This window comes from Salvelinus namaycush, chromosome 36 (assembly GCF_016432855.1).
Source record: "Salvelinus namaycush isolate Seneca chromosome 36, SaNama_1.0, whole genome shotgun sequence".
In the NCBI taxonomy this organism is placed as follows: Eukaryota; Metazoa; Chordata; class Actinopteri; order Salmoniformes; family Salmonidae; genus Salvelinus; species Salvelinus namaycush.
Window position 1 is genome coordinate 19,469,904 of NC_052342.1, and position 124,106 is coordinate 19,594,009.

Consider the following 124,106-nt stretch of genomic DNA (forward strand, 5'->3'; position numbering starts at 1 on the left):
TCTGGATGGCTCTTCTACTGTAGTTCTGGATGGCTCTTCTACTGTTGTTCTGGAAAGCCCTTATACTGTATTTCCGGAAAGCCCTTATACTGTAGTTCTGGAAAGCCCTTATGCTGTATTTCCGGATAGCCCTTCTACTGTAGTTCTGGATGGCTCTTCTACTGTAGTTCTGGATGGCTCTTCTACTGTCGTTCTGAATAGCTTTTCTACTGTAGTTCTGGAAAGCCTGTATACTGTATTTCCGGATAGCCCTTCTACTGTATATCTGGATAGCCCTTCTATTGTATTTCCGGATAGCTCTTCTACTATAGTTCTGGATGGCCCTTCTGTGTTTCCGGATAGCCCTTCTACTGTAGTTCTGGATAGCCCTTCTACTGTAGTTCTGAATAGCTCTTCTACTGTAGTTCTGAATAGCTCTTCTACTGTAGTTCTGGATGGCTCTTCTACTGTAGTTCTGAATAGCTCTTCTACTGTAGTTCTGGATGGCTCTTCTACTGTAGTTCTGAATAGCTCTTCTACTGTAGTTCTGAATAGCTCTTCTACTGTAGTTCTGGATAGCCCTTCTACTGTAGTTCTGGATAGCCCTTCTACTGTATTTCCGGATAGCCCTTCTACTGTAGTTCTGGATGGCCCTTCTACTGTATTTCCGGATAGCCCTTCTACTGTAGTTCTGGAAAGTCCTTATACTGTCGTTCTGAATAGCTCTTCTACTGTAGTTCTGAATAGCTCTTCTACTGTAGTTCTGAATAGCTCTTCTACTGTAGTTCTGAATAGCTCTTCTACTGTAGTTCTGAATAGCTCTTCTACTGTAGTTCTGGATGGCTCTTCTACTGTCGTTCTGAATAGCTTTTCTACTGTAGTTCTGGAAAGCCTGTATACTGTATTTCCGGATAGCCCTTCTACTGTATATCTGGATAGCCCTTCTATTGTATTTCCGGATAGCTCTTCTACTATAGTTCTGGATGGCCCTTCTGTGTTTCCGGATAGCCCTTCTACTGTAGTTCTGGATAGCCCTTCTACTGTAGTTCTGAATAGCTCTTCTACTGTAGTTCTGGATGGCTCTTCTACTGTAGTTCTGAATAGCTCTTCTACTGTAGTTCTGGATGGCTCTTCTACTGTAGTTCTGAATAGCTCTTCTACTGTAGTTCTGAATAGCTCTTCTACTGTAGTTCTGGATAGCCCTTCTACTGTAGTTCTGGATAGCCCTTCTACTGTATTTCCGGATAGCCCTTCTACTGTAGTTCTGGATGGCCCTTCTACTGTATTTCCGGATAGCCCTTCTACTGTAGTTCTGGAAAGTCCTTATACTGTCGTTCTGAATAGCTCTTCTACTGTAGTTCTGAATAGCTCTTCTACTGTAGTTCTGAATAGCTCTTCTACTGTAGTTCTGGGTGGCCCTTCTACTGTAGTTCTGGATAGCCCTTCTACTGTAGTTCTGGATGGCTCTTCTACTGTAGTTCTGGGTGGCTCTTCTACTGTAGTTCTGGATGGCCCTTCTACTGTAGTTCTGGATGGCTCTTCTACTGTAGTTCTGGATGGCTCTTCTACTGTTGTTCTGGAAAGCCCTTATACTGTATTTCCGGAAAGCCCTTATACTGTAGTTCTGGAAAGCCCTTATGCTGTATTTCCGGATAGCCCTTCTACTGTAGTTCTGGATGGCTCTTCTACTGTAGTTCTGAATAGCTTTTCTACTGTAGTTCTGGGTGGCCCTTCTACTGTAGTTCTGGATAGCCCTTCTACTGTAGTTCTGGATGGCTCTTCTACTGTAGTTCTGGGTGGCTCTTCTACTGTAGTTCTGGATGGCCCTTCTACTGTAGTTCTGGATGGCTCTTCTACTGTAGTTCTGGATGGCTCTTCTACTGTTGTTCTGGAAAGCCCTTATACTGTATTTCCCGGAAAGCCCTTATACTGTAGTTCTGGAAAGCCCTTATGCTGTATTTCCGGATAGCCCTTCTACTGTAGTTCTGGATGGCTCTTCTACTGTCGTTCTGAATAGCTTTTCTACTGTAGTTCTGGAAAGCCTGTATACTGTATTTCCGGATAGCCCTTCTACTGTATATCTGGATAGCCCTTCTATTGTATTTCCGGATAGCTCTTCTACTATAGTTCTGGATGGCCCTTCTGTGTTTCCGGATAGCCCTTCTACTGTAGTTCTGGATAGCCCTTCTACTGTAGTTCTGAATAGCTCTTCTACTGTAGTTCTGGATGGCTCTTCTACTGTAGTTCTGAATAGCTCTTCTACTGTAGTTCTGGATGGCTCTTCTACTGTAGTTCTGAATAGCTCTTCTACTGTAGTTCTGAATAGCTCTTCTACTGTAGTTCTGGATAGCCCTTCTACTGTAGTTCTGGATAGCCCTTCTACTGTATTTCCGGATAGCCCTTCTACTGTAGTTCTGGATGGCCCTTCTACTGTATTTCCGGATAGCCCTTCTACTGTAGTTCTGGAAAGTCCTTATACTGTCGTTCTGAATAGCTCTTCTACTGTAGTTCTGAATAGCTCTTCTACTGTAGTTCTGAATAGCTCTTCTACTGTAGTTCTGAATAGCTCTTCTACTGTAGTTCTGAATAGCTCTTCTACTGTAGTTCTGGGTGGCCCTTCTACTGTAGTTCTGGATAGCCCTTCTACTGTAGTTCTGGATGGCTCTTCTACTGTAGTTCTGGGTGGCTCTTCTACTGTGGTTCTGGATGGCCCTTCTACTGTAGTTCTGGATGGCTCTTCTACTGTAGTTCTGGATGGCTCTTCTACTGTTGTTCTGGAAAGCCCTTATACTGTATTTCCGGAAAGCCCTTATACTGTAGTTCTGGAAAGCCCTTATGCTGTATTTCCGGATAGCCCTTCTACTGTAGTTCTGGATGGCTCTTCTACTGTAGTTCTGGATGGCTCTTCTACTGTCGTTCTGAATAGCTTTTCTACTGTAGTTCTGGAAAGCCTGTATACTGTATTTCCGGATAGCCCTTCTACTGTATATCTGGATAGCCCTTCTATTGTATTTCCGGATAGCTCTTCTACTATAGTTCTGGATGGCCCTTCTGTGTTTCCGGATAGCCCTTCTACTGTAGTTCTGGATAGCCCTTCTACTGTAGTTCTGAATAGCTCTTCTACTGTAGTTCTGGATGGCTCTTCTACTGTAGTTCTGAATAGCTTTTCTACTGTAGTTCTGGATGGCTCTTCTACTGTAGTTCTGAATAGCTCTTCTACTGTAGTTCTGGATGGCTCTTCTACTGTAGTTCTGAATAGCTCTTCTACTGTAGTTCTGGATGGCTCTTCTACTGTAGTTCTGAATAGCTCTTCTACTGTAGTTCTGAATAGCTCTTCTACTGTAGTTCTGAATAGCTCTTCTACTGTAGTTCTGGATAGCCCTTCTACTGTAGTTCTGGATAGCCCTTCTACTGTATTTCCGGATAGCCCTTCTACTGTAGTTCTGGATGGCCCTTCTACTGTATTTCCGGATAGCCCTTCTACTGTAGTTCTGGAAAGCCATTATACTATAGTTCTTGATAGCTCTTCTACTGTAGTTCTGGAAAGCTCTTCTACTGTAGTTCTGGATAGCTGTTATACTGTAGTGCTGGATAGCCCTTCTACTATAGTTCTGCAAAGCCATTATACTGTAGTTCTGGATAGCTCTTTGCTGTGGACGGTACAAACTGTTCAAAACTAGGGCCCAGTTTTTCTCCTGGTCAGGTCACGATGGGGTCAAGGGGCAGTGGGAAACTCTTGGCCCCAAGGAGAGTGGAGGCAGTGGCACATTGGGTCAGGTTTTACTGGACCATGTGATGTGAGCAGGAACAACTCTGGGCCCTGTATACAGTGTTCAAACTAATGCTACTTGCTGTACCGATCTCTTATCTCAGAACTTGATTGGGTATGGGCAGCAGTCTTTAAAAAAATCAAATTTCATGGGTTGTCTTTCATATTCTGTCTTTTACTCTTGAAAACAATGTTTTTAGAAGAAAAAAACATTTATTGCTTTTTAAGTAGAAGGGCTGTTCTGTGTTTTCAAATATATACAGTGGGGCAAAAAAGTATTTAGTCAGCCACCAATTGTGCAAGTTCTCCCACTTAAAAAGATGAGAGAGGCCTGCAATTTTCATCATAGGTACACTTCAACTATGACAGACAAAATGCGAAAAAAAATTCTCCAGAAAATCACATTGTAGGATTTTTAATGAATTTATTTGCAAATTATGGTGGAAAATAAGTATTTGGTCACCTACAAACAAGCAAGATTTCTGGCTCTCACAGACTCGTTACCTGTATTAATGGCACCTGTTTGAACTTGTTATCAGTATAAAAGACACCTGTCCACAACCTCAAACAGTCACACTCCAAACTCCACTATGGCCAAGACCAAAGAGCTGTCAAAGGACACCAGAAACAAAATTGTAGACCTGCACCAGGCTGGGAAGACTGAATCTGCAATAGGTAAGCAGCTTGGTTTGAAGAAATCAACTGTGGGAGCAATTATTAGGAAATGGAAGACATACAAGACCACTGATAATCTCCCTCGATCTGGGGCTCCACGCAAGATCTCACCCCGTGGGGTCAAAATGATCACAAGAACGGTGAGCAAAAATCCCAGAACCACACGGGGGGGCCTAGTGAATGACCTGCAGAGAGCTGGGACCAAAGTAACAAAGCCTACCATCAGCAAGGGCATTGAATATGAAACGTGGCTGGGTCTTTCAGCATGACAATGATCCCAAACACACCGCCCGGGCAACGAAGGAGTGGCTTCGTAAGAAGCATTTCAAGGTCCTGGAGTGGCCTAGCCAGTCTCCAGATCTGAACCCCATAGAAAATCTTTGGAGGGAGTTGAAAGTCCGTGTTGCCCAGCAACAGCCCCAAAACATCACTGCTCTAGAGATCTGCATGGAGGAATGGGCCAAAATACCAGCAACAGTGTGTGAAAACCTTGTGAAGACTTACAGAAAACATTTGACCTCTGTCATTGCCAACCAAGGGTATATAACAAAGTATTGAGAAACTTTTGTTATTGACCAAATACTTATTTTCCACCATAATTTGCAAATAAATTCATACAATGTGATTTTCTGGATTTTTTTTCTTCTCATTTTGTCTGTCATAGTTGAAGTGTACCTATGATGAAAATTACAGGCCTCTCATCTTTTTAAGTGGGAGAACTTGCACAATTGGTGGCTGACTAAATACTTTCTTGCCCCACTGTATCTGAAAGTGTCAGTCTATATCTTTAGTATTTTCTCACCACTGTGAGGGGTTGGTTGTATATGGTTAGGATTCACTGGAGCATTTTTACATGTACACAATAAAAATCCCACCGATTGTTGTGTTTAGTGTTCTTATTCAGACTTCTCATCCTGGATAGGGATACTGTATGTAAAGCACTTTGGTTTGTGATTGAGTAGCCAACTTGACTTAATCCTCTTGGGATCATAGGAGGGGGTTTTGTCTTTGCTGAAAGTCTCATCCATTTCCTTCTCCTGATCAGACTGTGATGAACATATCAAATGCATTTTTATTACAATTCTAAGGACCAGTTTCCTGGACACACATCAAGCCTAGTCCTGGACTAAAAAGCCTGCTCAGTGGAGAATCTCTATTGAAAGTACATCTTAGTCCAGGACCAGGCCTAACCTGTCTGGGAAATGGACCCTTTGTTTATCAGTGGTGCTATGCAAATAAAATGCTTATCGTTTAAATTCGGTCACAGTACAAATAAAAAGCTTTAACTTCTATATTCATACATGAATAGGCTATATTGTGAATATCATTTAATCTGACAAAATGGATGACTTTGAAAAGATCTTTATTGTTCTGTTTTGGACACATTAGTCGTTAGGTACAGTATAGTCGTTTGTATCCATGGACAGACTCCAGTCCGCTGTGTGGTCTGAACTACTTCAACATTTGCATTTGGTAAATGTTCTGCAATCTGCACTGAACACCCGGTCTGACAGAAACTTGTAGTTAAAGTATCACGGCTTTAGAGACCGTCTGCATATAACCTTAACCACTAGCCAAAAACCTTTAAATGATATCTTTACTTCCACCCAGATATACTTGCATGCATTCTTCATCAGTTACCATGAATAGTGACTAATGTGAAAGGTCTTGACACGAGGTACATATGGTGGATAGACCTTCATAGTGTAATGGCTAACTGAAAATGAGAGAGACAACACAGTGAAACAATTCAAATACTGAGTAACAAGTTCACTTACTGCTATCTCTCTTAAATCTATAAAGGTCCTAGTAGTGGACTGACACTAAAAATAAAAAAAACATTAAATTAGCTTCCTATCTTAATGAAATGACATGCAAATAGATATCAACTCCAAATGAACATAAGTTTTACAGTGAGAAAAGTTACATGTGTCAACTGGCTATGGGACTTCATTCCACCCTCTTCTTATTGACTATATATGGAATAGGGTGTAATTTCAGACACACCCTAGGTTTGAAATAGCCTGTCATAAATGAATAACAATAGTCAATTGAACAAAATCCCCAAACAGGGTAAGCACACATTAAAGTGCTGCTGACTGCTGGTATACGCAGGTAGGCGAATAATAAACCACCACAGTAGAACAAAAGGAGATGAAAAAAAATCATTTAGGACTTGAAGTGCAATAGAAAATAAGTTGTACAGTATTATTAGGTACTCGATGAGAACACGTGTGTGTCTCTTTGGCATAGAAAAAATGATAGAAATAGACATCCTAGAAGGGGCATAAAGCCTCTGATGGCAATTAAAATGCTATTTCTAGGTGGTGTAGTGTGACAAAGCGTATCCTGAGAGATTCTGTGGAACAACAGGAAATGGACTGGAACTTTAGGTGAGAGACTGAAGAAAAAAAGAAGGAAAAAAATTGTGTCTGCTGGGCTCCGATTGGTGAAGCCTGCTGTCCACTTGTGGACGCAGGCCAATGGGGTGTCGTCTTAGGCTATGAGGAGGCGGTGCACTTGCTGCAGGTGTTGCTGTGATAGGACAAGACGGTGCACCTGCTCCTGGCCCTTGGCACACGGGATGGCCACGCGGCCTACAAACACCGTGCCTCCCTCCTTCGCCTGAGAAGACAGGAGGACGAGAAAATACGATGTCAAAGGAAAACAAATACAGGTTGATGCATCCACCAGATATCTGTTGCATTGAGATGTATTCCTTATATTTGTTTGAGTGCCAACTAAGACAGTCTGTGATGTCCATGTGCGTGTTACCTTGACGAAAGAGGAAATGGGAAAGGTGGCAAAGTCAGAGGAGACCTTTGCCCCAGGCTGCTGAGAAACCACATGCTCCGCCACTTCACCCTGAGAGAGAGAGAGACTTGATGTTATGTCCATTTCCATGAAAAACAGATTAGTGGACAAAATCTGAGGTGAAGATAAATACTATGACTATTACTAGGGGTTGATAATATAAATTCAAGTCACCTTCAGTTTGTCCAGGGCGTCACTCAGGCTCTGCAGCCGAGCCGTCTGGTCCAAGAGCTGAGCACTAGCACTCACTGTAGAAGAGAAAGACTCTTTATCTATGTACCAACTCAAATAGACACATACAGTGCCTTTAAGAAAGTATTCACACCCATCGACTCCCTTCAACATTTTGTTTTTACAGTCTGAATTTAAAATGGATTACATTTGAGTTGTGTCACTGGCCTATGCACAATACCCCATTAATGTCAAAGTTAATTAATGTCAAAGTTAATTAATTATTAATTACACTTTAGATGGTGTATCAATACACCCAGTCACTACAAAGATACAGGCATCCTTCCTAACTCAGTTGCCAGAGAGGAAGGAAACAGCTAAGGGATTTCACCATGAGGCCAATGGTGACTTTAAAACAGTTACAGAGTTTAATGGCTGTAATAGGAGAAAACTGAGGATGGATCAACAACATTGTAGTTACTCCACAATTCTAACCTAATTGGGGTTAAACTTATCTGATCAAGAGAGAGTGTTCAAATTTTCATAAATGTTTTACAAATGTTAGAATTCTTCTTCCAGTTTGACCAAGTATTTTGTGTAGATCGTAGACAAAAAAATGACAATTAAATGCATTTTAATCCCACTTTGTAACAACCAAATGTGAAAAAGTTGAGGGATGTGAATACTTTACCTATACTGAAAACACACATAACATAAACTATGCTACACACACACAAAACCCTTCACACACACACACACCAGGGCACTGTTTCCCGATAGCGATGGAATTTAGGCTTACGAGTGTTTTAACGATGCATCTCTCCTACAACGGCCGAAGATGTAACATGTTTCCCAGAACACCACGGCAGAGAGAACGTTCGCTAAGTGCATCATTGAGGCATAGTGTCAGATCAGCCATCTCCATTCAAATCTTACCTTAACATTAGAATTATTTCACAATACTGACGACGGATCAGCTCCTAGAAAGAAATGACCAACTACGGCTGCAAATATTGAGGCAGCTGATTCTAATGCTTACCCTATAATAATGACCGAAATCAAGACTTGCACATTGTTACACATCATGGAATATATTGAGGCAAAAATTACAGACAACCTACAATTAGCAAAATAGAACTCAATTGAATGGGCGTGAAATAGATTTTAATATGATTGAAATATATAGGCCTGTGTAGTCTATATTACATTGATATTTTAATGCGTTCATTTTGATTTTCATTTGAAGCATCTTTTTATTTCAGTTGTTTGTAACAATTGCAAAGACATTGTCAACTTGGTTCTGAAGTGATCAGCGGTCACAGAGATGGATAATCCTCATGATTCTGTGTTCAGCGGAGATCTTCTGCCTCAGAAGGGCAAAAAAAAGAAGCATCTAACGACGTACTGAGCTGTTCTGCGAGTGGTCTGAGGCAGTCGTTAAATAACAAGCCTTTTCAAGTGCAACTTTAGTAACGATGGTTTTGAGAAACAGCTCTGAGATTTAACGATGCTCCTACGGCGGTTCTAACCATGAACATAGCCTTAAGACGCTTTTGGGAAACTGGGCCCTGGTGTCTTCCCGTCACACAAACACACATCCCTCCCAGTCACCTGGTGTCTTCCTGTCACACAAACACACATCCCTCCCAGTCACCTGGTGTCTTCCTGTCACACAAACACACATCCCTCCCAGTCACCTGGTGTCTTCCCGTCACACAAACACACATCCCTCCCAGTCACCTGGTGTCTTCCCGTCACACAAACACACATCCCTCCCAGTCACCTGGTGTCTTCCTGTCACACAAACACACATCCCTCCCAGTCACCTGGTGTCTTCCTGTCACACAAACACACATCCCTCTGTCACCTGGTGTCTTCCTGTCACACACAAATCCCTCCCAGTCACCTGGTATCTTCCTGTCACACATAAGCACACATCCCTCCCAGTCACCTGGTATCTTCCTGTCCCACATAAGCACACATCCCTCCCAGTCACCTGGTGTCTTCCTGTCACACATAAGCACACATCCCTCCCAATCACCTGGTATCTTCCTGTCACACACAAACACACATCCCTCCCAGTCACCTGGTATCTTCCTGTCACACATACACACATCCCTCCCAATCACCTGGTATCTTCCTGTCACCTGGTATCTTCCTGTCACAAACACACATCCCTCCCAATCACCTGGTGTCTTCCTGTCACACATACACACATCCCTCCCAATCACCTGGTATCTTCCTGTCACCTGGTATCTTCCTGTCACATAAACACACATCCCTCCCAGTCACCTGGTATCTTCCTGTCACACACACATCCCTCCCAATCACCTGGTATCTTCCTGTCACACAAACACACATCCCTCCAAGTCACCTGGTATCTTCCTGTCACCTGGTATCTTCCTGTCACACACAAACACACATCCCTCCCAATCACCTGGTATCTTCCTGTCACACATACACACATCCCTCCCAATCACCTGGTATCTTCCTGTCACCTGGTATCTTCCTGTCACACAAACACACATCCCTCCCAGTCACCTGGTATCTTCCTGTCACACATAGACACATCCCTCCCAGTCACCTGGTATCTTCCTGTCACACATAAACACACATCCCTCCCAGTCACCTGGTGTCTTCCTGTCCCACATAAACACATCCCTCCCAGTCACCTGGTGTCTTCCTGTCCCACATAAACACACATCCCTCCCAGTCACCTGGTGTCTTCCTGTCCCACATAAACACACATCCCTCCCAGTCACCTGGTGTCTTCCCGGTGATGTCGACCACTTTAACTGTGGCAGTCATCTTGAGCAGGGTCCCCAGGAGCTGCTCCGTCTTCCTGTAGAGAGCCCCGTGGAGAGGCCCCTCAGCAGGGGGAGAGGAGGAAGAGGTGGCCTCTCTCAGGTGTAACTTGGGGACGTGGAGGGGAGGGAGAGAGGCTAACTGGGCTCTCATCTTCTCTGCCTGGAGGAGAGACAAGATACACAGAGAGTTATCAATAGAGACAGGTACACAGTCGGTTAACTATGAGCCTGAAACATACAAATATCAACAACTACTGACAATGTATCCATGACAACTATACTATTCAATGAACCACATACAACACAGACGGACAGTGTTCTGGAAACAAGAAAGAAAGCATTGATCCATATTTGGATTAGGACTGAATAGAGACAATGAGACTTAAAGTGACACACACACAAAGAGACGAGTCAGTTCCCTGCGGTGTTCTGACCTTGAGTCTGTTGTTCTCGTTCTTCAGGTGTTTGATACCCAGTCTCTGAGCCTCCACCTGCTGGCGGAGGAGAGGGGAGTCCACCACCTGCATGGGCCCAGACAGACCCCCTGCTCCTGGGGCAAGAGCGGCTGGAGAGAGGGGTGGGGAGGAAGAAGGAATTGAGAAATAAAACAAAACCTTGTGAGATAAAAAAGGTAAAAGAACAACAAAACACTATAAAAATATTAGGAGTATGTATAGTATGAATGACGTGCGAGGTATAAGAGGTGGCGTGTACTAAGGTGTGTGAGGTGAGGGATCAGACGACTCAGGAGCCTCACCTCCGGCGGATCCCGTGACGATGGAGGCGATGCCCGAGGCAGGCGGGGCCCTGAGGCCCTCGATGGTGCTCTTTGATTGGCTGGAGAGACGCTGCTTCAGCTCCGCCTTCTCTGCCTCCAGCTGGTCGATGTCTGCCTGCAGGGCGTCCATGGTCTCCTCAAACTCCCTGTGTGTGTGTGTGTGGGGGGGGGGGGTTAAAAAACAACCCTTAGTCTCACTGGAGATCTGACCGGTTTAACAATATGGGGATCGCACCACCTAGCCCCCTGATAGGCTAGAGGAAATCTTACACCTGTCCAGTCCTCTTTACTGCACATTCTATAACAATAACGTCCTACTTCCAAACAGTTCAACAACCCCCCCCCCGTCTTACTTCTCTTTCTTCTTGAGCAGGGCCAGGGTCTCATCCAGTTTGGTCTGGATCTTCTCCACACGTTCGTCTGCGTCTTTAGTCGACGTGTCCAGCTTCTTCTCCAGGAGACTGAGACGGACGTGAGCTTCACTCAACTCCTCTCCCTGGGGAGGGAGACAGGAGGGAGGTGAGAGATGGGTGCATGTGGAGGAAAATGTGTGAATGTGTGTAAGAACAGAGAAAGATAGACATGTCCCTACCTTGATCTTAAGTAACTTCTTGAGCTCCTTGATGACAGTGTCTCTGTCTTCCAGTTTGACTCCCAGGCCCTCTGCATCAGTGATCTCTGCCCTGAGGGCTGCTGCACGAGCCTCTACTGGGGGAGCCTGGAGGAGGGAGGGAGGGTGGAGAGAGGTAGAGAAGTAGACGGAGGGAGGAGAGAGGTGGAGGGAGTGTGATGGGAGAAACAGGTAAGAAGAGGGGAGAGAGAGAGAATGTCAATGTCATGAAATATACTAGAGTTTATTTCATGACATGTTCCAGATGTAATATATAGTATTGTTAGTTATGAACGGCTGGTAAAGGAGGAAGTCATTCTACAGCCATAGCCCCCCCAGTCTCATACCCCCCAGGGAGAAGCATCTAACTCCAAACTGATAAGATGCATCTTCTAATAGAGCTGCTATATGGAGATCTATCTGTACCTTTCCTTGTGGTCTCTCAGCATCATACTCCCTCCTGCATGGAGATCTATCTGTACCTTTCCTTGTGGTCTCTCAGCATCATACTCTCCCTCCTGCATGGAGATCTATCTGTACCTTCCCCTGTGGTCTCTCAGCATCATACTCTCCCTCCTGCATGGAGATCTATCTGTACCTTCCCCTGTGGTCTCTCAGCATCATACTCTCCCTCCTGCATGGAGATCTATCTGTACCTTTCCCTGTGGTCTCTCAGCATCATACTCTCCCTCCTGCATGGAGATCTATCTGTACCTTTCCTTGTGGTCTCTCAGCATCATACTCTCCCTCCTGCATGGAGATCTATCTGTACCTTTCCCTGTGGTCTTTCAGCATCATACTCTCCCTCCTGCATGGAGATCTATCTGTACCTTTCCCTGTGGTCTCTCAGCATCATACTCTCCCTCCTGCATGGAGATCTATCTGTACCTTTCCTTGTGGTCTCTCAGCATCATACTCTCCCTCCTGCATGGAGATCTATCTGTACCTTTCCCTGTGGTCTTTCAGCATCATACTCTCCCTCCTGCATGGAGATCTCTCTGTACCTTTCCCTGTGGTCTCTCAGCATCATACTCTCCCTCCTGCATGGCAGTGGCCATCTTGTTCATGGTGGAGATGACAGCGCTGCAGGACTGACGCAGACACTCATGGGGGTTTAGACCTTGGGACCCATACACCTGGAGAGGGAGGGGAGAGAGAGTTACCAGAGAAATGGAGTAAAGAGAGAGAGAGAGAGAGAGATGAAGGAGAGAGAGAGAGAGGAAGGGGAGAGAGAGTATTAACCGAGAGGACCAACTCTTCATCAATATACCTATCATATGTAAGGACATTTGTCATTAATACACTATAGATACAAAAGTATGTGGACACCCATTCAAATGAGTGGATTTGGCTATTTCAGCCATACCCCTTGCTGACATGTGTATAAAATCGAACACACAGCCATGCAATCTCCATAGACAAACATTGGCAGTAGAATGGCCTTACTGAAGAGCTCAGTGACTTTCAGCGTGGTACTATCATAGGATGCCACATCTCAAACAAGTCAGTTCATCAAATTTCTTCCCTGCTAGAGCTGACCTTGTCAACTCTAGGTGCTGTTATTGTGAAGTGGGAACATCTAGGAGCAACAACAACTCAGCTGTGAAGTGGTAGGCCACACAAGCTCACAGAACAGGACCACAGAGTGCTTAAGCAATTAGCGCATAAAAATCATCTGTTTTTGGTTGCAACACTCAATACCGAGTTCCAATCTGCCTCTGGAAGCAACTTCAGCACAATAACTATTTGTCGGGAGCTTCATGAAATGGGTTTCCATGGCCGAGCAGCCACACACAAGCCTAAGATCGCTTGGCATTGCACATGGTGTTGGCTGGAGTGGTGTAAAGCTCGCTGCCATTGGACTCTGGAGCAGTGGAAACGCGTTCTCTGGAGTGATGAATCACCATCTGGCAGTCCAACGGACAAATCTAAGTTTGGCGGATGCCAGGAGGACGCTACCTGCCCTAATGCATAGTGCCAATTAGGGTTGAATGTCGGGAACCCGGTTACAGAGATTTACCGCCCAAAACTACTCCCTTTTCCTGGGATAAATAACCGAGAAACCGGTAAATTATTTATATGAACAGCATGGTGTGAAATGGAACTGTTAAACCTCTACAGGTTCGGTGTCCCCCCCATGGGACGATTGAGCTAACGTGCACTAATGTGATTAGCCTGACATTGTAAGGAACAAGAACATTTCCCAGTACATAGAAATGTCTTATATGGGCAGAAAGCTTAAATTCTTGTTAATCTAACTGCACTGTCAAATTTATAGTTTTTATCACAGTGAAATAATACCATGCTATTGTTTGAGGAGAGTGCACAGTTATAAACTCGAAGATGTATCAATAAACCAATTAGGCACATTTGAGCAGACTTGATACAACATTTTGAACAGTAATGCAATGGTTTATTGGATCAGTCTAAAACTTTGCACATACACTGCTGCCATCTAGTGGCCAAAATTGCACCTAAAGTGCAATAATATATTCTGGCCTTTCTCTTGAATTTCAAAGATGAAAAAAAATGCATGTTTTCTTCTTTGTATTATCTTTTACCAGATCTAATGTGTTATATTCTCCTACATTACTTTCAAATTTCCACAAACTTCAAAGTGTTTCCTTTCAAATGGTACCGAGAATATGCATATCCTTGCCTCTGGGCCTGAGCTACAGACAGTTAGATTTGGGTATGTCATTTTAGGTGAAAAGAAAAGAAAGAGCGATCCTTACCAACGACCTCTGCATGATGAATCAACGCTCAGGGTGGGGACAGACCATCTCAGTACGGAGCGCAGTACACAATGCATGTAGACCTACAGTATCATCTCATCATGGTAACCTTCTTTCTTGTGACAGGTAGGCCTACATTTGCTGCAGCATAGCCTATACTACAGTAACATAAATACCGAATGGCGTCTATCTCCATCTGGCTTTCGGGGGTCACCTGGTTTTTTATTTTAAAGAGTACACTTTTTTTCTTCTTTAAAATCAGCACAAACGCGAGCACTCTCTCGCAGTCTCTCTCTAGCGCCATCAACTCCATTTAAATGACATCCAAAATAGAGAATCTTGTTCTAGATGGACATATAGCCCTACATATAGGATGTCCTAGTCTAACTCTTTCAGGTAATAAATTCAATGCAGTATTAGCCTTATATTTAGCTAATTAATGGTGGGTTATCGCCTCAGTTTCTTGCGCAATACGCACGCACCTGTGCTCTGCTGGACACTCACCTTAAAAAAATAAATAAATAAATAAATACTCTCCTTGGCTCTTGGAGTCCCATGCGGGAAAAGCTAGACTAGAATAGCTTGTTGGATAGAATTTATTTTGCATTACTTATACCAATAGACTATTTCGCGAGTAGACCTCAAGCCTATTAAATATGGTGGAATTACACTGCTTTTATTGATGTAAAACATTTGTTACATTGGAAATGATTTATTTTTTGTAGCTCTTTTTGCTAAATGTTAATTACAACAGCCAATAGAAAAATCACTGTATGTTGTTAGTTTGAAAGAAGAACGAATGCGTGATGGCAGTAGGCTAGAGCAGTTATTTACTCAGACCCATAACCATTCAAATCTTCGTGACGAGAAGTGAAAGCATTCTGCATCTAATTTTAGTCCTATATTATTCAAGGACGTCATTAGAATGATGAAGGACAACAAAACGTATTTCATTTAACTGTTGAAAGCGACGAAGGAATGAAGCAACAAGAGAGAGAAAGAGGAGGTAGGCTTATAACATTAAGGTGAAATATAATATATACATATACACGTCAGCCTACGAATTATACGAATAGGCCCTATTATATTTCAAAATTAAAATCAAATTCACTAGCCTGTACTTGTAACTTTGTAGGCTGCATGCGTGGGACCAGAATTGCATGTTCTCTTCTGATTTATCATAGTTTGAATGAAGTCCATAAATCCAGTCCATATAATACAGTAATACAGTCCACAGTCAAAAAGATTAGCCTACTGGAGCTAGTTTCATTAATTTACCCAAGAGAGCATATAGCTAGCTACAGCTATGGGCTTTTGTTTTTCTGTCGCGTGTAATGTGCAGTGGCTTATACCCCCCCCAAACCCTATTTTTACTCTGCTGCTACTCTGTTTATCATATATGCATAGTCACTTTAACTATACATTCATGTACATACTACCTCAATTGCGCCGACCAACCAGTGCTCCCGCACATTGGCTAACCGGGCTATCTGCATTGTGTCCCGCCACCCACCAACCCCTCTTTTACGCTACTGCTACTCTCTGTTCATCATATATGCATAGTCACTTTAACCATATCTACATGTACATACTACCTAAAATCAGCCTGACTAACTGGTGTCTGTATGTAGCCTCGCTACTGTTATAGCCTCGCTACTGTATATAGCCTGTCTTTTTACTGTTGTTTTATTTCTTTACTTACCTATTGTTCACCTAACACCTTTTTTGCACTATTGGTTAGAGCCTGTAAGTAAGCATTTCACTGTAAGTGTTGTATTCGGCGCACGTGACAAACTTTGATTTGATTTACAGTATGAAATGGATAACGGCACAAACATTTGGGATTTTTTGGGCTCATTAAATGTCGTTAATGTAGGGATCATAACATTTATTATTATATAAGGGTCATCAGGCCAAGGTAGCGTCAGGTTTGACACTCCCGGTTTAACCGGGAAATACCGGATTACCCGGGAGAAAAGTGATTTATTCTCAGGATGGAACATTAGTAAAATACTGATAGAATATTCAACCCTAGTGCCAACTGTAAAGTTTGGTGGAGGAGGAATAATGGTCTGGGGCTGTATTTTATGGTTTGGGCCAGGCCCCTTTGTTCCAGTGAAGAGAAATCTTAACGCTATAGCATACAATGACATTCTAGACAATTCTGTGCTTCCAACTTTGTGGCAACAGTTTGAGGATGGCCCTTTCCTGTTTCAGCATGACAATGTCCTCGTGTACAAAGCAAGGTCCATACAGATAGTTTGTTGAGATCCCATCAAACACCTTTGGGATGAATTGGAACGGCGACTGCGAGCCAGGTCTAATCGCCCAACAGTGCCCAACCTCACTAATGCAAGTCCCCGCAACAATGTTCCAATATCAAGTGGAAAGCCTTCCCAGAAGAGTGGAGGCTTTTGTAGCAGCAAAGGGGGCGGCCAACTCCATATTATGATTTGGAATGAGATGTTCGACGAGCAGGTGTCCACATACTTTTGGTCATGTAGTGTACAAGTAGCCTATGGTTACCGTATTGTGTGACAGACAGGTCGTCCACATTGATCAAGAAGAATTAGCTCCCGGGAGCTGTGTGCCGTATATAGTACCTGTTCAACAGCCTTGAAGGCCACGTCATCCAGTTTTAGAGCGTTGAGCCCCTCCTGCTCCCCGAGAGGGGCGACCATCTGTGCCCCCGCCGCAGCCACCTCCTGTAGCACGGCAACCACCCGTGTCAGCTGACGCCTGCAGTCCGTCAGCGTCTCCGACACCTGTCATTGGTCCACAGAGCTGTCAGTCACACATTCTCAGAGTATTTCCACCTCCACAAAGTTGACAGTTGCATTACTGTAGTTTATGAGATAAGTGTAAACACTAGGCTCTGTGCTCCAAACGCCAGCCAAGAGTCAAGGCCAGCTGGTGGTTAGCATAAGGCTAAGTGTGCCAGGTTACTTGATGGTCACAGCTAACATGTAGCGTTCTATCACATGCAACTACTTCAATGACTTGAAATTGGCTAATGTTCGCATGTATAGAGCCACTGGGTTTGGGTTACGCACAAGACCTACAAAATGTTGTTCATACTGGGGCTCCAAAGATACTGTGAAACACTTAACAAGGCCAAGACTCTCCAACCTAAACGTAAGGCCTAAGCATAGCGCTGGTCACATACTGGGGATCCAAAAGACAGAGCAGCTGGCACCCCTGGTACATCGGTCCCTGGCATCCTGCGTCTGATCTTCTTACAGAACTGTTTGATGTCACTGCAGAAGGTAAATAACAGAGATAGATAATATACACACACACACACACAGCACCAGTCAACAGTTTGGACACACCTACTCATTCAAGAATTTCTTTATTTGTACTATTTTCTACATTGTATAATGATAGTGAAGACATCAAAATGATGAAACAACATATATGGAATCATTTAGCAAACAAAGAAAAGTGTTACAAAATGTTTTATTCGAGATTCTTCAAAGTAGTCACCCTTTACCCTGATGACAGCTTTGCACTCTCGCCATTCTCTCAACAAGCTTCATGAGGTAGTCATCTGGAATGCATTTCAATTAACAGGTGTTAAGGAACTTATTTCCTTAATCTGTTTGAGCCAATCAGTTGTGTTGTGACAAGGTAGGGATGGTATACAGAAGATAGCCCTATTTGGTAAAAGACTAAGTCAGTCAGTCAATCCGGACAATTTCAAGAACTTTGAACATTTCTTCAAGTGCAGTTGCAAAAACCATCAAGCGCTATGATGAAACTGGCTCTCATGAGGACCGCCACAGGAATGGAAGACCCAGAGTTACCTCTGCTGCAAAGCAAAAGTTCATTAGAGTTAACTGCACCTCAGATTGCAGCCCAAATAAATGATTCAGAGTTCAAGTAACAGACACATCTCAACATCATCTGTTCAGAGGAGACTGTGTGAATCAGGCCTTCATGGTCGATTTTGCTGCAAAGAAACCACTACTGAAGGACACCAATAATAAGAAGAGACTTGCTTGGGCCAAGAAACACGAGCAATGGACATTAGACTGGTGGAAATCTGTCCTTAGTTCGATGAGTCCAAATTTGAGATTTTTGGTTCCAACCGCCGTGTCTTCGTGAGACGCAGAGTAGGTGAACGGATGATCTCCGCATGTGTGATTCCCACCGTGAAGCACGGAGGAGGTGTGATGGTGCTTTCCTGGTGACACTGTCTGTGATTTATTTAGAATTCAAGGCACACTTAACCAGCATGGCTACCACAGCATTTTGCAGTTACAGTTAAAGTCGGAAGTTTACATACACTTAGGTTGGAGTCATTAAAACTCATTTTTCAACCACTCCACAAATTTCTAATTAACAAACTATAGTTTTGGCAAGTCAGTTAGAAACATCTACTTTGTGCATGACAAGTAATTTTTCCAACAATTGTTTACAGACAGATTATTTCACTTACTGTATCACAATACCAATGGTTCAGAAATGTACATACACTAAGTTGACTGTGCCTTTAAACAGCTTGGAAAATTCCAGAAAACTAAGTCATGGCCTTGGAAGCTTCCGATAGGCTAATTAACATAATTTGAGTCAATTGGAGGTGTACCTGTGGATGTATTTCAAGGCCTACCTTCAAACTCAGTGCCTCTTTGCTCGACATCATTGGAAAATCAAAAGAAATCAGCCAAGATCTCAAAAAAACAATTGTAGACCTCCACAAATCTGGTTCATCCTTGGGAGAAATTTCCAAATGCCTGAAGGTACCACGTTCATCTGTACAAACAATAGTACGCAAGTATAAACACCATGGGACCACGCAGCCATCATACCGCTCAGGAAGGAGATGCGTTCTGTCTCCTAAAGATGAACGTACTTTGGTGCAAAAAGTGCAGATCAATCCCAGAACAGCAGCAAAGGACCTTGTGAAGATGCTGGAGGAAACAGGTACAAAAGTGTCTATATCCACAGTAAAACGAGTCCTATATCAACATAACCTGAAAGGCCTCTCAGCAAGGAAGAAGCCACTGCTCAAAAACCGCCATAAAAAAGCCAGACTACGGTTTGCAACTGCACATGGGGACAAAGATCATACTTTTTGGAGAAATGTCCTCTGGTCTAATGAAACAAAAACAGAACTGTTTGGCCATAATGACCATCGTTATGTTTGTAGGAAAAAGGGGGAGGCTTGCAAGCAGAAGAACACCATCCCAACCATGAAGCACGGGGGTGGCAGCATCATGTTGTGGGGGTGCTTTGCTGCAGGAGGGACTGGTGCACTTCACAAAATAGATGGCATCATGAGGGAGGAAAATTATGTGGATATATTGAAGCAACATCTCAAGACATCAGTCAGGAAGTTAAAGCTTGGTCGCACATGGGTCTTCCAAATGGACATTGACCCCAAACATTCTTCCAAAGTTGTGGCAAAATGGCTTAAGGACAACAAAGTCAAGGTATTGGAGTGGCCATCACAAAGCCCTGACCTCAATCCTATAGAAAATGTGTGGGCAGAACTGAAAAAGAGTGTGCAAGCAAGGAGGCCTACAAACCAGACTCAGTTACACCAGCTCTGTCAGGAGGAATGGGCCAAAATTCACCCAACTTATTGTGGGAAGATGGAGAAGGCTACCCGAAATGTTTGACCCAAGTTAAACAATTTAAAGGCAATGCTACCAAATACTAATTGAGTGTATGTAGACTTCTGACCCACTGGGAATGTGATGAAAGTAATACAAGCTGAAATAAATCATTCTCTCTACTATTATTCTGACATTTCACATTCTTAAAATAAAGTGGTTATCCTAACTGACCTAAAACAGGGATTTTTTTACTCAGATTAAATGTCAGGAATTTTGTGAAACTGAGTTTAAATGTATTTGGCTAAGGTGTACAGTGGGGAGAACAAGTATTTGATACACTGCCGATTTTGCAGGTTTTCCTACTTACAAAGCATGTAGAGGTCTGTAATTTTTATCATAGGTACACTTCAACTGTGAGAGACGGAATCTAAAACAAAAATCCAGAAAATCACATTGTATGATTTTTAAGTAATTAATTTGCATTTTATTGCATGACATAAGTATTTGATACATCAGAAAAGCAGAACTTAATATTGGGTACAGAAACCTTTGTTTGCAATTACAGAGATCATACGTTTCCTGTAGTTCTTGACCAGGTTTGCACACACTACAGCAGGGATTTTGGCCCACTCCTCCATACAGACCTTCTCCAGATCCTTCAGGTTTCGGGGCTGTCGCTGGACAATACGGACTTTCAGCTCCCTCCAAAGATTTTCTTTTGGGTTCAGGTCTGGAGACTGGCTAGGCCACTCCAGGACCTTGAGATGCTTCTTACGGAGCCACTCCTTAGTTGCCCTGGCTGTGTGTTTCGGGTCGTTGTCATGCTGGAAGACCCAGCCACGACCCATCTTCAATGCTCTTACTGAGGGAAGGAGGTTGTTGGCCAAGATCTCGCGATACATGGCCCCATCCATCCTCCCCTCAATACGGTGCAGTCGTCCTGTCCCCTTTGCAGAAAAGCATCCCCAAAGAATGATGTTTCCACCTCCATGCTTCACGGTTGGGATGGTGTTCTTGGGGTTGTACTCATCCTTCTTCTTCCTCCAAACACGGCGAGTGGAGTTTAGACCAAAAAGCTATATTTTTGTCTCATCAGACCACATGACCTTCTCCCATTCCTCCTCTGGATCATCCAGATGGTCATTGGCAAACTTCAGACGGGCCTGGACATGCGCTGGCTTGAGCAGGGGGACCTTGCGTGCGCTGCAGGATTTTAATCCATGACGGCGTAGTGTGTTACTAATGGTTTTCTTTGAAACGGTGGTCCCAGCTCTCTTCAGGTCATTGACCAGGTCCTGCCGTGTAGTTCTGGGCTGATCCCTCAACTTCCTCATGATCATTGATGCCCCACGAGGTGAGTTCTTGCATGGAGCCCCAGACCGAGGGTGATTGACCGTCATCCTGAACTTCTTCCATTTTCTAATAATTGCGCCAACAGTTGCTGCCTTCTCACCAAGCTGCTTGCCTATTGTCCTGTAGCCCATCCCAGCCTTGTGCAGGTCTACAATTTTATCCCTGATGTCCTTACACAGCTCTCTTGTCTTGGCCATTGTGGAGAGGTTGGAGTCTGTTTGATTGAGTGTGTGGACAGGTGTCTTTTATACAGGTAACGAGTTCAAACAGGTGCAGTTAATACAGGTAATGAGTGGAGAACAGGAGGGCTTCTTAAAGAAAAACGAACAGGTCTGTGAGAGCCGGAATTCTTACTGGTTGGTAGGTGATCAAATACTTATGTCATGCAATAAAATGCAAATTAATTACTTAAAAATCATACAATGTGATTTTCTGGATTTTTGTTTTAGATTCCGTCTCTCACAGTTGAAGTGTACCTATGATAAAAATTACAGACCTCTACATGCTTTGTAAGTAGGAAAACCTGCAAAATTGGCAGTGTATCAAATACTTGTTCTCCCCACTGTATGTAAACTTCCGACTTCAACTGTATATGCCACCCCATCTGGTTTGTGCTTAGTGGGGCTATCATTTCTTTTTCAACAGGACAATGACCCAACACACCTCCAGGCTGTCTAAGGGCAATTTGACCAAGAAGGAGAGTGATGGAGTGCTGCATCAGACGACCTGGCCTCTACAATCACCCGACCTCAACCCAATTGAGATGGTTTGGGATGAGTTGGACCGCAGAGTGAAGGAAAAGCAGCCAACAAGTGCTCAGCATATGTGGGAAGCTGGTTGAGAGAATGGCAAGTGTGCAAAGCTGTCATCAAGGCTACTTTGAAGAATCTCAAATCAAAATATATTTTAACAACTTTTTTGGTTACTACATGATTCCATATGTGTTCTTTCTTAGTTTGTCTTCACTATTATTCTACAATGTAGAAAATATTAAAAATAAAGAACAACCCTTGAATGAGTAGATGTGTCTAAACTGGTGACTGGTACTGTATATCTTTTTATCATTTATTTCCTTTGAAAATATTTACTGTGTGTGAAATAAACACACAGTGAAAATATTTACATAGCCTTGATTGTTAAATAAACACACACTAATTTATTCGACATACAGTAATGATTTTCAAATTTCAAAACAATTAACATTGTATGTTACTTTTTACAAACGCATACGTCGCAAAGGTCTTAAAAGTCTGATTTATAGAACAGAAGAATACACATATAGCCATGTCACCTGTGGAGCGGTTGCCTCCTAAACATAAGCAGTAACACAAGCATGGTAAACTTCCTAGGTTGGAAGAAACCTCTATATCAGGGGTATTCATCCAGGGGTCTGCGAATACATATATATACAAGGGTGCGTTCTGAGCCCTCTCCTGTACTCCCTGTTCACCCACGACTGCGTGGCCATGCACGCCTCCAACTCAATCATCAAGTTTGCGGATGACACTACAGTGGTAGGCTTGATTACCAACAACGACGAGACGGCCTACAGGGAGGAGGTGAGGGCCCTCGGAGTGTGGTGTCAGGAAAATAACCTCACACTCAACGTCAACAAAACAAAGGAGATGATTGTGGACTTCAGGAAACAGCAGAGGGAGCACCCCCCTATCCACATCGACGGGTCAGTAGTGGAGAAGGTGGAAAGTTTTAAGTTCCTCGGTGTACACATCACGGACAAACTGAATTGGTCCACCCACACAGACAGCGTTGTGAAGAAGGCGCAGCAGCGCCTCTTCAACCTCAGGAGGCTGAAGAAATTCGGCTTGTCACCAAAAGCACTCACAAACTTCTACAGATGCACAATCGAGAGCATCCTGTCGGGCTGTATCACCGCCTGGTACGGCAACTGCTCCGCCCACAACCGTAAGGCTCTCCAGAGGGTAGTGAGGTCTGCAGAACGCATCACCGGGGGCAAACTACCTGCCCTCCAGGACACCTACACCACCCGATGTCACAGGAAGGCCATAAAGATCATCAAGGACAACAACCACCCAAGCCACTGCCTGTTCACCCCGCTATCATCCAGAAGGCGAGGTCAGTACAGGTGCATCAAAGCAGGGACCGAGAGACTGAAAAACAGCTTCTATCTCAAGGCCATCAGACTGTTAAACAGCCACCACTAACATTTAGCGGCCGCTGCCAACATACTGACTCAACTCCAGCCACTTTAAAAATGGGAATTGATGGAAATTATGTAAAAATGTACCACTAGCCACTTTAAACAATGCCACTTAATATAATGTTTACATACCCTACATTACCCATCTCATATGTATATACTGTACTCTATATCATCTACTGCATCTTGCCATCTTTATGTAATACATGTACCACTAGCCACTTTAAACTATGCCACTTTATGTTTACATACCCTACAGTACTCATCTCATATGTATATACCGTACTCTATACCATCTACTGCATCTGCCATGCCGTTCTGTACCACCACTCATTCATATATCTTTATGTACATATTCTTTATCCCTTTACACTTGTGTGTGTGTGTAAGGTAGTAGTTGTGGAATTGTTAGGTTAGATTACTTGTTGGTTATTACTGCATTGTCGGAACTAGAAGCACAAGCATTTCGCTACACTCGCATTAACATCTGCTAACCATGTGTATGTGACTAATAAAATTTGATTTGATTTGATTTGATTTATACAGTACCAGTCAAATGTTTAGACACAACTACTCATTCAAGGGTTGTTCTTTATTTTTACTATTTTCTAAACTTTTGACCGGTACCGTACATGGAAATAATATTATTAAATATAGTTATATCAGACCTGCACGTGGTGTCCAGGTCCTTCAGAAGGATGTTCAGAGCCAGCCCCTCCTGTCCCGGCTGAAGGAAAGCCCTGAGACGCACCACCTCAGCACCGATACAGTCCAACGCACTCTGGATGAACTACACACGGACAAACACAGATAGAGACACAGAGAGAGAGAGAACGACACACAGAACGAGAGAGCGACACACACAGAGGGCGAGAGCGACACACACAGAGGGCGAGAGAGCGACACACACAGAGGGCGAGAGAGCGACACACACAGAGGGCGAGAGAGCGACACACACAGAGGGCGAGAGAGCGACACACACAGAGGGCGAGAGAGCGACACACACAGAGGGCGAGAGAGCGACACACACAGAGGGCGAGAGAGCGACACACACAGAGGGCGAGAGCGACACACACAGAGGGCGAGAGCGACACACACAGAGGGCGAGAGCGACACACACAGAGGGCGAGAGCGACACACACAGAGGGCGAGAGCGACACACACAGAGGGCGAGAGCGACACACACAGAGGGCGAGAGCGACACACACAGAGGGCGAGAGCGACACACACAGAGGGCGAGAGCGACAGTCAGTAGTGTAGGAAGGCCCTCAGCCCCCATACAATCCAACACACTCTGAATGACCTAGAGGTCAGAGATCAAAACGTCAAATTGAGTTTAGTTAGACCATGTTTGTTACTGAACTTAGAAAAGACTAGGGGCCTGTTAGAAATCTTGATTACCTCAAGGAAGGGAGGAAAGGAAAGACCTTAACAGGGCCTAGAGAGGTTTACTTTCTTCAGTACAAGACAGTTTTACCTTGATGTGATCAGCCAGCTGCACGGTGCAGTCTTCAGTCTGCTCAGCTAGGTGGATGCTGTATAGTTGCTGCAACATAAAACAGATCGGTACGTCAATCAAGGCCTCACACAATCTGGAGTTTTATTTATTCTTAACAAAATTGATGAGGCTTGATAATGTGTTTCATCAGTGTTGAGTTGACAGAGTCGGCACTGTCGAGAGTATAGCGTGTGGTCAAGTGTTTTCGTCTCTCCGTCAGGTGTGCCATCGAGTGCATATGAAGAGTGTGTGTGTGAATCCGTGCGTGGTACTAGCCTGGTAGTACTTGATGGCCTTGGTGAGAGGCTCCACGTGTACAGTCTCATCCAGCTGGTCTTTGTGCAGCAGGTCAATGAAGAAGTCTAGGGAACGCTCATGGACACTCATCTCTGAGTAGAGAGTCCCCATCTGCGTATACACCTGCACACTGCAGCAGTTCAGAGCTCTAGGGGGAGAGAATATTTGATGGATGAAGTAAATGACACTACTCTGACAACAGCCACAGACGAGAGAAAGCAGACTGTCGAATGAGCTGGTACTATCTTTCGAAAGTAACATAGGGTATGTCAGATTTACAGTACACTTACTCTTCCTAATTAAGACAGAAAGTGATACAGAATCTAAAAGATAACTCCTTCATGGTTTTCCTTCCTATCAGGTAGTGGCAGAGAGAGACAGACACACTTGGCCTTACTGTTGGTATTTGTGCAGCGTGGCCTGCAGCAGGGTGAGAGAGTAGACCAGTCCTGAGGCGAAGCTGAGCTGTTCTCCAGGTGGTCCTCTCATCTTCACCCCAGTCCTCTCCACGGGGTTACCGTTCAGATCAAACTTCTCCTGGGCCTGCTTACTGATCAACTCAGCCTAGAGGGAGGGGGGAACATACATTTGGCATCTTGAAAAACAAGCAGACACACTCCTCGTCAAATGTTGAACCTGTTACTGTTCCCCTCTCTCCCTGTACCTTGCAGATGAGTCTTGGTATGAGCAGCAGCACCAGGATACAGTCGTGGTCTCCTCCGTGACGCAGGAAGGAGTCGGGCATGAAGGATGTGAGGAGAGACACCTGTCTGTTGGCCTGGCCCACCTCCATCTTCCTCAGCTCCATCTCTATGGCCTGGAGACACACACACACACACACACACAGGACACACATTATTTATCTGCAATAACAGCACACACCTGTACATTTAACACTAAAATGCAATGCATGTTTCTCTGGGAACAAAAAGCACATCCGCAGACTGGTATGATGCTCCCAAAGTGTTGAATGGGACAGTTGGACCCCAAGCTGGGTCTTCACCAGAACCTGCTGCTCTGTGTTCCTTACCTTGGCGTAGGCCTTGGTCTCAGCAAACTTGATCTTGAAGTCAAACAGCTCAGCTGGTGGCTGCTGGACCTGCTCTGCGTTGGCATTCTGAGCACTGGTCAGTTCCTTGTTGGCATCCTAGACACACACACACACACACACACACTTTAGATACAAACAACCAAAAGAAACCACTGTCACCTAACAACTTACCCATTTTGCTGAAAAGGAATGTGTTCAGGAAGTTCTTAACTCCAAAGTGTGACAAACAAGTTCACCTTTTCATTGTTTTAACTACTAAACATGCTTGTTAGTGTTTTTCAGTGTCATTCTTTTGATTGCATGTTCTTTGACACTCCTCTGAAGTTGTGATTTCCAACCATACCTGCAGGTTGGCGGCACATACCTGCAGGCTGGCAGTGAGCTGGCGGTACATACCTACAGGCTGGCAGTGAGCTGGCGGTACATACCTGCAGGCTGGCAGTGAGCTGGCGGTACATACCTACAGGCTGGCAGTGAGCTGGCGGTACATACCTGCAGGCTGGCAGTGAGCTGGCGGTACATACCTACAGGCTGGCAGTGAGCTGGCGGTACATACCTGCAGGCTGGCAGTGAGCTGGCGGTACTTGTTGATGGTCTGCTGATAGTCTGCTACAGTCTCCTGAGCAGCCTCCACTCTCTTCTGGGCCTCTCTCACCCTGGCCCCGTTCAGGTCCAACTGCTCCCTCAGCTCCATCTCTGTCTCTCGGCTGTTCTCCTGAAGCTCGTCATTCATCTCGTTGATCGCTTCCTGGAGGGGAGAGGTCAGGGTTGACGGGTTAAGGGTCAGAGCAGCTATAGTTGTGTAGTGATGAGTGGACAGGGGTTTAGATATAAAGTCATGCACAGATAGGGTTCAAACACAAACGGTGTCTCTCCGTCTCTAAAACAGTCTCCTTGCCAATGTCGTGGACCCACATGAAGGGCAAACAGTTGACACAGAGTTGGTTTTTCAAAACATACTAACAGAGTTGACTCAACAAATCACTGACTACTCAAAGCATACAAAGTAACGGAATTGACATGGATATCAAAGTTGACATTATGGTAACAGGGTTGACAGGGGTATTGTTGATTGAACTCACCAGGTCAGTGACTGTCTCTCTCAGCTCTCTGACTTTCTCCTCCAGGTCCAGATTCCTCTCAGTTAGAGTCTCTACCATCTCCTCTGCCCCGAGAGCAGCATCCACCTAGGACACATATAACACAGTTTAACCCTAACACCATCCACCTAGGACACATATAACACAGTTTAACCCTAACACCATCCACCTAGGACACATATAACACAGTTTAACCCTAACACCATCCACCTAGGACACACAGTACCAGTCAAAATGTTGGACACACCTACTCATTCAAGGGTTTTTCTTTATTTTCCACATTGTAGAATAATAGTGACGACATCAAAACTAGGAAATAACACATATGGAATAATGTAGAGAACAAAAAAAAGTGTTAAATCAAAACAGATTTTAGATTCTTCAAAGTAGCCACACTTTGCCTTGACAGCTTTGAACACTTGGCATTCGCTCAACCAGCTTCATGAGGAATGCTTTTGCAACAGTCTTGAAGGAGTTCCCACATATGCTGAGCACTTGTTGGCTGCCTTTCCTGGCCTCTGCGGTCCAACTCATCCCAAACCATCTCAATTGGGTTGAGGTCAGGTCATCTGATGCAGCACTCCATCACTATCCTTCTTGGTCAGCTAAACAGTTGCTCTTAGCAAAAATGTGTTTGGAGCTACCTTTTTAGCTAATAGGCTATGTTAAGAGTTTACACTTCCTTGTCCAATTAGATCCCGTGTGGCTCAGTTGGTAGTGCATGGCGCTTGCAACGCCAGGCATGTGGGTACGATTCCCACGGGGAAATAATATAAAAATGTCCCTCTGGATATGAGCGTCCGCTAAATGACTAAAATGCTAAATGACTAAAATGTAAATAATAATGTGGGCAGGTGAAAATAATGAAAAACAATCTACCAAAACTATTCATTTAAAAATGTTGATTACTTCTCCTTGCCATTATCATTCACCTGATGAGACATGAAATGTCATTTTTTTGCTAAAGTATGATGGTCCCTGGGTCACTAGTTTGCCAGGGGGGGGGGGGGTGGGGGGGGGGGGGGGGGGCGTTCCTGGGTCGCCGATATGCCAGGGAGGGGGTTCCTGTTCAAAAAGTTGAAGACCCCTGCTCTATATGAGCAACTGGCTAACCTGTTCACTGAGCTCATCCATGGTGGGCCGACTGACTAACCTGTTCACTGAGCTCATCCATGGTGGGCCGACTGACTAACCTGTTCACTGAGCTCATCCATGGTGGGCCGACTGACTAACCTGTTCACTGAGCTCATCCATGGTGGGCCGACTGACTGGCTAACCTGTTCACTGAGCTCATCCATGGTGGGCCGACTGACTGGCTAACCTGTTCACTGAGCTCATCCATGATGGGATGACTGACTAACCTGTTCACTGAGCTCATCCATGGTGGGCCGACTGACTAGCTAACCTGTTCACTGAGCTCATCCATGGTGGGCCGACTGACTAGCTAACCTGTTCACTGAGCTCATCCATGATGGGCCGACTGACTAACCTGTTCACTGAGCTCATCCATGGTGGGCCGACTGACTAACCTGTTCACTGAGCTCATCCATGGTGGGCCGACTGACTAACCTGTTCACTGAGCTCATCCATGGTGGGCCGACTGGCTAACCTGTTCACTGAGCTCATCCATGGTGGGCCGACTGACTAACCTGTTCACTGAGCTCATCCATGGTGGGCCGACTGACTAACCTGTTCACTGAGCTCATCCATGGTGGGCTGACTGACTAACCTGTTCACTGAGCTCATCCATGGTGGGATGACTGGCTAACCTGTTCACTGAGCTCATCCATGGTGGGCCGACTGACTGGCTAACCTGTTCACTGAGCTCATCCATGGTGGGCCGACTGACTAGCTAACCTGTTCACCGAGCTCATCCATGGTGGGCTGACTGACTGACTAACCTGTTCACTGAGCTCATCCATGGTGGGCCGACTGACTAACCTGTTCACTGAGCTCATCCATGGTGGGCTGACTGACTAACCTGTTCACTGAGCTCATCCATGGTGGGCCGACTGGCTAACCTGTTCACTGAGCTCATCCATGGTGGGCCGACTGACTGGCTAACCTGTTCACTGAGCTCATCCATGGTGGGCCGACTGGCTAACCTGTTCACTGAGCTCATCCATGGTGGGCCGACTGACTGGCTAACCTGTTCACTGAGCTCATCCATGGTGGGCCGACTGACTAACCTGTTCACTGAGCTCATCCATGGTGGGCCGACTGACTAACCTGTTCACTGAGCTCATCCATGGTGGGCCGACTGACTAACCTGTTCACTGAGCTCATCCATGGTGGGCCGACTGACTAACCTGTTCACTGAGCTCATCCATGATGGGCCGACTGACTGGCTAACCTGTTCACTGAGCTCATCCATGGTGGGCCGACTGACTGGCTAACCTGTTCACTGAGCTCATCCATGGTGGGCCGACTGACTAACCTGTTCACTGAGCTCATCCATGGTGGGCCGACTGACTAACCTGTTCACTGAGCTCATCCATGGTGGGCCGACTGACTAACCTGTTCACTGAGCTCATCCATGGTGGGCCGACTGACTAACCTGTTCACTGAGCTCATCCATGGTGGGCCGACTGACTAACCTGTTCACTGAGCTCATCCATGGTGGGCCGACTGACTAACCTGTTCACTGAGCTCATCCATGATGGGCCGACTGACTAACCTGTTCACTGAGCTCATCCATGGTGGGCCGACTGACTAACCTGTTCACTGAGCTCATCCATGGTGGGCTGACTGACTAGCTAACCTGTTCACTGAGCTCATCCATGGTGGGCCGACTGACTAACCTGTTCACTGAGCTCATCCATGGTGGGCCGACTGACTGGCTAACCTGTTCACTGAGCTCATCCATGATGGGCTGACTGACTAACCTGTTCACTGAGCTCATCCATGATGGGATGACTGACTAACCTGTTCACTGAGCTCATCCATGATGGGCCGACTGACTAACCTGTTCACTGAGCTCATCCATGGTGGGCCGACTGACTAACCTGTTCACTGAGCTCATCCATGGTGGGCCGACTGACTAACCTGTTCACTGAGCTCATCCATGGTGGGCCGACTGACTGGCTAACCTGTTCACTGAGCTCATCCATGGTGGGCCGACTGACTGGCTAACCTGTTCACTGAGCTCATCCATGGTGGGCCGACTGACTAACCTGTTCACTGAGCTCATCCATGATGGGATGACTGACTAACCTGTTCACTGAGCTCATCCATGGTGGGCCGACTGACTGGCTAACCTGTTCACTGAGCTCATCCATGGTGGGCCGACTGACTAACCTGTTCACTGAGCTCATCCATGGTGGGCCGACTGACTAACCTGTTCACTGAGCTCATCCATGGTGGGCCGACTGACTGGCTAACCTGTTCACTGAGCTCATCCATGGTGGGCCGACTGACTGGCTAACCTGTTCACTGAGCTCATCCATGGTGGGCCGACTGACTGGCTAACTTGTTCACTGAGCTCATCCATGGTGGGCCGACTGACTAACCTGTTCACTGCGCTCATCCATGGTGAGCCGACTGACTAACCTGTTCACTGAGCTCATCCATGATGGGCCGACTGGCTAACCTGTTCACTGAGCTCATCCATGGTGGGCCGACTGGCTAACCTGTTCACTGAGCTCATCCATGGTGGGCCGACTGACTAACCTGTTCACTGAGCTCATCCATGATGGGCCGACTGACTAACCTGTTCACTGAGCTCATCCATGGTGGGCCGACTGGCTAACCTGTTCACTGAGCTCATCCATGGTGGGCCGACTGACTAACCTGTTCACTGAGCTCATCCATGATGGGCCGACTGGCTAACCTGTTCACTGAGCTCATCCATGGTGGGCCGACTGGCTAACCTGTTCACTGAGCTCATCCATGGTGGGCCGACTGACTAACCTGTTCACTGAGCTCATCCATGATGGGCCGACTGACTAACCTGTTCACTGAGCTCATCCATGGTGGGCCGACTGACTGGCTAACCTGTTCACTGAGCTCATCCATGGTGGGCCGACTGACTGGCTAACCTGTTCACTGAGCTCATCCATGGTGGGCTGACTGACTAGCTAACCTGTTCACAGAGCTCATTCATGATGGGCCGACTGACTGGCTAACCTGTTCACTGAGCTCATCCATGGTGGGCTGACTGACTAACCTGTTCACTGAGCTCATCCATGATGGGCCGACTGACTAGCTAACCTGTTCACCGAGCTCATCCATGGTGGGCCGACTGACTAACCTGTTCACTGAGCTCATCCATGGTGGGCTGACTGACTGGCTAACCTGTTCACCGAGCTCATCCATGGTGGGCCGACTGACTAGCTAACCTGTTCACCGAGCTCATCCATGGTGGGCCGACTGACTAGCTAACCTGTTCACTGAGCTCATCCATGGTGGGCCGACTGACTAACCTGTTCACTGAGCTCATCCATGGTGGGCCGACTGGCTAACCTGTTCACTGAGCTCATCCATGGTGGGCCGACTGACTAACCTGTTCACTGAGCTCATCCATGGTGGGCCGACTGGCTAACCTGTTCACTGAGCTCATCCATGGTGGGCCGACTGACTAACCTGTTCACTGAGCTCATCCATGATGGGCCGACTGGCTAACCTGTTCACTGAGCTCATCCATGGTGGGCCGACTGGCTAACCTGTTCACTGAGCTCATCCATGGTGGGCCGACTGACTAACCTGTTCACTGAGCTCATCCATGATGGGCCGACTGACTAACCTGTTCACTGAGCTCATCCATGGTGGGCCGACTGACTGGCTAACCTGTTCACTGAGCTCATCCATGGTGGGCTGACTGACTAGCTAACCTGTTCACAGAGCTCATTCATGATGGGCCGACTGACTGGCTAACCTGTTCACTGAGCTCATCCATGGTGGGCTGACTGACTAACCTGTTCACTGATCTCATCCATGATGGGCCGACTGACTAGCTAACCTGTTCACCGAGCTCATCCATGGTGGGCCGACTGACTAGCTAACCTGTTCACCGAGCTCATCCATGGTGGGCCGACTGACTAACCTGTTCACTGAGCTCATCCATGGTGGGCTGACTGACTGGCTAACCTGTTCACCGAGCTCATCCATGGTGGGCCGACTGACTAGCTAACCTGTTCACCGAGCTCATCCATGGTGGGCCGACTGACTAGCTAACCTGTTCACTGAGCTCATCCATGGTGGGCCGACTGACTAACCTGTTCACTGAGCTCATCCATGATGGGCCGACTGACTAACCTGTTCACTGAGCTCATCCATGGTGGGCCGACTGACTAACCTGTTCACTGAGCTCATCCATGGTGGGCCGACTGACTAACCTGTTCACTGAGCTCATCCATGGTGGGCCGACTGGCTAACCTGTTCACTGAGCTCATCCATGGTGGGCCGACTGGCTAACCTGTTCACTGAGCTCATCCATGGTGGGCCGACTGACTGGCTAACCTGTTCACTGAGCTCATCCATGGTGGGCCGACTGACTGGCTAACCTGTTCACTGAGCTCATCCATGGTGGGCCGACTGACTGGCTAACCTGTTCACTGAGCTCATCCATGGTGGGCCGACTGACTAACCTGTTCACCGAGCTCATCCATGATGGGATGACTGACTAACCTGTTCACTGAGCTCATCCATGATGGGATGACTGACTGGCTAACCTGTTCACCGAGCTCATCCATGATGGGATGACTGACTAACCTGTTCACTGAGCTCATCCATGATGGGATGACTGACTAACCTGTTCACTGAGCTCATCCATGGTGGGCCGACTGGCTAACCTGTTCACTGAGCTCATCCATGGTGGGCCGACTGACTAACCTGTTCATTGAGCTCATCCATGGTGGGCCGACTGGCTAACCTGTTCACTGAGCTCATCCATGGTGGGCCGACTGACTAACCTGTTCACTGAGCTCATCCATGGTGGGCCGACTGACTAACCTGTTCACTGAGCTCATCCATGGTGGGCCGACTGACTAACCTGTTCACTGAGCTCATCCATGGTGGGCCGACTGACTAACCTGTTCACTGAGCTCATCCATGGTGGGCCGACTGACTAACCTGTTCACTGAGCTCATCCATGGTGGGCCGACTGACTAACCTGTTCACTGAGCTCATCCATGGTGGGCCGACTGACTAACCTGTTCACTGAGCTCATCCATGGTGGGCCGACTGACTAACCTGTTCACTGAGCTCATCCATGGTGGGCCGACTGACTAACCTGTTCACTGAGCTCATCCATGGTGGGCCGACTGGCTAACCTGTTCACTGAGCTCATCCATGGTGGGCCGACTGACTGGCTAACCTGTTCACTGAGCTCATCCATGATGGGATGACTGACTAACCTGTTCACTGAGCTCATCCATGGTGGGATGACTGACTAACCTGTTCACTGAGCTCATCCATGGTGGGCCGACTGACTAGCTAACCTGTTCACTGAGCTCATCCATGATGGGATGACTGACTAACCTGTTCACTGAGCTCATCCATGGTGGGATGACTGACTAACCTGTTCACTGAGCTCATCCATGGTGGGCCGACTGACTGGCTAACCTGTTCACTGAGCTCATCCATGATGGGATGACTGACTAACCTGTTCACTGAGCTCATCCATGGTGGGCCGACTGGCTAACCTGTTCACTGAGCTCATCCATGATGGGCCGACTGACTAGCTAACCTGTTCACTGAGCTCATCCATGGTGGGCCGACTGACTAACCTGTTCACTGAGCTCATCCATGATGGGCTGACTGGCTAACCTGTTCACTGAGCTCATCCATGGTGGGCCGACTGACTAACCTGTTCACTGAGCTCATCCATGGTGGGCTGACTGACTAACCTGTTCACTGAGCTCATCCATGGTGGGCTGACTGACTGGCTAACCTGTTCACTGAGCTCATCCATGGTGGGCTGACTGACTGGCTAACCTGTTCACTGAGGTCATCCATGGTGGGCCGACTGACTGGCAGAACGACCAACTGACATGTTCTTTGAGGTCACTGACTGACTGACTAACCGACTGTCTGGTTGGCTGACCTGTTCTTTGAGCTCATTAATGGTGGCCTGGCTGACTGGTTGGCTGACTGACGGACTGGCTGACTGACACTATGGTTGACTGACCTGTTCACTGACTGGCTGAATGACTGACTGGCTGACTGACTTGTTCTTTGAGCTCGTTGATAGTGGCCTGGCTGACTCGTTGGCTAACTGACTGGTTGACTGACCTGTACTTTGAGCTCAATGATGGTGGCCTGTCGGAGTGGCATTGTTCTTTGAGCTTGTTGATGGTAACCTAGTTGACTGGCTGACTCACTGACCCGACCGACCTGTTCTTTTAGCTTGTTGATAATGTCCTGGCTGGCTGTCTGGTTAACTGACTGACTGCCTGACCTGCTATTTGAGCTCATTGATGGTGGCCTGACTGGCTGACTAACCAACTTGTTGACTTATTCTTTGAGCCTGTTGATGGTAATCTAAACCCCCCCCCCAGCTGACTGAATAACTGACTGGCTGACAGACTGGTTGACTGACCTTCTTCAGCTCATCGATGATGGCCTGGCTGACTTGCTCCTTCAGCTCATCGATGATGGCCTGGCTGACTGACCTGCTCCTTCAGCTCATCGATGGTGGCCTGGCTAACTGACCTGCTCCTTCAGCTCATCGATGATGGCCTGGCTGACTGACCTGCTCCTTCAGCTCATCGATGGTGGCCTGGCTAACTGACCTGCTCCTTCAACTCATCGATGGTGGCCTGGCTGACTGACCTGCTCCTTCAGCTCATCGATGGTGGCCTCAGCCTGCTTCATCTCCTCCTGTAGTTTCTCCTTCTGGGTCCTCAGAGTCTCCAGCTCTCCATTCTTCTTCTCCATCTGCTTCTGCAGCTTCACATGCTCCTGCTTCTCAGACGACGACAGGTCACGCATCCTGAGGGAGGGGAACAAATAGTTCTGTTAGAGATCAAACTAAAGGGAAACGTTTAAGGCTGGTTTCCCAGACCCAGATTAAGTGCAGTCCTGCACTAGAAACCATTTCTAATGGAGATTCTCCACTGAGCAGGCTTTTTAGTCCAGGACTAGGCTTCATTTGTGTCCAGGAAACTGCCCCAAAAAGTGACAGACAAATCATTTTGAACAAATCCTGAAGGGAAGAGACACCCCAGTGTACCCATATGGGGCACTAGATCTCAATGAAACATCAGGTAACGGATGAGACAGTTTGGTCAAAACTGAAACATCTTAAAAAAAAAAAAAAAAAAAAAGGTGTTATGGTTTTAAGTACACGCACCTGACCAGAGCATCTTTCAGCCTGCTGTTCTGCTCCTCCAGCTGCTTTACGTGGTAACTAGAGGCAGCTCCATCAGAACCTGGAGAAGCAACAGAGTTAGGTTAGGTTTCGTTTCAACTTTGCCAAGCAATACTGAAGTCCTTGTCAAATATATGATTGGTATTTTATTTTTTATATAAAGACAGTGGGATCCGAAATGATTGACACCCTTGATAAAAATGAACAATTATGACTGTATAAAATAAATCATTTAAATACTGACCTATAGTGTATGCAAAAATATTTTGTTTTACAATATATATTTTTCTCAATAAATAGGTAGGGGCCAAAATGATTGACACCCCTAAAGATGATAAATAATGTAGTCAAAAGTTTAGTATTTGGTCCCATATTCCTAGCACAGAATGACTACATCAAGCTTGTGACTATACAAACTTGTTGGATGCATCTACATGTCGTTATGGTTGCATTTCAATTTATTTTGAGTCCAATAGAAATGAATGGTAAATAATGTATTGTGTCATTGGAGTCAGTTTTATCATAAGAATGTTTCTGAACACTGCTACATTAATGTGGATGCTACCATCACAGATAAACCTGAATGAATCGTGAATAATGATGAGTGTCAAAGATCATACACCCAAGACATGCTAACCAGACATGCTAACCTCTCACTATTACAATAACAGGGTTAGCATGTTTTGGGGGTATGATCTTTGACCCTCTGTATGGGATGAGATACCATAAATAGAGCAGCCTTTTATAGCAACTCACTACTAGTGACCTCTAACCTTTCTCCTCAACCTCGTGTTTAATGATCTCTAGGTCCATGGTGAGTTCCTCCACCTTCTCCTTCAGCGACTCCACCTCCACCTGCAGGCTTTCGGACCGCTCCTCGGCCATCTCCTTGTCCAGGGTGGCCATCTCGATGGCGTCCGCCGTGTCTGCCATCTCCTCCATATAGCGGTCCTTGGCCTCCAATGCCTCCCGGGCGTCCTGAGAGAGGAACATTAGTGTAAATCTCACATTTGTGTGTGAACAGAGTCAGACGAAATACGCGAAAAATCCAGAATGACAAGAGTGGATGTCATTAGCAATGTCAATCTAACCAAAGCTAAAACTAGGTACCTGACAACAGACTCCCATACCTGGTACAACATTACATAAGGGATTACCTTTTAATTATCTTAGGTTAATGACTACCGGTTTGTTACTTGAAGTCTTGCCAAGTACTCTGATTTAATAAGAGAAGTGGACAGAAACCCCTTAAGAAGCGTGAAGGTTCTGTACTCATTTCAAAAAGGTGACTACCATAGAGGTTAATCATTCACGTTTCTGGTGTGTACTGTACCTTCTTGGCCTCTTTGAGTTGTTTCTGCAGGTCAGTCTGCTGCTCCTGCATCTTGGTCTTCCACTCCTGGAGCTGCTCCAGCTGAATCTTGTGTTTCTCCAGCTCCTTCAGCTTGACCTGAATAATCATTGTAAATATGAATAAATAAGAATACAAGTTATTACATATTTATAAAAAATAATCAACTTTAGATGTCTTTATATTGTATAGCACAATTCATACAGAGACAGCCAGTCAACGTGCTGTACATAATATAATAACAAGGTAATAAAGACAAAGACCTTGTCCTCCGCCCGCTTCATCTTCAGGGTCTCCAGCTTCTCCTCTAGGTCCTTCACCTGGCCACGCAGAGACTCTTCCTCCTGGGAACACAGAGAGGTTAAGGTGTGAAGGTGAACACATCAGGGAAGACAGAGAGAAAGGGGGGGGGGGGGGGGGCACTGAGAGAGGGGATAGTGGACATCTCAAATCAACCAGAGACATTAGAACCCACATTCCAAAAAAACACCTCAAAAGCTCCAAGACATGTTCCCACCACCAAGAACCGTGTCTGGAGTAAACTCCTTTACTCAGTAATATTAAACCAAAGAAACTCTGCCCTCTGTTGGCATGCAGGTGAAGTGCAGTGGTAGTGAGGCTGAGGAGTAGCACCCTATGATCTCTGGATACGTCCCAAATGGCACCGTATTCCCTATTAAGCAGTGCACTATATAGGGAATAGGGTGCCATTTGGGGCAACCTAGGTTTGTTAGTCAAACAACATGCCCAGACCAGATAAGCATGCGTTCAGATACTGTTACCCTACCTGCTTTGATGCAGGAGGCTCAGCCTGTTTACAACGACAACATGGATGGAACACAGTCAAAAGACAACGAATGAAGGAAACACAATGGATGGAGGTGATATCATGGTGGAGCTGGGCGATGCGGACAAAAAGCCATAATCACAATAAACTGACTGAATCAATACAACAAATAGAATGATACGTTTAGAATAATGTGCACCAGCTTTTGTTGTTACCCTTCAAACTACTACTGCTAGTTTGAATGTTGTAGCCATCAACGGCCGACGGTCCATAAAGATGGAGGAATTCAGATATGACATCATTGTTTTTAGCACTACCCACAGAGTTCTTAAACTACGGCGCGCGACATGGTTCAATGTGCCAGTAAATATTTTATTTTATTTTTATTGCCGGCGTCTTAAAGCTTTGGGATCATGTACACGGTGCCAATGACCATACAAATAGTAACGGAGATCGATGAACAACACTGCAAACTTGGCAAAACAAGGAATGTGTGGTAAGTACACGGGGGCCGCCATCTTCATGCACAGTCGCCATTATCCCAATAATCACCCCATATTAGCAAACTTAATTTCAAACTTCACTTTTCTGTAGGATAGGCTAATTATCGTAATGAACGATGTCATCTAAACATCCTCAGTAAGTGGTATGTGTCGATCATTTTTTCGGTTTATCGTCTCAGCTCTATACATGACATATCAGGCTGCAGGCTTTGTTCCAGCCCAGTAGTAAACACATCCAACAACGTATCAATGTTCTGATAATGGGGTGTTTTCTTTCTGTGCTCGACCAAATAACTCCCCAGAACCTAAGGTGATGATCTGATTGGCCACAGGGGGTTGTGGACTGACCTTGCTAGGGGTGGCGGGGGTTTGAGCTCCGGACGTGGTGGGGATGCCGCTGGGCAGGGGGACGACAGGAGCCCCCAGCGCACCCTTGGAAGATAGGCTGCCCTCGCTGACATCCTCCCTGGACCGAGAGCTGGACAGACCGATGGCCCGGGGAGCCTGGAGAGGTGGGAGGTAGAGAGAGGTAGGACATAGAGAGAGGTGGGAGGTAGAGAGAGGTAGAGAGAGGTGGGGAGGTAGAGAGAGGTGGGGAGGTAGAGAGAGGTGGGGAGGTAGAGAGAGGTGGGGAGGTAGAGAGAGGTGGGGAGGTAGAGAGAGGTGGGGAGGTAGAGAGAGGTGGGGAGGTAGAGAGAGGTAGAGAGAGGTGGGGAGGTAGAGAGAGGTAGAGAGAGGTAGGAGGTAGAGAGAGGTGGGGAGGTAGAGAGAGGTGGGGAGGTAGAGAGAGGTGGGGAGGTAGAGAGAGGTGGGGAGGTAGAGAGAGGGGGGAGGTAGAGAGAGGTGGGAGAGGGGGGAGGTAGAGGTGGGGGAGGGGGGAGAGTGTGGAGGAGGTAGAGAGAGGTGGGGGTAGAGCGGTGGGGGAGGTGGAGGTAGAGAGAGGTGGGGGTAGAGCGGTGGGGGAGGTGGAGGTAGAGAGAGGTGGGGGAGGGGGGTGGAGGTAGAGAGGTAGAGAGAGGGGGGAGGTGGGAGAGGGGGGAGGTGGGAGGTAGAGATGTGGGAGGTAGAGAGAGGTGGGGGAGGAGGTAGAGAGAGGTGGGGGAGGGGGGAGGAGGTAGAGAGAGGTGGGGAGGGGGGAGAGGGTGGAGGTAGAGGGAGGGGGAGACGGCGGAGGTAGGGGGAGGGGAGAGGGTGGAGGTAGAGAGAGGGGCGAGAGGGTGGAGGTAGAGGGTGGAGGTAGAGGGAGGGGGAGAGGGTGGAGGTAGGGGGAGAGGGTGGAGGTAGAGGGAGGGGGTGGAGGTAGAGGTAGAGGGAGGGGGAGAGGGTGGAGGGAGAGAGAGGGGCGAGGGGGTGGAGGGAGAGAGAGGGGCGAGAGGGTGGAGGGAGAGAGAGGGGCGAGAGGGTGGAGGGAGAGAGAGGGGCGAGAGGGTGGAGGGAGAGAGAGGGGCGAGAGGGTGGAGGGAGAGAGAGGGTGGAGGGAGAGAGAGGGGCGAGAGGGTGGAGGTAGAGAGAGGGGCGAGAGGGTGGAGGTAGAGAGAGGGGCGAGAGGGTGGAGGTAGAGAGAGGGGCGAGAGGGTGGAGGTAGAGAGAGGGGGAGAGGGTGGAGGTAGAGAGAGGTGGAGGTAGAGAGAGGTGGGGGTAGAGAGAGGGGGGGGAGGGGGGAGAGGGTGGAGGTAGAGTGGGGTGGGAGAGGGGGGAGGTAGAGAGAGGTGGGGGAGGGGGAGAGGGTGGAGGTAGAGGGTGGAGGTGGAGGGTAGAGGGTGGAGGGTAGAGGGTGGAGGGAGAGGGTGGAGGTAGAGGGTGGAGGTAGAGGGTGGAGGTAGAGGGTGGAGGTAGAGGGTGGAGGTAGAGGGTGGAGGTAAAGGGTGGAGGTAAAGGGTGGAGGTAAATGGTGGAGGTAGAGAGAGGCGAAGAAAATATAGAAAGAGAAAGGGGAGCGAGAGAGGAGAACAGGAAGAGGGAGAAATACAAGTAAAATACATGTAAAAGAGAACCACATCTGTGAGACCGTACCATTACCTGTTAATCCCAGTGACCATAAAAACAGACTGCTCCCGGAACTGAACACAGAAACATTCCACCCAGAGCCCAGGTGAACTCCGGTAAACCTGTATCTAAGTGAAACCTGCCGTGGTGAGCAAATACCACACCCAGTGCCATATAAGTCACCCTTTACTGTGCTGATCTGGCCTACACTAAAAAGTAGCAACAGTGCACAAGGAACTGGCCAGGTGAACTGAACTGTCTGTAAAAGGGTGAACTCTGGTTTTAGAGGCACTACTACAGTAGTAAGTTACTGCTTCACATTTTGTGGGGACTTGCTTAAAATACTAAAACTAACTACGCTGTCGTTTTTCCAGTTATTGCAGTGAATTTGACCTTTGACCAATAACCCGAATGACCAGAGTTCACCCCTCCAGGACCAGAGTTGATCTCTCCCAGGGGAGTCAGGTGCTTTGAGGCCTGGAACGTACCATGAGGAGGGAGGGGAGGGAGCTGGCGGAGGAGAGACGACCTGGAGTGTTCCACTGTTGTATGAGAGTAGACTGTTAGGGGTTGAAGAGCTGTCTACTGCTGTTCTCTCTTCCTGAGGGAATCTTCTAGAACAACTTTATACACTCTACTACTCTCACATTCTATAGTTAGGCCTAAACAGATACACACACCATGTACTGACGTGTGACATACTCTCAAGTAAAATACTGACTGTTGATTATCTCAGTCTATGACGTTAAACTGAAGCAGGAGATCTCCCACTCTAAAACATCATTCCTTCCCAGACTGTGGTGAGCTACTTTCCTACTCTGTCACATACCTACATCTTCCATATTCATGAGCTTATCAACATTCCATTGCTCTAATCTACCTCGGAACGTACTGCTGTGACATCACAATGACATCACGATCTACAGTAGGAATGGACAGGTGGGCTCTTCTTTAACGGAACCCTGTTACCACACCATCTGCTGTTCATAACAAGCTCACCTTGGTGCTACGACGGGTGACGGACTGGAGGAGGAGGAGGAGGAAGAGGAGGAGGAGGGTATAGTAGCGGCGGAGGAGAGGATAGAGAACACACACAAACAGGCCCAGCAGAGACGGCGAAGGGCAGTAGTTAGCAGGGCAGAGAGGCAGAAACACACAGGGTTAATACTAGTCAAAACACACTGATATATCACTCTCCAGCAGACTGGACTGCTTGCTGTGTGTTACTGCATTCCCCTTAGTCACTTAAAGGAAAACTACACCCAAAAACTATTTTAGTATTTGCTTCGTTGTTGACATACAGAAATACAGCCGGTTTGACGCATTTTGCATCATATGATGCAACATACCGGCTGTATTTCTGTATTTTGAAAGCTGCATATCTTGAAAACTTCATTGCTGACATGCAAAACATTTTGGAACTATATCAACTATTGACTAATCAAACAAATACCAAAAAACTGTTTTTGGGTGGAATTTTTCTTTAAGTCTTTATGCAAATATTAAGTTTGCGCTGATAACCTCTACTTTTAAAAACTGAGGTGACGTACTGTAGTTAATATATAAGTGGGTGAAGTTGATGTTAAAAAGTATATAATATGACTTAAAATAAGTTTAAAAATAAAAAAATCCCAAGTGAAGTCGAGGCAAAAACAAGGCGCATCACAATGCAAGCAAGAATACACTTGTGTCTGAAACTTTAACAAAAAAACTATAAATATATATACATATATATACATATATAAAATGAACCTAACAGCCAGAAAATGGAACATCATGCTCCTAAATGTGTCATGGAACCAAAGTGAAAACGCAACAAAAATGTACGGTGACATGAAACACCCATGTTATCCATTAGCAGTATAAAGTCCAAAAGACAAACTGCAGAAAAGCTGTGAGGCCAAAAATATTACCCTGAACAGCCTAATTCAAAAGAAAACGTGACAAGCAAGCAACCACCATGGCAAAGTAGGTGAGCATAGTTTTAAATATCTATACCTTCTTGGAAATGGGCGTCTGTAATGGGATTTGGGGGAGCAGGAGAGAGGGATAGAGAGAAGTAGAAAAGAGGGAAGAGGTCAGGTAGGTCACTTGGAGGGAGAGAAAAGGAGAGGGATGGAAATCGCTCCGAAACAAAGGTCAGTATTTTTACTGTACCTGTTTGACTGATTTTGGAACCTCAGGGATGTCTGAAGATAAAAACAGAAAGAACAGATCATATGTTATTATAAACACACACAAACATCTATAAACTACTTCCAAACCCTTTAGAAATACTTTAAGTGGACCGTAATATAACAGAAAGAACAGATCATATGTTATTATAAACACACACAAACATCTATAAACTACTTCTAAACCCTTTAGAAATACTTTAAGTGGACCGTAATATAACAGAAAGAACAGATCATATGTTATTATAAACACACACAAACATTTATAAACTACTTCTAAACCCTTTAGAAATACTTTAAGTGGACCGTAATATAAAGTGTTACAGTAGCTAGGTTTCCATCCAAATGGCAACAGATTTTCTTGCAAATATTCTATATCTGCTTAACAACAATACGCGCATTTCCCCACCAAATATGAGTTTCCATCAAATGGACTTGTTGGGGATTAAAAGGCTGTGCGTGACGACGTAGTGCACATAACATTGACTTCTGCGGTTTAATTCCCATGAAGTGAATAAAAAAGTTCAATGGTTTTCCATCGCATTTTCAACTCTACTGATGGTTTTCTCATTCAAAAGAAAATGGCATTATATAGTGAATGTGCCCACTCTGGTATTGAAACGTGCTCCTTAGCCAACAACTGGCAGATACAGTGTGGGTATGATGAGATTATTATGGATATGTATTGGAATGGTGCATCACAAGGTCACAACCTTGCCCTTTCACCACCCTGTGAAATTCCTCCCTTATTTCATCTGCAGTCTAATGAACTGCAAGCTTTCCAGACGAGTCGTAGTGGGAAGACCACACAACATGTCATCGCGTGACTCCAACTTTACTTCCATATGATGGTTATTATATCAATATTTGTGCATAAAAAGAGTTTCTGCAGACAATTCTCACATAATGAATTTTACCGACACTAAAAGAACCCACCATGTCTACAGTATTTCGTTTTGTCGACATTTGGAAAGTTAACGGACACATTTTCTGTTTCCATCAGGCCTGTCATGACATTTTTTATCCAACATGTACTTTACGCGCATAAAAATGTTGGATGGAAACCTGGTTAGTGTTGTCTTTATGATTGTAGCCTAAAGATCAGTGCCATACTATCCAGGGTTGGGGAGAATTCCATCTCAATTCAGGAAGTAAACAGAAATTTCTACAAATAATTATCATAGAGAAGCATTCAGGACAATTAGAATTGGAATTTCAGTTTACTAACTGAATTGACTGAATTGAAATGAACCCCAACCCTGATGCTATCTGAGGCCATGTAAATGAAGGCTACAGCTTTGTTATTCTGCTCACCTTTCTGCTTGGACAGGAACTTGGCAGTGGAAGACTCTGGGATGTCTGGAGAGGTGGCACCATCTTCCACTAGCTGGATCTGATAGAGAGAGAGACGGGTTCAATACACCAGTCTATTACTCTTCCACAATGTGTGTCACAGTTAGAGAGAGAGTGTCTGTGTGTGGGGTTTGGCGTGTTAGCTTAGTTACCTGGGACTGGCGCACAAAGATGCCGCAGTTCTCATCACACTGGAAGTATCTCTTCCCCTGGACCGTGCCATCATTCTTGCCCTTGGGCTCGTCCAGGATCACACCCACCCACTTGCCCGTGGCAAAGAGCGTGGCGCCCACATACGCCACCGTGCCACGCTGGCCCTTACCGATCACCTCCACCACCGAGCCCACCTTGGCAGGCTTGCCTCCCCCGTCCGCACTCATCTTGCTCAGGAGGGGGCTGCCGGAGATCTGGGGGGTGGGGGTGGAGAGAGAGAACATAGTTTAGGACAGAGGACCTTGTGACTGCTGTTGACACTGCCGGTGTTAGTCTACAGCCTCACATCGGTTTGATTTTGTTGTGATCTTTGCACTTCTCTGTGTGCCTGGAAATCTGTCATTTATCCCCAAACAAGAAATAATGACAACTGAGTTCTTGGTGAGATCTAAGATAAAACATTTGAACATTGGATTTTCCACAACAACAAAGTGAAGCATGCAAACATATTTTTATTGATGACAACATTCCATGCCATCAACTCGGCCATCAGATTTGCCACCAATGCTCCTTACAGGACACATCACTGCACTCTATAATCCTCTGTAAACTGGTCATCTCTGTAAACACGTCGCAAGACCACTGGTTGATGCCTATTTTAAAACCCTCTTAGGCCTCACTCCCCCCTATCTGAGATATCTACTGCAGCCCTCATCCTCCATATACAACACCCATTCTGCCAGTCACATTCTGTTAAAGGTTCCCAAAGCACACACATCCCTGGGTTGCTCCTCTTTTCAGTTCTCTGCAGCTAGTCACTGGAACGAGCTGCAACACTCAACCTGGACAATTTGACCTCCATCTCTTCATTCAAAGACTCAATTATGTACAATCTTATTGACAGTTGTGGCTGCTTTGCGTGATGCATTTTGTCTCTACCTTCATGCCATTGATGCTGTTGTCTGTGCCCAATAATGTTTGTATCATGTTTTGTGCTGCTACCATGTTGTCATCGTGTGGTGTTGCTGCCATGCTGTCTTGCTGCCATGCTGTCTTGCTGCCATGCTGTCTTGTTGCCATGCTGTCTTGTTGCCATGCTGTCTTGTTGCCATGCTGTCTTGTTGCCATGCTGTCTTGTTGCCATGCTGTCTTGTTGCCATGCTGTCTTGTTGCCATGCTGTCTTAGGTCTCTCTTTAAGTAGTGTTTTATTTTTTTATTTTTTTACCTTTATTTAACCAGGTAAGCTAGTTGAGAACAAGTTCTCATTTACAACTGCGACCTGGCCAAGATAAAGTAAAGCGGTTGTGCGTTTTGTCCTATATTTGTATTTTTAATCCCAGCCCCCGTGCCCACGGGAGGCATTTTGGTAGACCGACATTGTAAATAAGAATTTGTTCTTAACTGACTTGCCTAGTTAAATAACTAGGCCTAATTGCTCATTAGTTCCCATAACTAGGCCTAATTTCCCATTAGTTCAGACTGCCAGGAAGAGGCTGAGAGGGAAAATGGCTTATATAGGCCTATTCCACTACAAGTACTAGAAACAAACAACATATTGATGATATATCCATGAGGTCTAGTTCCCTCCTCTGAATGTCAACTAGCTGACTCTTAGCTAGCTAGGCCATATAGACACACAGCCAGCTGACTCATGCTAGCTAGGCCACAGACAGCCTGAGGACAGAGCAGTCACACGCCCAGTCATATGGTTCAGCAGACTGTAACCATTACGGCCGGTAGACACACAGACAGTACCGCTCACCGTCTACCCACATTGAGGAAATCTTTGAGAAATGGTCAAAATGGGCCATGGAGGAACATGGCAAACATCATATGTGGGTCTTCAGGGAGGCAATGCCATGTGAGAGGAGACCAGATTAGCTGTAGCTAGCCTGATAGATATAGTCCAAAAGGCAGACAACTGGGAGGAGTAGCCAGGATCATGGCAGGAATGGTGTTAGTCAGAAACTGGAAACAAGAGAACTAGAAACTGAGCTCTTATGTCATAACACCGGAACATCCAGGAAATGCCATTAACATTGGGATAGTCTACCCTTCCTTCCTAACCGTGACTTCTTCAGCTGAAGCGGTGAACAGATCATGGAGCCACAACATGTTATTTCATCATCACCAAAATCATCATCTTCAGCACCGTGCTGCATAGCCTGCATTGTGAGTAAAACTAGTATTTTATCTTCATTTCTGTGCCAGCAGAATCAACAAGAGAACTGCTCTTGATACAGTTCTGTTCTCGAATGTGGCACCACTAAAAATGGTTGACGCAAGTATCAAATCAAAAGTAGCCTATAGACAATCACTAGCCTTACGTAAAATAACTGACTGTTGCTGTTTGTCCGTTCAATCAAATCAACTCATATGTAGGAATTAGTCTAGTCTTAGACAGAATATCAGATAGGACTCACCAAGCTACCCCGCCCCATTGCCAGGACGGCCACGGAATGCCGCCTGCGCATTCCAGCCATATTGACTTGCCTTATTTATCCGCAAAATAACAACAGTATGAAACAGTGTAAGCTTTTCCATCTCTCCTCCTAGCTTCTCTCACTGTTTTTCTGAGAGGAAGTGTTTGTGACAGAGACAGGAGAGGAGAGAAAAAGAGAAGGGTCTCTGGCAGGGGAAGCTATTAGTGATGCTTTGCCTTCAGCATCCAGAAATCACCACAACTCTAAGTGAGCTTGTGTACTTCTCCCGAATCACAGCAAGTACACAATAACATTGTTGTCTCCAGCTGTAGCAGCTAGATCATTATGGGAAAACAGAAAATAATCTTGCCATAACAATACCTGACAAGACACTAGTAGGGCCTGATATGGACCTCTGTACTGAAAGAAGAACATCACTCAGTCAGTGAGAAAGGATGTGTTTCTGATTATGCTCATGTCAGCACTTGACTGTCACCAATAGAAATGATCATCCTCCTTTTCAGGAGTATCTACTTCAGAGGTTGTCAGTGTCATCTTGCCCTGTAAGATCAGGTGAAAGTGTCATCCAGCACAAACATTATGAGTTGGCAAGCTAAACTAGCTAGCTACCCAGCCAGGTTCAGTGGTTAACGTTTGTCATCTAACTTAGTTAGCTAACGCTAGTTGGTTACTTAGCTAGCTAACTGTGGAGTGTTTCGCGTCAGTCAAAAATCTGATTGTAATGTTAGCTAACGTTAGGTAGCTCGAGCAAACAAATTAGCTAGCTAAGTACTCTGAAAAATTTATATTCATACAGTTTTCCCATAGAAAGAAGCAGTGACTGTGGCGAGCTAACGTTAACTAAAATCATTTGCTAGCTAACGTTAAATCAACAATACATTTCATTGTAGCTAGAAACGCTACCTAGCGAACGTTAGATTCATAGCTAACGTTAGCTAACGTTATACTAGATGCGAAGTGTTAGCCTGACAGTCAATAATCTTGAGAAGATAGATAACGTTAGCAAACTTCTACCACCTACCTGCAAATTGACAAAGTTAGGTTTGGTATGATGTTCCAAAAGAACTTGTTGGTTAAACGGAAGAAAAAAATATACATGCAAGGGTCAGTTAGCAAAATGCCATGTCCACCCTATAATAAGCTATTATAAGAACGGTCCACCCACAACAACTTCCGGTGCTTTTTTCTTATTATAAATGGTCTACTTCCGGTTATTCTGACAAAAGTGACATTTGTATTAATTGGAATTACATTACAGTAGTTCCAATAACAATGGCTAATACATTTTTAACATCAGGACACGATATCACACAAACATAAAAAAACTAATATATTCCAAGCGCCCACAGCTGTTGTATTGATGGATAACTATGTGCACTGACAATCCACGGTGGTGAGTAGGCCTACACAGGTCAGCTATATAATATAAAGTAACTCAACTTCTAAATAAATGTTGTTAAACTTCCTTTTCGCGTTTTATATACAAATGTGAGACATGTCTAGAAGTACAAATAAGTTTCTGAAATCATTAGCAACCTGAACAAACATCAAAAACATTTGCAATCAGTATTTGGCGCGACATATCAAATCAAATTTCAAATCAAATCAACTTTATTTATATAGCCCTTCGTACATCAGATGATATCTCAAAGTGCTGTACAGAAACCCAGCCTAAAACCCCAAACAGCAAGCAATGCAGGTGTAGAAGCACAGTGGCTAGGAAAAACTCCCTAGAAAGGCCAAAACCTAGGATGAAACCTAGAGAGGAACCAGGCTATGAGGGGTGGCCAGTCCTCTTCTGGCTGTGCCGGGTGGAGATTATAACAGAACATGGCCAAGATGTTCAAATGTTCATAAATGACCAGCATGGTCAAATAATAATAATCACAGTAGTTGTCGAGGGTGCCGCAAGTCAGCACCTCAGGAGTAAATGTCAGTGGGCTTTTCATAGCCGATCATTAAGAGTATCTCTACCGCTCCTGCGGTCTCTAGAGAGTTGAAAACAGCAGGTCTGGGACAGGTAGCACGTCCGGTGAACAGGTCGGGGTTCCATAGCCGCAGGCAGAACAGTTGAAACTGGAGCAGCAGCACGGCCATGTGGACTGGGGACAGCAAGGAGTCATCATGCCAGGTAGTCCTGAGGCACGGTCCTAGGGCTCAGGTCCTCCGAGAGAGAGAAAGAAAGAGAGAAAGAGAGAATTAGAGAGAGCATACTTAAATTCACACAGGACACCGGGTAAGACAGGAGAAATACTCCAGATATAACAAACTGACCCTAGCCCCCCGACACATAAACTACTGCAGCATAAATACTGGAGGCTGAGACAGGAGGGGTCAGGAGACACTGTGGCCCCATCCAATGATACCCCCGGACAGGGCCAAACAGGAAGGATATAACCCCACCCACTTTGCCAAAGCACAACCCCCACACCACTAGAGGGATATCTTCACCCACCAACTTACCATCCTGAGACAAGGCCGAGTATAGCCCACAAAGATCTCCGCCACGGCACAACCCAAGGGGGGGCCGCCAACCCAGACAGGAAGATCACGTCAGTGACTCAACCCACTCAAGTGACGCACCCCTCCTAGGGACGACATGAAAGAGTACCAGTAAGCCAGTGACTCAGCCCCTGTAATAGGGTTAGAGGCAGAGAATCCCAGTGGAGAGAGGGGAACCGGCCAGGCAGAGACAGCAAGGGCGGTTCGTTGCTCCAGAGCCTTTCCGTTCACCTTCACACTCCTGGGCCAGACTACACTCAATCATATGACCCACTGAAGAGATGAGTCTTCAGTAAAGACTTAAAAGTTGAGACCGAGTCTGCGTCTCTCACATGGGTAGGCAGACCATTCCATAAAAATGGAGTTCTATAGGAGAAAGCCCTGCCTCCAGCTGTTTGCTTAGAAATTCTAGGGACAATTAGGAGGCCGGCGTCTTGTGACCGTAGCGTACGTGTAGGTATGTACGACAGGACCAAATCGGAAAGATAGGTAGGAGCAAGCCCATGTAATGCTTTGTAGGTTAGCAGTAAAACCTTGAAATCAGCCCTTGCCTTAACAGGAAGCCAGTGTAGGGAGACTAGCACTGGAGTAATATGATCAAATTTTTGGGTTCTAGTCAGGATTCTAGCAGCCGTATTTAGCACTAACTGAAGTTTATTTAGTGCTTTATCCGGGTAGCCGGAAAATAGAGCATTGCAGTAGTACCTAGAAGTAGTACCTACCAGTAGTACCTAGTACCTAGAAGTAACAAAAGCATGGATTAATTTTTCTGCATCATTTTTGGACAGAAAGTTTCAGATTTTTGCAATATTACGTAGATGGAAAAAAGCTGTCCTTGAAACAGTCTTGATATGTTCATCAAAAGAGAGATCAGGGTCCAGAGTAACGCCGAGGTCCTTCACAGTTTTATTTGAGACGACTTTACAACCATCAAGATTAATTGTCAGATTCAATAGAATATGGTGAGTGACGGGTGTTACTAGTTATACACAGCCACAAAGTCTAAATTTGGTAAATCGTATAAATTAATTTAAACAATATTAGCTTTTTGGTCTTAATTTAAGGTTAGCAGTGTGGCTATGGTTAGGTTTAAAATAACATTTTAAGAAGATACCTTACATAAATCGGTGGAGTTTCTTATTTGTGATTGTGGTAACTAGTGACGACCTAGAGTGACGTGCTCAACTAGCAATGCGCAAAACGTTTATATAGAAACAAAACTGATTAAAATATGCGTACTGTTTTTGCATTCACATGAGCTCAGTAGAAAAAAAGGTTCCAAAAGGGTTATTCAACTGTTCCCTTTTGAGTTCCATGTACAACCATCTGTAGAAAGGCCTCTACATGGCACCCAAAAGGGTTCTACCTGGAACCAGAAGGGTTCTTCAAATGGTTCTCCCATGGGGACATTATTTGAGATTTGGGTTTACAGGTATCAAAAATCAAATACATATTCTTTGGCACATTCTTGTAAACAACAGGTGTAGACTTACAGTGAAATGCTTACTTACGGCCCTTCCCATCAATGCAGAGAGATAAAATAGAGAAATATTAACACAAGGAGTAAATACACAACGAGTAACTATAATTTGGCTATATCCACATGGCAAGTACCGAGTCGATATGCAGAGGTAGGAGGTAATTCCGCAACAGGATAGATATTAAACATTAGCAGCAGCGTATGTGATGAGTCAAAAGAGTTAGTGCAAAAAGGGTCAATGCAGATAGTTAAATAGCTACCTGGACTAACTATTAAATAGTTACCGAAATAGCAGTCTTATGGCTTGGGGGTAAAATCTGTTCAGGGTCCTGTTGGTTCTAGACTTGGTGCATCAGTACTGATTGCCGTGCAGTAGCTGAGAGAACAGTCTATGACTTGGGTGGTATAGAGGTCCTGGATGGCAGGGAGCTCGGCCCCAATGATGTACTGGGCAGTGCACACTACCCTCTGTAGTGCCTGGTCAGAAGCCGAGCAGTTGCCAGTTGCCAAGATGCTCTCAATGGTGCAGCTGTAGGACCTTTTGAGGATCTGATGGCCCATGACAAATCTTTTCAGCCTCCTGAGGGGGAAGAGGCCTTCTCGTGCCTTCTTCACCACTGTGTGTGGACCATGATAATTCCTTAGTGATGTGGACACCAAGGAACTTGAAGCTCTCGACCCGCTCCACTACAGCCCCGTCAATGTGGATGGGGGTGTGCTCGGGTCTCAATTTCCCATTATCCACAATCAGATCCTTTGTCTTGCTGACGTTGAAAGAGAGGTTGTTGTCCTAGCACCACACTGCCAGGTCTCTGACCTCCCTGTAGGCTGTCTCATCATCATCGGTGATCAGGCCAACCATGTTGTGTCGTCAGCAAACTTAATGATGGTGTTGGAGTCGTGCATGGCCACACAGTCGTGGGTGAAGAGGGAGTACGGTAGGGGAATATGCACGCATCTCTGAGGGCCCCTGTGTTGAGGGTCAGGGTGGTGAATGTGTTGTTTCAGGTGGTGGCGGCCCGTCAGGAAGTCCAGGACCCAGTTGCAGAGGGAGGTGTTCAATCCCAGGGTCCTGAACTTAGTGATGAGCTTGGAGGGCACTATGGTGTTGAATGCTGAGCTATAGTCAACGAACAGCATCCTCACATAGGTGTTCAGGTGGGAAAGGGCAGTGTGGAGTGTAATAGTGATTGCATCATCTGTGGATCTGTTTGGGGCGGTATGCGAATTGAAGTGGGTTTAGGGTTTCTGGGATAATGGTGTTGATGTGAGCCATGACCAGCCCTTCAAAGCATTTCATGGCTACATATGTGAGTGCTATGGGGCGATAGTCATTTAGACAGGTTACCTTGGCGTCCTGTTCAGGGGGTTTACTTGTACATCAAGCTGCCTCACGCTACAGAAGCAGGAGATAGGCTCCTGCTCCTATGAGCCGCTCCGGCTCGCACACGTTAAGGCTCGTGCAAGGCTGCTTACTTACCTTGGCGTTCTTGGGCACAGAGACTATGGTGGTCTGCTTGAAACATGTAGGTATTACAGACTGGGTCAGGGAGAGGTTGAAAATGTCAGCGAAGACACTTGCCAGCTGGTCAGCGCATGCTCTGAGTACACGTTCTGGTAATCTGTCTGACTCTGTGGCCTTGTGAATGTTAACTTGTTTAAAGGTCTTACTCATATTGGCTACGGAGAGCGATATCACACAGTCGTCCAGAACAGCTGGTGCTCTCATGCATGGTTCAGTGTTGCTTACCTCCAAGCATAGTTGTGTTAGTCAACATAGATTAGTCAGATGGAAAAGATATTCAGAGCCTTTTATTCAATGGCTTGGTAGGCTATCTTAGATTGTTGGCTGTTAAAGGCTCTCTATGATGAAAAGAGAACTATGAATGTTAGAGATCGCCTGCACAAATAAAAATACACCTTATGGAACAGCGGGGACTGTGAAGAGATACACACACACACACTCACAGGAACAGACACACGCACACACACGCTAGCACACGCACTCTACACACACACACATACATTGTAACATTGTTGTATGGTGGTATTATACATGTTGTATTGTAGATGTGTAGTGGTGTAATAATGTTATATGATGTACTGTTTTTATCTTTTGTTTTATGTGTGATGTAAGCGCCTTAATGTGTTTGGATCCCAGGAATAGTAGCTGCTGCCTTGGCCTAACCCTAATACTTGGCAGCTAATGGGGATCCCTGATAAATACATCAAATTAAAATGCAAAAATAAATACTTTGTAAAGGGCTGACAAAATACTTTTTGTAGGTAGCTTATGTTTAGAGCATAAACCTCAGGATAAGACTAAAATCATAAAATAAAAAGGTGTACTTATCCCATCCCAAAACCCGCATAGAATGATGGTTTTAACATGCCTTTCAGTCCAACAATTATATAACCATCTGGTTGTGGAGACTGTAGTCAGGAAGGAGGGAAGGCAGCAGCCCAGATCTATGTGAGAAATGTGAGGGAGGAAAAAAAAGAGACTGACTGGGTCAGTCTGTAGCGCAACTTCACTTTATGCAACAGTGTAACCAACCTTCCATCTGAAGTACCATCTGAAGCATTCCACCGCATATACAAAACGTTGAGCTCTCAGCTCTCTATAAGAACTAGAGACTGAGATAAGCAGCTTACTTTGTGGCACACAGTGGCAGTGAATAATGTTTTGCCTACTCTTTTTTCTCACTCTAAGACGATAGCATACCCGCTGAAAAAAACCAAATAGATCTATACACAGAATAAGTGTCACTAAAAATAAATCATTGTAGTTTGGACAACAGTTTCCTGTGTGCGCCTCCGCTATGATGGAATTGGCGTGGGGCTGTGCGGAGATGGCCAATCACATCACAGACGAGGTAGGCTACCGTAACCCACCAACCGGGCCTGCTGGGAGGCGCTTGGCTAGAGTGCAGCTTTGGGTGAGCTGGGACAGCTCAAGACCGCAAGGGCGACAGACCAACAATCAGGGAGTGTGACGAGCAGCAAGTTATCCGTGTCACTCTCGTCTCTTTTCCTTCCCTTCCCAGCAAGGTAAGAGTTATATTGACTGGCATTACTTGAATTAATTATCATATTACTGAGATTAAATAGTTGCTGTGATAGTACCTTTTCGTTTTGATACTATTTGGTGAATGCTTAAAAGCCCTCTGAGAGTCCCATGAAGTGGCAAGAGTACGGAGCTCAATAGACATAACACTTGTATGGGATCAATATCAAATGTATTGTGAACACACAGCATGCATTTTGTTTTCGTGTATCATGATCTGTACAAATAAGCACCAATCCACAAATGTAAATCACTTTCCACAAACACCTTTTGATTTGTATTTGTAAATCGATATATTGCATTAGACTTTTTTTTATAACTGCAGATATGCAGGTCATTTCCAAGGGCCTTAAGTGAAATGACTGCCATTAGCACAATTCAAATTGTGCCATTAGCACAATTAGATTTATGAGGTAAAATGGTTTTTCTTTATCATTATTATAGTTAAGGAACCCGAGCAGCACATTCTCCCATAGAAAAACAAAAGTCATCAAGAATAACAACATTTATAAAACTATGAATATCTTGCCATCATTTCTTTACAAGTAGACAATGCCAAAATAAATGCAAAACTGTTTCTGGATGCTCAACACAACTACAGTTAATGTTAATGTATTTTTTCATTTTATTCAGATAATGATTCGCAAGGTAATACTTATGGATCATTCTGAAAGAGACCTCTTTGATCTTGTTAACAAGCAGGTATTTGTGTGGTAATAACCAGACTTTTTTCCAATAGATATTATTGACAAATGTATTCCAGTAACTTGTGACATAAGGAATGGATGCAATATCCCTTTGAAATAAAGCACGTATAGATCTGTTGTTCTGAGGGAGCAAGGGGAAACATATTTTCTATTGGAGAGTCAACTGGATTAAGCGAGGGTAGGTCAAGAAGGTGAGGTCTGGTTACACCTCTAAACAACATGAGAGGTCCAGATGGAATAGCATTAAAGACTATGGCGAACTCTCTAGGTGTAACAGGGATATTGTAATGAGGTAAAAAAATTCTCATATTGAGTAACAATCCTTCTGCATTAAAAAGTTGACTCACCAGCGGGATATGATTATTAAACCAGTTCTTAAAAAATAGACTTGTTTCTATACAAAATATCCATATAGTTCCAAATGAAATACCTATGCGGGGAAAATTATGTTTATATATTAACAACTACGCTAATAATACTTGTCTATGAAAAGCAGATCATTTTGTAGGAATCTTATCAATATTATAGTTACAAAGTAACATCAAATTGAAGCCACTAAAATGGGAGAAGATGTAAGGAGGGATGCAATTCCAAATTGAAGTAGGATTCTGAAATGTTTAGCCCAATTTATCTTAAGTATTATTGAAAGTAGGAAAATCCCCAAAAATTGAGTCCACCATATTCATATGTGTTCATAACGACAGATTTCCTAGTATAATGTGTACGGTTTTTCCAGATGAAGTTGAAAAGCATCTGGTCAACTGCTTTACCTATTTTGTTGTCAAGATGCAGGGACTGGGCTGCATAACTAAGTCTGGAGATACCTTCAGCTTTAGAAAGCAATACTCAACCTTTCAAGCATAAATCCCTCTGCAACCAATGGTTCAACTTCTTTTAGTTTTTTTCGATAATAGGTATGAAATTTAATGAGCATCTTATCTTTCCTATTGACCCTTACACATGGTAATCCCAAGGTATGTTACCTTTTCCTTGACTGGAATATTGCATATAGTATATATGCAATAGGGTATCACACAGTCTTTAACATCATACAATTTACACTTATTAAGGTGTAGGCAAAGACCAGATGCTTTGGGAAAAATATTTATCACGTCGACTGCTCTAGGAATCTGATCAGCATCTTTCAAAAAGAGGGTGGTGTCATCTGCAAGCTGACTTATGATAATATTTCTGTCAGCAATAGAGATCCCTTTATATTGCTGGATTTAACAGAACATTTAAGAAGTTGGGTTGCAAGCAGGAAGAAGTAAGGCGAAATTCTTCTTTTCAAATCAAATCTAGGAGAAGTGCCATCCTTTAATTTAATGGAACTGTTCCCATTCATTATAAAGAGTTTCAATAGTACTACAAAATAATTCCCCAAAACCACATTTCTCAAGGGAGAGAAATAGAAACTCATGTTCCACTGTATTAAAGGATTCATAGAAGTCTAAGAAGACAATCGAACTATCTTGGAAGATTAGATCCGAATAGTCAATAGTCTCCTGTCCCTGACAATCTGTTCTTAGATCAGTGATAGGAAGCCTGTCTGACAAGGCACCCCTGTTCAAAGTATATCTGATAATGTCCTCAAGGGGCTGTGCCTTGTACCAATACCTTTTTAATACAACACATCTGTATTGTGCCCAAAGACAGGGGAATTAGTTTCCATTAATTACAGAACAAGCACAGTAACATACTTTTTTAATTGTCCTATAACTTGCTACCATGCTATTACCATGTTGGTCCCACTTTCGGTGTTATAATGTAAAGTGCTATGACAGTGCCAGTTCTCTGCCCTCCTGGCCAGGTGTCCCGGATTTACGTTTACTATGTCACGTCTAGTCTATGAGACCAGGCATTTTGGCCAGGGTTCCCTTGAAAAATAGGTATTTTGACCTCACCTTTATCAGGACAACCTGGTCAAATAAAATAATAATAGTTATGTAAGTCACCCTTTATTTGAATAGGTCAATGGATCAAACTGATATAAAACAGCTGTCTTTATCCTAATAAAACTGTTATCAAGAATTTCTACTTTCTGGTTTTATGTCCATATAGATGACAGACGTGGAGCTGATGAAGAGGATGTTACGGGCGGTGCTGGCGGCCAATAAGAGCGGGCCCGGGGTGTCTTTGTCTCGCCTCCAGTCTGAATACAAGGCTCTGACTGGTGAACAGATCCCTCATAAACAGATGGGTCATGCCAGTCTGGATACCCTGCTGCACAGCATTCCCAGCGTGGTTCGCATGGAGCGCAACCGCACTGGGGAGGTGAGGAGAGAGTGTATACACATACAAACTCATGGATGGATGGATGGATGGATGGATGGATGGACGGACGGACGGACGGACGGACGGACGGACGGACGGACGGACGGACGGATGGATGGACGGATAGGTGGGTGGGTGGGTGGGTGGGTGGGTGGATGGACGGACCGGGAGACAAACAGCATGAGGAGAAAACACACAAACACATAGACGGACATGGACACACACACACAACACATGCACACCAACACGCACATATATACACACACACACACCAACACTCACAGACACACAAACACGCACACGTACACACACACAGTCTTGTACAGCTAACCTTGTGGGGACTCAGATTTCAGTCCCATTCAAAATCTTATTTTCCCTAAACTTAACCCTAACCCTAAACCTAACGCTAACCCCTACTCTTACCCTAACCTAACCCTAGCATCTAACCCTAGCATCTAACCCTGAAACTAACCCTAGCTTCTGACCCTAACTCAAAATGTAATTCTAACACTAATTCTAACCTTAACCCTGAACCCCCTAGAAATATAGCATTTGACCTCGTCAGGACTAACAAAATGTCCCCAGTTGGTCAAATTTTTGTTCGTTTACTATTAGTCCCCACAATTCGCTTACTGCACACATACACTCCAGTGGCTGGCTAAAGATAATAAAAGTATCAAAAGATGTCTCTATGAGACGTCAAAGTAATTAAAGCAATGATCCTGAACGATTAGCATCCTGCTGGTGTGAGATAATGAGTGTGCCCTGTGGTGTGTGTGTGCACGTCTGCGTGTCTCCTCTCGATCCTCTCCAGATGGTGTGTTTCGCCTCAGTCTCCAGCGAGACGGCCCACGTTGCCAAACTGGTGGCTCGACAGTGTACCTCCAAGAAGACTGGACGACCCCAAATGGTCAACTGTCAGATGAGGGTCAAACCGGCCGCCCCTCTCATCCTCAATGGTAGGGGGTATGTGTGTGTGTGTGTGTCTGTGTGTGTGTGTCTGTGTGGGGGGAGGTCTTTGTCTGACTGCCTAATCCATATTATTTTTCAATATGGAGTGGCTTCGGAGCTGACTTTTCTTGATCCCTCTTCCCCACAGCTAAAGGTCCCCACGCTTCTGCGCATGTGCGGGTTTCTACATAACAGAACCGAATACAATAGCAGTGTAACATTACTGGAAGACAAAAAACACCACCTCATTTCTTATGAGCATTTAGGATGATTGTGCGTGGCCAAAACGCAACAGTTCGCGCCACTAAGCAAAATATGTGCTTTGCAGTTTGTTAACACCATCTACTTTAATTTGCTCACTGTACATCATTTAAAACAACGCTGTAGGCTACCTCGACGCACCGCTGCGCTGTAGGCTACCTCGACGCAACGCTGTAGGCTACCTCGACGCACCGCTGCGCTGTAGGCTACCTCGACGCACCGCTGCGCTGTAGGCTACCTCGACGCAACGCTGTAGGCTACCTCGACGCACCGCTGCGCTGTAGGCTACCTCGACGCAACGCTGTAGGCTACCTCGACGCACCGCTGCGCTGTAGGCTACCTCGACGCACCGCTGCGCTGTAGGCTACCTCGACGCAACGCTGTAGGCTACCTCGACGCACCGCTGTAGGCTACCTCGACGCACCGCTGTAGGCTACCTCGACTCAACGCTGTAGGCTACCTCGACGCAACGCTGTAGGCTACCTCGATGGGACGCTGTAGGCTACCTCGACGCGACGCTGTAGGCTACCTCGACGCAACGCTGTAGGCTACCTCGACGCAGCGCTGTAGGCTACCTCGACGCAACGCTGTAGGCTACCTCGACGGAACGCTGTAGGCTACCTCGACGCAGCGCTGTAGGCTACCTCGATGGGACGCTGTAGGCTACCTCGACGCAACGCTGTAGGCTACCTCGACGCAGCGCTGTAGGCTACCTCGATGGGACGCTGTAGGCTACCTCGACGCAACACTGTAGGCTACCTCGACGCACCGCTGTAGGCTACCTCGACGCACCGCTGTAGGCTACCTCGACTCAACGCTGTAGGCTACCTCGACGCAACGCTGTAGGCTACCTCGACGCAACGCTGTAGGCTACCTCGATGGGACGCTGTAGGCTACCTCGACGCAACGCTGTAGGCTACCTCGACGCAGCGCTGTAGGCTACCTCGACGCAACGCTGTAGGCTACCTCGACGCAACGCTGTAGGCTACCTCGACGCAACGCTGTAGGCTACCTCGACGCAACGCTGTAGGCTACCTCGATGGGACGCTGTAGGCTACCTCGACGCGACGCTGTAGGCTACCTCGACGCAATGCTGTAGGCTACCTCGACGCAGCGCTGTAGGCTACCTCGACGCAACGCTGTAGGCTACCTCGACGGAACGCTGTAGGCTACCTCGACGCAACGCTGTAGGCTACCTCGACGCGACGCTGTATAACTCAAGAAGCTCTAAATGCATATCCCCATGAGACTGATTGAGGTCCAAACGTGGACGTATCATTCACTATTGACTGGGAGACATGTGAAGGGAAGGAGACCACAAAAATGTGTGTGTAAAATAGAGGTGCAGAAACGTGCAGAATGTGATTCAGGATGCGGTGGGACAGGGTGGTTACCTACGGGGGTCCGTAGCCTCAGCCTTTTCCATAGCCACCAAACCTACAGTGTAGAAAGGCATATTGGGTCTTATCTGAGCAGGGCAGCCTTGTGTGACTGTCTCTGTATATACCTGCTATTATATTAGCAGAGATCCAAGCCTTTTGAAACTGAGATTTCACCTCATACTGATTCCATTGAATGTTCCCTTTTAGAATGAAACTGGTGACGATGCAATTAACTTTTATCAAATTACACGGACACTTAAGCTTGATTGTAGAATAAGTCTGAACTCAACTACTTACACACGTTTGGGATGGGACCGCACTGGGCACACGCTGGTTGAATCAACGTTGTTTCCACGTGGAACCAACGTGGATTAAACGTTGAATTGATTGACGTCTGTGCCCAGTGGGACAGCGATGTAGGACAATGTATGTACTGGATTTACAAGAGTATGCTGACAGGTTGAAAGTTAATGACATGGAAAGGTAGCTTGACTATTTCCTTATTAAGTTGTCAGTGTTCTGTGCATTCTTTCAGTATTCAATACATTCTTTCAGTATTCAGTACATTCTTTCAGTATTCAATACATTCTTTCAGTGTTCTGTACATTCTTTCAGTGTTCTGTACATTCTTTCAGTATTCAGTACATTCTTTCAGTATTCAGTACATTCTTTCAGTATTCAATACATTCTTTCAGTATTCAGTACATTCTTTCAGGTGGTGTTGTTGTTCAGTAGTTTTACGTGCTGCTATGGCAGGTACATGTAGTGGCCTATTTTGCTCCTTGTTCCTCTGAGGGACCAGACTGTACCAGAGGTGGGCCTGGGGATGAGAGAGATGAAGCAGAGAGAGGGAGGGGGAGGGATGACACAGAGAGATAGAGATTGGGGAGGAAGAGGGAAATGAAGCAGAGAGAGAGGGGCAGGGAGAGCGAGAGGGGGGAGAGAGATGAAGCAGAGAGAGAGGGGGGAGATGGAGGGAGATGAAGAGAGAGAGAGGGGGAGAGAGATGACGCAGGGAGATGGAGATGAAGCAGGGAGGGAGGGAGGGAGGGAGGGAGGGAGGGAGGGAGGGAGGGAGGGAGGGAGGGAGGGAGGGAGGGAGGGAGGGAGGGAGGGAGGGAGGGAGGGAGGGAGTAGAGAGAGAGAAGGGGAAGGTAGGGAGGGGGGAGAGAGAATAAGAAGGGGAGAGAGTGAGGGAGGCAGAGAGAGAGAGGGGGGGAGATGGAGAGAGAGGGGGGAGGGAGAGAGAGGACGCAGAGAGAGATGAGGGAAGAAGAGAGAGATGAAGCAGAGATAGAGGGGGGGAGAGATGAAGCAGAGAGAGGGGGTGGGGGAGGGAGGGAGAGATGAAGAAGAGAGGGGGAGAGAGAGAAGGGGGATGAAGTAGAGAGAAGGGGGAGGTAGGGAGGGGGAGAGAGGGAGGGAGGCAGGCAGAGAGAGAGAGAGAGAGATAGGGAGGGGGAGAGAGAGGGAGGGAGGCAGGCAGAGAGAGAGAGAGAGAGAGAGAGCGAGAGAGAGGGAGGGAGGCAGAGAGAGCGGGAGAGCAGGAGACAGAGAAAGATAGAGCAAAGAAACTAATCGCAGCTGTGAACAGAGCATTTGGAAGCAAGAGGTAAGGTGCTGATTCGCATGCCAATGCAGCAGCCTCTGTCTCTTCCTTCCTCCTCTCTCTGTCGGTCTGTCTCTCTCTCTCTCTTTATTTCTATCTCTTCCTCTCTATCTTTCTCCCTCTCTCCCTTCACATCTCCTGAATGGAGGCTGATTACAGCTAGAAATATTGTGCCTTTCTGAAATCCAAAACCAGGAAACTCTGGGATGCTACTTCTGCTGTATCTGTCTCTGTCTCGCCACCTCCAGTGTCGCCTCGCCTAACCTCAGATGGCGCGTCACTAGACACTGTGTAATTGAGTTGCGTTGTGAGACAGACTGCCACATTCGGTAATTAGCTGAAGCTGAAGTATCTGTACAAGCAGTGGAATAAGGAGACGACCTGGCTGCGGTGGAGGACTTGGTGAGTATTAGGTTCTGCAGAGGTGTGGAAGGGAGGATGAGACAGTCAGGCTTAGTGGTATGGTGTGGAGTAGTGTGGTGTTGTGTGGTGTGGAGTGTGACGTCATGACAGCTGGGATGGGCTGGCATGGATGATGTAACATATCAGACAGAATCAGACAGGTCAGAGTTGCGTTGTGAGGCAGACTGCCACATTCGTGAGTACTAGGTTCTGCAGAGGTGTGGAAGGGAGGATTTTGTCTAACTGTGTTATTTTCTCCCCTTGCCAACTGACCTGTTGTAGATGATGGATGTGAAGAGCGTGCGTTTCTGAGTATGACGTGGAATGCTTTGCCTATTTGTGTGTGTTAGTTCTGTACATGTTTCTATGTGTGTATACAGCTGTGTATTTCTTATCATCCTGCCACCACCATCTTTGTCTCCTCCCCAGCCAAGCCCAGAACCTCCCTGAGACAGCCTGACCACAGGGGTGTGGGGCGAGGAGGAGGTGGGGGCGGCCGGGGATTGGGAGGCCAGCATGGAGACTTCAGACAGGGGAGGGACATGAGGAACACCCAATCAGAGGGAAAGAGCAATCAGAGCTCCAACCAGAACAAACCAATCAATCAGAACACCCCTGCTACCAGGAAGTCCTATGTGCACTCTGAGAGGTGAGTGGTGATTAGTGGAAACCATAAACTAGACTGGCTAGACTGCACTAATCATTCCCTTATGACTGAAAGGAGTTCAATGGAGGAAGAACTTGTCAAAAAGAAAGACAGACTGACGTTTTCTCGCTCTGCTGATCTAGTACTGTGAATAGCTATCCTCTGTTGGGGCTGTTTGAAATTCTGTCCTTGTAGAACGACTCTCTAGAAATGAAATAGTTAGAGTTTCTTACTCTGTTAAAGGTGGAATCTGCAGTAGGGGGAAATAGTGCCACTGGCCGCTGCACCACGGTTGTTATTGTTTGTTGCGGAGCTGAGGAGCGCTGCGCAGATTAGTGAAAAACATTTCAGCACATATTGTTCTCGTCTACCGTGCGTGCGATGATGTCAGAGGGGGAAAAACGGTTTGTTTTCAGTATCTTCTTTGTTGTTGTAATAACGCAAATGGATGTGGCTGTTTCACCATTAAGGATTCCAGCTTTAAGGAAATATCACTTTGAGTTGCAAGCATTGCCGTCGCTGCGAGGGGGGGGGATTCTGTTCCATGCACTCTACAGATTAGCAGCCCAATGAATCAGCATGTCTGTAGTAGGACAGTCACTTTCATCTGACGTCTCAAATCAAATGCAAAGAGACACGCAGGCAGGCAGCATGCACACACGCACGCAAACACACGTACGTACGCACACACACACACACACACACACAGATATACACGGACACACACACTCACACACAGATATACACTCAAACACACACACAGATTTCCACACACCCACAAACACACACAGATACACACACACATGCACACACACAGATATACACTCAAACACACGCACAGATATACACACACCCACAAACACACACAGATACACACACACGCATACACACATGCCCACACACACATCTGAGTGTATGTGAGGTCACTCACATTACAGCCAGGGTTGGAGAGCAACTGATTACATGTAATCTGATTATATATATATATTTTAAGTACCTGTAATCAGTTACGTTATCAGCTAAAATATTGTAATCAGATTACAGATATATTTTTTTTAACTAGATGATTACTTCTTGGATTCATTTTAAATTCAGAAAGGATGTTTGCGAAAAAAAATACATTGACATCTTTCTGTTTTCTCAATGGCATTCAATTCAGCATGGAAAAAAGGTGCAAGTTTAAATTTGTTCCACCTGAGCGAGTCTGACCACAAGTCAGAGACCACTATGATGTCAGAGACCACTATGATGTCAGAGACCATTACGATGACACACCAAATGCGTTTTATGAATCCTTTTTTTATTCTTCTAATGCCTCATAAGGGGAAAGTCATTCAACATTAACTGAAAGTAATTAGATTACTGAATTTGGTTATACAAATGTAATGTTACTGCTAAAATAATTTGACAGGTAACTAGTAGCGGATTACATTTAGAAACTCACCTACCTACCCGACCCTGATTACAGACGGTCTCAAAAGTTTATCTGGCTTCCTGTTAACTGTTGGGGCAGAAAGTATTTAACAGTTACAGTTGAAGTCAGACGTTTACATCCACATTAGCCAAATACATTTAAACTCAGTTTTTCACAATTCCTGACATTCAATCCTAGTAAAAATTCCCTGTCTTAGGTCAGTTAGGATCACCATTTTATTTTAAGAATGTGAAATGGCAGAATAATAGTAGAGAATGATTTATTTCAGCTTTTATTTCTTTCATCACATTGCCAGTGGATCAGAAGTTAACATACACTGAATTAGTATTTGGTAGCATTGCCTTTAAATTGTTAAACTTGGGTCAAACGTTTCAGGTAGCCTTCAACAAGCTTCCCACAATAAGTTGCGTGAATTTTGGCCCATTCCTCCAGACAGAGCTGGTGTAACTGAGTCTGGTTTGTAGGCCTCCTTGCGCACACACTCTTTTTCAGTTCTGCACACAAATGTTCTATAGGATTGAGGTCAGGGCTTTGTGATGGCCACTCCAAATACATTGACTTTGTTGTACTTAAGCCATTTTGCCACAACTTTGGAAGTATGCTTGGGGTCATTGTCCATTTGGAAGACCCATTTGTGACCAAGCTTTAACTTCCTGACTGATGCCTTGAGATGTTGCTTCAATATATCCACATAATTTTCCTCCCTCATGATGCCATCTATTTTGTGAAGTGCACCAGTCCCTCCTGCAGCAAAACACTCCAACATGATGCTGCCACCCCTGTGCTTCACGTTGGGATGGTGTTCTTCAGCTTCCAAGCCTCCCCCTTTTTCCTACAAACATAACGATGGTCATTATGGCCAAACAGTTCCATTTTTGTTTCATCAGACCAGAGGACATTTCTCCAAAAAGTATGATCTTTGTCCCCATGTGCAGTTGCAAACCGTAGTCTGGCTTTTTTATGGCGGTTTTGGAGCAGTGGCTTCTTCCTTGCTGGCCTTTCAGGTTATGTCGATATAGGACTCGTTTTACTGTGGATATAGACACTTTTGTACCTGTTTCCTCCAGCATCTTCACAAGGTCCTTTGCTGTTGTTCTGGGATTGATTTGCATTTGTCACACCAAAGTACGTTCACCTTCCTGTGCGTTATGACGGCTGCGTAGTTCCATGGTGTTTATACTTGCATACTATTGTTTGTACAGATGAACGTGGTACCTTCAGGCGTTTGGAAATTTCTCCCAAGGATGAATCAGACTTGTGGAGGTCTATAATTTTTTTCTGAGGTCTTGGCTGATTTCTTTTGATTTTCCAACGATGTCAAGCAAAGAGGCACTGAGTTTGAAGGTAGGCCTTGAAATATATCCACAGGTACACCTCCAATTGACTCAAATGATGTCAATTAGCCTATCAGAAGCTTCTAAAGCCATGACTTTCATTTTCTGGAATTTTCCAAGCTGTTTAAAGGTACAGTCAACTTAGTTTATGTAAACTTCTGACACACTGGAATTGTGAGACAGTGAATTACAAGTGAAATAATCTGTCTGTAAACAAATGTTGGAAAAAGTACTTGTGTCATGTACAAAGTAGATGTCCTATCTGACTTGTCAAACAATAGTTTGTTAACTAGAAATTTGTAGAGTGGATGAAAAATGAGTTTTAATGACTCCAACCTAAGTGTATGTAAACTTCAGACTTCAACTGTATATGTAGCTATCCATCCTATTTTACAATATATAATATTTAAATGTAGATTCCAGTGTTATGTACAGTGGGCCCAGGAGTTGTCCTGTGTGCTGACCACAACCTCACCTGACCTGACCAGGGGAAAGAAACTCCTAGGCTATGATTTATGGACGGGAGTTTTTCCTGGTCATTCAACATGGTTATGAAAACTCCTGGCGTCTCTTTTATCAACCGCGTGTTGGTACAAATATGTGGGTGAACCAAGCGTAGGATCATTTCCACGCAAAGTGTGAGATGTAGTAATATGAACGTTCGCTTGAGAGTGTGGGTAAACGTACGCACAGCCATGACCGTGCGTAGACACAGCCAAGTGGTGGGATAAGGGAACTGCTTGTCAAGCATAGCCTCGGAGAAAATATATGTTTAAAATGTGTGAAATTGGGAGAGTAATAATGAAAGAATTTTTCGTTTTCATTGTATTTCCATTGTGAATTCATGCAACACGTCTTGACCATATCAGTGCATTTGTCACGATAATAATAACGATAATAATCCATATATCCACCTGCATTGCTTGCTGTTTGGGGTTTTAGGCTGGGTTTCTGTACAGCACTTTGATATATCAGCTGATGTAAGAAGGGCTATATAAATACATTTGATTTGATAAAGTACAGTCATTTGTTAAAGTAGAGGTACGTGTGAAAGTAAAACCATTGTTGATATACAATAAAAGACAGATAACGGGAAATCCAATGAGAGATGGCTGATCTTGCTCTGTTTTGAAGATTTGGCACACGTTGGATTTCTTAGAGACCGTTTTTAGAGACAGGTGGGACTTTTTTGCACTAAATACATATTGGCTCATCATATATACTGTAGTTTCCCAAACCAATCTCTAAGGATTTAGAAAGGCAAACACATGCCATTCCGGTGCACATTCAAGTGCTATCCACCCTCGGGTTTTTACTTTTCAGCGGGAGCTCGTTGATCGGCATCTCACAGCCCTCGATGAACCGATGTTTTGGATGCAATCATCAGCAAAACGACCAGCTAAATACAATTTCGATACACCATCGCACAACTGGTTGAAGTCAAGAGGGGTTTCTTTTCCATTAGGGCTCCCAAATACGAAGGGAACAATTGACAGCACGCACATCGCCATAAAAGCACCAGATCAAAATGAGTTCAACTATATGAACTGAAAAGGCTTCCACTCATAATGTGCAGGTGATAGGTTATGTGACGCGGGAAAGACTATAGTGGCCAGGTGGAATGCACCACTCGTTCATTCTGCAGAACAGCAATGTTGGCCTATACACCTACAGGAGGGAGCTGTTGAGGATGGATGGCTTATTGGTGAGTGTTGCCTACTCATTTGAAGTAAATTTGCCATTGCTAAAGCAACTTGAATTGTCCTAATGGTCCTCTCTTTGTAGCAATGTTTACTGGTCAAGCCACAACTGAGTGGCTGTACTCAATCTCTGACACTAGCACCTCTTATTCAGTCTCAGAGAAGTATTTTTTTCTAAGTTCTATTTGGTTGTGCTTTGTATTTTATGGTACGGCGTTGTATATTCCCCACTGGCTTTAAAGGGAGGATTTTGACCCTATATGGTTAATTAGGGGCGTTTCGAAATGCAAACAGCCAAGGTCGTGCACGATCACTGAAGCTAATAACAATTGGTATTTATCAATGGTTATCTACTACCGGTGTGAGTTTGATGCTCGTAGGTTTGTTTGATAATTAATACTTTTATTATGCGTACGAACATTCTAAGTTCCGTTCGTAAGTAGTATTTTAGAATAATTTCTATGCAATAATGATAAATGAGGTCCCGGGCCCACAATTATCTATGTCTGGGGATTTCAGGCCTGTTTCAGGTGCTGTTCTGCCTAGCGACTCTGTTGTATAAGCGTGATCTATTCAGAGTGTCAGAGCCGTGTGTATAGGTGGCAGGGAAGTCAGGCGCAGGAGAGTTAAACTGAGTGTAAATGGAGACTTTTAATAAATGTCCACTTAACAATGCTCCAAACACGAAAATGTACATACATAAAATAAACATGGGTACGAGGACCCGTCGCGCACCTATACACCAAATAAACAACAGTTGACATGAAACAATCCCTGACAAAGACATGAGGGGAAACAGAGGGTTAAATACACAAGAGGTAATGGATGGGATTGAAAACAGGTGTGTGGGAAGACAAGACAAAAGCAATGGAAAATGAAAAATGGATCGATGATGGCTAGAAGACCGGTGATGTCGACCGCCCGAACAAGGAGAGGCAACGACTTCGGCAGAAGTCGTGACAGTACCCCCCCCCTGGCGCGCGGCTCCAGCAGCGCGTCGACACCGGCCTCGGGGACGACCCGGAGGGCGAGGTGCAGGGCGATCCGGATGGAGGCGGTGGAATTCTTTTAACATGGAAGGATCTAAAACGTCCTCCACCGGAACCCAGCATCTCTCCTCCGGCCCGTACCCCTCCCAGTCCACGAGGTACTGAAGGCCCCTCGCCCGACGTCTCGAATCCAAAATGGATCGAACAGAGTATGCCTGGACCCCCTCGATGTCAAGAGGAGGCGGAGGAACTTCACGCACTTCAGCCTCCTGGAGCGGGCCAGCCACCACCGGCCTGAGGAGAGACACATGGAACGAGGGGTTAATACGGTAATTAGTGGGCAGTTGTAACCTATAACATACCTCGTTCACTCTCCTCAGGACTTTAAACGGCCCCACAAACCGCGGACCCAGCTTCCGGCAGAGCAGGCGGAGGGGCAGGTTTCGGGTCGAGAGCCAGACCCTGTCCCCTGGTGCGAACACCGGGGCCTCACTGCGGCGACGGTCTGCGCCAATTTTCTGGCGTCTTATGGCGCGCTGAAGGTGGACGTGGGCTGCCTCCCAGGTTTCCTCAGCGCGCCGAAACCAATTGTCCACCGCAGGAGCCTCGGTCTGGCTCTGATGCCAAGGAGCCAGAACCGGCTGATACCCTAATACACATTGAAAAGGAGTGAGGTTAGTGGAGGAGTGACGTAGCGAGTTCTGGGCCATCTCTGCCCAGGGCACGAACTTCGCCCACTCCCCCGGCCGGTCCTGGCAATAGGACCGCAAAAACCTGCCCACATCCTGGTTAACTCTCTCCACCTGCCCATTACTCTTGGGGTGAAAACCTGAGGTAAGACTAACCGAGATCCCCAGACGTTCCATGAACGCCTTCCAGACCCTTGATGTGAACTGGGGACCCCGATCAGACACTATATCCTCAGGCACCCCATAGTGCCGGAAAACGTGTGTAAACAGGGCCTCTGCAGTTTGTAAGGCCGTTGGGAGACCGGGCAACGGGAGGAGACGACAGGACTTCGAAAACCGATCCACAACGACCAGGATCGTGGTGTAACCCTGTGAAGGTGGAAGATCAGTCAAAAAATCCACCGACAGGTGCGACCACGGCCGTTGAGGAACAGGTAAAGGTTGAAGCTTACCTCTGGGCAGGTGTCTAGGAGCCTTGCACTGGGCGCACACCGAGCAGGAGGAAACATAAATCCTCACGTCCTTGGCTAAAGTGGGCCACCAGTACCTCCCATCAAGACAGCGCATCGTCCGACCTATCCCAGGATGACCAGAGGAGGGTGACGTGTGAGCCCAATAGATCAATCGGTCGCGGACAGCAGACGGAACGTACAGACCACCAGCTGGACACTCAGGAGGAGAGGGCTCTGCACGTGACGCCCGCTCAATGTCCGCGTCCAGCTCCCACACTACTGGCGCCACCAAACACGAAGCTGGGAGTATGGGAGTGGGATCCATGGACCGCTCCTCTGTGTCATACAGCCGAGAAAATGCGTCTGCCTTGACGTTCTGGGAGCCTGGTCTGTAAGTAAGGGTAAACACAAAACGAGTGAAAAACATGGCCCACCTTGCCTGGCGAGGATTCAGTCTCTTCGCCTGCCGGATGTACTCCAGATTGCGGTGGTCAGTCCAGATGAGAAAAGGGTGTTTAGCCCCCTCAAGCCAATGCCTCCACGCCTTCAAGGCTTGTACGACAGCTAACAGCTCCCGGTCCCCCACATCATAGTTTCGCTCCGCCGAGCTGAGCTTCTTCGAAAAGAAAGCACAGGGGCGAAGCTTCAGTGGCACACCCGAACGCTGAGAGAGCACTGCTCCTATCCCAGCTTCGGATGCGTCCACCTCCACTATGAATGGCAAAGAGGGATCCGGATGAGCCAGCACAGGCACCGAGGTAAACAGAGTCTTCAGGTGTCCAAAAGCCCTGTTCGCCTCAGCCGACCACTGCAAGCGCACCGGGCCCCCCTTTAGCAGTGAGGTAATGGGAGCAGCCACCTGACCAAAACCCCGGATAAATCTCCGGTAGTAATTGGCAAACCCTAAAAAACGCTGCACCTCCTTTACCGTGGTTGGAGTCGGCCAATTACGCACGGCTGTAATGCGGTCGCTCTCCATTTCCACTCCTGAAGTGGAAATCCGATGCCCTAGGAAGGAGATGGATTGTTGGAAGAACAAGCATTTCTCAGCCTTGACATATAGATCATGCTCCAACAGGCGACCAAGCACCCTGCAAACCAGGGACACATGCTCGGCGCGTGTAGCGGAGTATATCAGAATATCATCGATATACACCACTACACCCTGCAGGTCCCTGAAGATCTCATCTACAAATGATTGGAAGACTGATGGAGCATTCATCAACCCATATGGCATGACAAGGTACTCATAATGACCTGAGGTGGTGCTAAATGCTGTCTTCCACTCATCACCCTTCCAAATACGCACCAGATTGTACGCACTCCTGAGATCCAATTTTGTGAAGAAGCGTGCCCCGTTCTTTAACTCAATAACTGTATTTATCAGAGGTAACGGGTAACTATATTTCACCGTGATTTTATTGAGACATCGATAATCAATGCACGGGCGTAAACCGCCATCCTTCTTCTTCACAAAAAAGAAACTCGAAGAGGCTGGTGAAATGGATGGCTGAATGAACCCCTGACGCAGGGATTCAGAGATATATGTATCCATAGCCACCGTCTCCGCTTGCGACAGGGGATACACGTGACTCCTGGGATATGCAGCGTCTACCAGGAGATCTATCGCACAATCCCCCCGTCGATGGGGTGGTAATTGAGTCGCCTTCTTTTTACAGAAGGCGAGAGCCAAATCGGCATATTCAGGGGGAATGCGCACGGTGGAGACCTGGTCTGGACTTTCCACCGTAGTAGCACCAACGGAAACCCCTAAACACCTACCTGAGCACTCTCGCGACCACCCTGTGAGAGCCCTCTGTGGCCAAGAAACAGTGGGGTTATGACACGTTAACCAGGGTAGGCCTAGCACCACAGAATACGCAGGAGAATCAATAAGGAAAAGACTAATCTTCTCCTTGTGACCCTCCTGCGTTATCATACACAAAGGTGCGGTGACCTCCCTGATAAACCCTGAACCTAATGGTCGACTATCTAAGGCATGAATAAGGAAAGGCATATCCACAGAAACAATAGGGATCCCTAAACTATGAGCTAAATCTTTATTAATGAAATTCCCAGCTGCGCCTGAATCTACTAGCGCCTTATACTGGGAATGCAGGGAAAAATCCGGAAAAGTGACAGAGACAAACATTAGTGCGACAGAGGGCTCTGGATGAGAATGGTGCCTACTCACCTGGGGTGATGCCAGAGTGCCCTGCCTACCTTCTCTATTCCCAGAGGAACCAACCCGGCACCGACCAGCAGTGTGATCTCTGCGACCATAGATGGTGCTCGAGCGGGAACCCCCTCCGTTCTCCCTGCGCACCATCCCTCCAAATTCCATAGGTTCGGGAGAGAGGGTGCGGGAGGATGGAACAACCAGACCCCGATCTAGACGTCCACGAGTAGCCAGCATGTTGTCCAGCCTGATGGACATGTCCACCAGCTGATCGAAGTTGAGGGTGGTGTCTTGACAGGCCAGCTCCCGACGGACGTCCTCGCGTAGACTACAACGGTAATGGTCGATCAGGGCCCTGTCGCTCCATCCAGCGCCGGCAGCCAAGGTCCTAAACTCCAAGGCGAACTCCTGTGCACTCCTCGTCTCCTGCCTCAGATGATAGAGGAGCTCACCCGCCGCTCTGCCTTCGGATGGGTGGTCGAATACCTTCCGGAAATGGCGGATGAACTCCTCAAAATGGTCCAACGCCGCATACTCCTCTCTACGCACAGCGCTGGCCCACTCCAGGGCTTTCCCGGTGAGGCATGAGATGAGGGCGTAACTCTTCTCACGGTCAGATGGTAATGGAGAGACCGTGGCCAGATATAAGTTCAGTTTTAGGAGAAAGCCCTGGCAGCTGGCAGTATCTCCATTGTATCCCGTGGGTAGGGATAAATGGATTTTGTTATCTTCAGGAGGAGGAAAAGCGTTCGACGGAAATACCGGTTGTGGTGGTAGAGGCGCTGGAAAAACTCCCTGTCTCTCCAAGCGATCCATATTCTGGACAATGCGATCCATGGCAGCGCTCAGACTGTCAATCTCCTCCGCTTGTTCCATGACGCGTTCCTCTAGCTCCATGAACGAAGTGTCTCCTCCTGCTGACTTCATAGCAAGGGTCAGGGATTCTGTCAGAGCCGTGTGTATAGGTGGCAGGGAAGTCAGGCGCAGGAGAGTTAAACTGAGTGTAAATGGAGACTTTTAATAAATGTCCACTTAACAATGCTCCAAACACGAAAATGTACATACATAAAATAAACATGGGTACGAGGACCCGTCGCGCACCTATACACCAAATAAACAACAGTTGACATGAAACAATCCCTGACAAAGACATGAGGGGAAACAGAGGGTTAAATACACAAGAGGTAATGGATGGGATTGAAAACAGGTGTGTGGGAAGACAAGACAAAAGCAATGGAAAATGAAAAATGGATCGATGATGGCTAGAAGACCGGTGACGTCGACCGCCGAACACCGCCCGAACAAGGAGAGGCAACGACTTCGGCAGAAGTCGTGACACAGAGTGTTATGCTCCCATTGTCTAAGGTAATTCTGGGATGGAAAAGCTCCCTTCGGAGAGAATTATGGGTAGTAAGTAGGGTTTAATCAGTGTAGTAGAAGGGGAGAAGGCTCACTCACCCATTGAATTGAATGGGGATGACTGTTCGAGGAATTATTCAATTTCTATGAGGATATCTCAGGCCTCTACACTCTAGCACAGGCCTAATGTTTATGGAGTGTGGACAGGGTACAGTAGAGTACAGTAGAGTACAGCAGTCTCTTCTAGCACTGACTGGGTTGACTGATATTGCTGGCTTCTTCCACCGGAGTCTTTTTTTGGTTGAGAAATGGGGACACAAACTGCCATTATGTATCCAACCAGGAAACTAAACAAAAAGGAAATGAAGTCCTTGTGTTATTCCTCCATTGTTCGCCATTGGTTCAGAAGTGTCTGTTTTGTCTGATTGTGAGGAATTCTTAGTCAGGTGAACAGAAGGACTTGAGTTTCTGCATGTTGTTATGATCACACCACGTATCGTTAATCATAAGGCATACCCCCCCACCCCTCTTCTTACCAGATGCTTGTTTCTGTTGGCGCGATGCGTGAAGAAACCAGCTGGCTGTACCGACTCTGATAGCGTGTCTCGAGTGAGCCATGTTTCCGTGAAGCAAAGAACGTTACAGTCTCTTATGTCTCTCTGGAATGCTACCCTTGCTCGGATTTCATCAACCTTGTTGTCAAGAGACTGGACATTGGCGAGTAGTATGCTCGGGAGCGGTGCGCGATGTGGAGCCTGACCAGAAGACCGCTTCGTCTGCCCCTTAGACTCTCTGTCATTTGAAGGATACAGTAGAAATGGTTCTAAGTCAACACTCTCTCTCTCTCTTCTTGTTGTGTGTTTAGGTCAGACAAAAGGATGACCCTGCCGTCACTGTTCCAGAAGGAAGTGTACACTCATTTCTCCAGGAACACCCAGAGCAACCGTACGTGGGACACTGACACACACACACACACACACACACACACACACACACACACACACACACACACACACACACACACACACACACACACACACACACAAATGCCCAGCAGAGCAACAGTATGTAGGACCGTTTAAGGACTACAATAGACTGACTGTATGTCACAGATCAGGGGTTTTATCGGTTGCTGTTTTCATCTGGGGTGTAGTTCCTCACAAAGAGATCAGTCTTTACATCAGAAGTAAAACAGCTGTGTAAATGACTGTTTCAAGAGATGACTGACCCCTCTGGTTCCAGTCCTTCACATTACTGTCCTTTGAATACAGCCTGTCTCAAAGCAAAAATCACATTACAGGCTAGAGATTAGCATTAGGCTGCTAACTCATGACTTAATTCTCGGTAATAAGAGACAGGTCTAGGAAAGCAGACCGTTTTTAGTGTTACCCCGAGGCACCAAAAGTCTCTTGCAATGTAACACAGAGTTTTTCTCTGGGCCCTAGACTATAGCTGCCTTGTCAGGACAGACTCCTGGACTTATATATTCCATATGATCCCAAAAACTGTGCAATAACATGTCTATACCTGTATTATTTCATACAAATCGTGCCTAACCAATTTCACCTAAAATGTCCCCCTCTTTCCTCCTCCAGCTTCTACAAACTTCAAAGAAAATGCTGTCTCTGGGAAGCCCAAGCCACATCACCACCCCAAGGACTACAACCCCTCACCCGGGGGGAACTACAACCCCCAGAAGGTGCAAGGGCATATCAGAGAGGTGCTGAACAAGTACAGTAATGGTTTCTGGGTGTCCAAGCTGCCTCAGCTCTACAGAGAACTGTACAAACAGGACCTGCCTAGTGAAGCAATCAAAGACTTGGAGCACTGGACACACATCTGCACCGTACGTACCATACTTGTATTGTATTTATACTGTTGTACAGTATTAAATAACACTGTTGAAATATCACTATCTTGGTAAGACCTGGAGCACTGAACACACATCTGCGCAGAATGTACAGATGTAGGAACATAATTTGACCACCCTATTGCAGGAGAACTTTCCTGCAATGTAGGACATTAAAACTTGTAGTGTATTTGCGGTTTAAAAAGGCTTCTGAAGTTTGTAATTTCCACTTTGAAATTTCAGACTTGATATATCTTTACAAAAAATGTACCAACCCCTACAAAAATGTCCATTAATTATAATCCACATAATAATTCACATTTCCTGTTGCTGCAGGATTATTTTGATGTAGCAAACTAGCTCAAATTATGATCCTGTATATATTAAATACTTTATTTCAGTTTATTTTAAAAGCTGTATGAATAATGTATAGCTTAATAAACAGAACATGGTTTGAGTGTAATACTGATATTTTACATAGCGTTTTATTTTCTAGCCAAACATTTTCTATGTTTACATGGAGTTCAGTAATACCGTCATAAGCATCCCTCATCTGGTTCGCAAGAGCAAAAATATTTGCACCTTATACCCGTTGTAACAGTTGATACTCTCGAAGTCAAATAGCCTGTAAGTCCAAACAACTGCATAACGTATGGTGTGAAGTATTTTAATATTATGTGATTTATAATGGCAGTATTATCCTTTTGTGTGTTTTAGATCTGGGCATATATGTATCAAACGTGCTGATTTAGGATCTGTTTTGACTATTAGATCACAATGAATAAGGTTACATGAACAGGAAAGACCTGATCCTAGATCAGCACTCCTACTCTGAGATGCTTGATACATACTGTATGGCCACTGGTTGTTCTAGACTCTGTTTATCTGAAGAATATGTCCTCCTGTTCCAGGTAGAGAAACCATGCAGCAGCAACCCCAATGAGTTACTCCTCTACCCGGCTAAGGAACCAACACAGACCCCATCCCCTGTCCCTACCAGAGTCCAATACCCCACCTCCACCGCCTTCACCCCAACCATGGACATCAAGCCCCAGTCAAAGCCCCCTACCACCCCCTCTACCACTACCATGAGCCCCCTCCCACTAACCACCCCCTCTTCCTCCCCTAGTCCTCCAGCCTCCCCCTCCACCCTCTCTCCCGACCTCAGACAAAAACTGGGAGAGCTTCTAGTCAAATACAGCAATGGTCTATGGGCCCACGCCTTACCCAAACTCTACTTGGACACGTACAAAACCAAACTCCCCGAACACATCCTGGAGAATCTCTCGCTGCTCTCCGACTTCTGCACCATCGAATACCCCATGCCGGACAACCCCAAACGGGCCATTCTGTACAAGAGGACCAGGGAGGAGGAGAACCGCAACAGGATGGAGTCAGTGGAGGAGTGCAGGGCCAGAGAGGAGGTGGGGAGGAGGCTCAGTACCCAGACTGTACCTCCTCTTCTCATCCCCCGAGAGGAGTACCCCTCTGTGTTGGTGGGGGAGGCTGCTAATACCAACGGAGTCATACTCCGGTAAGAACCAGTGGGATGGGCATGGGAGTCGTTTGGTTGTGGTGCAGTAAGAATATGCCCTCAGTGCTGTTTAACTAAGCCTTACCTGGATGAATAGAAAGAAATGAAAGATTCTCCTCTCGCTCTCTTCTTACCCCCCTCATATCAAATTATATTTGTCACATGCGCCAAATACAACAGGTGTAGACCTTCTTGTGAAATGCTTCCTTACCCTCCCCTCTCTCCCTGTGTATCCTCCATCCAGGTACATAGGAGAGGGTTACTCCCAAGCCCAGGAGGCTCTGGAGGACAAGATGAGAGAATTCTACTGTTGCCAGGACAACAACACCCGTACTGGTGACAAGAAAAGTGGTACACCCCTGGCCTCCCTAACCTCAGGTCAGCTGGCTGCCGTCAGGACGGAGGAGGATGAGGAGGTACTACGAGCACAAGTCACAGAGGTCATGGCTGACAAGGTCAAGGTGAGTTCAAAGGTCAATTGGTTGAAACTTCGAAATGAAAAAAGATGATTGATGATTTCTATATTGTAGGGTATATGTTATATTATGGATCTATGGTGCCATGTTAATGGTTTAAGTATAGGAGGAGAGTTTAGGGTTTGACATTTTAGAAAATGAATCACTTCTCTCCACTTTTTTTTCACTGTTTTTTGCGAATCTGTAGGTTTACTATGTGGATCACGGGTTTTCAGAAGTCATCAGCAAGGCCAAAGTGTTTGAGCTGCATGAGAAGTTTTTCAACCTGCCTTTCCAGGCCACCAAGTGTCAATTGGCTGGTGAGTTTTGATCACAATCTTAGACAGTGAATTATATGTATATTTTTTTAAATCACAAAGTTACAGAAGGCTTGTGGATTTGTATACAATAGTGTTGCAGTCAGATGTTTGGATTCAGTTTCTTCTTCTTAATGAAGTGTCTGTCTGTTTTCCTACCTAGGTCTGGAGCCTTTCTACCAGGAGCCTGCTGTCCTGAAGAAGTTTGAGTCCATGGCCAGCGGCAAGATCCTGTTGGCTGAGATCCTAGAGAGAGGGCAGACCCCATTGGTGGTCCTGTACGACACGTCGCAGGATGTTGATGTCAACATCAACGCTGCATGTATCAAAGCCCTGCAGGACAAGACTCTGGCCAGCCCCCTACAGGTGGGTTACTGTCATAGGAGGGGAGAGTACCACTGTCAGTGGGTCGAAGACGTTCTTGAGCATCTTTCATCAGTATTGTATTAATCCCTGTTTTTCAGTCCATAGTATTTGAATCTGAGTGGAATGGGATCATGTCTAACCCAGCCATGGTTCTCTCTCTCCCCCTGTAGGTGAACAGTGCCTATATGAACGTGGCTGTGAGAAGTGTGTGTTCAGACGGGACCATCTACTGCCAGCTCCCGTCTCGAGGTCTGGCCAAACTCACTGAGATCCTGGAGAAGGCTGAGGCATACTTCCACTCACAGGTACCCGTGTGTCTGTGTGACTGTGTGTGTGTGCGTGTGAGAGCTTCTGTCTGTCTCGTCCTCTGAGGAGGCTGCTGAGAGCCAGACACAGTTGAGATTAAGGAACATAATCTGGGGTTAAGACACAGGCTACTTAGTTCATCTCATCACATGACACTGGAACTGACTGTCATTGACCCAGTGGCAACATAGTACCTACCGTAGTCCCCAGTTATCATTCACTAAGATGGTGTTCAGGTTTGTTCAGATGCACAAAATACAGACTCTCATATATATATATATATATATATATATATATATATATATATATATATATATATACCAGGCTACATAATATTGCATATACAGTGTATTCAGAGGGTATTCAGACCCCTTGACTTTTCCACATGTTACGTTACAGCCTTAATCTAAAATTGGTAAAAAAAAAAAAAATCCCTCATCAATCTACATACAATATATTAACCCTGACCTGAGATGTTCTGCTTCAACAGTCTGAGTCAACGTAGATCTCATGTTTGTTTTTTTGCCTGTGTCTTTCTCACGTTGATGACATAATCCTGTCCTATACTGATAACATAATCTCTTCTGTGTGGCAGGTGACGTCAGAGTTCCTGGTGTCCAGACCGTTCTGTGGGAAAAGCTGTCTGGCACGCTACAAAGGCAAATGGTCTCGCGTGGAGGTGAGATGGATTCTATTGCCTATACAGTCAATAGTTTGTGGCAGTGATAGATACTGCATGTCTCAGCTACAGTTCTGCCTAAAGGTCATACCATCCAGCTTCAGTTTGACCCACAATGAAGAGGTGGAGCAGAAGGTGACTTACCTGGATGGAAGTTAACTAGCTCAATTCTACACCAAATATTGTACAAAATGTATACAGATGGAGGATCTTAATTTGACCAGTATTGCCATGTCAAAGTAATCCTGCAGCAACAGGATTTGAACGTTTAGTCAAATCAAATCAATCAAATGTATTTATATAGCCCTTCTTACATCAGCTGATATATCAAAGTGCTGTACAGAAACCATAATCCATAACGTTGCTTGGTCTGTGGTTAGGCTATTACTGGCCAAAATTAAGCTACATGAAAAGTGCAATACTTTTAATATAACTGTGTGTTAGTGTGGGTTTTCAGTGAATGTATGTAAATCATCAAGCTCCTGCGGTGCAGAAGAATTCTTAGCAACATAAGAGTGATCAAATTAAGATCCCACATCTGTAGCACACAATGCTAGCACATCCTAGACAACCAGGTCATATGTTATGTTCTCACACTTTCTCCACGCTCTCTCCCTGTATTCTTTCACCCTCCACAATTCCCCTGTTTCTCCTATAGATCACTAACCTACATGGTAGTCGTGTGTTGGACATCCTCTTCACAGACCTGGGGGTGCAGGCCTCAGTGGAGGTGATTGAGCTGAGGGAAGTCCCACCTCCTTTCCTACGGGACTTGATTGCCATCCCACCACAGGTCAGAACATGGATGGATGGATGCATGGAGGGATGTTGTGTGTGTGGGGGGTCTGTGTATAGGTAATGTAGTCAGTCCTGCTAGGCGTTGAAGTGTTGCCTGGGTAATGTAGTCTGACGTGCAGTAGTCTCTCTCTAGGTGGTGAAGTGTTGTCTGGCTGACCTGACTGTGAGGGGTGTGGGCTCCTGGACTCCAGACGCTGTTCAGTGGTTCCGAGACGCCGTGCTCAACTCCACAGACTGCAGAGTGAAGGTAATGTATTACACCTCTTTTTCCTCAGTGTGATTGACTAGGCTTTGCATAGAACTCATCTTTTTTGTGAGTTTGTGACAACTTCCAATATCAATTCTGAGAATGTATCAACCCACACACATACTGTATACTCACACTGAGATACAAATGCATACACATACTCCTGTGTATGTCACCATCGTAAACTTAAAGCGGAATTCTTCTTAATTAACATTGAGATTTTATATTACTGTTTTATATCTTTACTGTTTTACAGTGCATTAACACAGAATTCAGACCCATTGACTTTTTCCACATTTTGCTACATTGCAGCTTTATTCTAAAGTTGATGAAATAGTTGTTTTTCCTCATCAATCTACTCACAATACCCCATAATGACAAAGCAAAAACAAGTTTAGACATTTTTGCACATTTATGAAACATAAAAAAACAATAATTTTTACATAAGTATTCAGACGCTTTACTTAGTACATTGTTGAAGCACCTTTGGCAGTGTCTTAGCCTCGAGTCTTCTTGTGTATGACGCTACAAGATTGGCACACCTGCATTTGGGGAGTTTCTTCCATTCTTCTTTGCAGATCCTCTCAAGCTCTGTCAGGTTGGATGGGGAACTTTGCTACACAGCTATTTTCAGGTCTCTCCAGTGATATTCGATCGGGTTCAAGTCCGGACTCTGGCTGGGTCACTCAAGGACATTCAGAGACTTCTCTCAAAGCCACTCCTGTGTTGTCCTGTTGGAAGGTGAACCTTTGCCCCAGTCTGAGGTCCTGAGCACTCTGAAGCAGGTTTTGATCAAGGATCTCTGTGCCAAGTTTCCTCCAGACATGACTCTTGGCATTCAGGCTAAAGAATTCAATCTTGGTTTCATCAGACCAGAGAATCTTGTTTCTCATGGTCTGAGAGTCCTTTAGGTGCCTTTTGGCAAACTCCAAGCGGGCTGTCATGTGCCTTTTACTGAGGAGTGGCTTCCAACTGGCCACTACCATAAAGGCCTGATTGGTGGAGTGCTGCAGAGATTGTTGTCCTTCTGGAAGGTTCTCCCATCACCACAGAGAAACTCTGTAGCTCTCTGAGTGACCATCGGGTTCTCAGTTTGGCCGGGCGGCCAGCTCTAGGAAGAGTCTTGGTGGTTCCGAACTTCTTCCATTTAAGAATGATGGAGGCCAATGTGTTCTTGGGGACCTTCAAAGCTGCAGCAATGTTTTAGCACCCTTCCCCAGATCTGTGCCTCGACACAATCCTGTCTCGGAGCTCTACGAACAATTCCTTCAACCTCATGGGTTGGTTTTTGCTCTGACATGCACTGTCAACTGTGGGACCTTATATAGACAGGTGTGTGCCTTTCCAAATCATGTCCAATCAATTGAATTTACCACAGGTGGACTCCAATCAAGTTGTTGAAACATCTCAAGGATGATCAATGGAAACAGGATGCACCTGAGCTCAATTTCAAGTCTCATAGCAAAGGGTCTGTTTTTTGTCATTGTGCGGTATTGTGTGTAGATTGCTGAATAACAAAATAAATGTTTAATCCATTTTAGAATAGGGCTGTAACGTAACAAAATTTGGGGGGAAATCAAGGGGTCTGAATACTTTCCGAATGCACCGTATATTACTGTTTTATATCTTTGCATCTTTACTGTTTTATATCTTTGTTTTTTGTCATTATATCCTCTTAGTATGAATATACCATTTTTATATCTTTCGAGATTGAAAGTAGTTTTTGGTTTAAGCTCTTTGTATATGAGAAGTGTAATTATTTAGTGGTATACTGTAGGAATGTGTATTCCCAATAACTCCAGGTGCTGTCTGATAAGAAGCACAGAAGAGCATGATATGTACATAAGAGCATGGATAAATCCTGGATGATGGGAAAGTACTGAAGTACATCTTAATGGAAGGGAGGGGTTGAGGGCTCAGAGTAGAAATGGACACTCCACTGTATTGAATGTGTGTATTCAGCTGGTACATCTTTGCTGAGTTAACATTGGAAACGTCACTCTGAGATTGGGCTGTTTTGTATGATAAATATGTTTATTGTGTATTGAAATATTGGGCTTCTTATCCACTCCCCGACCTCCCGCCACAGATCGCCAAGCTGGATGAGACCAAGCGCAGTGTAGCCCATGTCTACCTGTTCCCCGACAAGAACTTCCAGGACCCCGCGAGGAGTCTCAACCGCCAAATGGCTGCCTCGGATCTCTTCAAACACAGAGGGGACCACTGGTAGGGCTGGGAGTCCATTTCAACAAGTCAGTTCCTGAATCCTACACAGTGTGGAATCTCCTGCCGTTGTGCGAACTCCGCTTTCTTGTGGGGTTGGGGTTAGGAAAAATACACTTGAGTGGCTCTTTGACAATAGTATATATTTCATCTTCTCTTATCACAGCCCTTCCAAGACCTCCACCTGTACCTCCACTGCCACCCTTACCTCTACCCCCAAGACCTCCACAACCACCATCACACCCAGCTCCAACGGTACCAAGCCCCAGCTGAGATGTGCCCGCTCGGAACCAAGGCCGACGGGGGGTACAAGCACCCCACCGGGGACTCCCCCACCTCCCTCATCCACCACACCTATCAAGCTACCCTTGCTGCTGGAACTACCACCTGCAGGTCAGTACCATACAGTGCACTCGGAAAGTATTCAGACCCCTTGACTTTTTCCACAATTTGTTACGTTACAACCTTATTTTAAAATAGATTAAAAACAATTGATCAATTTACACACAATACCCCATAATGACAAATTGAATATTTAAAAAAATAAAAAACAGAAATTCCTTGTTTACATTAGTATTCAGACCCTTTGCTATGAGTATTGAAACTGAGCGTCCATCATTCTTAAATGGAAGAAGTTTGGAACCACTAAGACTCTTTCTAGAGCTGGCCTCATGGAAAACTGAGCAGTCGGGGGAGAAGAGCCTTGGTCAGGAACCCGATGATCACTCTGATAGAGCTCCAGAGTTCCTCTGTGGATATGGTAGAATCTTCCAGAAGGACAACCATCTCTGCAGCACTCCACCAATCAGGCCTTTATAGTAGAATGGCCAGACGAAGCCACTCTTTAGTAAAAGGCAGCCCGCTTGGAGTTTGCCAAAAGGCGCCTAAAGACTCTCAGACCATGAGAAAAAAGATTCTCTGGTCTGAAACCAAGATTGAAGTCTTTTTGGCCTGAATGCCAAGCCTCGCGTCTGGAGGAAACCTGGCACCATCTCTACGTTGAAGTATGGTGGTTTGCAGCATCATGCTGTGGGGATGTTTTTCAGTGGCAGGGACTGGGAGACTAGTCAGGATCGAGGAAAAGATGAATGGAGCAAAGTACAGAGATCCTTGATGAAAACCTGCTCTAGAGCGCTCACCTTCCAACAGGGTTCACCTTTCAACAGGACAACGACCCTAAGCACACAGCCAAGACAACACAGGAGTCGCTTCGAGACAAGTCTCTGAATGTCCTTGAGTGGCACAGCCAGAGCTCGGACTTGAACCCGATCGAACATCTTTAGAGAGACCTTAAAATAGCTGTGCAACGACATTCCCCATCTAACCTGGCTCTCACGGGCGCGCGCCTGACTGAGCTCATGGCATTCTGCCAGACACCTGATTGAAACGGCTCTTATTCTCTCCCCCTTCACAGTAGAAGCCTGAAACAAGGTTCTAAAGACTGATGACATCTAGTGGAAGCCTTAGGAAGTGCAATCGGACCAAATTCCCACTGTATATTGGATAGGCAAAGACTTGAAAACCTACAAACCTCAGATTTCCCACTTCCTGGTTGGATTTTTTCTCAGGTTTTGCCTGCCATATGAGTTCTGTTATACTCACAGACATCATTCAAACAGTTTTAGAAACGTCAGTGTTTTCTATCCAAATCTACTAATAATATGCTTATCTTAGCTTCTGGGCCTGAGTAGCAGGCAGTTTACTCTGGGCACCTTATTCATCCAAGCTACTCAATACTACCCCTCATCCATAAGACGTTAACAGCATTTTCACATAGGTGTTCCTTTTGTCCAGGTGGGAAAGGGCAGTGCGGCGTGGGATTGAGATTACGTCACCTGTGGATCTGTTGTGGCGGTATGCGAATTGGAGTGGGTCTAGGGTTTCCGGGATGATGGTGTTGATGTGAGCCATGACCAGCCTTTCAAAGCACTTCATAGCTACTGACGTGAGTGCTACGGGGCGGTAGTCATTTAGGCAGGTTACCTTCAGATTCTGGGGCACAGGGACTATGGTGGTCTGCTTGAAATATGTGGGTATTACAGACTTGGTCAGGGAGAGATTGAAAATGTCAGTGAAGACACTTGCCAGATGGTCCACGCGTGCTCTGAGTACATGCCCTGGTAATCTGTCTGGCTTTGCCTGTTTGATGGTTTGTCTAAAGGAATAGCGGGACTTCTTATAAGCATCCGGATTAGTGTCACGCTCCTTGAAATCGGCAGGATCTAGCCTTTATTTCGGTGCAGATGTTGCCTGTAATCCATTGCTTCTGGTTGAGAAATGTATGTACGGTCACTGTTGGGATGAAGTCGTCAATGCACTTATTGATGAAGCCGGTGACTGAGGTGGTGTACTCCTCAATGCCATTGGATGAATCACGGAACATATTCCAGTCTGTGCTAGCAAAACTGTCCTGGAGAGTAGCATCCGCGTCATCTTACCACTTCCGTATTGAGTGAGTCACTGGTTCTTCCTGCTTTAGTTTTTGCTTGTATGCAGGAATCAGGAGGATATAATTATGGTCAGACTTGCCAAATGGATGGTGAGGGAGAGCTTTGTAAGTGTCTCTGTGTGTGGAGAAAAGGTGGTCTTGAATTTTCAAGACCTGGTTGCACATGTGACATGCTGGTAGAAATGAGGTAAAACAGATTTGTTTGTCTCTATTAAAGCCCCGGCCACTAGGAGTGCCGCTTCTGGGTGAGCATTTTCTTGTTTGCTTATGGCCTGATAGAGTCGGTTGAGTGCGCTCTTAGTGCCAGCATCGGTCTGTGGTGCTAAATATACGGATACGAATAATATAGTGTGTTCTACAGCTTATCATGAGGTACTCTACCTCAGCCGAGCAATACCTCGAGACTTCTTTAATATTATACATTGTGCACCAGCAGTTATTGACAAATAGACACACACCCCGCCCCTCGTCTTACCAGACGTAGCTGCTCTGTCCTGCCGATGCACGGAAAACCCAGCCAGCTCTATATTATCCGCGTCGTCGCTCAGCCACGACTCGGTGACGCACAAAATATTTGTTTTTAATGTCCCGTTGGTAGGATAGTCTCGACAGTAGATCTTTGAGTTTGTTTTCCAGTGATTGCATGTTCGCCAATAGAACCGATGGTAATGGTGATTTACTCACTCGCCTACAAATCCTAACAAGGCGTCCCGACCTTCTCCCTCTGTATCTCCGCCTTTTCTTCACGCAAACTGTTTTCCGGAAAGCAGTATATCCTTCCCGTCGGGCTCATTAAAGAAAAAATCTTTGTCCAGTTCGAGGTGAGTAATCGCTGTTCTGATGTCCAGAAGCTCTTTTCGGTCTTAAGAGACGGTAGCAGCAACTTAATGTATAAAATAAGTTACAAACAATGCGAGGGGGGGGGGAAAAGAAAATAGCACAGTTGGTTAGGAGCCCATGAAACGGCAGCCACCCCTCCGGCGCCATTATTATTATTATTACATAGTTCACTGTGTAGGGAATATTTTAGAACAGACACCATGTCAGCACCTTTGAGAATTCCCTACTGTCCACATATACAGCGAGTTCCCAAATTATTGGCACCCTTGATTAAAGATGAGCAAAAAAAAAAGTTGCAATCATTTGGGATCTGACTGTATCTACAAATGCATTGTTTTATACAATATTTTAACATTTGATCAGTTACCTGACCAAGTTTTCCTGACCAAGATGGCCAATATTTAATCATGTTGCTAGGATGCCAAAGTCAATTCTAGTGTTCTATATGTAATTATATGGTCCAAACTCTCCCTAAATCTGTCTCTGCTGCAGGTCATAACATGGATATCTATGTGTCGGTGGCGTGTCATCCGGGCCACTTCGTAGTGCAACCTTGGAGAGATATGTACAAGCTGGTGGTTCTGATGGAAGAGATGATCCTGTACTATAATAAAACAGAGGAGAAGCCTCTCAAAGGGGAGAAGAACCAGATATATGCTGCCAAAGTAGAGAACAAGTAAGTATGTTGGTAGTGGATGGGAGCGGGTGGCATTTTGGGGGGGGGGGGGGGGGGGGTTAATGTGTCTTGGGAGTGTGTTGGGCCACTGTAGCCCAGGAGTGTGTTGGGCCACTGTAGCCCGGGAGTGTGTTGGGCCACTGTAGCCCAGGAGTGTGTTGGGCCACTGTAGCCCGGGAGTGTGTTGGGCCACTGTAGCCCGGGAGTGTGTTGGGCCACTGTAGCCCGGGAGTGTGTATGAGGGATTTGGGTAGGTCTTCTAGTAAGATAGTCTGACTGCATTCATTAACAGTGTACTAAATTGGGCACCCAGGCTAAGGATGAACTTGAATTAACAAACCTCTTGATTGAATTAACTTGATTAATTGACCTCTCTGTGCCCTCTCAGTTGGCACCGTGTGCTGGTGAAGGGGGTGTTGACCAATGGTCTGATGTCGGTCTATGAACTGGACTATGGTAAACATGAGCTGGTCAGCGGCACACAGCTCCGCCCCCTCATACAGGAGTTCCGACAGCTACCATTCCAGGGCATCACCGCACAACTCGCAGGTAACTAAGGAGAGTTGCCCCAGGCAACCATATAGCTTAGACTTCGGAATGCACCCAGACTGCAAAAGAATCAGCAACAAGTGGTTCTTCTGATCTGCACATTTTAGAAAAAGAGTTACGTCCCTTATATGGCTGTGTTGTTGTTGTTGTGAACAAATACCTCTGGAAGCATCTCTACATGTGTCACATGGTCCTTGAGCTTGTTAATGTCTAGATACGTCCATTCATTATGAGCATACAGATTGTTTGAGTAGGGAGTCCTCTGGTGGCCAGGATAGGAACTGAACTGAGAAATGACTTCAGTGTGAGTTATGAGTTTAGAGCAGGGGTGTCACACATACGGGCCGGATCCGACCCACGAGGGGGAACTGTTTTGTTGTTTTTGGTGGACGGGGGAACTAATTTAAATGGATTAAAACCACATTTAAACTGTGTAGAAAGGATAATGGACTTATATTTAAACCGTTTTTATACCTCCCTAATTATCACCGAAATTAAACCTAGACTGTCAGGGAGCATAGAAAATTCCCAAAATGATTGATAGAGGACTATCTTTTTTGCTATTTATGACCACGAGGACATTTTCAGTGTGGCCCTCCGGACCTTGTTGAAGATCGAATTCTGCCCCTGGGACAAAATTAGTTTGACACCCCTGGTTTAAAAGATATTTGATATAAATGTTTTACTTTACTTTTTTTTCCCATTTCATGAAATATTTTTTTTTACTTGCCTATTTCTCATACATAATTCTGAGGATAGCTTTTTTCATATGAAGCTTGTTGATTGGCTAACATTTCTTCTCCACCAATAGGAGTGAAACCGAGGCAGTGGTCGGAGGAGGCTTCCATCTTGTTCCGGAACCATGTGGAGAAGAAGCCGCTGGTGGCTCAGCTGGAGGCCGTACAGGAAGCGCATCACCCCTGGGACAGGAAGTTGACCGTCTTCCTGGTTGACACCTCGCAGGAGGAGAGGGACATCTGGGTTCACGACATCATGGTCGAGTTCGAACTCACCAAAGAAGTGTAGTTAGATCAACCCTGTGCACAACAGTGCATCTAGAGTGCTGGTTATGGCAGGAACAACTAGGTAGGTCTATTCAAAACAAATGTTTAAAAAAATATATATTTATATACTAAAGTATAAACATTTGTTTTGGATACCTAAGTGTAGTTGGATGCTGGACATTTCTACGGATGTTGCTATGAGAAACCAGAACGCCTGTTGCCGTTACAATGGGAGACAGTTGGAAGGAGAGGAGACTTGTGACTTGGACTTGTTGTGCTTGAGAGTGGGGGGACACAGTGAAACACACTCTCGCTCACAGTATGGGATGGCATTCTGATCAAAAGCTCAATAATATCACCATCGTGCCGACTTCCCTGGAAGCTTTGCCCCACAGAGGAGTTGTCATAATCTGTTGAATGTCTAGCCGTGATATGGGATGGGTTTCCTGACGCCTTCGCTCATATGGTACTTTTGTTTTCTTGACTCAAGCCCCTCCGTAGAACAGCAAAGTCCTACATTTGACAAATTTCGCGCCTTGACTGGATTGTGGAGAGATAATGTAGCTACGAAGGCTTTGGGAAACACATTAGTGTTCCTCTAATTAGAAACAAATTATGGAAATAAATATGTATGTGATACATAAGCTGCATTAACAATCAACGCAAAAAACGTATTTACAGTGCATTCGAAAAGTATTCAGACCCCTTGACCTTTTCCACATTTTGTTACGTTACAGCCTTATTCTAAAATGTATTAAATATATATTTTTATCATCAATTTTCACACAATACCCGATAATGACAAAGCAAAACAGCTTTTTATAAATGTTTGCTAATTTATTAAAAATAAAAAAATAAATGCCTTATTTCAATAGTATTCAGACCCTTTGCTATGAAATATGAAATTGAGCTCAGGTGCATCCTGTTTCCATTGATAATCCTTAACATGTTTCTACAACTTGATTGGAGTCCCCCTGTGGTCAATTATATTGATTGGACATGTTTGGAAAGGCACACACCTGTCTATATAACGTCCCACAGTTGACAGTGCATGTCAGAGCAAAAACCAAGCCATGAGATCGCAGGAATTGTCCGTAGAGCTCCGAGACATAATTGTGTTGAGGCACAGATCTGGGGAAGGGTACTGAAACATTTCTGCAGCATTGAAGGTCCCCAAGAACACCGTGGCCTCCATCATTCTTAAATGGAAGAAGTTTGGAACCACCAAGACTCTTCCTAGAGCTGGCTGCCTGGCCAAACTGAGCAATCGGGGAGAAGGGCCTTGGTCAGGGAGGTGACCAAGAACCCGATGATCACTCCGACAGCTACAGAGTTCCTCTGTGGAGATGGGAGAACCTTCCAGAAGGACAACCATCTCTGCAGCACTCCACCAGTCAGGCCTTTATGGTAGAGTGGCCAGACGGAAGGCACTCCTCAGTAAAAGGCACATGACAGCCCACTTGGAGTTTGCCAAAAGGCACCTAAAGGACTATGAGAAACAAGATTCTCTGGTCTGATGAAACTAAGATTGAACTCTTTTTGGCCTGAATGGCAAGCATCACGTCTGGAGGAAACCTGGCACCATCCCTACGGTGAAGCATGGTGGTGGCAGCATCATGCTGTGGGGATGTTTTTCAGCAGCAGGGACTGAGAAACTAGTCAGGATTGAGGGAAAGATGAATGGAGCAAAGTACAGAGAGATCCTTGATGAAAACCTGCTAAGGACCTCAGACTGGGGTGACGGTTCACCTTCCAATAGGACAATGATCCTAAGCACACAACCAAGACAATGCAGGAGTGGCTTTGGGACAAGTCTCTGAATGTCCTTGAGTGGCCCAGCCAGAGCCCAGACTTGAACCCGATCGAACATCTCTGGAGAGACCTGAAAATAGCTGTGCAGCGATGCTCCCCATCCAACCTGACAGAGTTTGAGAGGAATGGGAAAAACTCACCATACAGGTGTGCCAAGCTTGTACCGCATACCCAAGAAGACTTGAGGCTGTAATCACTGCCGACGGTGCTTCAACAAAGTACTGAGTAAAGGGTCTGAATACTTATTTAAATGTGATATTTCAGTTTTTTATTTTTTATAAATGTGCAAACATTTCTAAACCTGTTTTTGCTTTACACACTATAATATATAATGACAGACTGATAAGGGGGAAAAAACAAAGGCTGTAACGTAACAAAATGTGGAAAAAGTCAAGGTGTGTGATTACTCTCCGAATGCACTGTAACTCAACTTATCAAAGACTGTTGTTAATTAAGACAGTTACAGTATGAAGGCCTTTACCGAGACCTGTACACTTCAGTCTGACGTCATGAAGGTTTACAAAACGTAGTTAAAGGGATAGTTCAGCAATTCCTTTGGTCCATAGACTGCTTTGAAGGTAAAATCGCTGAACTGTCTCTAGAAATATATTGCCTCTAGTCAGTTGATGATGCAAAGAAGCTATTGTTATTTCTGTTTCCCGCTCATGTGACTTAGATCTGTTGGGAAAAAAATAAAAGTGGGTTTTCATTTATTTATTTTTCAAGTGTTGAATTTGTGTCGGACGACAAGACTTTCTGCAGATATCCTTAGGGGCCAGGTGATTTTTCTGGCCATGTGAACTGTGAGAAAAACTGTAGTTTGTTACAGTATTACAGTATTAGGCTAGTACTGCATTATAGGGCCCAAAGTCTTCCATGATCAGGAAAAACTCCTGACTCTAGATACGCTGCACGATATGTTGGACATTTTGCTGAATTGTTGAGTTACCGTTTGAGTGATGGTTTGGCTGGAGTTTAGCTGAGAACAGAATATCTACTTGGCGTTAAGGGGTAATTCAGCAATTTTTACATATTTAGATATTTTTTTCCTAACTTTGAAATCAGTCTACAGACAAGTAATGACTAATCCACACTTTGGTTTTGTTAAAATACACTGCTTTCATGGGGAGGAAACAAAAATATATAAAATTGCTGAACTATCCCTTTAAGGGTATTGGTTTTCTTTTCGTTGACATTTAGACTTGAGGTTGACTGCATACAGTATGTAAAATGTTTTAGAAATAAAGTTAAAGGGTCAACTTTGCCAAGTTGTTTGCAGAAGTAAAGTTAATACTGAGACAGAAAGAAAACATAACTTTTTTTTTTTTGTCTAGTTGTCACTCATAATGGAATTGAAATTCTTTATTAAAATAGCAATATGGTAACTTATCTACATGTCATATCACATCAGTGTCAATAAATTGATAAATAACCCAAATACATTAAAGTTCATACTCTTTCCCAACGTGCACACCTTCATGTCTTTTCTCAGTGACCGGGTATAGAGGAGAGAACAGAACTGAGAGGATGGGGAGCAGGAGGGGTGAGAAGAGAAGAGAGGAGGGAGGAGTACATCTCATCCTTAGATCTGATATACACATTACATCATTAGGCATGGATATGATCTTGTAGCATACATACTGACACAAACACGTGTAGTTTATTATTTTAAAAGGCCAATCGATCATTAGAAAACCCTTTTGCAATTATGTTAGCACAGCTGAAAACTGTTGTCCTGATTAAATAAGCAATAAAACTGGCCTTCTTTAAACTAGTTGAGTATCTGGAGCATTAGCATTTGTGGGTTTGATTACAGGATCAAAATGGCCAGAAACAAATAACTTTATTTTGAAACTCGTCAGTCTATTCTTGTTCTGAGAAATGAAGGCTATTTCATGCGAGAAATTGCCATGAAACTGAAGATCTCGTACAACGCTGTGTACTAATCCCTTCACAGAACAGCGCAAACTGTCTCTAACCAGAATCTAAAGTCTAAAGAAGGCCAGTTGTATTGCTTCTTTAATCAGCACAACAGTTTTCAGCTGTGCTAACATAATTACAAAAGGGTTTTCTAATGATCAATTAGCCTTTTAAAATGACAAACTTGGATTAGCTAACACAATGTGCCATTGGAACACAGAAGTGATGGTTGCTGATAGTGGGCCTTTGTACACCTATGTAAATATTCCATTAAAAATCAGCCGTTTCCAGCTACAATAGTCATTTACAACATCAACCATGTCTACACTCTATTTCTGATCAATTTCATGTTATTTTAATGGACAAAAAAATGGCTTTTCTTTCAAAAACAAGGACATTTCTAAGTGACCCCAAACTTTTAAATGGTAGTACATGTGTAGTAGTACACACAGATGCACACATACAATGTTATCTCGTCTTAGTCTAACAAGATTCATTAAAACGATAGCGTCCTCTCAGGTCTTCCAGCGCTTATCGAATGGACAGAATCATGACGAACTCTGGGAGGGAAATTAGAAAGGCCACAACATGTTTGGCCACCACTGCGTTAGAGAAATGTGTGTGTGTGTACCAGTCAAAGGTTTGGACACACCTACTCATTCCAGGGATTTTCTTTATTTTTACTATTTTCTACATTGTGGAATAATAGTGAAGACATCAAAACTAGGAAATAACACATATCGAATCATGTAGTAACCAAAAAAAAGTATTAAACAAATCAACATATATTTCAGATTCTTCAAAGTAACCACCCTTCGCCGTGATGACAGCTTTGCACACTCTTGGCATTCTCTCAACCAGCTTCATGGGGTAGTTACCTGGAATGCACTTCAATTAACAGGTGTGCTTTCTTAAAAGTTAATTTGTGGAATTTCTTTCCTTCTTAATGCGTTTGAGCCAATCAGTTGTGTTGTGACAAGGTAGGGGTGGTATACAGAAGATAGGTAAAAGTCCATATTAGGGCAAGAACAGCTCAAATAAGCAAAGATAAATGACAGTCCATCATTACTTTAAGACATGAAGGTCAGTCAATCCGGAAAATTTCAAGAACTTTGAAAGTTTCTTCAAGTGCAGTCGTAAAAACCATCAAGCGCTATGATGAAACTGGCTCTCATGAGGAACACCACAGGAAAGGAAGACCCAGACTTACCTCTGCTGCAGAGGAAAAGTTCATTAGAGTTACCAGCCTCAGAAATTGCAGCCCAAATAAATGCTTCACAGAGTTCAAGTAACAGACACATTTCAACAACAACTGTTCAGAGGAGACTGCGTGAATCAGGCCTTCATAGTTGAATTGCGCAAAGAATCCACTACTAAAGGACACAAATAAGAAGAAGACTTGCTTGGGCCAAGAAACACGAGCAATGGACATTAGACAGGTTAAAATCTGTCCTTTGTTCTGATGAGTCCAAATTTGAGATTTTTGGTTCCAACCGCCGTGTCTTTGTGAGACGCAGAGTAGGTGAACGGATGATCTCCGCATGTGTGGTTCCCACCATGAAGCAAGGAGGAGGTGGTCTGATGGTGTGGGGGTGCTTTGCTGGTGACACTGTTTGTGATTTACTTAGATTTCAAGGCAGACTTAACCAACATGGCTACTGCAGCATTCTGCAGCGATACACCATCCCATCCGGTTTGCGCTTTGTGGGACTATCATTTGTTTTTCAACAGGACCATGATGCAACACACCTCCATGCTGTGTAAGGGCTATTTGACCAAGAAGGAGAGTGATGGAGTGCTGCATCAGATGACCTGGCCTCCACAATCACTCGGCCTCAACCCAACTGAGATGGTTTGGGATGAGTTGGACCGCAGAGTGAAGGAAAAGCAGCCAACAAGTGCTCAGCAGACTGTTGGAAAATAATCCCAGGTGAAGCTGGTTGAGAGAATGCCAGAGTGTGAAAAGCTGTCATCAAGGCAAAGGGTGGCTACTTTGAAGAATCAAAAATATATTTGGATATATTTAACACTTTTTTGGTTACTACATGATTCCATATTTGTTATTTCATAGTTTTGATGTCTTCACTATTATTCTACAATGTAGAAAATAGTAAAAAATAAAGAAAAACCCTTGAATGAGTAGGTGTATCCAAACTTTTGACTGGAACTGTAAGTGATCGTACTTTTGTGTGTGTATCCTGAATGTTTTTGAGTATTTCCTCCACGTGTGTGTGTGTGTGTGTGTGCACAATTATCTCCTCACCGTCAAAGTCGATGCTTCCATCTCCGTTGATGTCAATCTCCTTGAGGATATCTTCCAGCTCTCCTTTCTTTAGTTTCTCCCCCAGAAAACACTTCACCGCTTCCTTCATCTCATCCTGACTGATTTTCCCATCACAGTCTTGGTCAAACTGAGAGGAGAGGTGAGGAGGGGAGAGGGGTGAGGCGAGGAGGCGTGAGAGGAGGGGTGAGGAGAGGAGGGGAGAGGGGTGAGGCGAGGAGGGGTGAGAGGAGAGGTGGTGAGGCGAGGAGGGGTGAGAGGAGGGGTGAGGTGAGGAGAAGTGAGGGGAGAGGTGAGGAGAGGATGTTGAGGACGAGAGGATGGGGGTGATTAAGTAAACAGGTGTGTTAATATTGGTTGAGGGCTGAATCTGAATTTGAGGAAGAGTAGGTCAGCTCAGTCATGCAAGGATGTAAACGCTGGAAGATGAAAGTTTGAGTTATAATGCCTGTGTTTTTATTTGTAGTTTCCTTTGGTTCCAATCTCAATCTCTTACCTGAGAGAAGGCTGATCTGAGCTCCTTCAGCCCCAGCATGTCAACAGTCTCCCCCATTATCCTGGGACCCATTAGCTCACAGAAGTCATCAAAGTCCATCAAACCGCCCACTGCAGAGAAACATACCAATCAACAATCAGGACACAGATAGGGACTGGACCAACACACCAATCAACAGTCAGGACAGGAGGGTTTAGTGGAGTCAATAACCTCAGTCAATGAGATAGAGAAACAGTTTCTGTCAGTTGTAATGTCACTACATTGACATGAGTCTGTATCTGTTCTCCTCTCTCTCTTTCTCTCGGTCTTTCTCCATCTCTCTCTTTCTCCCTCTTCAGCAGTCATATCACACAATCCTCATCTTGATCTCCAGCAGAACTATAACAGGTCTGTAACAGGTTAGAACAAGTTATAAAAGGTCTATAACAGGCTATAACAGGTCTGTAACAGGTCTATAACAGGTTATAACAGGTCTGTAACAGGTTATAACAGGTCTGTAACGGGTCTAACAGGTCTGTAATGGGTCTGTAACGGGTCTGTAACAGATTTATAACAGGTCTATAACAGGTTATGACAGGTCTGTAACATGTTATAACAGGTCTATAACAGGTTATAACAGGTCTGTAACAGGTTATAGCAGGTCTGTAACAGGTATATAACAGGTTTGTAACAGGTCTATAACTGGTCTGTAACAGGTTATAACAGGTCTGTAACAGGTCTCTAACAGGTTAAAACAGTCTGTAAAAGGTCTATAACAGGTCTGTAACGGGTCTATAACAGGTCTGTAACAGGTCTGTAACAGGTTACAACAGATCTGTAACAGGTTATAACAGGTCTATAACAGGTCTGTAACAGGTTATAGCAGGTTTGTAACAGGTTATAACAGGTCTGTAACAGGTTATAACAGGTCCATAACAGCTATATAACAGTTATAAGACACTCACTCCTCATCTTAATCTGTTGTACTATTTCCAGAAGCTCCATCTCAGTGGGCATGTAGCCCATGGTCCTCATGCACTCTGCCACGTCCTTGTAGTTCAGGTAGCCGTCACAGTCGTAGTCAAACTCCTTGAAGGCAAAGTCCAGCTCTGCCCCAAACGTCAAATGTTAGAGGTCAGAAGGTGATGATGACACCATGGAAGTCGAATTACTAGAAAGAACATTCCCATTTAAGTCAACATTCTGTGATGGCTGGGCTGACGGCCATATTGAGTCTACCCCTGACAGTAGTACTGTCAAAGTTCCGTGGTCTGAGGGGCGTTTTGTCCATTCTAGTCATGCTATTTCTATGGATGACTCAAAGCTACACCCCTTTTACAAATATAATGTCTGGCTGAATCCTAACTTGAGTAATACGAGCTCAATGTGATGAGTGGTGCTACTGGTCAACCTACTTGAAATAAACCATTCTACTGTATATGCAACATCACTGTGCTAAGAAAACTCACCATCCAACTCAGCTTGAGCCAACTCTCTCTCCTAAAGGAAGACAGCAGGGGAGAGGTGTTTTAGTGAGGGGAAAACAACACTGTCTGACAATACTTAAACCAGGCTTACATTTTGTGTAATATTATAGCGCAGGACTTACAAAAGATCCCCATCTACTATAATGTGGATAGGGGCAACCTTGAAGACGTTGGGACAAAAACAGATGCTTATGGCTGGAAGTTTAGGACAGGAAATGTGAGATTTAGACTGTTGTGTAAGAGGAGGTCATTCTGGTACTGTAGTGAGGTAAATTAGTGAGGGATTGGGGACAGGCACAGTTAAGGACGTTTCCTTCTCATGGTGGATTAAATCATTAAGAGTTCCATCCTGTTTCTCTGGGAAAACCTTCAACCTCGTTCACACGTGTGTGGCGTGTTGTGTTGATCCGCACAGCCCACATGCTCACACTGCAATACGACCTAGTTGAAGTTCTGATCTGAATGATTCTTTCCTTAATCGATGTCCCCGGGTTACGTTTCACAATGTCAAGAAACATTTCAAAGTAAGACAACAGCAATTGTTCATAAAACAGCAAACATGCACACATCAATTGGTCTAAACATGATTAAAATAACCGTATAACTTTCCCCTTTTGTTCGATGCTCTTCCAGCATCTTCTAGCCTTAATCCTAATGAGTGGTGAGAGGATAACTACTCTGTGTGTGTAACTTAAAGGATCATTACTACCCCCCCCCCCCCCCCCCTCCCACACACACACACACACACACAGTCGTACACACAGGCAGGCACGGATGTAGCATGCTGGCAGATAAGCAGGCACGCACTCACACGCACTCACACACATCGGCATGCAAAGATCAGAAGCTCAGCTAAAATAGCAGCTTCCCTGACTTTTCACTCCCCACCAAACACCAGACTGCTGTTACACTAGCATGTCGCTCACTAAGTGGTGTGGGGTTATAGGTCAGGATTATGGGTTAGGGGTCAAAGGGTAAAGTAGCTGTTATGGTGTGTGTGTGTGTATACCGCTCCAAACACGCTGCAGAGCAGGGTGGTGTGTATCTTCTCCATGTCCTGTCTCTTCTGCTCTTTCTTAGACACCTTCTTGGGAGCCGACTCCGAACCCGAGGCCGAGGACTTCTGGGAGGATTTACCACCTTTGCTAGGAGCCAAGAGACAACAAGGGTTCATATTAGAGACATTGACAAGCGCTATCTTACCGACTCAGTGGCCTGACCCTGAGATTGGAAGGTTGGGAGTAACACTAAAAGACTGTAAAAATGGGAGACAATGCGTCTCTGCTTGGCACTCAGCATTAAGCAGATAGATTGGGGGTAATGCTGTGCGCTAGACAGGCATCATGTCCACTCCAGGCGGTGTACTTGTTCATCAAGCTGCCTCACGTTACAGAAACAGGAGATAGACTAGCATCATGTCCACTCCAGGCGGTGTACTTGTTCATCAAGCTGCCTCACGTTACAGAAACAGGAGATAGACTAGCATCATGTCCACTCCAGGCGGTGTACTTGTTCATCAAGCTGCCTCACGTTACAGAAACAGGAGATAGACTAGAGTCATGTCCACTCCAGGTGGTGTACTTGTTCATCAAGCTGCCTCACGTTACAGAAACAGGAGATAGACTAGCATCATGTCCACTCCAGGCGGTGTACTTGTTCATCAAGCTGCCTCACGTTACAGAAACAGGAGATAGACTAGAGTCATGTCCACTCCAGGTGGTGTACTTGTTCATCAAGCTGCCTCACGTTACAGAAACAGGAGATAGACTAGAGTCATGTCCACTCCAGGCGGTGTACTTGTTCATCAAGCTGCCTCACACTACAGAAACAGGAGATAGACTAGCGTCATGTCCACTCCAGGTGGTGTACTTGTTCATCAAGCTGTCTCACACTACAGAAACAGGAGATAGACTAGAGTCATGTCCACTCCAGGCGGTGTACTTGTTCATCAAGCTGCCTCACGTTACAGAAACAGGAGATAGACTAGCGTCATGTCCACTCCAGGCGGTGTACTTATACATCAAGCTGCCTCACACTACAGAAACAGGAGATGGCCGTTCTATGAGCCATTCTTGCTCACACATGCCAACGATGGTGCAAGGATACTTACTTACCATCTTGCCACCTTGACTTAACATAATCACCATTGGGTGAATGCATAGAAATAAGGTCATCACTCAATGGCCCCGCATACACATTAAAGTTTTACAACTGATGTAAAACGCATTTGGCACAACAGTTGTGATAAAAACAGAGATATTTTCTGCAACAACAAAACAAACAAAAAACGATCCAAGTATCGTGGTGAAGACACCACTTGATATTGTTGTTTTATTTTGGGCATCATCAAAAACATCAGGTGTATCACAACCGCTTTGTCAACCTCAGGTAACATATCAGTGTGTACGGGGACAATGTCTCTCAATAACTTTATTGTTGCCCAACATTGCCACTGTCTTTCCCTGCTGTGAATTCCCCTGTCTCAGATGTAGACATTGATCTTACCTGTCTGTAGAGGCTGCAGACGTTGCCGAGGTTACAGAGGCTGCAGACGTTGCCGAGGTTACAGAGGCTGCAGACGTGGTGGATGGGGTCTTAGACATCCTGGAGAAAAATTTGGAAAGTTACTCAGTTGTCACACACTCACAAAAATTCTATGCAAGTCTAGCCAATCACACTGAGGAAAAAGAGGTGTCACCTACTTTAAGGATACACAGTCAAGGCATAGGTCATCAACCAATCTCCCCTTCTATTTTGTGCAAAGATCTGCGTTGTCCTTACCTTCAGCTGTCCGGTACAAAACCAAAAACTAAAGAAAGAAATAGGAGATAGAGAGCTGCAGTCTTTCTCCTTCAGTAATGTGAATGACAGGATTGGGTCCTCTTGCTCTCCTCTCCTTCATCCCTCCTTCCCTCCCTCCCTCCCTCCGTCCATCCGTCATAGAGTATTATCATGTGATTACCTGGCTAAATGTGTCTAGGTCAGATAACCAAACAACACGCGTGACAGAGTGTGATTGACTGTGGCTCTGTCATACACACACTCACGCACACATTGTCAGTCACAACGTGTGTGTGTGTGCGCGTGTGAGTGTGCGCTTGCGTGTGACAGATACTACTCATTTATTTAGTGAAGCAGTGCACAAAATCAAAGGCACAAAGATGAATGATGTTTAATTTAAATTGTATTTCAATTCATCAAATGCAGAGCAAATTAATTGATGAATAAAAACGTAAGATACGATTTACATGAATAAGCTGTATGGTAACCTTTTATTTGACAGTCCTCTTTCAGTTGGTATTTACCTAGTGTAGATGCAGGGTTGGTGTAGTTTACCTAGTGTAGATGCAGGGTTGGTGTAGTTTACCTAGTGTAGATGCAGGGTTGGTGTAGTTTACCTAGTGTAGATGCAGGGTTGGTGTAGTTTACCTAGTGTAGATGCAGGGTTGGTGTAGTTTACCTAGTGTAGATGCAGGGTTGGTGTAGTTTACCTAGTGTAGATGCAGGGTTGGTGTAGTTTACCTAGTGTAGATGCAGGGTTGGTGTAGTTTACCTAGTGTAGATGCAGGGTTGGTGTAGTTTACCTAGTGTAGATGCAGGGTTGGTGTAGTTTACCTAGTGTAGATGCAGGGTTGGTGTAGTTTACCTAGTGTAGATGCAGGGTTGGGGTCAATTCCTTTTCAATTCAGTCAATACAGGAAATAAACTGAAATTTTGACATCAATTCCAATTTACCTCATTGCCTTCTATGAGAGAAACATTGGAAACAGAATTGGAATTTCAGTTTGCTTCCTGAATTGACTGAATTGAAATGGAATTGACCCCAACCCTGCATAGACAATATTTATGCTTAAGTATATACCAAGTCAAAAGCGAACTGCAAAACACACCAGAACCAAAAAAGGGCAGCTGACACAGGGCACACTGGTAGCCCTGAGCCCTCAGAGCCCTGGTAGCCCTGAGAGCCCTGGTAGCCCTCAGAAACCTGGTAGCCCTCAGAGCCCTCAGAGCCCTGGTAGCCCTCAGAGCCCTCAGAGCTCTCAGAGCCCTGGTAGCCCTCAGAGCCCTCATAGCCCTGGTAGCCCTCAGAGCCCTCAGAGCTCTCAGAGCCCTGGTAGCCCTCAGAGCCCTCAGAGCCCTGGCAGCCCTCAGAGCCCTCGGAGCCCTCAGAGCCCTGGCAGCCCTCAGAGACCTGGTAGCCCTCAGAGCCCTCAGAGCACTCAGAGCTCTCAGAGCCCTGGTAGCCCTCAGAGCCCTGGTAGCCCTCAGAGACCTGGTAGCCCTCAGAGCCCTCAGTGACCTGGTAGCCCTCAGAGCCCTCAGAGCCCTCGGAGCCCTCAGAGCCCTGGCAGCCCTCAGAGCCCTCAGAGCCCTGGTAGCCCTCAGAGCCCTGGCAGCCCTCAGAGCCCTGGTAGCCCTCAGAGCCCTGGTAGCCCTGATAGCCCTGAGAGCCCTGGTAGTCCTCATTGGTAGTCCTCATTGGAGACCTTCAATACAATACAACTTTATTGTCCATATATGCTTATATTCACAAAACACACAGACCTGGCAGACGAAGTGGGCCTGGAGGTGGTCAGTGTAGCCGCCTCACCTCGATCCCAGTTTGGCCTCAAGGTCGTCGGGGACAGGGTTGAGACGACGGGCCCTATCAGCCTCCTGGTCCCACTGGTCATTGTGGACTGGGCTGGGTGAGGATGGCGATGGCTCCTCAGATACCAATGGAGGAAGAGGAGACGGATTCAGTCTGATCATGTCACTGTAGATGCGGTTACAGCCTGTGCTGTACGTCCAGCTGACCAGGAGGTGGGCCTGGTGGGCAGCAAGGCTGGGGAGGGGCAGCCAACACAAGCCACACTGGTAAGCCTGGGAGCCCTGGTCGTCTGGTGCCTCAGTGAGGTCCTGCAGGATGGACACGCGGTGGAGGAAGAGCATGGAGGTGGTCGGGACACTGGAGGTGCCACCCAGGTTCACCTCAGGGTCGTCGGGTACAGAGTGGAGGCATTTGGCCCCGTCGGACTCCTGGTCATGCTCCTGGATACTAAATACCTGTGGAGGAAAGACAGGCAGAAGTAAAGTGTTAGTCCCAAATGGCACCCTATTCTCTACATAGTGCACTACTTTTGGTTAGAGAAATGGCACCCTATTCCCTACATAGTGCACTACTTTTGATTGGAGAAATGGCACCCTATTCCCTACATAGTGTACTACTTTTGATCAGGGTCCATAGGGAATTGGGACCTATGCAAAATTAGGCTTGTAAATTAGAGAAAAAAGTAACATTTAAACAAATAAACCTTCTTTGTAAAAACAATCGTTTTGGTAATAAATTCCCCAAAATAATTATAATGGAAACGTTTGGATGTCATTGTAACTCAGACACGTCTTCTTATTAAAATAAATGTTTCAGTTCTGAAATGATTTCATTGTCTTTGGGTGATAAATGCATTCCAGTGTAATATTTGGTTCTGTTTCCCGTGAAATTCGGACACTTAGTAGAATGCCATTATCAAGGAACTCTAACGTCATAATTGATATCTATCATGTATTCGATTTTGACAGTAGATTATTTCCCGGGAAAACAGAACCTAATGTTCGACTTTTTCACCAAAGAAACGTGCTTACGAATGTCATTTTAAAAACGTACATTTAAGTGCTTTTTTTTAATAGTGTGTGACGTTGAATACATATTATTCAATAGCTATTATTCTGTGCTTTTATGTTTGCTTATTGTCTAATCTAGGTTCAAACACCTTTAGGTGTTTCATAGTGCGAAAAGGGTTTGGAACCAGGTTGATTTATTTTTCTAACAGATTCGAATGGAAATAGTGAGTCATTATTTCCATTCAGTTGGATATGATAGACAGGGCTCTGGTCTCCGAGACTAAGTGTTAACTCCAGGCCAGGCTGATAGAGAGGAGGAAAGGGAAGCGCTGACTCTCTTCCTAGGATGTGACAAGAGGTTAGCTTGGGCAAAGGACACTTATTTTAGTGTACGCAGCAGCTGACTGTGGAAATTGTCAAATGATGCAATAGACTACACATAGGACTACATTAAAGGTCTAAGCAATTGTGTGTTTATGTACGTACACGTAGGCTACGTGCGTGCTTGCGTGTAGCATTTTCAATTTCCCAATAGGAAATAGCTGAAATAGCAAGGAATTATGAATGCCACGATGAGGTCAAATAAGTGGAAAAGGTTTATATACGACACATAGCACTCAAACTTCTGGAAAAATGTATCTGCGGATTGAGAAAACAGTTCAACTTTCCCACAGCCAATGGCCTATATTCATAGCAGGGAACTCATCTGTTGACAGAACAGCGCGGTGGATTTAAGAAAATAAACTTTATTTGTTCAGTCAGCGATTATTAACCTGTTCCCTGCAGTCAGCTGCACTTTCTTCGCACAAACGTCACAGGACAGGACAATTCTGATGGATTTGGGAAATCCTCTGTAAGCAAAACAACGGATGACAATCACCGATTTTTCACCAAAGATCTGACTTTGGAATAAGTAACGCTTCTATGGACCATTAAGTGACAACACAATATTGATATTCTTCTACGACAAGGCATCTCCAAGTTAGCGGTTTTAACGTCTCACGCCCTCTTCGACAGTGATAGTAAACTTTTGTGACGTACTCCATGGATAGTGTGCGCACGGCGCGAGGAGGGTGCAGATGCGCATGATATCCAGCTTCGCTCGGGGAGTTTAAAGTAGGGCTACAACATGAAAAAGTAGGAAATACTTCGATTCATTATGTCAACCGCGGAACAAGAGGTGGAACCCGTGGCGGTGGTTAACCGTAAGGACACTAACACGCGCCATTACCGGAGAGAGCTCTCAGCAGAAGACCACAACCATGATCCGGTAAAAAAGGGGACCAGAAGTAGAAAAATGGGTGAGTCATTGATCCATAAAGTGACATTAAAATGACACACAGATCCACAATCCGCCTCTGCAGTAGTAGCATACAGTGATATTGTTTTTAGGACTACCAGTCAAGTCTTCGAACACCTCGTTCAAGGGTTTTTCTTTATTTTTACTATTTTCTACATTGTAGAATAATAGTGAAGACATCAAAACTATGAAATAACACATATGGAATCATGTAGTAACCAAAAAAGTGTTAAACAAATCAAAATATATTTTATATTTGAGATTCTTCAAATAGCCACCCTTTGCCTTAATGACAGCTTTGCACGCTCTTGGCATTCTCTCAACCAGCTTCATGAGGTAGTCACCTGGAATGCATTTCAATTAACAGGTGTGCCTTGTTAATTTGTGGAATTTCTTTCCTTCTTAATGCGTTTGACCCAATCAGTTGTGATGTGACAAGGTGGGGGGGTATACAGAAGATGGTCTTGTACCAAAAGGGTTAAGTCCATATTATGTCAAGAACAGCTCAAATAAGCAAAGAGAAACGACAGTCCTTCATTACTTTAAGACATGAAGGTCAGTCAATCCGGACAATTTCAAGAACTTTGAATGTTTCTTCAAGTGCAGTCGCAAAAACCATCAAGCGCTATGATGAAACTGGCTCTCATGAGGAACACCACAGGAAAGGAAGACCCAGACTTAAAAAAAGTTAATTCGAGTTATTAGCCTCAGAGATTGCAGCCCAAATAAATGCTTCACAGAGTTCAAGTAACAGACACATCTCAACATCAACTGTTCAGAGGACTGTGTGAATCAGGCCTTCATGGTTGAATTGCTGCAAAGAAACTACTACTAAAGGACACCAATAAGAAGAAGACTTGCTTGGGCCAAGAAACACGAGCAATGGACATTAGACTGGTGGAAATTTGTCCTTTGGTCTGGAGTCAAAATTTTAGATTTTTGGTTCCAACCGCCATGTCTTTGTGAGACGCGGTGTGGGTGAACGGATTATTTCTGCATGTGTATATCCCACGGTAAAGCATGGAGGAGGTGTTATTGTGTGGGGGTGCTTTGCTGGTGACACTGTCTGTGCTAGTCTTACAAGCTCAGTTTAAATGAGGGTTATTTGACAACTTGTTCATTGTTTCAGTTCTATCTATGGTGGTCTGTTTTGTGACCCTGCCCCCTTTTTCTCAATTCTTCCTTCTTGTTTAGTTGGGGACACTGTTATGAAACCAGAACGTGACAGATTCCTCCTGTCTCCCTCTGTGTGGTGTGTGTAAGCGATAGCACACACAGGAAACAGCACAAACAGGACTAGGGATCATATGTTTTCTTGCTCTTGTCATAATAAACACATAAAAGACATGTCAACCACTAGCCAAAAGGCCCATAAAGAACTTTTGGGCATGTCACCTTTTAATTTGTAGGTTATTTTGTTTACCTACTTCTTACAATCGGTCAAAGTAGCATACACACTGTGTTCAGTATTAAATGAACATGTCTGTTTATTGCAGAGCGCTCCAGCTCCAGAGGAGCAGGCACATCCGAAGACGGCTTCCCAACAGGTGACTAACTAATAACTGTGTATCTACTCTACAGGGTTGATCTAGAATCAGTTCCCACCGGTCCATGTAGTCTTATTCATTATGATCTACAGGCCTAAACTGATCCTAGATCATACCCTGAAACACTGTATTAATACAGACCCAGATATATGACACCTTTCAGTGAAAGGGGGATTTCCATTTTCAATCGTCCAATGCATGTATATCAGACACTTCCTTCTCATTGTGGAAACTCAGAATTTAACGGAATGGAATTTCATGAAGGTTCCAACCACAGTATTTCCAAAAGAAGGGGAGAGAGTTTGGGGTTTGGCTGTGGTAGTTGGAGTAAAGTTATGGTTTATGGGTTTAACTCTCTCTTGCCATTATGAGCTCTAAGATTCAACTGTGGGTTTTGAATGACACATTCTGCTACGAACCATCATGCTATTTCATACAGCCTCATGCTTCCAGTATCAACATAGGGGTAGCGAGTAGCCTGAGTGCCAGCCTGTTTGTGCTATCATGCCAATTCCCTGTCACTCAATAATGAGAGCAATGGAGACAGATCTGGGACCAGACTAGGTTGAGAGCAACACACTGAGCACTGCTGTAGTGATTTGACCCACGCTATGACTGCAGACTCAGTCAACCATTAAAAAGGCGAGTTGACATTGGGTCATATTACAATCATATAAGTTATGAGTTTCATGTTTGTTCAGTAGGAAACAGTTTTTATATTTTGTATATTCCTACTGTGGTTTTTAGTGTACCCATAAACAACTTACTGCAGTTATAGTGTGTTCTGCACTCTTTCTTCTCTTGTCTCACAAAAGCAGTAGCCTGTACGCTATTAAACTAGAACTCACTAGCCTGGTTCCCAGATCGGTTTGTGCTGTTTTGCTAACTCCTATGGTTATTGTTACATTTGGTGTGACAGTGACCATAGGAAATGGCAAGACAGCACAAACAGATCTGGGACCAGGCTGGAAATTCACTTCTCATTATGGAAAAATCATGTATTTGACAGTGAATTTGAACTATGATTCTTGTACCTTGGACCTGAGAGAGCCTGAGAAAGCCACTTTGAAGTCATTGATTAATCTCTGTGGGTCATTCACTGTCAATCAGTGTCACCAGACCAGTCCATTACTGAAAAACAACATGAATTTCATGTGGACACACATTAAGGGTTCCAAAAACACACGTTTTCATGTGATCACGTGATCGTATGTGACGTTAATATGATAACACGAGACAACATGTAAAGCAACGTGATAACATGGAACTACACATGTGAAAACGTGATCAAGTGTTCCAAAAACACATGATTTCACATTCAATTTCACATGTGAAATCGTGTGATTTCCCACATGTGAAATCATGTGGTTTTTCTGTAAGTGGTGAGATGATTGTGTCCAAAATGGACTTTGGTTAATAAAGAAACAGGAAGTAAAGCAAAGTTGAGGATACAGTATTAGTACTGTACCTGTCAGGATATTGACATTTTTGTTCTGAGTCGTTTTTAGTCTTTAACTATGACAAACCTCAAACTACACTTTTGGAATGTGGAAGTGAATTACTTCTACGTGGTGTTTTGATAAATGGCACTATTGTTTTATTACGAAGTCACCAGAGTATCTCTGTCACCTCTTCTCTCCTACAAAACATTAACTAGAGAAGGATTGCCCATACTCAGCTTGACATAAACTGTAATGGTGATTTTAATGTGCTTGTTTCCAGCGCTGCCCATGCTGTTGGCCATGGTGGAGGGGCCGGACAAGCTTCCTGCAGACGAGGGGTCACAGGAAGTGCTGCGGGGGAAACTCCGCCTCCTGGAGGCCGACAGCATGGAGGTCAACGCTCTCTTCATGGTATAACACTCTATTAACCTTTATGTATCCAGGTTAGTCTTGTCGCAGGTTGGCATTTATTGTCAGAAATCTTGACCTGGAGGCATCGCTGCAGTGTGGTCAGTAGCTAGCATAGCCACAAAGTATAGCATAGCCACAAAGTCATAAAATCTGATATTAACCCTAACCTTAAATTAAGACACAAAATATCATTTTTGTTTTCATGAACTACGATATAGACAATTTTGACTTTGCAGTTGGCCCATTTAGTGGAAATCGCTCAGTTCTGCCTCTAGGGAAAGATTCAGGACAATAAACGTTAACCTATGTAATTTTCATGTAATCTTTATGTACAGCTGTAATCTATATGTACTCCTGTAATCTATATATGCTGCTAAAATGCATTTGCTATGATACTGTACTCAGCACAGTCACACCCCATTTTGTCAATGCTTTGTCACAGCTTTTGTGGAATTATCGCAAGTCTGTAAAGTTATAGTGAAAAGAATGAATGCATTGTGTATGGTCATATCACCAGTTTTGCATTTGAAGTGGTTGTGTTATCAGGTTGTATTTGTTCTTATTGAGTTTAGTACCTTATTAACAGATTACATTGATTTATACAGTAGTTTGTGAGAAATCATGTACATTTAGAAGTCTTCTCTGTTCTCCTGTACTTTCAGGAACTATCAGCTCGGCTTGTTTCCATTAACTGTGAAGAAAACGCCATATTTGTCACATTCAAAACATTTGAAGAGATATGGAGGTTCACCACGTATTACACAATGGGTAATGTCGTCTAGTATAAGAAGTTCTAGATATAGTATGGGGTTTTTATTTACATGAATGATACGCAAGTTCTGAATCCTAACTTAACATACATGGTTATAGAATATATAGGAAAGATAGAAATGCATATGGAGGTGTTGCCATGTACAGTGCATTCGGAAAGTATTCAGACCCCTTGACTTTTTCCACATTTTGTTACGTTTTTCCACATTTTGTTACATTACAGCCTTATTCTAAAATTGATTAAATTGTTTTTTTCCTCATCAATCTACACGCAATATCCCATAATGACAAAGCGAAAACAGGTTTTTAGAAAGTTTTGCAATTGTATAAAAAAAAAAAAACTGAAATATTACATTTACATAAGTATTCAGACTCTTTGCTATGAGACTCAATTGTGCTCGAGTGCATCCTGTTTGCATTGATCATCCTTGAGATGTTTCTACAACTTGATCGGAGTCCACCTGTGGTAAATTCAATTGATTGGGCATGATTTGGAAAGGCACACACCTGTCTATATAACGTCCCACAGTTGACAGTGCATGTCAGAGCAAAAACCAAGCCATGAGCTCCAAGACAGGATTGTGTCGTTATCTGGGGAACGGTACAAAGAATTCTGCAGTATTGAAGGTCCACAAGAACACAGTGGCCTCATCATTCTTAAATGGAGGAAGTTTGGAACCACCAAGATTCTTCCTAGAGCTGGCCTCCCAGCCAAACTGAGCAATCGGGGAGAAGGGCCTTTGTCAGGGAGGTGACCAAGAACCCGATGGTCATTCTGACAGAGCCTCATAGCTCCTCTTTGGAAATGGGAGAACCTTCCAGAAGGACAACCATCCCTACAGCACTCCACTAATCAGGCCTTTATGGTAGTGGCCAGACGGAAGCCACTGCTCAGTAAAATGCACATGACAGCCCGCTTGGAGTTTGCCAAAAGGCACCTATAGACACTCAGACCATGAGAAACAAGATTATTTGGTCTGATGAAACCAAGATTGAACACTTTGGCCTGAATGCCAAGCGTCACGTCTTGAGGAAACCTGGCACCATCCCTACGGTGAAGCATGGTGGTGGCAGCATCATGCTGTGGGGATGTTTTTCAGCGGCAGGGACTGGAAGACTAGTCATGATGGAGGGGAAGATGAACGGAGCAAAGTACAGAAAGATCCTTGATGAAAACCTGCTCTAGAGTGCTCAGGACCTCCGACTGGGGTGAAGGTTCACCTTCCAACAGGACAACAACCCTAAGCACACAGCCAAGACAACGCAGGAGTGGCTTCGGGATAAGTCTCTGAATGTTTTTGAGTGGCCCAGCCAGAGCCCGGACTTGAACCAAATCGAACATCTCTGGAGAGACCTGAAAATAAGCTGTGCAGCGATGCTCCCCATCCAACCTGATAGAGCTTGAGAGGATCTGCAGAGAAGAATGGAAGAAACTCCCCAAATACAGGTGTGCCAAGCTTGTAGAGTCATACCCAAGAAGACTCAAGGCTGTAATCGCTGTCAGTTGCTTTAACAAAGTACTGAGTAAACGGTCTGAATACTTATGTAAATGTAATATTTCACTTTTTTTAAATACATTTGCAAAAATGTCTAAACCTGGTTTTGCTTTGTCATCATCCGGTATTGTGTGTAGATTGAGGAGGGGGGGGGGAAACAATAAAATATATTGTAGAATATGGCTGTAATGTAACAAAATGTGTAAAAATGGGCAGAATAGTTTCCGAATGCACTGTATGTCCAGAGTCATATTCTTGTAAGGCGGAGAGAGGATCTCATGTCAGGTGATGTTGAAGTAATATGGCTACAGGTTCATCTGCCTCAAAAGCCTATTCTTGTAGGAAGTTGCTATAGACCACCAAGTGTTAAAAGTCAGTATTTGGACTATATGTGTGAAATGTTGGATAATCTATGTGATATCAACAGAAAGGTATATTTTCTGGGTGACCTAAATATTGACTGGTTGTCATCAAGCTGCCCACTCAAAAATAAGCTCCAAAATGTAACCAGTGCCTGCAATCTGGTTCAAGTCATCAGTCAACCTACCAGGGTATTTACTAACAGAACAGAAACTTAATCATGCATGTGTATTGATCACATCTTTACTAATGCTGCATAAATCTGCTCTAAAGCAGTATCCACACCCATCAGATGTAGTGATCATAATATAATAGCCATGTCTAGAAAAACTAAAGTTCCAAAGACTGGACCTAAACATTTGTATAAACGATCATACAAGAGGTTTTGCAATGATTCCTGTGTCGAAGATGTGAATAATTATTTGTTGGTCTGATGTGTGTACTGAGGAACATCTGGATGAAGCACTTGAAGCGTTTATGAAACTGTTTCTTCCGGTTACTGACAGGCATGCGCCCATCAACAAACTGACTGTTAGATCTGTCAAATCCCCATGAATAGATTATGAATTGAAAAACGGTATGGCAGAGAGGGATGAGGCAAAGGTAATAGCAAATAAATCTGACAACACAGCAGACTGGCAAACATACAGTAAATTGACAAGTCACGTAACTAAACTAAACAAAAAGAAGAAGAAACTATACTATGGAAGAAAGATGAATGAAAGTTAAAAGCTCTGGAGTACTTTAAATGCAAGAACGCAAACTCGGCTCCATCTTTTCATTGAGACAGATAGCTTGTTCATAACAAAACCCTTTGATATTGCCAACCACTTTAATAACTGTTTTGTTGACAAGATTAGCAAACTTAGGTATGACATGCAAACAGAGTCTTCATATTCATGCATAATGGACCAAATAATGAAAGACAAACACTGTAGTTTCAACTTCCTCAAAGTGGGTGTGGAAGAGGTGGAAGAATTGTTGCTATCTATAGATCAGGACAAATCACCTGGTACCAACAACCTGGATGGTCAATTGTTGAGGTTGGTAGCAGAATACATTGTGACTTTGCCACATCTTCAATTTAAAGCCTAGAAGATGCTGTGTGCCCTCAGACATGGAGGGGTCTGAGATCATTTCTAACCAAATATAGCAGAGCACCCTTTAATGGCCTCCCGAGTGGGGCGCAGCGGTCTAAGGCACTGCATCTCAGTGCAAGAGGCGTCACTACAGTCACTGGTTCTAATCCAGGCTGTATCACACCCGGCCGTGATTGGGAGTCCCATAGGGCGGCGCACAATTGGCCCAGCGTCGTCCGGCATTGGCCGGGGAAGGCCGTCATTGTAAATAAGAATTTGTTCTTAACTGACTAGTTAAATTAAAAAATATATGTTTAAATGGTTCAAATCGGCGACCAATCAGCCTGTTGCAAGTGCTTAGCAAACTTCTGGGGAAAAGTTGTGTTTGATCAAGTTATTTTACAGAAAACAAAGGGCACTCAACATGCTTGGCACTGACACAAATTACTGATGATTGGCTGAAAGAAATTGATAGTAAGAAGATTGTGAGAGTTGTTTTGTTAGACTTCAGTGGATTTGCATCCTCTGCCTGTATTATGGATTGAGTTACCCATCTAATAGAACACAGAGGGTTTTCGTTAATGGAATCCTCTCTCTCTTCGTTAATGGAAGCCTCTGCAAATTCAGTGTGGTGTACCGCAGGGCAGCCGGCTAGGGCCATTATTGTTTTATGTTTTTACAAATGATCTTCCACTGACCTTGAATAAAGCCTGTGTGTCTGTACGCTGACGACTCAACAGTATACATGTCGCCTGTAACAGTAAAATAAATAAGACACTTAACATATAGTTCCAGTCAGTTATAGAATGGGTATCTAGCAATAGGCTGGTGCTAAATATCTCAAAAACGAAAAGCATAGTTTTTGGGACAAATCACTCGCTCAACACTAAACCTCATCTGGATCTATTATTGAATATTGTGGCTATTGAGCAAGTTGAGGAGACTAAACTGCTGGGTCTAACCCTAGATAGCAAGCTATCATGGTCAAAAGATATGGACTTAATGGTTGCTAAAATGGGAAGAGGTCTGTCCATGATAGGGAGTTGCTCTGCCTTCTTGACATCTCAGTCGACCAGACAGGTCCTACAGGCCCTAGTTTTGTCGCAGCTGGACTACTGCCCAGCTGTGTGGTCATGTGTGGCAAAGAACGAGTGTCAGTAACATGCATGTCAGTCTCTCCTGGCTCAAAGTTGACTGCATCACTATTGGTCTTTGTGTGTGGTGTTGAAGGTACCGAACTGTCTGTTCAAGCAGTTGGCACACAGTTCAGACACGCATCGGTACAACAGAAAACATGCAACCAGAGGTATCTTCACAGTCCCCAGGTCCAGAACAGAGGCTGGGAAACGCACAGTATTAAATAGAAGCATGACTACATGGAACTCTCTGCAACCCCAAGTAACTCAAGCTAGTTTAAAAACAGATGAAAGAACACCTTACTGCACAAAGGGGACTGTGAAGAGACACAGACATTTTTATATAGTGTATTGTAATTTGCACTGTACTGTGTACTAGACCTAGATATTGTGTGCATGTACTGATATGTAGGTGTCGTGACTTGACTTTTAACATTAATCTGGAGACTGTTATATATCTAATCAACTAATTATGTTGTTACCCGATCAAATGAATCATGTAACAATTAACTCATTAGGATCTGGGGCACCCTGAGAGCAGTTATTTAAAGAGTTACCATCTCCCGAATTAAACTCTAAAGGTCTTTACCTATCACATCTATAAACAGTCAACTTATTAATCATAACCTTGTATCGTATCATCATTCTGAACAGTCGTAACCTATTTTCATCTGTAAAAACCCGAGCCTTACTCGGTAAGATTCCGTACTACACAAATTTGTTTAATTATTTATTTACTAGCTAACTAAATGGTAACACAGGATAAACATACACACTTAATACATTAAAAACAGGTCCCTGGTGGACTGACAACAATAGGGCTACTTGTTACAAAAGACATGGAGAGGGCGAAAGAGGGAGGGGGACCGAGACACTTAATGTTGGTACATTTAGAAACTACTCTCACTTGATTTCTTACTCCAAGCGGGTGCCGGCACAGGAACCGACACCCGCTTGGAGTAAGCAATCATGTATGTATTTACATGAAAATGCCTTGGTTCGCCGTGTATCTCTCTAAACTGGGTCGCCTTGGAAAGGGGTTTTAGGCCTTTTCGCGGCACGCTTGTAAGGCTCTGATTGTCCAAAAGGGGTTTCTCTGTTGCTCTCCTCTGCAGTCGTCCGGTATACGGTGACTTGTTGTGTAGTCCTGAACAGAACTACAGAGTTTATTCTACTTCCATTCACTCTGGAAGATGCTTCTTTGAAGCTGTGTCGATGCTTCCCAGTGAGATGGTATGGGCAGAGTAATAGAATGGTCCCACTTAAATTTGCTTTTCTAGATACTTTACTTCGGACAGCTAATCAGCCGTACCAGTGATTTTCCGGGAGGTGACTTTATTGTCTCTACCTTGTGTTGAGATTCAGAGTTCAAACCACTTTTTAAACGTAAGCTGCCGATCTACATCTCTCTGGTCTAATATGTTAATTCTTAAACCATCATTTTATACAGTTTGTTCAAAAGGGGCGGTTCTATCAGGCTGACACACTCTCTGACCTCAATCAAGGGGGCGGTGACTACTTACTGTGCACAGTTATAGAAACAATTTCCTCTTAGTTTCTAAAATCACATCCCTCTCTTAACAAAACACTCATTTTTCATATAGCATGCACAACGCAGAGGATGGAAAGTTTGTACATGTCGTATGTATACTTTCCAAGTTACAGTGTTTCCTTTATAATATTTTTAATGACATCACAAAATAACAACCAAACCGACATTAGTGTTCTTTTAGGTCGCCTCTGACAATTCCCCACATTCTATGTTAGAAATATTGTTCTAGTAGTTGCTTTTGAACGTGTTAGACTTTTGGCGCGAAAAGTCTTCTTAAAACAAAGTACATTCCTTGAGGTAATTTAGAGAAGGATTTCTGAATGTTTTATTTATTGTTATTTATTGCAAAGCTGATCTGACCTATTTGGATCCTCACAGGACAGTCATGACATAGGCTATGTGTCACGTTTTAAATGTATGTATTTCAGTCCTTGACTAATAATGTTCTGCACTATGTATTGTTTCATGAGGACCCCAGGAAGAGTAGTTAATGCTTTTGCAGCGGCTAATGGAGATCCTAATAAATACCAAACAAAGTAGAGTTCTTCACGGGTTCGGGTGGACCTGATATACCCGAGACCCGACCCGGGCCTGAACAGGTTCGGGTGGACCCGATATACCCGAGACCCGACCCGGGCCTGAACAGGTTCGGGTCTGAAATAACAAAGTAACTGATTTTATATCTCCGATTGAAATCAATACATAAACTACTTATAGACCAGGAGTTCTGACTGACCTCTGACATATTGACATCTGACCTTTGACCTCTGTTCCCCAGGCTTTCTGGGCCAGTGCATGGAGAACCTGCTGTTGGACCAGGACTTCTGGTTGAGTTCTCTGGACCAGGAGTACTTTGCAATAGAGATCTCTATCCAAGAGGAGACTCTCAACCTCATGTACAAAGGCATCCTCATGCAAGAGGGTAACTCGCCCAGTGACTCACAGATTAAAATATCTGACTTCGACAGCTTTTGGTACCCACATTCAGATGGTGTATTCAGAATGGTGTATTCAGAATATACAGAAGCACTTCATTTGATAAGTCAGCACATACAGATCAAATGAACATTGAGTATCCATGTTATGCTGTTATGATATGTTATACATGTTATACTCTTAATTACAATGCTACAAATGATTTGTTATTTAGTTATACCCACAAATAAAGTATGACAAATCTCCCCTTCTGTCAGGTTCCTTGTTCGCCAGCTGCAGCTCCACCCAGATGTTCGACAGCTCCACCTCTGGTAGAGACCTCTACCTGGAGCAGGGGGACATCGCCCTGTTTGAGCCCCCGTTCCTGGGCTCGGGGTGGACCGTACTCTCCCTGGGGGATGGAGCCCGGGGGACCAAACCCAAACCAGCCCTGGAGCCCGTCATTCCCTTCCACCAGTCAGTACTTTGCCTAGTGTATACTTAGCTATTTCATTCTTAGTCAATACAGAAGAAGAAGCATACTGCTAATTTTCCAAGTTTCACCTTTTTATTCGCATATTTCGTTCCTGTTTCCGCCCTATAGATGGTTCCTCAAATCATGTGCGGAGAACATCTTAGTTGGCAGTGGCAAGCCAGCATGTGATTTCCCCTGCCAGTTTGGTAAGAAGAACCTTGTTTGAATTCCTCTTGACAATCCTAATTCTAAGGGCTTCACTGTTCCTTTTTCTCATAGAATTAGAGTTATGTGGAGGAATTCTAGAGTCAAAACTTACTTTAAAATTCTAATTAATATCTCCTGTCCACCTCTCTCTCTCTCTCCATGCTAGCCACTGGCTCCTGCGTGGCCACTGTTGAGTATGACGCCGGTGGGCCAGACGAGCTAAGCCTGGAGCAGGGTGATCGCATCATCATTGTGGGCCTGTTGGTGTCGTGCTTCGAGTGGTTCACTGGCAGACTGGAGAGGACAGGAGAAGTGGGATTGGTGATGACAACACTGGTCAGACCGGCCGATAGCCTTTGTGAGTAAGTGTGTCCTTCTGCTGAGTTATATATTGATTAACCTTTCTGAACCACCCATCCCGGATCCGGGATAATTGTCATCAGTAACACTGAATAGCATAGCGCCACAGTCAAATAATATTACTAGAAAATATTCATATTCATGAAATCACAAGTGCAATATTGCAAAACACAGCTTAGCCTTTTGTTAATCCACCTGTCGTCTCAGATTTTGAAATCATGCTTTACAGCGAAAGCAATACAAGCGTTTGTGTAAATTTATCGATCGCTCGACAAAACATTAAGTACACTTAGCATCAGGTAACTTGATCACGAAAATCAGAAAAGCAATCAAATTAATAGTTTACCTTTGATGATCTTTGGATGTTTTCACTCACGAGACTCCCAGTTAGACAACAAATGTTCCTTTTGTTCCATAAAGATATTTTTATATCCAAATACCTCTGTTCGTTTTGCGCGTTATGCTGAGAAATCCACAGGAAAAAGCGTTCACGACAACGCAGACAAAAATTCCAGATAATATCCATAATGTCCACAGAAACATGTCAAACGTTTTTTATAATCAATCCTCAGGTTGTTTTTCAAATATCTATTCGATAATATATCAACCGGGAGTGTTGGTTTTTCAATAGGACCGGGAGTAACAATGGCCGCCTTTCTCTGTTGCGCACAACTCACTCTGAGAGCCCCCACCTATCCACTTACGCAATGTGATCGTTCTCGCTCATTTTTCAAAATAAAAGCCTGAAACTATGTCTAAAGGCTGTTGACACCTTAGGGAAGCCATAGAAAAAGTAATCTGGTTGATATCCCTTTAAATGGGTGATAGGGATGCATAAGAACAGAGAGGTTTCAAAAACAGAGGCACTTCCTGATTGGATTTTCCTCAGGTTTTAGCCTGCAATATCAGTTCTGTTAAACTCACAAGACAAAATTTTGACAGTTTTGGAAACTTTAGAGTGTTTTCTATCCTAATCTGACAATTATATGCATATTCTAGTTTCGGGGGCTGAGAAATAGGCAGTTTCAAATGGGTACGTTTTTTAGCCAAAAACGAAAATACTGCCCCCTACACTTAAGAAGTTTAACTGCGTCTGGTTAACTGCATCAGATTAACTGCGTCATCATGTATACAGTAGTGATATATTCATAGAATTAAATAGAACACCAATTACCAATTACATGGTGATTGGTATGCCAGCAACTATGCAGCTCGATGGTATCATCTATTCAAGTGTAGTTTTCCACACTCAACAGTTTCCTATGTGTATCAAGAATGGTCCACCACCCAAAGGACATCCAGCTAACTTGACACAACTGTGGGAAGCATTGGAGTCAACATGGGCCAGCATCACTGTGGAGTGCTTTCGACACCTTGTAGAGTCCAGCCCGTTCCCCGATGAATTGAGGCTGTTCTGAGAGGAAAGGAGGGGGGCGCAACTCAATAATAGCACACTTGGTTTATCTCTATGGGTGTATCACAGTAAATATACAAAGGTACACTGTGGACAATGCTTTCAGAGCCATGTTGAATTATATGTTCAAACCCACATAGTAGCTCCTCACGTTCCTTTTAGAAAGTGTTATCAATCTACCTTGTCTGAAATTAGTAGACATTTTGTTTTATTAACTCCATTCTAGGGCGTCTGACATTTTCCTAGAGAAAGAAGAGAGGTTGTTTTTCAACCTGAAAGAAGATCAGATTAAAGAGGAGACAATCGCCTTGCTGAAAAAAATCAACCAGAATGATGTTGGACACGTCTACAAACTTGGTGAGGCAGAAATTGGGAAATGCTCAGGGGCATTTTCTTGGTGATGAACAGCTGCCAGCAAGAACAGCTTGTTTTTATTTTTGCATTGCTCTCTTAGACTTGCTTACTGTGTAAAGACAGTCTGTTTTAATATTGATTCATTAATTATTCCTTTCATTCCAGATCTGATTGCTCAACCGGATTCTCCAAATGAACCAACTCAAAGGAGGGGTATTTATTGTTTGCTTTGTACTTATGGACTATTGGGTTTGAGTATTTTTTTCTCAACTTGGAAAACTATTCAAATAATTCCCTTTTTCTGATTCTTCCCACATGTCAACAAAATCATAAATAATGATCTTCATCTAATGTCTTACAGATGGTTCCCAAGGCAACATGGACGCTCACCAACAAGCAGAACTGAGGAGGAAGATTGAAGAGATTCTGCTAAAAGGGAAGATGAAATCGAAGGTGCCTCATGCAACTGTGACGACAAACGGAACTCTGGAGGACCACAGTGAGACCTCTAAGACTACATTACCCAGCGGGCCTCACTTCACCATCCAACCAGTTGAGGAAGGCACCACCACCAACCAGGAGAAATTCCTTCCTCTTCTATCCTTCCTGGGTGGCAGCAACTACAAGCCAGAGTTTGGCGCCCTTTATGGCCAAACTCCGGAACGGCTCCTCGCCACTTTCACTGGCCACTCGGACGACGTTGACAAATTGGTGGCGTATCTAGGTGTTGCCAGGGAAACTGCCAGGAAGAAGCGTCTCCATTGGTCCCAGAGCCGCCTCTGTTTCCTTTTGGGAAAACTCTGCGCAGGACGATCAAAATTTTCCCAGGCTCGAGTCTACTTCGAGGAGGCCCTTAGCGTCCCTCGAGACGGCTTCACGGACATGCTAATGCTAGCTAGCATCTACGCTAATTTAGCGGTGATCTATCTCATGCAGAAAAATACAGAAAAATACTTGGCTCTGTCGGAGCGGATCGCTGCGCTGCTAATGGGCATCCCTTACTGCGTCTCGACAGTGGAGAAAGACTCAGAAGTTCTGAAGTTTATCCTGAAGAAGGCGGTGCTTAGTCACAACAAGATGGCAGAAGCCAGAGCATGCTTCCTTTTGGCCAAGCTCCACTGGAGGCGAGGTGAGGCGGCGGACACCGTTCCCTTCCTGGAGAGGCTTCTGGTTCTCTTGGTGGAGCCCCCTGGTGTCCGGAGCGTCGCGCCCAGCCATGGCTACCTCAGCCTGGGGAGGCTGTACAGCCAGCTCTCCCTCCCCCACCTCTGTGTCAGCTCGGCCAGGAGAGCCACGATCCATCCGTCTGCTAGGCTAGCCGATTGTCTGAATGGAATGGGGCTGGTTCTGGAGAACACAGACAGACTCTATGGGATCCGGAAGCAGGACGTTGCCATTCCGGCTCAAGTGGCTCCATATCTCAGCCGGTCGCTCTCCTTCACTGGGCGATTAGATGGAGTCGGTGGCACTGGTGACCACACTCTAAGCCAGGCTCTAACACTCTGCCTATCCCAGCTGTTTCAGGAACATGGGATGCTAGGTCACGCCGTACGCTCCATGCACACTCTCATAGACCATCATCGTGCGCCGTCATCATCATCGGGCACCACTAGCATTCCTGAACGAAACATCGCCCTTGTGTGGCTAGCATGGCTCCACATCTGTAACAGTCAACCAGAGGTATCTCTAGACGTCCTCGACTCAGTGCTGGTCTCCATGCCAGAACATTGCACTACCCCACAGGAAGGTACACTTAAGTTGTTATTTTGCACATACTATACTGTTGAACTTACCTCTACATATGTATTTTTTTGTAGATATCTTGTAATGCTTGTTTGTGTTATTATAAAAATATGTGAGTATTTGTATAGTTTATTTACTACTGCTGTAAGTATGACTAACTAATTTCCCCTTAGAGATTAATGAAGTACAATCTCATCTCAAGGACTGGTCCACAACATGAGGGGTGTAGCCTTGCGAAGCATGGGGGACCTGAGGAGGGCAGCAGAGAGCTACCAGACGGCCATTGATGTGTGTGAGGAGTTTGAGGACAGGGCTAACTGGGCAGTAGCAGAAGCTAACCTGGGGTTATTGTGTCTGAAGGCTGGGGCTAAGGTATGTGATCAGAAATATATTGTTGTTTTATTGTGTTACTATTTCCTTTTTTTTTATTTAGCAATTTCTTAAAACTTTTTAACTCTGCATTGTTTGTAATGGGCTCGTAAGTAAGCATTTCATGGTTTAGTCTACACCTGTTGTATTTGGCGCATGTGACAAATAACATTTGATTTGATATATGAATTATGATTACAAAATTCCCAGGTTTTCCAGAAATCCTGTTTGGAAAGAATCTGTGAATATTCCAACAGGGATTTCTCAGAAAACCAGTTAATTTTGAGGAAAGTTAGCGAAATGTTGCTACTTTAATTAGGATTCCAGATAGATTAGCAGTCCTTTCTCTTCATCCTCAGAGGTTAGCGGAGCAGCATCTAACAGAAGCTGTTGAGATGTTGTCAGCGCTGGAGGGACAAGAACATGAGGTTAATTGTATTCCTTTTTTATTTTTACACATCCCTATTAGGAGGACAACTTTTTCTTTTTTTTATGTCAAAACTTTTACTATTTTATTTATTTATTTAGTTCTATGTAATATTTGTTATCGTTACAATTTACTGTAGGTGTCATTATGAATGCTTTCATAAAGCCTTTATAACAGCTATATAATATACATTATAACATTTGTCATTCGTCGTCATCTTTTGTTATTCAAGGTGAACTTTACCACAGTGCTGTTGGAGCTGGGACAGTACTATGTGAACCAGAGACAGCTGGACAGAGGAAAGATCTACTATGAATGGGCTCTACTCATGGCTATCAAGTCAAACCACTCAGACAGTACGTTCATTTGTTTTTTGTTGAAACCATCCTTTCTTAGGGTCACCACAATGCTACAGAAAACATGGCTCACATACAGGTTCAAACACAATTCTCGCCACTACCCATCAGCTGAATCAACATTCGGAGGTATGGGGACCCTCTGAGAACGTTGGTATTGGATCCAAGGAAAGGAATTACTCTCAAGCCTGTGGTTAGTTTTTGTTGGAGAAACCGAGATGCAGAATCTTTCATACGTGTATATTTCCCTGCTAAAATGACATGAAAAAATATGCACAGGATGGAATGTCGGTTATGCATTCTACAGTTCTATAATGTATTTATTTAAGATTTGATTGTTTAAATACTAAGTTACTATATACTGAACATATGGAATGAATTTCATTTGCAGTATACCCGAATATATCACTTCTGCCCCAAATATGTTTATCAAGTAGCTCCTCTGGTTAATGTCGAGGCTTTAGCTCAGTAGGCTAACAGAAAGATGCTGTTAATCCGACTCTCCATGGTGTATTCCCCTCTAACCAGGTCAGTTGAGCGTGACGCGACGCTTGTGCCACCTTTACAGAGCAGTGTGTCCGGATGAGGCCCAGTGCATCATCTACAACGAACATCAGCTGGCCCTGCTGGTGACCCGGGGAGACAGGAGACAGGAGGGGGAGGTGTTGGAGACCATCAGCCAGCTATACCTTAGTCTGGGGACAGAGAGGTCTGTCTGTCTGTCTGTCTGTCTGTCTGTCTGTCTGTCTGTCTGTCTGTCTGTCTGTGTGCCTGTGTGCCTGTGTGCCTGTGTGCCTGTTTGTCTGTGTGCCTGTCTCTAGTTGGCAGCAAATGATAGCATTTCTCATCCTTTCCATCTCTGTGTCCAGGGCTAGGCGGTCTGCTCTAGACTACACCAAGCGTAGCCTGGGTATCTTCATAGACCTGGGCCGGAGGGAGAAGGAGGCTTACGCCTGGTTACAGGCTGGGAAGATATACCACCTGCTGGGCCAGACTGAACTGGTGGACCTTTATTTACAGGTCAGAACCTATTCTATTCTATAGCACAGTGCACACAGCATTCACTCAGACTTACATTGACACGTTACCTCTTGTATTCCTCCCAGGTGGCCCAAGATGTGGGTGTGAGTACGGGAGACACACACTTCATCCTACAGCTGCTGGAGGCAGCAGGGGACATCTTCTTCAACAGCTCAACGGAGAGAGAGAAGGCTGTCTGCTTCTATGAGGTAGGACACAGACGCACACACTGCTTCTATGGGGTAGGACAGAGGTGGTGTATGTGTGTGACCCACCTCGTGTGTGTGTGTGTGTGTGTGTGTGTGTGTGTGTGTGTGTGTGTGTGTGTGTGTGTGTGTGTGTGTGTGTGTGTGTGTGTGTGTGTGTGTGTGTGTGTGTTAGGACCGTGCCCTGCCCATCGCGGTGAAAACCAGCAGTACAGAGGTCAGACTAAGACTGTCTAACAAGCTGGTGGAGCTGCTGCTGCAGATGAAGCTGTATGGAGAGGCTGTTGAGTACGCCCAGACCGCCCTGGACATCAGTGTTAAACTGGGTAGGATACACAACAGAGCCTGGGTGTTCTAGCTATGGCCACTAGAGGTCAGACCTTCCAATAGAAATATGTGTTTACATATCACAGATGCTCTTATCCAGAGTGAATTACAGTCAGTGCATTCCAGTAAGGTTTGGCAGGAAAAAACAACCACATCACACTTATTATTACAACAACAACAACAACAACAAAAAGCTGCCATCAGAAGAATCCGTGCCAGGAAGTAGAAACAAGTGCACCCTGGCTATAGCTCTTTCTGTGAAGAAATACTAACTAATGAAACCATGGTTGTACTTCATCTAGGAAACGGTCTGAACGAGCGCGTGGCGTTCCACCGCCTGGCTACTCTGTACCACTGTCTGGGTCAGTTTGAGCTGGCTGAACACTACTACCTGAAGGCCCTCTCCCTCTGCCCCACGCCCCTGGAGTTTGATGAGGAAACCCTGTACTATGTCAGGGTGTATCGGACGCTGGGGGACATTATATTCTATGACCTGAAGGTAATCAAATTAATCAATCAATCAATGGAATTCATGACTGGGCTGTTTGTTGTTTTTTCAGGTTTTAAATACATATCTATAAGAAATTGAAATTTGATCCCAAAAGTTCAACTTTGAATTGCACTCCTTTGGAGAAATTCCGTGTCAAGATGGAGTTGATGCCAACCCTCAAAGGCATACAGAAAACATATACATGAATTTCCATTTCATTATGGCTATATAACGCTTGATTTACATGGATCAAACCAAAACGGTTTCTCCACTGACCCGAACCAACCTTACCTCTAACCCCTAACTTTTCACCTTTGACCCGTAGGACCCGTATGACGCCGCAGGGTACTACCACCTAGCACTTGCTGCAGCCATGGACATCGGCAACAAGAAGTCCCAACTCCAGCTCTGCACCCGATTGGCTACCATCTACCACAACTTCCTGGTTGATCGGGAACTGTCCCTCTTCTTCTACCAGAAAGCACGAGCGTTCGCCTCCGACCTCAATGTACGACGCATCAACCTCTCGCCAGACCAGATCTTCAGCAGTATGTCACAGTACAAGACGAACAGGGTGACCATCCAGGAACCAAGAAATAAGTCACCGCCAAACGGCCATCTTGGTTTGAAGTTAGTGAGAAGAGGGGAGAGATTATAGCCTGGACCCAGATCTGTTTGTGCTCTTACCAACTCCAATGCTCATTGTCAAGCAAAACATGACACTGAGTGACAAGGAGTTGCAATGATAGCACAAACAGACTGGTACTCAGGCTAGAGAGGTTATGGGTGTTGAAAGATATTGTGCCAAGTGGGCGTTGTAAGCCTTCGTTCGGTTTAAATATGTAATTCTGACATTTTGAACTGCTGAGATGTGTTAATGGGATTTTGCCAATCAGTGTTCTGTGCCTTACTGAACAATATCACTTTGAATAGAATCATACAGCAATGACTGAATATCTATAATTGTCTTCAGTTGATGACCTGAAATGAGTTAAGTCATGGTGAAAGTAATGAATCATGAAAGATATCTCTAATAAAAAGTCAGAGAAGATAATGGAGAAGGTCCAGCTGTTGCAGGTTATAGTGGAGTCTGGAGTGAATTGCTCTGTGAGAGTGAAGACCACTTGGACTGCGCGGCTGGGCCCATATCCACAAAGTGTCTCATAGTAGTAGTGCTGATCTAGGATCTGTCCATACAGTCGTATTTATTCTCATCCAAAAGGCAAAACTGATCCTAAGTCAGCACTCTGATAAGCCGTCAATGCCTTTTTTTGTATAATTAGCTCGTTTTCCATCCAATCGGCTCACAGATTTTCATGCGAATATTCAACTATCCGCATAAAGAAAATATGCGCATTTTCCCATCAGTGGTGTTTCCACCCAACGGACTTGTTGTAGATAAAAATCAATGTGTGATGACGTAGTGCACACAAAATGTACTTTTTCGCTTAGGTTTTCATGTAATGAATAAAAATCTAAAGAGTCAATGTGTTTCCATGGCATTTTTCTTTTCTTTACTCTACTGATAGTTTTGTCACAGAAACTGTTGAGTTGAATAGAAAATGTGCCTCCTCTGATCTGGGCACGTGCATTCTAGCCAACAGGTGGCAGATGCTGTGCAGGTAGGCTGTGCTGGTAGTCTACATCATGAGATTATTATGGATAAGAGAGAGAATATTTTCATTTGTCAAACGTCGATCATCAAGTCACCAGAATAAGACGCTTGATATTTATTGGAAAGGAGCATCAAGCCCATCACCGTCCACTTTCCCCACCCTGTTAAGTTCATAACTTATTTCATCTGTAGCCTAATAAACTGCATGGTTTCCTGAGTCATAGTGGGAGGACCACACACCATATCATCTCGTGACTCCAAGTTTACTTCAATATGATGGTTATAATATAAATTATTATATTGTATGTTGTGTAGTAAGCTGTTAGTAGCCCATGTGCCTCACCCTAATAATTTGGTCTATTTCCCCCTCTTAATTTCACATTCTGTTCTGACTTGGTGGTGCACATGTAGCCTATAACCTGTTTTAGAGAAATGTAATCATTGAATATTGTAAGGGCTTTCATTGTTTGCTTATATGCCCCCTTTATTTATCCTACGATTCTGACTTGGTGTACAGGGAGAACACTGTAAGAACGGCCCATGTTCTGAATTCTGTCGCTGTCCATTTCAAAAGTGCTGAACAAATAGTTATATTGACTACGTCCGTCGTCGCTCGCTCAGTTAAGGTCTTAATCGAAATTATGGATTGCCTCTTATCCGCTTGTCGTCCCCTTATGGTTTAGTTTGTACATCTCAATTGTCAGTAGAAATCACATTTGTTTAAGCAAGTCAGCCATAACAGCTATCTTTTTTTTAAGACAGTAAATGAGGCTGAATGAACTGTTTCACTGCCAGACAAGGCTCCGCTGATAGCCAGGTGTAGCAGTGGTATGGTGTTGGGAGTCTGCTGTTGGGACAGCTTTATGTAGGCCCTAACAGTTTGTGGGCACCGTTTGTCACCGTTATAGTGCAATTAATGTATTGTGTTGTGGCTTTGCTGGCATGTATCCCCAAAGAATTTGGGGGATTTGCCCCACCAAGATTCACATGCTAAAATCGCCACTGACTGGGGCCATCATGTGCCCCCCTGACAAGGGAAGAACTCTGGGCCCTAGTTTTAACTTCTAGTGATCCTACCTACATTTACATTTTAGCAGAAGTTCTTATCCACAGCGACTTGCAGTTACTGCATTGATCTTAAGGTAGCTACGGTGCCTTCAGAATGTATTCATACCCCTTGACTTTTCTCACCCATCTACACACAATACCCCATAATGACAGCGAAAACATGTTTTTAGAAATGTTTGCAAATGTATTGAAAATGAGATCTCATTTACATAAGTATTCACACCCCTGAGTCAATACTTTATAGAAGCACCTTTGGCAGTGTTTACAGCTTTGAGTCGTGTTGGGTATGGCTGTATCAATTTTGCTAATCTGAATTAGGGGATGTTCTCCCATTCTTCCCTTCAGATTTTCTCAAAGTCTGTTAAATTTGCTGTTCACCACTGCCCCACATCTATCTTCAAGTCTTTCCACAGATTTTCAATGGGATTCAAGCCTGGGCTTTGGCTGGACCACTCAAGGACTTTCACATTCTTGTTCTGAAGCCATTCCAGCACTGCTTTGGCTGTATGCTTGGGGTCATTGTCCTGTTGGAATGTAAATCTTGGCCCCCGTCTAAGGTTGTTTGCACTCTGAAGCAGGTTCTCATCATGGATTTGCCATTCATTGTTCTCTCTGTCCTTACCATTCTCCCAGTCCCTGCCGCTGAAAAGTATCCCCATAGCATGATGCTGCCACCTCCATGTTTCACGGTAGGGATGGTGTTAGATGGGTAAGGAGCTGTGCCTGGTTCTCCAGACATAGCGCTTTGCATTCAGTTAAAATGTTGTCTCATCAGACCACAGTCTTTCATGTGAATGTTTGTAAACTCCAGGCGTGCTGTCATGTCTTCCGTCTGGCCACTCTCGCATAAAGCCCAGATTGGTGAAGTGCTGTAGACTGTTGTCCTTCTGGCAGGTTCTGCCATCTTAGCTAAGAAACTCTGTAGTTCTGTCAGAGTGGTCATTGGGTTCTTGGTCACCTCCCTGACCAAGGTCCTTCTTGCCCAGTTGCTCAGCACTAGGCGGAGTCTGGGTAATTCCATATTTTTTCCATTTCCCAGTGCTGGAGACCACTGTGCTCGTGGAAACTTACAACACTCTAGAAATTGTTTTATACCCTTCCCCAGATCTAATCCTCATCACAATTTGGAGATCTACGGACAGTTTCTTGGACTTCATGGTATAGTTTCTTCTCTGACATTCACTGTCAACTGGTGGGTCTTTTATAGACAGGTGTGGGGTATTGTGTGTAGATGCTTTGCGAACAGCTAATAGGGATCCTAATAAAATACCAAAATACCAAATGGGGAAGAAATCTATTTAATCCATTTTGAATTCAGTCTGTAACACAACATTTTGTAACTCAAGGGGTATGAATAGTTTCTGAACATTTTATAACTCAAGGGGTATGAATACTTTCTGAACATTTTATAACTCAAGGAGTATGAATACTTTCTGAAAGGACTAACACATGCATATACAGTGATTTTTAAAAGTAATGATACAATGACTGAGGTTAAAGTGCAGACTCAGCTTTAATTTGAGGGCATTTTCATCCACATCGGGTGAACTGTTAATAAATTACAGCACTTTTTGTACATAGTCCCCCCATTTTAGAGGACCAAACGTATTGGGGCAAATTCACTTACAGTGCATTCTGGGAAAGTATTCAGACCCCTTCCCTTTTTCCACATTTTGTAACTTTACCACCTTTTTTCTCATCAATCTACACACAATACCCCATAATGACATCACAATACCCCATAATGACATCACAATACCCCATAATGACATGGCGAAAACAGGTTTTGTATAACTGTTTGTAAATGTATTAAATATAAACAGAAATACCTTATTTACATAAATATTCAGACCCTTTGCTAAGAGACTCGAAATGTAACTAACATGCATCCTGTTTCCATTGACCATGCTTGAGATGTTTCTACAACTTGATTAAAGTCCACC

The 124,106-nt window shown here is 44.8% G+C and overlaps 3 protein-coding genes across 6 annotated transcripts; 2 read left to right on the forward strand and 1 right to left on the reverse strand.

Annotated features, from left to right (window-relative positions):
• Positions 1 to 5,769: 5,769 nt before the first annotated feature.
• Positions 5,770 to 47,586, reverse strand: LOC120030356 (dynactin subunit 1-like). 3 transcript variants are annotated; one of them, XM_038975735.1, is made up of 31 exons: positions 47,459 to 47,586; positions 43,992 to 44,246; positions 43,801 to 43,879; positions 42,470 to 42,501; positions 42,311 to 42,328; positions 38,675 to 38,830; positions 37,824 to 37,847; positions 37,300 to 37,380; positions 37,019 to 37,135; positions 36,459 to 36,663; positions 35,668 to 35,746; positions 35,148 to 35,307; positions 27,360 to 27,464; positions 26,834 to 27,025; positions 26,257 to 26,373; positions 25,891 to 26,043; positions 25,624 to 25,790; positions 25,206 to 25,374; positions 24,909 to 24,977; positions 24,100 to 24,221; positions 17,505 to 17,595; positions 16,942 to 17,103; positions 12,608 to 12,739; positions 11,586 to 11,711; positions 11,347 to 11,489; positions 10,973 to 11,139; positions 10,650 to 10,780; positions 10,171 to 10,375; positions 7,412 to 7,485; positions 7,199 to 7,288; positions 5,770 to 7,048 (listed from the first exon to the last, which is right to left on the reverse strand). In XM_038975735.1, the coding sequence occupies exons 2-31, from the start codon at positions 44,217 to 44,219 to the stop codon at positions 6,920 to 6,922; spliced, it is 3,723 nt and encodes a 1,240-aa protein (XP_038831663.1). In that variant the 5' UTR covers positions 44,220 to 44,246; positions 47,459 to 47,586; the 3' UTR covers positions 5,770 to 6,919. The 3 variants fall into 3 exon arrangements, with proteins under 3 accessions (XP_038831663.1, XP_038831665.1, XP_038831666.1); XM_038975737.1 differs by lacking the exon at positions 42,311 to 42,328; XM_038975738.1 differs by lacking the exon at positions 37,824 to 37,847.
• An 8,668-nt stretch (positions 47,587 to 56,254) lies between these two features.
• LOC120030461 (tudor domain-containing protein 7B-like) lies at positions 56,255 to 86,878 on the forward strand. Its single transcript, XM_038975876.1, has 18 exons — positions 56,255 to 56,467; positions 57,282 to 57,426; positions 61,502 to 61,721; positions 72,721 to 72,800; positions 73,451 to 73,701; positions 74,616 to 75,238; positions 75,483 to 75,699; positions 75,902 to 76,013; positions 76,174 to 76,376; positions 76,547 to 76,681; positions 77,278 to 77,361; positions 78,020 to 78,154; positions 78,293 to 78,406; positions 80,496 to 80,632; positions 80,796 to 81,036; positions 84,356 to 84,594; positions 84,983 to 85,143; positions 85,955 to 86,878. Exons 1-18 carry the CDS (start codon positions 56,255 to 56,257, stop codon positions 86,167 to 86,169), a joined length of 3,525 nt encoding a protein of 1,174 aa, XP_038831804.1. The 3' UTR covers positions 86,170 to 86,878.
• A 13,636-nt stretch (positions 86,879 to 100,514) lies between these two features.
• LOC120030147 (SH3 domain and tetratricopeptide repeat-containing protein 1-like) lies at positions 100,515 to 120,967 on the forward strand. Of its 2 annotated transcripts, XM_038975474.1 has the most exons (20): positions 100,515 to 101,024; positions 102,520 to 102,570; positions 104,293 to 104,423; positions 105,086 to 105,191; positions 111,596 to 111,739; positions 112,011 to 112,209; positions 112,337 to 112,413; positions 112,581 to 112,776; positions 114,415 to 114,545; positions 114,708 to 114,755; positions 114,904 to 116,289; positions 116,488 to 116,657; positions 117,014 to 117,082; positions 117,314 to 117,437; positions 117,966 to 118,146; positions 118,307 to 118,457; positions 118,544 to 118,666; positions 118,839 to 118,989; positions 119,293 to 119,489; positions 119,806 to 120,967. In XM_038975474.1, the coding sequence occupies exons 1-20, from the start codon at positions 100,883 to 100,885 to the stop codon at positions 120,136 to 120,138; spliced, it is 4,110 nt and encodes a 1,369-aa protein (XP_038831402.1). In that variant the 5' UTR covers positions 100,515 to 100,882; the 3' UTR covers positions 120,139 to 120,967. The 2 variants fall into 2 exon arrangements, with proteins under 2 accessions (XP_038831402.1, XP_038831404.1); XM_038975476.1 differs by lacking the exon at positions 105,086 to 105,191 and having other exon boundaries at positions 100,516 to 101,024.
• The last annotated feature ends 3,139 nt before the right edge of the window (positions 120,968 to 124,106 follow it).

Coding starts and splice junctions, on each gene's coding strand:
- LOC120030356 (XM_038975735.1), bottom strand. CDS start 44,219: ATGAGTGCGGACGGGGGAGGCAAGCCTGCCAAGGTGGGCTCGGTGGTG. Junction 25,791..25,890: donor TACCAAGACTCATCTGCAAG/GTACAGGGAGAG, acceptor CCCTCCCTCTAG/GCTGAGTTGATCAGTAAGCA. Junction 7,486..10,170: donor CATCACCGGGAAGACACCAG/GTGACTGGGAGG, acceptor TCTCTTCTACAG/TGAGTGCTAGTGCTCAGCTC.
- LOC120030461 (XM_038975876.1), top strand. CDS start 56,255: ATGACAGACGTGGAGCTGATGAAGAGGATGTTACGGGCGGTGCTGGCG. Junction 76,377..76,546: donor CTCTGGCCAGCCCCCTACAG/GTGGGTTACTGT, acceptor CTCCCCCTGTAG/GTGAACAGTGCCTATATGAA. Junction 84,595..84,982: donor GCTGCCAAAGTAGAGAACAA/GTAAGTATGTTG, acceptor GTGCCCTCTCAG/TTGGCACCGTGTGCTGGTGA.
- LOC120030147 (XM_038975474.1), top strand. CDS start 100,883: ATGTCAACCGCGGAACAAGAGGTGGAACCCGTGGCGGTGGTTAACCGT. Junction 114,756..114,903: donor TGAACCAACTCAAAGGAGGG/GTATTTATTGTT, acceptor AATGTCTTACAG/ATGGTTCCCAAGGCAACATG. Junction 118,990..119,292: donor GGACATCAGTGTTAAACTGG/GTAGGATACACA, acceptor TACTTCATCTAG/GAAACGGTCTGAACGAGCGC.